Source organism: Leuresthes tenuis, unplaced genomic scaffold (assembly GCF_036924035.1).
Source record: "Leuresthes tenuis unplaced genomic scaffold, fLeuTen1.0.hap1 SCAF_3, whole genome shotgun sequence".
Lineage (NCBI taxonomy): Eukaryota > Metazoa > Chordata > Actinopteri > Atheriniformes > Atherinopsidae > Leuresthes > Leuresthes tenuis.
Genome location: NW_027325357.1, coordinates 22,218,093 through 22,333,006, shown reverse-complemented (window position 1 = coordinate 22,333,006; position 114,914 = coordinate 22,218,093). Strand labels below are relative to the sequence as shown.

At 40.9% G+C, this 114,914-nt stretch overlaps 6 protein-coding genes across 7 annotated transcripts; 4 read left to right on the top strand and 2 right to left on the bottom strand.

Moving 5' to 3' along the window:
• Positions 1–59,450: 59,450 nt before the first annotated feature.
• msx1a (muscle segment homeobox 1a) lies at positions 59,451–61,450 on the top strand. The gene is made up of 2 exons (XM_072382570.1): positions 59,451–59,987; positions 60,235–61,450. The coding sequence occupies exons 1-2, from the start codon at positions 59,558–59,560 to the stop codon at positions 60,651–60,653; spliced, it is 849 nt and encodes a 282-aa protein (XP_072238671.1). The 5' UTR covers positions 59,451–59,557; the 3' UTR covers positions 60,654–61,450.
• A 6,176-nt stretch (positions 61,451–67,626) lies between these two features.
• On the bottom strand, positions 67,627–69,481 carry cytl1 (cytokine like 1). The gene is made up of 4 exons (XM_072383185.1): positions 69,275–69,481; positions 69,139–69,183; positions 68,609–68,755; positions 67,627–68,505 (listed from the first exon to the last, which is right to left on the bottom strand). The coding sequence occupies exons 1-4, from the start codon at positions 69,419–69,421 to the stop codon at positions 68,404–68,406; spliced, it is 441 nt and encodes a 146-aa protein (XP_072239286.1). The 5' UTR covers positions 69,422–69,481; the 3' UTR covers positions 67,627–68,403.
• A 985-nt stretch (positions 69,482–70,466) lies between these two features.
• Positions 70,467–84,276, bottom strand: LOC140303703 (limbin-like). Of its 2 annotated transcripts, XM_072382568.1 has the most exons (23): positions 83,742–84,276; positions 83,385–83,460; positions 82,997–83,178; positions 82,843–82,899; positions 82,528–82,714; positions 82,312–82,412; positions 82,152–82,217; positions 81,880–82,014; positions 81,550–81,689; positions 81,037–81,361; positions 80,657–80,896; positions 80,292–80,467; positions 79,445–79,604; positions 79,173–79,349; positions 78,736–79,046; positions 78,322–78,496; positions 77,403–77,546; positions 77,020–77,247; positions 76,613–76,848; positions 76,422–76,509; positions 76,115–76,290; positions 71,225–71,326; positions 70,467–70,993 (listed from the first exon to the last, which is right to left on the bottom strand). In XM_072382568.1, exons 1-23 carry the CDS (start codon positions 83,970–83,972, stop codon positions 70,603–70,605), a joined length of 4,104 nt encoding a protein of 1,367 aa, XP_072238669.1. In that variant the 5' UTR covers positions 83,973–84,276; the 3' UTR covers positions 70,467–70,602. The 2 variants fall into 2 exon arrangements, 1 of the variants encoding a protein (XP_072238669.1); XR_011915204.1 differs by lacking the exons at positions 70,467–70,993; positions 71,225–71,326 and having other exon boundaries at positions 76,211–76,290; positions 76,590–76,848.
• A 359-nt stretch (positions 84,277–84,635) lies between these two features.
• LOC140303704 (evC complex member EVC) lies at positions 84,636–91,844 on the top strand. The gene is made up of 20 exons (XM_072382569.1): positions 84,636–85,030; positions 85,126–85,242; positions 85,355–85,456; positions 85,836–86,059; positions 86,152–86,236; positions 86,316–86,414; positions 86,553–86,681; positions 86,771–86,932; positions 87,086–87,302; positions 87,994–88,142; positions 88,325–88,423; positions 88,515–88,727; positions 88,893–89,002; positions 89,179–89,380; positions 89,606–89,830; positions 89,939–90,074; positions 90,280–90,382; positions 90,489–90,615; positions 90,727–90,823; positions 91,496–91,844. The coding sequence occupies exons 1-20, from the start codon at positions 84,851–84,853 to the stop codon at positions 91,636–91,638; spliced, it is 2,919 nt and encodes a 972-aa protein (XP_072238670.1). The 5' UTR covers positions 84,636–84,850; the 3' UTR covers positions 91,639–91,844.
• Positions 91,845–93,567: 1,723 nt separating this feature from the next.
• Positions 93,568–97,626, top strand: LOC140304198 (major intrinsically disordered Notch2-binding receptor 1-like). Its single transcript, XM_072383184.1, has 3 exons — positions 93,568–95,662; positions 96,132–96,350; positions 96,681–97,626. Exons 1-3 carry the CDS (start codon positions 93,650–93,652, stop codon positions 96,873–96,875), a joined length of 2,427 nt encoding a protein of 808 aa, XP_072239285.1. The 5' UTR covers positions 93,568–93,649; the 3' UTR covers positions 96,876–97,626.
• A 3,041-nt stretch (positions 97,627–100,667) lies between these two features.
• LOC140304197 (rac GTPase-activating protein 1-like) lies at positions 100,668–106,756 on the top strand. Its single transcript, XM_072383183.1, has 17 exons — positions 100,668–100,693; positions 101,090–101,189; positions 101,534–101,736; positions 101,952–102,106; positions 102,294–102,363; positions 102,459–102,512; positions 102,684–102,761; positions 102,898–103,015; positions 103,150–103,295; positions 103,403–103,567; positions 103,665–103,760; positions 103,944–104,142; positions 104,282–104,387; positions 104,526–104,658; positions 105,454–105,562; positions 106,000–106,108; positions 106,323–106,756. The coding sequence occupies exons 2-17, from the start codon at positions 101,105–101,107 to the stop codon at positions 106,396–106,398; spliced, it is 1,902 nt and encodes a 633-aa protein (XP_072239284.1). The 5' UTR covers positions 100,668–100,693; positions 101,090–101,104; the 3' UTR covers positions 106,399–106,756.
• The last annotated feature ends 8,158 nt before the right edge of the window (positions 106,757–114,914 follow it).

The following is a 114,914-nucleotide window of genomic DNA, read 5'->3' as shown; positions in this document are numbered from 1 at the left end:
TTATTATGAGATTGCTCTTTCATGTCTTATAGGGAGGAGGAGGACGAGGGGGGGGGGGGGGGGGGGGGGGTGCATCCTGCGCAGTGATAGGGACTGTGAAACAGATACTTGGTCCCTCATCTGAATGCTTTCATTATTTCCTTTCATGTCCTGCAGGAGTTGAGCCCCTTGGGCAATTATTTTTTCTCAATGTGATCTTAACTTATAACTCTTTATACAAAATAAATCCCTCTGCTCTGACCTACTGCAAAGATAGAGGCCTTGGAAAAACAAGGGAATCTGAAACATTTCAAATAAGAGTTTAGAAGGACATTCACACTCTTGGCAAAGAGAGCAGTGTCATTGTTTCTTGAGGAACTCGCAAAGTTACAGTTGATTTGAAGCAGCTGGGCCCAAGATAGAATGACTGCATGTAGAGTAAGGTCCAATAACACAGAATCCTACATTTCCCAAAAGGCAACTTGGCACTGAATTCAGGACACCCTCCAAGCCTTCTAAAAGTCTGGCTCTTCACAACACCATCAGTTTGTCACACTGGCTCTCTGTCACATGTTTTGTCTCAAATGGCATCCTGATGATAACTCAGCAAGTCTTTCAGCTGACAAGGTCACAATATTCCAGCTGAAATAGTCATACAATTTTTTTTGTTAATACCCGGAAAACGGCTCAGAACATGGCATCTTGTAAAGTACCGCCCCTTAATAAGGGAAATAAAGCTGTAATACAAAAATTCTAAATCATGTCCGCGATGGATCAGACATCATTCTCAAGTCTTTTGTTTAAGGAGCTATAAAGTCCTCATAATGAGGACGGAAGTTTTCTGGATGGAGCAGCTATGTGCTGTGTTTTCCGTTATTAAACACAACAACTCTATCCAAACACTTTAGTCATTTTCTGGTTGACTTTAGAAAATAACATTCCTTGGTTGAGTTTAGCTAGAAAACAGTTTTCCAGCCGTCATGGTACGGTCTGATTTTCTGAGCTCCTGCATAGATATTCAGGGATCTGGAGAGACCTGTTTCAACTTGGTTCTTCATCAAACTAATGTAATTCTTTTTCTTATCTTCTTTCCTCTGCAGGTAAAGAAAGCCACTTGAGTTATGCTAATTCTAGCATCCCGGGAAGATGTATCTCCAAGATGAAAGCAGAACAGTAAGCTAGCGAGTTAGTTTTCATGTACACAACTAGCTGGCATGACTGGCTAATCTGACGCTCATGCTTCTGAGGAGGCCCTTTATAACATTATATTGCTGGGGCAGAATAGGCTTCAGCTTATCTTAACCACCTACACACTACATCATGGAGCCATGATTTCAGACCTGAGACTGTGCTGGAGCTGGTCCTTAAACTGACTGGTGATGAGGCTGATGAGATGCAGGTCGTCTGGCTGAAGAGCGGGACCTTTGGACTCCACCTAAAGGGTGGAAAAACACTTGCCCAACTCAACCTAGCCTCAGAGAATGTAAATAGCTCCACAACCCCCCCCCCCCCCCCCCCCCCCCCCAAAAAAAAAAAAAAAAAACAGTGCCAAACTCAAAATGTTTGAATTTGCTTCAGTTTTCATACAATGTTTACCTGTCTACTTTCTTTATGTTGCTTTTCCTTTGGTTTAGGGACTAATACCACTTGGTTAGTTTTAGGCACAACAAAAATACATAGATGTCATTATCATAGAGTATGTGCGAGGTGAAATTCTAAGACTGTGTAGACTTGTAAGCTGACTTGCTTCATTGTGTAGTAGAAACTACTAGAGTGCATTAATTCATGGAACCTATACATGTACATATGTCTTGTGGTGAAGTAAGGTTTTGTAATATCTTTTTTTAAAGAAAACATGCCAACCAGCAATTTTAGTGAATTTCTTACCCTGTAATACCATCATATTTAGCTCAAAAAGCAATTTCCTTAGAGTAGAAGTTCTGACACACTTCGCAATTCAACAAGTTCTCACTATACATTCCAGCTGGAGCATCTTCACAGGGTACAACAGCCGACTTACTGCTGAAGCTAGTGGGCTTAGAGCTTAGAAATTACCTTCTATTACAAAACACACTCAGATATTGCTGCCCAGGCATACATCACCACACTCCAAATGGAAGACTGAGAACTGTGTGATTGACTGTCCCTTTCCATTTTGTGTAAGGTTTTGAAAGTTTTTCCTCTTGTCCCTTTACAAGACTGAATCACAGCCATGGGGAGAGAGGAGGCTTTGAAATGCAGTAACCCCTGAACCAGAAAATAATCAAGGGGACTTAGACATGGCACTGTGGCCGGAAATTCGCCGTGAATACTGGGGTCAACCATGACAATTTGAGAACCTGGCTCTCTGGCTTTTGCATTAATTTTGAACCCCCCCCTCCCTCCAATTTTGTTCTCGGCTGTCTGTCACATGCTCAATTTGGGCTCCTTCTGACCTAAAAGTCTATGAGTGCCTTCTCTGTTTTAGGGGCAGCTCTTGTCAGCAAAAAACAAACTCTGTCTCTGGTATGCTTTTGACACGCACACACAAAGATACACTGTACAAACCCTTGCAGCTTCCCTTCGTTCATCACAACACATCACAGGGATGGCTACTTTTCTGCTTATCCAGCATAAAATCATTCTCTCATCATTTCCACTGCTCTTATTTCTCCTATTCTGCCACCACGGAGGATGAAATAGTGGTTGAGAGTGTGGGCCAAATCTCCCCACAGCTTTTCCTGATTACTAAGTAGACAAGTACCTATGGTTAGACATAACCGTGTCACTCCCCTGGTTCCCCTCCTTCTTATTTAAATGGTGCCCTCTGAAGGACTTCAATAGATGATGGATGATCCTGTAATAAGCATGCTTTTAATTAATTACCACTGTGGTAAATATGTTATGTAAATATTTCGATTGCCTACAAAATCTCTGATAAAATGGGTCATGACCTCATTCAGCATGTGGTGATACACATGTGGAGAGATATAATTTGGCCTTGAATAAACGACAGCCCAACGACATGCCAGTGTCTGACATTTCATCGCAGTCTTAATGTTGTCATCAGCCCTTAGAATGCCATCCAACCATGGCTTCTTTTTTAATTTGCTTTCTCCATTTCTTCTTTTTTCTCCTCTCCCCCCTCTGATTACTGTTTTCCTTCTCCACTGTACCGGCGGTGTACTGTCTTCCAGCCAATTAGTAAAGGGAAACACAACAACAACCAGTCTCTTGGCTTAATGCACTCAACCTCTTCAGCAGTAAATACCAACTGATTCTTCAAAGTATTGTCATTCTGCAGGGCCCTGCTGACTCTGGTCTTTGTCAAGAATAGAGGGCCTCCTTTGAAATGGCAGGGCATACCAAAACCACAGTGTGTCTGACAGAGAGACAAAGGCTATGAGACTATCAAAATGGCAGATGGGGCCTGATAAAGGCAGATTACAGTTAACCAGGTTGTTTCACCCGTCAAGATGTTTATGTTTTATTGTGTACCAAGGACTGGTCGTGTCACAGGCTGCTGGAGCTATCTGATATCACTGATGTGAGTTTAAAGAGAGGGCTGCGACCTTTTAATTGCAAATGGTGAAAAACGGTTAACTTAAATCAGTACAGGTTTATATGAAATCACCAAACATACTGAGGGCATGAACAGTGACTTTATAAACTGCTTACAAAGCCAAAGGTGAAGATGAGAGCTTTACCACAATAACAAAACATTGTAAGTAAAGGAACTGTAAGCAGTAACAAGAGAAATGCCTTGTCTGTAAATCCTTTGAGTTTCCTTGGCGTCTTGGGGAAGTCTGCAAGAGGGAGTGAAAAGAATCTCAAGCATGTTGCTGTTATAGGAGGACCAGACTGAGTGGTGGTGCTGTTGTCAATTTGAGCAACAGAAATGGAGAATAATGAAGAGGAAAGGGAACAAAATTAGGGATGGGTAGGCGGGATGAAAAGAGGGATAAGAAGGAGGTGATGGAAGGAAAGTCTGTGAAGGCAGGGAAGTTTGAAAGTGGAACAGCAAAACACAACAACAGGGGGAGACAGGTGCCTGGAGGTTATGCTGGAGACAAAGGAGTGGTAGGTGGGGGCAGGAGACTGGTTCAAGCAGACCCCTGCTGAGTGTCCGTCTCAGACTCCCGTCTCAGTCCTCTGCACTCCTTTGAGCACAGAAAGGGAGAAAGAGGAGGACAGTAACTCATCATCACACATTCTTTAAGATTCTTTAAGATTATTTTGCTACATTGTCAATCCTAAAACATCCTTCATATAAAGAAGTTCAGACTGACTCCTTACGCAAACACTCTCTTGTTGTCCCCCATCCTCCTTACCCCTCATCATGCTTTCTCTCTCTCCCTCTCACGCTCATTATGAGCCATTTTTACTTCAAAGCCCCTCCATTATCTGCCATCTCTGAGGGCAATTAGGAATGGGGTGACTCTGAGCGGCAGATACGGCCACTGCATTATAGCTACTCATCCCCTGTCATGACGGCTTTTGTTGAGGCTGCTGACATTGATGGAGAGGATACTGGGGCCCTGATATCCCCCAGCCCAACTCCCCCCCCAATATCTCCTCCACATACCCCTTGATGCCCCCCTCTTCCCCTTTTGACTGGTAAACTGCAGAGTAAAATGGTGTGTAATTAAGTGGCAGTCAAAGCAGGTCCTGTTTGGGGTGTGTGGCAGGCTTGGCGGGGGAGAGTTGGGGTTGAGACAGCAGTTTTGGAAGGAGGGGGTTCAAAGAGTCATAAGGTTTGCAGGGCACTGGGGAAGACAAGTCAAAGATGAATGAGAATAGTAGAAACACAATAGTGAGGCTGTGAAGCGCGGAGTAGAAAAACCCACTTTCTGGGAAATATTTACTCAGTAAATCAGGTTTTCTGTGAATGTAATAGAAGGGGTGGGAAAGTTGTGAAGTTAAGTGATTACTTGCATCTATATGGCTGCAAATGTATGCAAACAAACATTTGTACCACATTTAGCTAAATTCTTTAGAAATTTTTAACCACACAAACTCCACACAGAGCTTGTTTCTGAGAGTTATTGCTTCTGAATGAAAGTACCGTCCATGTTTACAACTTTCCATTTTGTTATTTATGACATCTCTTTATATCAGTGTGAAACTGAGGTACAGCGAGTGAAGCTGTCAGCAAATGAATATCTCAATATATATTCTCTTTTCTCTCCACAGCGAGTTTTACTGCTCCACACTGGTGAAAGGAGACAATCATGGGGCCCCTCCGTGTGTGTGTGTCTGTGTGTGTGTTGAGTGCTGTATGAGTTTTTTTTTAAGGATGGCGGTTTCTCTGTTGCTGCTGCCAAAGTAATGAAAAGAGCCAATAGTAAAGGACAAAGTGAAGACAGCTGTAGCTGTATGTTCAGAGAGCATTAGTGAAGATGCATGCTGTTTGTTTTAGAAAATGTTTAAGATAAAAAATTGCAGGGTTTAAACTTGTGTTCTACAAGATCCACTGAAAAAGACATTCAAAGCTTAGATTGTTCCGTATTTATGTGCCAAACAAATCTACAAAGCACAAACATTCTTTTATATATGCACCTTGAAGAAGTGTGGCAGTTGTGGTGGAAAGGAGCTCATTTAACCGCGCTTTGATGCTCCCTCTAGTTAGCCGTCTCCCACTGAGCAGTGACATCCTGTCAGCATGAAACCTCTTCTTATCCCCCTGGTTAGTCACTACATGACCACAAGATGTTTGCGTGTGTGCATGTGTGTGCGTGCGACGAAGAGACTGAGAGAACTCATACATTAAGAGAAGGAACTGTTAGAAAAACAGTTGGGATGGAATTTGTTTTGCAAAGAATAAATTAAATTTATAGAGCAACCCAGTCTCAATAGAAAATATCCAATAGATCTTGTATGTTTGTGCAGAGGTAAAAAAGGCAGTGTCACAAACCTTGTTTGTAAATTGTAAGATTGCAGTGTTTCTCAATGCTACTTTTTCTGTCAGGCGGCATTCACATGAATGACATGACAGGAATTGCAAGCTATGAAAAGTATGTATGAGCTGTAAGCATGTTGTTTTTTTCTGACTTTATATTTAGTAACGTCTACACCAAACCATGTATATTCATTCTTACCCTAATAGTGCACTTTTAAGTCTTAATATTACCAATTTGTGTAGGTGAGATCACAGTGGAAAAGTAGGAGGGAAGTAGAAAAGTTCAAAAATCGTGTGCATTAAGGTCTGTGGACAAGTGCCTACCTCCATCCCCTTCTGCCGCCTTAAAGGTGTTTGTGGCCAAATGAGCACTAGTGAGACTTGGAAAGTGGACATCATGGCGTAGGAATATGTATGGAGACGTTGTCCACTGACTCTTTGTAGAAAACAGCATAAGGAAAACATAGTAATTGTGCAAGACTTTTTAAACTCCAATGTGTAGTGCTGTGTATCATGTAACTAATAATATATATTTTGTCATGAGATTGAGTTGTTCAGAGTAACAAAGTTGAATGTAAAATGACCGATTTCCTGTTCTGATTATTCTGTTGGAATAATTCAAACCTAAGATGAGAAAGGTGATCACACTCATAGACAGCGGACAAATGACGCAAAGGACATAACTTTTAAAATAGCTTAAATGTTGGTTATCCAATGTAATTGTCATTGGTGGAATGTCAACCTTAATGAACAAGGCAAGTCAAGAAGCTGTGTTTAGTTCAGACAAGTACACTGGGCAGCTTGCCCATTTACGATTGGCTTCTCACCTGGAGCAGTGTGCGTGAGTGACATGTGTCAGACTTAATCATTTTCATCTCAGCTCTCATAATCACAGATGAGAACAACCACACCTGCTGCATGAGATGTGCTCTCAGCTGCAGCTCGAGCTGCTCCACAGATGCAAGACTTTCAGTGTGGTGCCTATTTCTCACTTGTGGGGTAAGAGTCAGGGAAATAAGTATCAAGTACTTGGGTACTTGATACTTGGATACTTGATACTTACTAAGCTGGACTACTTTTATATCTTTATTGTGTTGTGTACATATCAACAATGGATTAGAAAAGGTCCTTTACCACTGACTTAAAAACATTGTGCAGACAGTTCTTATGTCACAGCAGAGCTGAAGCAGAAAGGTTGGAGGTTTGTCCACTTTGACATTTTTTCAAATCAGGCCAAAGCTAAAGGACTAACAACAGCTCCAATATATCCAAGAGCAGCACCTCAGGTTGTTATTTCTGATACTGCCCCCAAGAGGCATCAAAACACCACAACATTTACACATTGTCAGTAAGTTACATGTTGTGTTACACAGTGAATTTATGGATGTAAAAAAATGCCAAGGCATTTGAAAAAAGTGAATTGTGTGATAACTGCACTCAATGCATGAGACTTGAAAGTCCTGCTTTTCTACTTAGCTATCAGTCACGAATGGCTAAGGTTAGGAGTTAAAAATACTTGGTTGGATTTATATGTTTTACTTTTTATGGTTTGCGGCTCCATTCATGTCAAGTCAGTGGCAGTATATGCTGAGAATCTCTGAACGAGATTGGAGTCCTGAAGAGAACCCATGTATACACAGGGAGAACATGCTAACCTCATACAGAAAGGACCCAGATGAGATTCAAACCAGGAACTCTCTTGATGTGAGGAGACAGTGCCAACCACCACTGTGCAGCACAGCACCAGGACACAAAAGAGCAAAAAATGAAATAAAAATGTGTTATTACAAAGCTAAATGAAAAGAAAAATAATTACGGGTGAGGTGACATAATAGCTTACTTAAGTAAAACTTTGACAAAATGCCAATTGTTTTTGTTGTTTTCTTCAGATTTAACTGATAAGAATCAAACTAGCAGCTTTTTCGAACTTGTTGTTACTGTTTTAGTTTAATAAGGCAGCCCTGAAGAAGATGTTAGGGGAGTAACTATCTCAGCTGGAGTTCACACACTTTTCATAACAATGCGATTCAGGTGGAGGATCCATATTTTATGTATCTATGTAACTTTTTCGTTATTTCATAAGGATCCCACTTCCCACTGTTCATTTTCATAATTTTTTGCCACCATTGGGAATATTGCAGACGCTTCACTTCAAAGTTCAGATGTTGAACTACTTTCAATGCCACATAATATCCTACGGGCGGGGTGGAATTTGTTGCAATTACTTTTTCAGGTAATCATAAATCATCAACCGTCTGATAAAGCAGTACACACATCAGGATCTGGAATTAGTGTGAAGCAAACCCAGGTCTCACGGCATCTTAACTGTAGAGTGGAGGGAGCCTTTGGGTGATTGAGGTTTCGAATGGCTTTAATTGATGATGAGGTAACAAACAGGTAACAGAATCACTGGAAAAGAATTGCCAGAGGGTCAGTGGAGATAAATGGTGAAAGAGTGTCAGTGTCAACCCTGCTAGCTCAAGGAACATTTAGAAAAGTAACTGTTCCTGTTTTCCACTTAGACCAATTGATATCTTAATCCTTTTATGTGATCTCCTGGTATTTCTTTTTATATCTTTCTATTTTTTGTGCTTAACATGAGGACAGTGAGCTCCGTTGTGTGCTTGATGAAGAGGACAGTTAAACTACTCTCTCAACTCATACACTCCTCCTCCAACTCCCACATCTCTAAACACCAAACTGTGAAGTCCTAATGAGTAATAATCCCTATTCCTGCCCCTGCTGAAAGGAGAGAGTTAAGTGGCATCACTGACCCTGGTTTTCGACAGCACGTTCCAAAGATTAAGCAAACACTGGTAATTGCCCCTGAGATCAGGTTCTGTTTTGACTGTTTGTCACCCCCATGCCGCCTGATGTGCATTTGATCTGCATTGGGATGGCAGCAGCGCTCGTCGTTCACTCCTCACTCCTCAACCGAGTGTGGAGAGACAGCCAAACACCAAGCGAGCAGGGAGCCTCACACACTGGCAGAATGCGAATTAGCAGCCACTTACACGAGGATGTGAGCTTGCTGTTTGCGGTGGTCGTCCTCTGACCAAAGTACTAATGATGTAACAATATTATGAGTTTCTTCTGAAAGTGGCAGAAAACGCTCAACTAAAAAAACCAAAACCAAAAAAACAACAGATCTTGCATGTGCTTGTGTGCCAAATTCACATCAGCACACTTGATCAAAGTCAAATATTTACTTACCGACTGAAACAACAATATAAATTTCCAATAAAGGGCAATTCAGTTCCATGATCTCATCCTGTGGTGATTTTGGAGCTTTCAATGGAAAAAAGGCATTAAATTTCATGCTTCCATGGTGGATAACATGGCCATTAGAAACAAGCAATTTCTGTGCACTTTTATTGGTGCAAACAAATCATGTCCAGACGAACACAATAAGCACCACTAACAAGTAACATGGGGATGGTTAAAAGGCAAATTCTTGAAATTAGGAAATAAAAATGTAAAAGATCAGCTAGAATTTTTGCAAACTGCAGACATCATATCAGACTTTATTTTCAACAAGTAGCTTTTTATTAATCAATAATTTCAAACCCTTAAGCAAAGTGATTTGTGTCAGCATGTCGATAAACTGTTGAATGCCAATTTTAGTCTGAACTCATTATGATCTTTGGCCTGTTTTCAACTAAACTTCACATTCAGGCAACATGACAAGCTGACAAATGATTGCTCAGATGAGACAGAAGCTCTTTGCAGTCAGTCATGACAACCTCTCAGTGAGTTACAGCTGACCTTGTCAACAGGCTCGGATCAAACCAGTCAGGAGCACGACTGTGTTGGTAGGCGGGTCTGACCTGAGAAGATCAAACCAGAGGTGGGGTTCATGCCTGCTGGAGCTATCAATCTGCTTTTCATTTTCTACCTATTGAATCATCTCAGTGTGTTACACGGTCCCTGTTAAAGAAAAAAAAAAGTAAATTTGACATGTCAATTATAGTGGATTTACTGTTATTAGGGAGTTTGCTTCAAATGAATCCACCCTGTGAGCTGCTTGGCTTAAAGGAGCGTTTGAGATTTCTTCTGGGATGTTTGACGAAGGAAACCTGCAAATATTTTTTGTCACTACATCTCACTGAAGGAACACACAGGGAACTCACAGTCTAGTCCTAAATGCTCTCCTACAGTTTCCTGCATCTTAAAAGTTGTGATGATTTGAAAGTGTTGATCATTAATATGATTGAAAACTGCTGTTAGTATAGCAGTGATTTGTTTAAAGTTAAGGTTATTGGATCAATTTGTACGCAATGTCAGACTGTCTCTATTCATTTGGTGATTAGGTTGGTCGTGGTTAAGAATATGCCTGAACAGTTATGACCAGACAGCCATGGGAGGGGTTCAGGCACTGAACGAGGCATAATGACAGCCTGCGGGCAAAGCTATTACTAATAAAACTGCCTGACAACGCTACAGGAATGTTGCCTCAATTAATGAAACCTACCAGCCTCTCTTCTGTCTGGTGCCAAGACACATGTGGAACCTCTAAAAGCCTGCATTTCTGGTGGACTGAATTACCCCCTCAAACCACTCACACCGGGATATCAGGATGCAGCACTGACTGAAGTTAAAAGGCCCAACACAGGACCCAATCCCCTAAAAGCATTACTGTATACACGCAAACTCAGGGGGATGGCTTGTCTACGATTAAGCCCAAATACACAGACAGGAACTTGGTTTACAGGCAGATCAATGGGAGAGTAAATACTGAGTTAGAACAAAGACGGTTGAGAAGGCTGACAAAGGGACGACAGTTCTCAGTCAGAGCAATTTCAAAAATGCTCTTTTTGGACCTAACACATTTAACTTGTGCAGATTAGTCATGCTTTGTCTTCAGCATTACTTCTGTTTAAGTTTAAATGAAATATGCTGGGAAATATAAAAGCAAAGTAAAAGCAGAGGGATGTAGGAGGTCACAGTGTAGTAGACAAAACAAAGTGGCAGACAGAGGCAACGTGATGAGGAAGACCAGCAGAGGGAGGGAGGGAGGAGGATGGATGAGAGTTGTCCTTCTATAATTGGTAAAGCGACATGGGGGCCAATTCAAGGCCTTGGGCTGATATTAAAGTGACTTGAGACACTCCAGACACAACAGGCCTCTAAACAGTCCTGGCTCCACTGTGGAATGAGCCTCCCACGTCAGCCTATCTCAAACACCAGCATTTTGTGGGCTGGGTTGTCGGACTGGTGGACCAACATCCATGTGCCACATATCCTCTTAGCATAGATACTGATACACATTGCAGGTAATCTCCTTGAATGCTTAAAAAAAAGAAAATCAAACTGAGTTTAGAGCCTGATTCTGCTTCAGGTGGTTTCACTGTGGCACCAGAAAAACATCTATGCAGTGATAAAACCGGTAATTACAATGCACCATAATGAATTACAATATCCCTTAATGACTGTCATTAAGGTGAATTCTAATTAAGCATAATTTGCAGTTTTTATATAAACAGGCAAGACAGCACCTGATTTATAATTGGGAAGCAAACCAGTTTGGCTGCTGGCACTGATTCGGGACACAAATAGTTCTTTCTCTTAGGTCTTTTGAAAACATCAAAACACCATCATATATGCAATAACTAAATAGATCAAATAGAATAACAGATTTGAGAATAAAACAAGAAAACTTGTGAAATAATTTTGTAGCAGGAACTCTTTGGGGACTGCACAGTGGTGTGGTTGTTAGCACCATCACCTCACAGCGAAAGGTTTCCAGATTCGATCCCCACCTGGGGCCTTTCTGTGTGGAGTTTGCATGTTCTCCCCGTGTACGCGTGGGTTCTCTCCAGCTTCCTCCCACCGTACAAAAACATGTTAGGTCAAGTGGTGACTCTAAAATTTTGTGGTCGTGTGGCCCTGTGATGGACTGGCGACCGGTCCAGGGTGTACCCTGACTCTCGCCCGATGACCCCCCCGAGACCCTACCGACAGATTAAGTGGGTATAGAAAATGGATGGATGGATGGAACTCTTTGGTAACACAGTGAGTATGCACATAGCAGCTTTGGCACACTGTGAACACGTCCAATCTGTGATACCCAGATGCAATACATAAACAGCATGATCTTCTATTGTCTTCGGCTTGGCATGTCTAACATTCATGTAAACTGTGATCATATAGAATGACTGCTATACCAAACATTCAGTTTAAACTGCCTGACTCAAGACCGGATTGAACAATGCTGCAAAATTGCATCTGGAATGTCCCACAGAGGTTTTTTGCATTGTAGGGCAACCTAGAATGAAACCAAGGTGCAGAAAAGCTTTAAGAATCGTTTACTTGTGTAAAATAAATCATTCAAGGGTATTTCTAAGTTGATTATGTAACACAATTCCTCACAATCTGGACTGCTCTGGGGATAATCCTTGTATCTCGCTGTAAAATGCAAAGGTAATTTAATTAAGTGGGAATGGCAAAGCTGCTATATAAATCCACTCCAGAAGGAATGAAGAATTGACTTTGGAAAGATAATGGACTGCAACTGATCATTTGATGAATCATAAACCATCTTAAACCATTTTCAGTAACATTGGAATAAACAGCATATGTTTACACCAGTGTTCCACACAGGCTGTAATGTGTGGGAAATATCAGGTGATTATGGTCAAAATGTGTTGCTACCATAGCATCCCCCTCAGGATGTTTTGACACAGTTCAAACTCTGCTGTTTAAGCCTCAACATTCTTGTGAAAAGAGCAACCTGGCTGAATATAGAAATCTTTTGTTTGGTACAGGCGTGTGCTGGTTTGTGAAAATGACAGAACATTTTGATTTCTCATTGAGCATTAATAAGAAGATATCAGAGCCGCAGTGATTGTGAGAAAAAACATTTGTAAGTATGAAAAGAACAGAGGAAAGAACAGAAATCAGTGAGCTGAATTGGTTGGACACAGTATGACTGATTTCATCTTGATGTTGTTTCTCAATCAAACCCACCCTCCAGCTGGCCCATATATGTGAGCTTCCTTTTTCTCTCTATTATTCAAAACATCTTCAATGAGATAAATAAACAGATTCAAAAGTCCTGTTTGGCTCTACATCTGGGTCCTGCCTGACATCTGATTTTCTTCTCTTTGATGTGACTTTCATTTTCTTCCCTTACCCCACTTAACATGTGTCCTTCGTTACATCGCGTCATGCCAAAGAACAATCAGTTTGTCAAAACACATCTCCAGGCTCAGAAAGAAGGGATGAGAAAAGCTAGTGAGAGGAAGCATGGTTGAAAACAGAAGGGACTGTCAGGAGCATTATTTAAGCGGTTACAGATAGCTACTTTTAGCATTGCAAGGCTGCAGGGCCTTGCCCCCAGCACCTTCTCCTTGATGTTCACACCGGGCCGCTCTGGGACAGGATCAGGGAGACTCATTGAGTGACAGCTTTAATAAGGCTAATTACAGTGGGCTGCGGGCCCGAGTTATGTTGTCTGGCGACTCCACCCACTGTGGAGCCAGAGTGACTATGTTAACTATGGTGTTCAACCAAGGTAGGCATCACTCAGCCACCGCTGGACCTCACAGCAGTAAACGCTGACACACACGCTAATTCAGCACTGAGGAATACACAGAGGCTCACAAGAACTTCCAAGGATTCAAGGATTCAAGGATTTTTATTTTTGTCATTATATTCCTATAACGAAAATTTGTTGGCACTCAAGAAAAACAGACAAAACAACAACAATGAATTAAACAAGTGACAGTTATAAATATAGTAGAAAAAGATATATACAGTTCTATGAATGGTGAATTTATAAATATGGTGGAAGTAAACATTGACACAGTATATGTAATATAATATTGCACATTTCACATTGAGGTAATGATTATTGCACTATTTCTACTGCACTCAAAATTTTTTTCTTCTTATTGCATTAAGTCAGATTTCAGTTGGTTTCTTTGGGGTGGGGGGGTAATGGAAGTAACAGCTCTGGGAAAAAAGCTGTTCCTGAGTCTGTTTGTCCAGGATTTGATGGTGCGGTACCTTTTCCCTGATGGCAGTGGGACAAACAAGGAGTGTCCTGGGTGGCTATTGTCCGTACAGATGGACCGAGCTCTCCTCCGCATGCGCACAGCATACATGCACATACACAGCCTACACCATGCACACTTCAATATCTGAGAAAAGGCATGGATCTCAATTGTTTGTATGTGAATACACATTCGAGGTGCAACAGCAGTTGTGCAGGAATGCAACACAGAACTCTGATTTAAGTCTTGCCTTATGAGTGTTTTCAGTTAATACAAATTCTTACTTCCCTTACATTGTGCAAGTAAAAGAACATGTGATATGCATCGTTGTTTCCCTGATTATACACTGAAATACTTTACCAGAGTATAAAGATCCTTTTTGCATCAGTTAAAGTATTTCAGTGATGCAATATATAACAATATAACACTCGCAAAGGACATTTGTCTGCACTGTGAAGCTCTATTGACTTGTTAAATATATGTTACTTCGTCCTACTTTAGTGTGAGTTTCAGTTCAGGTCTCTAACTTGTAATTGCACACAAAAACAGTAACATATCTGTGTTTTCTGTGATATAACATTGATATATGCCTAAGTCTATCCTTCAAAAAGCCAGTCAGAGTTTTGCATCCCGTGGAATTCTCGAAAATGGTAAAAGTACTAAATTTTCAAGAATGTTTTCTTTTGCAAATCGTAACATGCTTACATTTTCTATGATGTGAAATTGTCATAATTGTCATGACTATTAGATGATCGAGATGGTCTTACAGAGAGAAGATGGGGCAGACTGTAGAGTCCCACCTGACCATTCAATAACTTTTAACTTTTGTGTTTTGCTGTCAGTCGCGGTTGGTTAAGTTCAATACACACGTAGATCAAGATACTAATACAAATATGGTTAGGATTAGGGAATAAAAAGACACATATTCTGGCATAAATATGAATTAAACACACACTGAGCGCTTCCCTTTACAAGTCAACAAGCGATAAAAAAAACCATCACAATCCCAATTTCCAGGTTTGCTGCAAAATCCAGGACATTTACATTTTTAGCCAGGGACACACTCTGCTGTGTGTTAGCAACATGTTAGCAATGGTAAATAAACATACAAGTTGTAATGATCCACTGTGCATAAATAATTTTGAGGGTCTTTCTGCCAAGGCTCCTGTACTGATTTCTCAGTGTTGAGTAAAGGTACTCACATGCTGCTGACCCCAGTAAAACTTCTTTGCTACATAAGCCAAAGGCATGTGTGGGCTTAATCATATCCATTTTACCCTTGGCATTCTAGTGGTAAAACACTTAGCTTTGGAATTTTTATTCCCTTTGTTCACCATTGTAATGAACAGAATTTCATAATTGTTTCTCACCCATAGGCACTAACTTGGCTTTTAATTTTCCATCCCTCGCTCAGAAGCTGTGCCAAGTTACTTCAGGTAACGCTAAAGCTCTGACTCACTGGCCGGCTTTGAATTTGAACTAAATACATGCTAAATTCCTAGATGCTTTCTGTAACTTATGATCCAAGCTGAAACCTAATGCAACTTTTTAGCAATACACAAAATCCCATGTGCTATTGCTGTTTGCAATTACAATAGCTTTTTAATTATGTCTCACTTAACTGCATTGTTGTGCTTTATTCAAGGAGAGCAATCACTCAAAAGTAATTAAAGGCCAAGCACAAAACACTGAAACAGCTACATTCATCAGAGCTGCACTTTAATGGTGAAAATCTTGAGTTGGTCTCATAATTATTGCTTTGTTATTGTCAAAAACGACAAAAAAAGCATCACAGAGCAATATTCTCAGTGCATTCTAATGGAAAATCAGCCTCAGTGGCAGAGGGAAGGACAAAGGATTTCAGAAGAATAGAAATCATGCGAAGAGAAAGTGAACGATTGGCACGAAAGGGGCAACATTACCTTGTTGCTCAATGCTGAGTCATTCCTTGATGGTTATCCACATGCATAACCACACAAAAACATAATCATGGCAGGATTTATGTCATCTTTTGTGGCCGTAATCACAAACAAATGTGTTGTGTACAACTGAACACTTGTGTTTTTCAGGGCTGAAATTTAGTAAGTTTAGTAAATGAGTTTAAAACCCCAAAAAACAGTCTGTATTAACACGAGAAACAACACAGTAAACATCTAAATATGATCCATCTTGACCTTAGATTTTAAGCTTAGTATTGCTCAGCTCCATTAGAATGAAGACAGAAAGAGAGAAGGCATTTTCATACAGGCTGGAGCCTGGAGCCTATTTTTAGCAATGACTGAAACTGTGATATTTTCTGCACTGTATGATTAATTGTTATAAACCAACGCATGCTGTTCTGTCTGCTCTCATCATACAAACTGGCAGTTTGTTTCCAGCTTGCTGCTAAAAAGTTTGATTTCCATGTAAATATTATGCTTTGATTAAATCTTTCTCAACGATGAACACTGATGAATGTGTGGCAGCTTGTGAGGCTGTGTGTCTTGCCCGAGCAGAAGAGGCTGCACTCCTCAGGATGAACACTGGGGAGAGCCCGTCTGCTCTGCACTCTCCCATTTAGGTGCAGTAGCAATCACTCTGCTGCATGTTATGGTTTCATTTGCTTGTTTTGACAAGAGTGTGAGCTTACAAGATCACACCTTATAAGTGTTGCATAATTTGGAAATTGAGACAAGTAGCATCCTGAGAAATTAATGCAACAGCAGCATGCAGGAGAGGATGTTGACAGATGTTTAAATCTATGACCTCATTGTGAACTCTTCTAGGTGAAAAGATACATCGATTAAGGCAACTAATAAGGCAAATATGATGTCTAAGGCTCATGCCAAAAGTTCTCTGTCACTCTTTTTGCTGTATTTCCACTCCCGTACACTTCTACACCTGTACATTTCAGACATGAAATGCAAATTAAGACCATGTCGAGAAAAAGCGTCATATTGTCTGCCACATAATGAGCATCCCTATTCTTATTTTATGTGTGATCACTCTGTTTGGGTGGTCCTGCCATCCTACCCTCTTATTTTGGTGTACAAACATGAGAACTGTTGGGAAATCTAATCAAGATGCAAAGATAATGACTTGCTATGTACATAAACACATGCTTTATATAGTTGACATTCCCCAAACAAATTTCAAGTCTACTTACATCATGCATGGTCTGAGAGGCCCTGCAGGAAACGCTGTCCTGAGCTGGATTCACAGTGGACATCAAGACAGATTCAGAGCTTGTCTGTTTTTGACAAGTGGAAATGGATTACATGGCACACACAGACAGAAGCATTTAATCACACACGAAAGGATCAACACACGTGCAACAAACCTGCACAAAGGCACCAATGCGTGCACACTAGAATGGAAATGTGCGTGCTGCAATCTTGAGAAACTGCTTAGTTTCTGAGTCATGATCGTGCCAACAGTGTGACAGATTGCCGAAAGACAGGGCGGCGCAAATAAAACACTAATGACACTATAATGGCTCATTAGCTTATGATGTGGGTAGCATTGTGTGCACGCATGTGAAAACTTGAGCATGTGTGAGTGTGTGCCTGATAGAAAAAAGGAGAGGGTGAAATGCCTGTAGTGTGAGTGAGTTCCCAGGCTAACCTGACTAGGTGAGACTCTCTGGCACCAGCCTCGCAATGCAGCCTCAGGGGGAGCCGTACAGTGCTGCAGCCTACAAACTGAGGTATGCGCACACACACTTATTTAAGAAAAGGCAGAGGCCCTTCATGTTGTGCTTTCTTTCTTTCAGTATCCTGTTTCTGTTTTAGACCTGCCTCTTACACAGTATTTACAGTATGACGAATACTGTTTTTTACATGTTAGAAATACATGTTTTACACACTGCAAATAACAATGCGCTGATACAGTACATAATACTTGAAAATCTATTGGAGAGCTGAACCTTCTGTGCTCTTCCCATCCCCACATGATACACTTAAACACTACAGTTAAAAGGTAACCTCCTGCTTGCAGTAGTGATGGTTGAGGCTCGGGGTCAGGTCTCTTCATGTGTTTGACATTATTAACAGAGCTACCATGTAATCCAGACTCAATCCTCAAGCCAATGAGACTTTATTGGGGGTAAAGGGTGACGGTTATGGAAGCTATTAGGCAATAATGGAATAAACTCCAGCCCTTTAACTTATTCAGTCCCTGGAGGATTGCCTCCCTCAAGCTGAAGTTCCTCATCACCCAATATTTAGGCAGAATTGAAGAGCTCTCATTTTCAAGCAAAACTCTGAGTCTGATAATCCCTGTTCGTAGTTGTTATTTAAAGTTTTAAAGTAATCTCAGAGAGAGCTTTCCCAGGGTTATGGCAGGGACATGGAAGATGTGCGGAGATATGATCAGTAACTGAGCTGAAAGGATGTTGGGCATTAACTTTTTAATTTAGTCTTTTGGGGAAGATGATTACTCCTCTCTGCTGTATTCAGTTATGTTTGCTGCATGTTTGTGCTTTGATTCATGTAGAACGTGGTGTGTGGCTCTCACTGTGTAAAAAGAACTCAGTGGGTATGTTTCTCAGTCAACCATCACTGTTACAAATGACTCAACAGAGGAACAAAAATGCGGCACATTCCTGCTGAGTGTAAAGTCACCTAAAAGATTCAAAATCCTCTGACTCCCTGTACGACTGTCCTATTATCTATCATTAGTGTTTATTACACACAAAGTTGCTGCACTTTTCATAGTGTTTGATGTGACCATAATTACATGGGAAACCGCTAAAAGGGTGTTTTAAATGTGTAAGACTGCATTATTGTTATAATTTTTTTATATGTAAGAGAAAAAGACCAAGAGAAAAACCTTTAAATTTGAATTCCCACCTTTATGAGTTGTGAAAGAAAAGTGCTTTTTATTCACTTCAACATACTGGTCACAGAGAGCCTGTCCTTTTCTGACCACTTATTGAGCCACAAAGAGGAAGAACAGAGGTAAGTGCAGAAGTTCTCTGTCTAACCTGTGTGGGTCCCTGGGAGCCTGCGGTGGGGCGTTTCACTCTGTGAGAACGTGGCAGGGAAGCTAAGCCCCCTGTTCCACTGGAACGTGTTTTCCTTTCTCTATGTTTGGACACACAGCAGACAAGTGGAGGTTAGGACAACACTCCACGAGGAGCCAAAAGACTTATCCAACAAGTAATTAGGAGCAGGGTCAAGTTGAGAGAACTAAGCCCTGTAATTCTCCCTCAGTGCCGCGGGTGAGGTAAGGCCCGACTGGTGATTCTTTACCTCCTGAGAAGCCCCTCAAACAGCACTGAGAGAGAGGGACAGAAAGAGAAGTAGGACAGAGGGACAGGGATGAACATGGATGTTAAGGTATAGAATAAAAATGATAAGGATTTCAGTTTTTACCCATCATAATTCCAGACAGATTGTACCATCTGCACATTCCACAGTAGCTTTTGTGTACAAGAGAGAAATCCATGAAGAAAAATTAACCCATGACCACTACACTGAAGAGATCTTGCAACCGTTGAGCTGTGAAGGAGAAAGGTTTGGGTCATTCATATCAAAATAAAGATGACTTTTATTCTTTAGAGAGACATTTTAATCCTGATGAGAATGATCTTTTCCAGGTGGATTGTTCCAGTTGAAGGGCACCAACGGTCCCTGTGTGATAAAAATGATATAAATCATATGCTCAACACTAAAGGGAAATCTAGGACCGACATGTTCGATAGCGCTCTGCCCCACCATCACCAAACACCAAACTCCTTTGATAGTGTTGTTCTATTCGTTGAGTAGATTTCCAGAGACTCGCCCAACACATCACAGAAATAAGTGGTGTCAGTTTTCCCATTAACTTGACAAACGTGTGTGTACCGGTCAAACGCATTTGAGTTTTTTACTAAAAACATTTCATACTTTTAGGGGATTTCAGACGTTACAGTACTTAAAATGTCTGTGAACCAAACGACAGGACCTGAAACTGAAAATAAACTTAACATCAAAAATACTTTTGCTGTTTTACTAAACTAATTACAATTAAATGTAAATGTTACTGCAGTTGAACATAGTCTTGTTTTCATAGTGTCAGGTCCATAAATCTTACTCTTGTTGAATCTTTTTATACAAAGACTATATATTGACTTATTTCAGCCTCTAATGAATGGCACAATAATATTTGACATGTCTAATTTTACAGCTGCAAGTTCATTTCCCCAAGTGCTCTGCTTCAGAATATTTTGAGATAATTGTATTTTATTTGCACACCAGTATTTCTTTGTGTGGGGATTGTAGTGAGGAATGTTATATGTTGTACTCCAGTACATTTATCTGACATCTACATTTGATGCATGCACGACGCTGCATGCAGAACGTGGAAAAACTAAAAATTCAAGATGAAATCACTGAAATTAGCACCATTTTAAAATGCCGCATAAAACACTCAAAGGTTTACATTTTGATTTTACTCAGCTTCTTTTCTTTGTTGTTGCTTTATTTTTTGTCTGCAAGTGTGTGCACGCGCGTGTTTATACGTGTAAGTGTATAGCCTGTCCCTAATTTTTGTAGAGCACGTTCCTAATTTTTCCAACTTCTAATGGTGCTTTGAAATGCTGTTGTAAAACTTCAAATTTACATGAAAAAAAGTAAATTGAGAAAATGAATTGGAATGTATTTGTATTGTTACACTGACATTTTATATGACATTTTTTAATGACGTTTGTATTCAATTAATAATTATCAGTTAAATGGCCACAAGGTATAGGAAGAAATTTAACAAAGAAGTTGAAACGATGATGGAGCGCAAGATAAAAAATCTATTTTAAAAAGCTCCTTTTCATTATGAACACTGTGTGAAAGACCCACAGTTATTTCATGGATAGTATTTCCGTTTTAAAAGTGCATGCAGGACTGCCTTGCGATGAAAAATCGTATTCACATTTCAGGCCAAACGCTCCTTTTGATGGGGGCACTGCAGAATACGCTGTCTGTCCTTGAGTCCAGTGAGTTTGTGTGAGCCCTGTGAAAAAACACCCATGATGTTTTCGTAGTCACAGTGGGTTTGTGCTATTGACCTTCTGAGTGGCTTTCATGCGGTGCAGCGCCACGGCGCACCTCAAAAGCCACAACAAGCTCATGAATCAGTCACTCAGGATCGACGAGGCAAAACACATGACGTGTTTCAGTATCGCAAAGAACAAAAAGATGATTTGCTGTTTAAGTTGGTCGCACTACAAGCTGTTGTTTTGTTGAATGCTCGAGTTAAAAGACGAGGTAGATGTTGATGCATCAAACAAACATTACAAGAAAATCGCAGTAATGCTAAAGTTAGAAAACATATGAAGAAAGTTTGATAAAATTCATATCTATTTTCATTTTGATAACAAAATTAGCTATTCGACAAAGGGATCCTCTGCATTGTTGTCTGTATGTGCCATACGCTGTGCAGGAGCAGCGGCTGTGTGATAGCAAGCATTGCTCTCTGTGTTTGGACATGACTGCATGTTGTTTCTTCTCTTTGCTTTGCGGTGGTGGCTGGGGATGTTATGGAAGGACGGATCAGCCGTCTCAGCGATGGATTAGACCGGACTCAGAGGCTCTGCAGGGAAATAGGGCCTTCATTAGAAAAATGGGAAATAGTCCTCTGTCTCATAAAGAGCCATTAGAGTTTATTGATGAGACTAATGTGTGTGTTTAAAGTAAATTATAAGGGGAGAGGCCATGCTTTAGGGGAACTGGTGATGAAAGGTTTGCATTAATGAACATGGTGGACAGGCTGCTGTTTTCCATTTGAACAAACCGCTTCCCCTTTGCTCAATACACTAAACCACAAACACGCACAAACACACATATCGTACCTGCTTAGAAATACTGTATGTTGCACATACGGACACTCTCTCTCTCTCTCTCTCACAAACACACACAGTCTCTCACCCCTCCTCCCTTGCAGCAACATACACATGTAAGTCATATACTAACCAGAGTAGGCCTGGCGCCCGGGGAGAGCAGCCTAGAATTGCCCCTAAGAAACCAAATCCACTTTATCAAACTGCCAGATGTCACTACCAATCCTCCTCCACTGGATGCTACTTTCACCAGGCAGTAGAACGAAAGAAACACAGGGCCCCCTGAAGTTAAAATGGTGACAAGGACACAGAATTTTTTTTTAAATAAATAAATAAATAAAGCAGATGTACATTTTTGACACGCTCATTACCTGAAACTTATCAATAATTTTGAAATAAAGGCATTTTCTAACCTTTATTGTATAACTGGAAAATAACGTCATGCACAGCCATCTTAAGCACACACATTCTGTGCGTAGATATGTGGATTGTTTTTTAAATATATATTTACCCTAAATATAAAAGCTTAATGCAGAAACTGAGGTTGCAAATATTCTATGCTACATTCCTTCTTTCTTTCTAACTAATTCTATTTGCATGGTCTCTGCTTAAAAACTGAATAATTCAAACGTGACTTGGCTGTTAAGAGTATAACATTTTACACGCGTGTCTCGTGTGGAGACAGAAACATTAAGCTTGTCTGTTCTATGAAATCAAGAAAAATAATTTTCCTGACCAAATTTCACAAGTGTCATTTCAGTTCAGCTCTCCACATTGCTCGATGTGTTCCATGCTCCGTCCAGTATGTTGCTGTTCTAAATAAGGCATGCACAAAAATGAACTTTCCAAAATGGTAAATTAGTCTTCATAACAACAGGATCGTGATTCCCGGAGATGCCAAGCAAAGCAAACACTTTTCAAAGTCCAACAGCTCCCTTAACAGCTCGAGTGCCCACTCAGATTGAACAGGAAGTGAGAGGTAATTTGCCGTGAGCTCTGTCCAGCTTCAGAACTCCCAGACATTGTGTCGTCCAATTAGAGTGGAGTCGCATGCTCACAGAGACACGGAGCCAGAGGGTCACAAAGTTGAAACAGATTCCTACCGTCCCCAGACAGTTGTTGATTGAGTTCCTGGTAATCTGTATGCTGAAATCACTCTTTCCCCATTGTCAGTTTTTTTGTTGTGAGTGTGTATGCATGTGTTTTACATAAATCTGAACATTCAGCTGCAAAAGGGACAGCCAGAGAAAACTTTGAATATCTTTTGAAAAACAAAATACTGTATTACGGGTACTTTGAGGAATGGAAATGGGAAATGGGGACATGCAATATGGTTTGAATCAAGTCAACCTTATTTTACCATTATGTCACTAATTACATTTCTTGCTTTTCCATTCTCAAAATGAATGTTGTCTTCAGTGGGAGAGAGACATTTTAACGCATTTCCATGCCATAATTAATTAGTTCCACTTAATAGCTTGGAAAAGGCCCCTGATTGTACTAACAACATGCTATCTTTTCCCCATCATATCCAGACACAATCAATTACTCCCTGGTCTCATTGTTGGAGGGTAAAACCCACATGAAAGTAATTTTTTTTACTACAAAATGCTTTCTCTATTTTAGGAGAAACAAAAAGGTTAGGAAAGGTGGATATTTCTTTGAGTTTAATTTTGAGCTGGTACCAGTTTTTTGAAAATGTTTCATTTGAGCTTATAATGCAATTTTGCAGGAATTCAGTGGAGCTCAGAATTTTTCCTATTTGTGTTGCAAATATAAACCATGTTAGGAGATTTCATGGAAGAGATCCACAGTAGGCTAAAGTACAGAGCAACCCTAACCCCAAACCACAGAAACTGAAGTTGCATATGGCAATAAGAGTAGTTATCCGTCTTTGTTTCTCATTTAATTCTTGACTTTGGGAAATATGCTTATTTTACTTAATATCTAATGTCAGATGTGAACATGTATTTGAATCTCAGCTATGCACAGTTAATATAAGCCACAGCAACTTGTTCATAACCATAGTTCAGTATCATGTGAGTAAACATGCATAAACACGTTTGCAACCGTGATGACTTAGTTGTTGAGGAAGCTCTGCTAATGAAGGATGCCATTAATGAAAAGTGCTCATATGGATTGTCTATGGTGGTGTTGATATTACTGTGATATTGCCGTCTGAATAGAAATTATTTTTTTTTACATAAAAGACAGTTATAGCCAACTGCGACATCACTCAGTGGTTTTGGAAGCCCTTAAGATACAATTTGCACAACTATATATTCATTAGTGTAACATCATGTGGGAATAAATTGCCTGAGAACAAGCAGTTTATGTTCCTCATCTTCCTCCATGTTGTACTGTGATGAAGGGACAAACCTAACACTGGCTGTGTAGAGAAAGCCTTTCATTTTTAGCTTTTTATTTCTACAGCCAACACAGTTCTCCCTACATAGTTGGATGGGGATCAGTTGGCTACAATCTGCAATTTATTCTCTGAATGTCACTAAATCTTATACACTGGACCCTATTAATGCCTTACTTACTTTTCCTACGCAAATCATTTGTGTTAACAGCCTGCAGTTTTAGAGGGTGAGTTGGACCAAGATTCAACTCACTTTTCAAGGCAGCCTCAAGTTGCCATTGAAGGAACTGTAGAACATATTGGACACTCTCTCTCTCTCTCTCTCTCACACACACACATGCACACACACAGTTCAGACAACAACAGTCAATTCATACAATTTTCTCATCATACACAGGAAGTGGTTGTTCAGACATCACCATTCCCAGGATGCCACGGGTAACATGGTTTTTCCTTACCACCTCTTCATCATCTTCATCTTTATCCCCCTTTCTCCCTTGTTTGTTTGTTTCCCTGATGTTTTTATTTAAGGCATCAAAAGACACCCCCCACTTGCTCCCTCCCTTGCGACGTCCCCTCAAAGCCCCTGAGCAGTCAGAATGATTTGTAAACTTCAAAAGACTGAGAGCCCCAGCCTGGTCTCCCCTGCTCATTTAGGTAATTCAATAAGCCAGGGGGGACGAGCGCAGCGGCGCTCTGCTTCCCCCTCCTGCCCTCTGCGCCCTCGCTCTTCCGAATGAAGCCTCTGTGGACTATCTGCCACACATGTCAGTCTTTTATGAAGGGAGACTGAAGGATCCAGTGCTGAGAAATGCTTTGTGTCATATCTGTTTTAAAATAATCAAGTTGAGGCATACTGCTGTTGGTGATGAGGCTATCCTACTCTTACAATCCCAAATATACCCCAAAAATAGTTAGGACAGCAAAAAAAAAAAGCAAAAAAAAACTTCTACCATTTTTGTAATGTTCTCAGACATTCTCTCAACACTTAAAACATTTTGACAATAGGTTTGTATTCTTCTGTATTAATGCTTCCGTTAAAAAAGCGTGAATGCACTCTATTATAGACACTGAGATATCCTCATACCATCATGATGCCTGTCTTTTGGACTTGTTGTTAACATTAATAGTCTGGATAATCATTTTCATCACACAGTGTTCTTTTCCTCCAAAATAGATCTGGAAAATAAATTGGTATGAAAGCAATAGATATTTCCACTGAGTGAAGGCCTGTCCCGGACAAAGCCTAATTTTTTTCTACAGTAAAGTTTTAAGTGGCATCTGTGAATATGATTCCCAAAGTTTCCCCAAAGTAGTCACTCGCCAATTTAGTTATATCAGCGGATGAATGTGGGGTCTTGATTCAGTGTTGTCTTACAAATTCACAATCATGGATATCCAACTTAGCCTTGCGCCACTGCTCTATTAGCACATACATTCCTTCAAATTCCTTGACTCTTTGATCATACTATACACTAGGGAGGGAGAAATATGCACATCCCTTCTAATCCTTCTTTGAGATTACGTAAATTTGCACGATAAAACATGAAACATCTGGTTAATGCTGTCAACAATAAAATAAATGTCAACAGTTTTTTGTTTCCTTACATTTTCCATGTTGCCCCAAATTCTTCTAATTTAAGTTTATAAATATTCCTCAATATGTCAAATAATTTATTTTTTCCACAGAGAAAACAGTGTGAAAAAATCTTTAATTCCTCCTTTTAACTCTCACTCTTGCATCATGACTTAGAATGTGTATTAGGCCTAATTTTAATGTATTTTTGAACTGACAGCATTAAAAAAACAAAAGTGGTCCAACAGAGAGAGACCCTGAGGAAATCCTCTGTGTCGCTGTCACATCTTTACCTCTTCACTATAGATGCTTTATCAGTCACGTCACTGTATGCATGTGACAGTTCAGCAAGGCACCAGTGCCAGTAATGATATCCTTCTCCCTCCCTTCTCGTTGAGTAAGAGGTTGCAGCAGGTTTAAGCAGGCATCACCACAATGGCCCAGACTCATAAATGCTGGAAGAGCATAAATCTCTATCTTTATCAAAACCACACAGAGACATTGGTGGCCACTCCCCACTGTGGCTGCCTATACCACCAAATCTGCATCTGATAAACTCCCCCTCTCAGCCCCCCGGTTCCACATCAGACACAATTCATAAATGCCACACAAAACCTGGTAGGATGGTAAAAAGCGGCTTACTCTGAATTGGTCCACAGAAAATAATCTGACATTGGATGACTTGTTGCAGCTCATGTTGAAACATAAATCACAGTCTTTATACCTCAGTGAATCGCTTTACTTTAAGCAGCAATTCAAGACTAGAACGGTGGTGCCTGTTATGACTGGAACAGTTTCACCAGAAAAGCAATATGATTTCAGATGTCCATGGAAGGGCTAAAAAAGAAGGAAAAACAATCTAATAGTCGATATATTGATCCACGGAGGGGTTTAAAGTTCCTCAGGCCAGCATTGTGTCCCTCTCTCTGCCTGAGCCCACCACATAAGGAGACAGTAAATGGTCCGTTTTATCTCTTTTCTGTCAACCATGACTACAAGAGCACCAGATACTTATCTGGAATAAATAGGAAAAACATTTTAATTGCCCCCGCAATTTTTTCCTTTTTTTTTTTTTTTACAGCTATCCAAAAACCTTTCAAAGCAAAGTATGATTGGGATGAACTTGCAGAGCCTCTTCTGCAAGAAGAAAAAGCCGACTAATCACCTTGTCATTAATGCTTGAGCTCATCAGGATTGTGCCACCTGCTGGCACTGCCCACATGGCCACGCTGCCTGCTGTCGTCGAAGCACGGTTGGCAGATGATTTGCTCCGAGGTGAAAACAGCTCACAGAGAATATTTGGACTGTGTTGTTCAAATATTTGTAATGCCCCAACACAGCTGCCGCCACCCAGAGCTGGCAAGGCAGAGACTGCCTGTAATTGATTTAATTATCAGTAATTACCCATGGGTTTTTGTGTACTCTCTGTAGTCCTGGACTAGAGAGGGATGGGGAGGGGGGCGTCTGAGTAAATGATGTGTTTCCATCTTAATTAATGCTGTGGTCCAGTCTGGTTAAAGTGCAGGAATACAAACACATGTAGATGTAATTTTGTGGAGACTGGCACAGATTAACGCTGAGGGTGGCGGTCTGACATGAGATGACATGAATGAAAGGATGGCACTTTTTTTATGCAGCTCTAAACATAAAACAGTAAAAAAAAGACTCATAAATTACAGAAATCCAAATGTGTGCATGTGCCCTTTGCATCCACGTAACTTCCTGAATAATTTGAGTGTGAGGGTGGGGGTAGGGTGGGCGGAGAACTATTAAAAGTCTTGAGTTCTAGGCTGTAAATGTCATGTTTGGTTGAAGATTTCCGTTTTTTGCCTTCTAATTGGTGTCGGGGGAATTTTGGTTCTTAAAAGGGGAGGCTGAAAAAAAAAAGCAAGTGAGGAAAGCAGGGGGTGGTTGGGGGTAGGGTGGGTGCTTAAGTCTACAAAACTGCAGAGTTGCTCTGAACCCAAACTGGGTATTAATGGTTCCTACTCCAGGAGAGCATAGCTCGGGTCACTGAGATGGGAAAATGGGGTTGCGCTGGAATAATAATTCCCTGCTTTGATTTGACAGCGCAAGAAAAATATTGTGTCAACACATAAAAGAGGTTACGGGTGATCATAAACTACATTCACTGTTCATGACTGTTGAGTGGGAGGTGTTGCTGAGTTGAAAACCTCAACGTAGAAATGAAAAAAAAGTTGTGGCAGGTTTTGTAGAAAGTAACATATTCATCGTGGGTATTTTGGTAAGAACAAAGGAGCTGTCTTAAAGAGCCCTTTTAAACAGAGTTGCTCCTTTTGGTGGAGCTTCAAAGGTGATGGTGAGCTGTTGTCATAACTCCCGCTTATGAATCTGAAAGCATTTCTCTTTCACACACTCTGTGCCCAAACACCTCCACATCTCCCCCTTTCTCCCAGAGTCTCGGCCTCGACAGTGAGTGGGTTACTCTTCTGTTTACAATATTTCAAATTCCCTCTCAAGTGTTTGGTTTGGCAGGTTGTCTGGCCTTTTCCCTTGCAATTACAGGCTTGCTGGATTTCTCAAATGGGGCTTTTGAAGAAATAACACTTTTCTCCCTGAGCTCAAGGGGAAAAAAATGGAGACATTTGGCTAGCAGCTCATACAGTCAATCACGCAGACCGAGCTCGAGCCTTGTCTGACGCACTTGGCTTCTAAAATATCTTCAAAACTTGTGTGACTGAGACATAGATGCACATGCACAATTTTTGCTCCTCAGTTTAGAGTCTTAACCTTAGTGCGACTAATGTACTGTCCTGGAAGATGAATATTTGATGTGAAAACTGTTTAATGTTTTAATTTAGGAATATTAGTTAAAATACCAGAGGTTACCAGACATCCTTTTTTCCCTTCTTGCTTTATTTTTCTATTACATTAAATAAATGCAACAATAAAGTGGCCTTCATGTCGGATCAGTGTTCATAAATCTATTTTCCAACCTGCTGAAGTGAAAGGGCCTAAAGAAAATCGTGATGCACAAAAACGATGCACTTTTGGATTAAATTGAATCAGAGATTATCATTGATAGTTTTCAAAAGCACCTAAAACACAGAACCAGCATGTCAAATTAGACAGTGAAATGAATATTGATAGGGTCATAAATGCCCACATAACTATCTAAAACTGAGTATATAGGTTGAGATTATTAAAAATCAGCAGAAAACTCCTGGCACACGGGCACGATATGATACAAATAAGCCTTTTGGCCTCACAATGCAACGTATAGTTTTTGCAGATTAAAGCAGATAAGGAGCCTCAGCTTCTCGTCTCCTGCTTTAGAGCAGTACCAACAGAGACAAATAAAGCAAAGGAGGAGAGAATTCCAGCTCAGAGATAGTTGTTAGTTGTGTATCCATCCAGAAGGTGAAACAAAGTGGGCAGACAGACCTACTTAAAGACAGACAAAGAGAATTTGTCTGTGTAAGAGATTTTTAAGGACGCACAGCAATTCCTTGCCATGTCACGTTCTGGTAATTACAATAAATGTACAATTGTGCTGCTAAACTTTTTCTGTGAAGATTATGATGCAAAGTTCAGATGAAAGGCCCCAATAAAATCAACATAGTTGGCCTTGCATTGTCAGAAGTAAGGAGGGTGGGGGGGTGAGTTCCTTACCCTGGGGCTAAGAATCTCCCCTCCCACTGCTGCTCCTCCTCCTCCTCCTTGCACCCCTCCACCCACACAAGGGAGTTAAAAATCCCATTTACTCTGGCTGGAGCCAGGAGTTGGCTTGAAAAGGCCGGGGACAAAAAGCGATTTTCCACGGAACAAAACCATTACAATGGTCCCGCTTTGATCTGCACCCCCCCACCCCCCCACCTTCTCCAGTCCTACCAGTGCCAATTGAACTTTGTCACCATGCAACTGTCATCTACGAAGGGAAAGCCCTTCCACTCTGAATGAAGCGGTCCACAGCAATTTACTCCAGACAGCGCTTTGAAGTGTCAGAGAGAAGTCAAGCTCCCGGACTGCACTTTTTGGACCGCTCACCCTTTCTCCGCTCCTTCCCTCACTTTCTTTCTTTCTCTTGCCAAATTCAAATGGCCAGCAGGACAGCGTGGACAGTCCAGCAGGGCTTCGAGAGAAGAGAGAGAACATTCAATTTCCAGCATCACTGTTTTCTCCCTCCCTCCCTCCCTCCCATCTAAGTAACAGAGGCATGCAGCGCTGGCATGTGGATAATCAGCCATGGGGCCCTGCAACATCAAAAGCTTGGAGAGCCCCTAAGAATACAAATGTGAGGCCTAATGGTACACTTCATTAATGTCCTCCCCATCAAAGCCCACTTTACTGACTTGGGAGATTGACTAATTTACACATTGTGGGAAATTGCTCCCAGCCATGCGTAAAACTGCCAAGCATTATATAGAGAGACTCAGAGGGGGAGGTGGGGAGGTAAGTGGAAGGGACAGCCTCTGTTCTCTTTTCGAGTGCTTTCTTGAACTATTGGAAGTGGCTTAGGACCAAGCTGCATCGTCACACATGCAAATAGAGGGAGGGCCCACCTTGGTTTCTCATGAAGCTGATTTCAGGAGTTTTAATTTGCAATATTGCTTTCCTCCCTTTCTTCCTCTGCAGTGACTCTGTTTTGTTTATATTCATGTTGTTTTTCTTTAGAAAGGTTGGAAATTTTGCTAATTGTGCTTCACTCCTTTCTAAGTATGATAAGGTCAGTGATATCAGTCTCAGGTGTGCTGTAAAGACAAAGGAGAGACCAAGACACAGGGAGCTGAGATCACTATAAACATTGGAAACAGAAGGAAAATGCAAGCTGTGTAAATAAAAAAGTTTTAGATTTATTCATATGGGATGTAACATATTTGTTTAAACCATAAAAACAGAAACGTAATAATGAAAATGATCTATATGAGCTGCATCAGATGATGTAATCACTCAGTGGGTCTACATGATGAGATTAACTCGATTATAGCTATAGTTGGGTTATACTCCCGATCTGAGCAAGGGTAATTATCCTTGGATATATGGCAGTGAATGAATTGAATCACTGGCACAAAGCATGCCATACCCCAGTACAATAGGTAGCGCTGTACCCGTTTCAGCAATCGCTAATAGGGCCACTTCTGGTTGATGTCTTCACCACCACCAACAGCAACAAAACTAAGGCATTCGAGAAAGATGGCGAACGAAGAGCAAGATGAAGCTACGTCCCTCTACATTTGTGATGAGCATGGTTATGGCACAAATGTGATGCACAACTGCGCATTCTCCATCGCTTTGTTTATTTCTTTCCGACGGCGGCGAAAGTGTTGCCAGGTGGGAAATGTAGTATTATCATACCAGAGACATAAAATTATCGTATTTTGAGGGAAATTATCGTACACCCATCATAACCAAAATAACAAGTCTATTGATGTGCTATAGTCACTCGAGTGTTGAATAGCGTCTAACAGCATGCGCAGAACGCTCGATCCGACCCATTGTCGTCTACATGCACGTTCAGTTGGCATTTGGATCGAGTTATCTCAGGGTCTTAATTCGATCGCAAGTAACTCGATCTGATTCGATTTTGATTTCTTGAACTGAATAACTCAATCTTATTGTAATTTAGCCATTAATCCGATCCGATGGCACGCATGTAACCGCTCGGACTGGTTCAGGGTTTAGTTAGCACAGTAAGACTCATGAAAATGTACCTCCCAACTTGCGATGACAGTGTTTATGGCCAATGCACCACAGTGCACTTCAAGTAGAAAACTGGCAAGCGAGGGTGAGGAGGTGGCATGACCTGACTCCAAATGAGTCTGATTGCTTACTAAATCATATCTCAGCCATTGTTTGCTGTAGTCACAAGCCCTCTAAACAAATTCCCTTTCAACTCTTACTGAATTTCGGAGATTTTGAATGAATGAAAATAAAGAAAAAGTGCATGGCCATTTCAAGACATGGCTAGGAAAACAAAGACAGACTACAAAAAACCAAAGGTGGGTCTTTTTGAGGCCACCCAAAAGTTTAAGTAATAGGTTCTTCTCTCTCTTGTTGCCTTTCAGTCAAAATCTCATGGATTCATAGATGTGGTAAATATGTAGACGCATATGGGCGAAGTCTTTTATCCGTCCTCTGCGTTCATTTTGAGCGTAATTTGGTACGTTTTCAGAGACCTTACGGATGTGTACCAAACTGAGCAGTACCACCAGAAATTTATGGGGGCAGTGTTGGGCAGTATAGCTCACGTGTGACCAGTCCAAGGAACAAACAAAAAGAAGACGTAAACAGAAATGGCAAAACTCCGTCCACCTGCCATGATGTATTTTATGTCTCTTTCTGTGAAGGTGCATTATCATGATTTCCTCCAGTGACGCCATGTTTGCTATTGTCTGAAACTGACGTCAGAACTCGGGGGTGAATTCTGAACTGCCCTCTGGTGGATGTATTGCCTAACAACCATGTAAAGCATGCATGGCAGTATGTGGGGAGTGAAGCTTGACAACATACGTACATAAAGGGAGCATAAATCAACCTTAAATCTGGGGATTTAGCCACTTTTCAGTGTGTCAAAACGATCCTGGCAGCTGTGATCCATCCCACCGTAACACCAGAAAATGCGAATTGCTAAACCACCAACGACTTAGGATCTCCACAACTTTAACCTCAGATTATTTCACTAACTTCTTGTTTACAGTGCAGGAAAGTTCCAACATAAATTATCTCTCTTCACTTTTATTCTGGTTTTTAGTGTGGATATATCTGAGCATAATGTTACAATCTATTAATATTTCTCTGGCTTCAATTACATATTTATCAAATCCTGCTAGAATAGTTTGTTATCCGATCTCTCTGTCATGACAACTTTGCATTTGATGATTCACTTCTAACAGAACAGTTTATCTTCCTATAAAGCTGTGCAGCACTCCCAGCTTATTCAGGAAAGAAGTGGTTCAGATTCAGTTTGCTCCTAAAGTTAAAACAAGAAGTTAACACTTAATGACACATGAATTTATCATCTTTAAACAGCTCTTCTATCATGGAACTGCCATGTGATAGTCCCTGCTTACAGGAGAGATATAGATACAAAGTAGAGGCATGTATCATGTTGGGTATCTTTCTGTGCATAATATGATAACATGTGGTGTGTCCTGATCCAACAAGCTCAGTTCTCTCAAAGAAACAGTGAGAATATTTGACAATGCAAAAAAAGTTCAACTACTTAATGCATTAAGTCATATTTTACCAAGTGCAGACACTTCCCATTTTCTGTTGTATATTGTGTTTATTTCCTCCTCTAATCTTTTGCTCATAGGCACAATGTTATTGTTTTTCTAATCTTGTTTTATTCTTACTTGACTCTACTTTCACCGTGTCTACTTTACTAAACATATGGTTTCAAAGAGCAAGCGTTTGCAAGTATTTTTGACAGTTAACCACATTGTCGATGTTATGTGCACTTGTCAGTCAATGTCATTTACAAATTCACGAAATATTGTGTTTGCCAGGAATGTATAGTTGAATGTACGTGTATTATAAATGCTCAATAAAAAACACGGGAAACATATGAGAAAAAAAAGATACTGTGTTGATATGACAATTTTTTTCATGCTGTTGGACATATTCTACCTGGGGATGGGATTGCCCTTTTGGAATAAAAAAGAAAAAAACCTAAGTGTTGAACTGTCTCCTCACCCTAATTCTCTCTCTTTGAATACATTTTTTAACAATCGCACACACATACACACAAGCTCATATTGCTGTCATCGCTGACTATTACAAGCTTGAGTCACATGCAGGCCAGTGTGTTTTACAACCATGTAAACCATGCTATGGAGACTTAAATGACAGCTTGAGATATTTCTTTTGCAGCTGTCCCACATACATGTTAATGTGAGCATACACTTTAGGGTCTGGAGGGGGTTAATGTCTGCTTTGGGCACTTACACCTTTGGTACAGAGCAAGTCTTTCAGTAGGCAAATTAGATGGTTTTAATTTGTCTTCCTGAAACAGTGTAGCCGGCCGCAGACACTGATGCCAAATGCTGCTCGACTGTAGCATTGAGGAGCACATTAAAAGTGTGTTGAGTGTCTGTATATGTAAGCATAGCCTTGACATAAGTAAATACACTAACCTGGGTGGAACACCTGTTTATGTTGGAGACTGGAGGAGCTGACAGATATCATAAAGGAGTTTTCATCGTTTTCCATGTAGCCAGAAAGTAGCAATGAAACTTCTTCAAGGAACTGAACTGGCAAAAGTGCTTTGCCACTGGACTGGGGTTTGTTGGCAGGAAGGGAAAGCCTAATGTGTCTCATTTGCAATCTGGACAGAATTTTGAGGTTGGCTCAGCCTGCCGTAGTACACACTTCAGTCACTGGCTGGTCAACAGAGACGATTTGAATATCGTGACTAATTCGACCAATTAAACTGTCAGGGGCCTTTTTTTTTTCAACGGGACTTTTTCACAAGCTGCTCATCCATAAAGCTTTTCTCTGTTACCATGGGCTTTGACTTAAACTCTCTCCATTCACAGTGAAATGGTGCAAGTTAGATCATAGAGTATGTAAAAGCATAGCCAGAGGCACTACAGGGCCAAGCCACAGATGAGAGGGGGATCTTTACGGATGGAACAATGAGGTCAGTATAAATTGTTTGGGACACTGTCATTTAGCTGCTTGTGGATTCGAAGTGGTCAGATTGGTGAGAACAAAATTTACTGGAACAACCCAGAATAATAAAGATTTAATCCTAAATGAACTCATGTTGATGTGATCCCTCACATAGCAGTTAGTGAACTGCTCTCAGCTGCTGAGAAGCTCCATGCAGCAAACAGTTAAAATTGGCTCAAAATATTCTGCTTTATCATGTATTATTACATGGCAATAACCTATAAAATGAGCAAGGATACATTTTGTACATAACATGTTCCCATATGAATTCTGAATTAATCTCATGGCAGTGCATATAAATAGCACACTACCTCAGGCACTTTATGCACTTTATGCCATTCCTATCATTACTTTCTTTTTGGACTGGTTGGATACTGTAGAACTTTTAGCATGGTATCATTTTATGTCAAACTGGTTTGGCTAAAATAAGAAGAAAAGTAAAATAAGAACAAAACAACTGCAGATCCTGCGGTGACGCCAGCTTTGATTTAACCACTTGATTAGATATGTGTTACATGGTTTTAAACTTCACTGGACTTTCTTTTTTTTATTTTCATTGCTGTGCATCCATGAAAGAAAGTAAGTATAATGTTCGGTGCTGTATTACCGCTGGTGTATGTTGTGAATATGTGTTTATTTTATTGCATGTGAATTCAAGCTAGTGCTATGCATGATTGTTGGTAGACTTAACAATGTAAATCCTAATAATTTGGTCCCACTATTTAATGTAGCTGCTTTTTGTTGCTATAAACAGTGATATATATTTTAGATGAGGGCTGCAGTGGGAGTGGGATTCATGGGTCCCGCCACAAATGGATGTAATGAGTGAGCGGTAATTCACAGGTTGGCACGATCACAAGCCTTCTTAGTATAATGCTGTAAACCTGTTGTAATATTTGGCTCTACAAAACCTTGCAGTAAAATGTTCTGTTGTCCAAAACAAACAGAGCAAACATGTTGAGAACACCTGGTGGTTATGATCAAGATCAAAGTGATAAAGGCCCATAATGGTGGGAAAGTTAACACAAGTTCAATCAGAAGTGAAGTTGATTTGTACATGTAGATTTTTGTCCTTCTATTAATAAGATTTCTTTGTCCTACATGTTTTTTTCACTGTTCTTTGTGTTGCAACCTGACTGTTGCAGTTTGCCCAAGACACAGCAGTGGCGACTGACCAATGAAGACATATTGGGAGACTGAGAGGAAACTTGACATCAATGGACTAGAGTCAGGTCTTGTGAACCTCAAAGGGAGCGCTTGAATTCACCTTTTGTTCGTCCCTAAACGAGACGCTGGGGAGACTGTGCCAATCTAGTCAGCAGATCTCAAAGAGAGAGAGAGAGCCACACTTGGATTTAAGTAATGTGGTGTTCCTTGTTGAACAAATTCACCATTGTGACTCGTTAGCCTGATACTATCCACATACCTGCTTTTGGGGAATGCATGTGAAAAGGCGGTTTTGCAGTCTCTGCCAAGACGAGGGATGGAGTGGTGAGGAAAGAGGAGGGGTTCTACTTAATGGGTCACAAATTCACATTGAGAGGAGCCACATCTGCATTTTATCAACAGGGCCCAGATAGTGTTACAGGGGACGATTGTCTGCAGATTGGCCATTGGGCCCTTTAAAGTGGTAAATTGTTGAGCAAAAGCAGAACTGCATGCAGGATGACGTAGCATGGTGCCTCCTGCCACTCACAGAAGATATCAGGCTAACACCACTGAAAAAGACCCGATTGAAGTGGAGGATATGTTGAATCATTTTGGATACTGTTTAGTTAATCAATAAAACTTTTCATCCCCTTTTGTTGTCACTCGAAAAGCTTCAGCTGTTTGTTCCAGCAACATATATTAAGACACTTCAGTACTTTCTAAGTTCAAGTCAGGCCTCGCTTTCTATTTACTGTCTCCAACATCAAACACATCAGTGGTAATTTGGCAGAAAGCCGTTATCTGCTCAGACATGCTCTCTTCCCATGGCTGACCCAGAACATCCTCTGACACATCTTCTCCACAGGGAGCTGTGGACGTGGGGGCCAGCGTGGCCTGACAGCAAAACAAGCCCCGTGAGGCGTCAGAGTCCCCACAGGGACCTCTTGTCTCTTCCCTCTGCTTCATTACCATCTTCCCCCTTTTTTTCTGCCCTTTCATCTGCAGTCTATCGCTGGCTCCAAGCAGCTCTCATCCGGGAATTTGGTGAATGGGGTGGGAGGCTACAGACAGAGTAGGAGCGGATATGGGAAAAGGCAGAGTAAACATTTCAGAGACAGGGGATTTTCATTTCAGTCTTAAAGCCCATTTTTAACAATAAAATGGACATCAAAATAGAAAAAAAGCTGTACAGCTTTACTGGCTGTGTGATGAAAGACTTTTCTTTAATACAGTTCAGGTGGTTTTACACAGAAAAGTGATTCATTTTTCTTCTCATATTTAGTATTCTGTGCCAGTGAAAGGGTCAATTGGATACTGGACTTCAACATCTACAAAGCATGGAATTAAATGTGACAGGCTGAAAGTATTTTATTGGAATAAATGAGGCACACAAGTAGAAAATTCATGAACAAGGATAACATGACGGGTAAATGTAACATATCAATTACATGCACTTTGTGGATGTAACTGGGGTCACTTTTCAGATTCCTGATGATTATTTATTCCTCATCACTTACATAAAAAGCTGCCATCGATCTTCTATCCGTTTGCTACATTTTGCTAGTATCCTGCATGAAAACTAACCACAGTGACCAAATCAGTCATTGAACCGCCCTGCACTGCGAATACGCTGCACCTAAGTGACAAGGGAAAGTTACTCCATTTGTCTTCAAAGGACATGCCAATAAAGATGTTCAGCCAAATCTCTCCACTTTATCTTAATTGTCAGAGTAAATGAGAGGGAGAGCCATTCCACTTTATGATCACCTATTTGCACTCTAATGGTGTTTATGAAAAGGATGGCGATAAACAAATTAGGGCAGATGGACAGGATAAGGCACAACACACGCACACGCCTTGTGCGCTCACAGTTCAGCAGTATTCCAGAGCTCAAAGTCAAACATTTCACATTTGAATTGATTTCTCTTTTTAAGCAAGACACTACTGTGTGAACTTAAATGATCGTCTCAAAGATCATCTAAGCCTTAATGAGGTATATTTGTGCCAATTCAACTTCACCTGAAAAAACACAATATTGGTAGATTGTTTGAAGCGGTATTAATACATTTAGAGATGTGCGAGTTACCTATGACAAGTCCAGTAATGCACTGCCATACCATCGCAGAGGCTGTTTTTAGAACTGTGCACCGATACCGAGGTGAACAATTTTTCTTGTTTATAATTTTGATTTATCAGATCTCAGGATAATTTGCCACTTTACTTCAGTCCATCTTAAATGAGCTCAGGTCCAGGGAAGGCAGTGACATTCGGGATCTCTTTCCTGAGCCCGCAAAGTCATTTTTCACTCCAGAAACTAGTCTGTTTTGAATGCAGTACTGCATAATGCTCTCAGACATTCATCAATGGCTTTCAGCCTTTCCTCAGAATTCTACAGTTTTTTGGATTCTTTTAACAGGTCGTACCACGTTCCTGTGATATTTTTAGCATTTGATTCTTATTTTGAAACATGTTACTGAAATTAAATTCGTGAGTATATATCTGGGGAAAAAAAATTCCCATCTTCAACATCTGATTTGCTGTCTTTGTAATGTTTTAAGTCAAGTGTACGGTGTAAATGATGTGCAAATGTGTCAATGCTGTTGATTCACATTTGATTCACAGTTTGTGCAAACTCAAGTAAATCTCGTTTTGTCATTTTTATTTCATTTGGAAATTGAAAATGTAAAGATCTGCGTCTCACTTGGCGGCCCTGTCACTTTTTTATTTTTTCCAAGTAATTTGCAATTATTTTTATCTGCTCGTTTTTAGTTCAGAGAATGCTCTTCTGATCTAACACAATTTATTATGTTTCATTTCTGAGTAAAAGATTCTACTCGTATCGTCATACTCTGATAGCACAGCCATTTTCAGTGATACATTTCATGCTCATTTTGTTGACAATAAAAAAGGGAATATGCTGCGATACCCTGACTAGATATATGAAACCAGTTTTATTCGACAAGCATTAAGCTACTGAGGCCAATCTATTGCTTTCTCATTTAATCGGACAGATTTAGAACACACAGTTCCTTTTTTCTTTTCTCTGTGATTTTTCTGACCCTCACATGCTCTAATCTTCCTAAAATGCACATGAATCCACTGTGCACCAAATCACACACACTTACCCACTTACCTTTGTGTGATTTTCTTCTGCAATTCTCAGTCTCTTACACACACGCACACACCCACATGCACACACCCTGGAAGCGACCTTATCGCCAGACTCTCATGCGCCCCCAGACTCCACTAATCAAGACAAACTCCAGCCCTCAGCCCCCCCCCAAAATCCACCCTATCATATCCTCCTCTCATTCCTGCCGCCACCCCCTCCCCTCCTTTATCCTGCCTCTCTCCATCCTTCTTGGCCAGCAGTGGCTGTTGGGCCGCACAGGGTCCTGCTGTAATTGGTTTAGACATAATTTACTGCCCACTTGGTAATGTAGCATTTCAGCATCTGATAAAAATCATATCAAGTCACAGTGCTGGCCGCCACGGCTTGAAAGGGACTCATTGTAATCATTTAGATACCAGAAGAGGTCCCTGCTCTCTTTCACTCAGCTCCACTCCCCCGGCCCCAGCAATCCTGCTTCTATGTACAATGACAAAAATATAGACCGATGAATTCACATGCTTGTACATTTCACACACTTGTAAAACTTCCCACTGACATTTCCATTCTTGCTCCTCCACTTTCCTTTTTACTGCAGGCCACTTCCAAGGGTCAGCACAAAGCACTGTAACCATTTTTGTGGCTGCTGTTGCTTGCTCGACTACTCATGATGACGTTCTTGTTTCCCTTAATTCCTCTGACGTAAAACAGGCGAAGGATAACAAACTCTGAGTCAGAAACAAAAAAATTGGGAAATGTGTCATAAACTTTAAAATACCAAAGCGGGTAATTCAAAATGCTCTTTACGAGAAATAGTACAATTTACAATTGTGCTTTTGATAGTGTTAGAAGGTGCTACGAAAGACATGAATCTGAAATATAAGGAAATATTAAGACAATGAAAAGCACATATTCCTATATATTAGAATGTTTATAGTACAATATGAAAAAGAAAGTTTAAAAAGCAGCAAAACATTATTCTAATGACACAAATCAGTTTAACAGAATAAGCATTGTATCATTATTTCAACAATTAAATTTTCTGCCTCAGTTAACATCTGGGCCATACAAATAAATACTGGACGCTCATCTAATACATTGTTGTAATTGCTCTTTAGTAAGTTTATATTCAGATTTACTCATACTCCTCAAGTTTAAAAGCTAACAGGATATTAAGATAATTGCTATGATTCATTAGGATATGAACTTTGGGTTCCATTGTGTGTGAAAGGACTTTTCTTCCAGGCCTGTGAGAGCGGAAAGGAGGCTTATGAGCCAGCTAATCCAATAATAACACTTATTACTCCTTAGCTTGCAGATTTTAAAAGCATTTATGTGCAATAAAGCCTATGGCATGATCTAAAAGACAGATAATCTGAAGCCGTACTGTAAACATATGTATTATAGTCTTATCAGTAAATTAAAATATGGACATTTTCTTCCCAGTGTTCTCTAAATAAACTTATCGTAAAAATTAATTTTGAAGAACTGAAGGTTGTTTTTGCTTTTAGAAGGAATGATAAAGATCAGAACCTCCACCCACCACCCACAGCGCTGAAAGGGTAAAAGAAAAAAAAAAAGGAAGAAAAAATCCTCTTCAGTTGGCAGTGGTATTTGAGATGGAAATTTAGTGGACCCTATTCCCTTTTCCAGCTCTTGAAGTAGATAGCTATAAGTGGACAATTTGCCTTGTGTTTTATGAGCGGCACTAAATCTGGGTTTTATCAGTGTTAGGGAAAATCCTCTTTGGGTGTCATTAACATTTGGCGGTGTTCACCAGAGAAGTCCATCCACCCGCTTCAGGGCTCATCTGCTCCCTGCCTGACCACACAAAGAAGACAAAAGATGCTATCTGAACTCTAAAGAGAGGCCTTGCGCATTGACCTGTCCAGATAAGTAGACAGGTGACCAAGCGGTGAACATAGACTCAACATTGCCTCTAGGGAGAATCCTAGCTTTAAAATAACATCTCTGAGCTGTGCTAATTATTGTCTGCCACCTCCAATTTCACATGATAAGCATTTATTGCTCCATTTGTACAGTTGGAGCTTCAATAGTTTAAGTTAAAAGTGAATCTGTAAGTTGCTGTTGCTTCAGTCTCGGTGGAACAATTTGTATTTGATATGTTTATAGCCTGTTGTAGAAAAGAATACATGCAAACACATGTGACTTTAAAAGAAAAAGTTACAGTTTAACTCTACATATACACACCACTCTGACTGTAAAGATAATCTATTTAAATCAATATTCAAGACCCACCCTTTCTCCTTTCTGGCTTTTTGTTCTCGAGTTAAATATGAAAACTTAATCATTTGTATTATGTTGCGCTGTTATATTTCTTAGTCAGTTTCTTCTGATTATTTGTATCCTTATATTTCATTGTTTTTATGTTGTATTCTTAAAGTGGACATGGCAAAATCAATTCCAGTCGTGTAATTCTTAACCATGGGTACCTCTAGATTAGCTTTGCACACTTTGTAACTCCAAATCGTTTACAAATAGTTCAGAATGAGAGAGAGCCTTTCTTTTGGGGCAAGCCTCCTCTTAAAAACAGGAGCTGGATAAAGAGTTTTCTGATTGGTCAAATTCCTGTGGGTTAGCTGAGTGGGCAGAGAAAGGGATGACAGTGACTCATTAATGTGCACTACAATGACTGCCAGCTAGGAAGCTACAACAGCACATAAGCAAGAAACACGGTACATTCTCAAGCATGACAATACACGAAATCCAGTCATACGTGTTTGAGAAAGAATCTAGTCCCGAATATGAAAGTGTGCAGCATGGCAAACAGCCACAACAAATATTGCCATAGTAAGTCTTAGTTTGGGAAATACACTCAGAACCTGCAATTGTATAACTGCTTGAGTGAGTTTGTGTTTTTAGCGGTTGTAGAAGTAACAAATGGATACTTTCACTTGTCTTCTTATTTATAAATGTATTAATGGCCACATAAGACTTTTTTTCTACCTTTTTGCTCAGTGTAACCAACGTGTTTGTACTAAAATCTGTTCATACATTTAATGCCAACACAGCACAGACAGTTAAAACACTTTTTCTCTCACTACTTGTGGTTCTGACTTGTGCCCTTTTAGTATTGGAACAGCCTTGGCTTTCAGCTTCAGCCTCCCCACAAAGCCAGCATCCTGCTGGTCCTCGTTAACAAGACTGTCGTCCGTGAAGAGTAACAAACAAATCCAAGCTTTTTTTTTAGTGTGTTGCTGGCCACAAAAAAACCCAAAACATGTTCTGATCCAAGATTGCTGGATCTTAACTTGTCAACCCAAAACATATTTTCTTGGTGACACCTGTAAAGCCAAAACAAAATGTTCTCAAAAGTAGTCACTTTCTCCTTACGACACATTATAACTTGAATTTTTTTAAATGCTTGCAGGAGATAATGTGCACGCTTTCTAAACCTGAACATGCAGTTTTGTCGTCAAGAGCTATTCACTTCTGGAATAAGATATAAGTCTAAAAATGGACAAATACAAACTAAAATAAAGTAAATAGTGTTTGTGCCTCAGTCTAACAAAGTAAAACAGAAAGCTGGTCTTAAAAGAAAACATAATGTTTAAAAATGATTTATAAACTATCGGTTCCAGACAGGTCATAAAGCCTGTCTCCTGATGGAGAGTCCTGTAAAATAATATGCAAGCAGGTCTGGAAGTATTATGACAAACACAATGTTCCTCAGTTTTCCTTTCTGTCTGCAAAGACAAATAAAGTTGACAGGTAAAATGTTTTACAATGAGGACCAAAATAGCTGGTACATCTTATGATATGAAATTGTGCTTTAGAATAAGATATAGATTTTTTTTTTTGGCCTTTAAAATAAGAACATTAATTCATTGTGCTAATCTGTATGGGCTGAACTTTGGTGGTTTCTTTTAAGACTCTTACAGCACTTGACAGTTGTAGAAGAGGCCACAAACCACCACTCGGTCTGTGACACCTACTATTGGGAAGTTACCATTAGGCCTGGTTGGTTGTTTCAGTTGTTCCAGTGGTTTATAAACAGTGGGTGTAAAAGGTTATGGTTCTCATACACTGAGCTGACTCTGGTGTCATCTGAGGTCAGGTGACTTGTCTGTTTGGCGTTTCCGTGCAGCAAAGGACGCCGTCACGATGCTGTGAATCTCACATGCCAGGGTTTGCCATCCAAATGAGAGCCATTAATTCTCATTGTGAAAAGTGAGTTGTTTAAGTGCTCACTCAATCAAAAGCAGGCTTTTATTTTCTAAAGAAGAAGGGCTTGGAAGTAAATATGTGGTTTTCCTGTTCTTTCCAAAGTAAATAAGATAAATAGCTGTTTCCATCTACATTGGAGCTCGGACGTCTGGGTTCTATTTACACCATTTTGCCATCTTGGCCCATCACATTTATGACAAAATGCACAGATGAAAGGTATTGTACTCACAGAGAAAAACCTTGAGAGGGGCCAATTCTTGCAAAATTTAAAATAACAGAAAAGGGATTATCAGTGCATGTGGCTATCTGGTTAAATGCCAAGCCTCTGACTTGATAGTTTTAACAATCTAATAACATGTACAAAAGGTCAAAAGCAAGGCTCCAATTATGTTGGGATTGGAGGAAAATACAACCTGTTCACAGGATTGCTACAGGACTGGAAACAATTTCAGAAACCAAATGGCAAGTTAAGTGTTTTATATTGCTTTGGTTCATTTAATGCAGCTCTTAGAAATTGGATCAGGTGTCACCAGCAGACAGAGTAAATGCATATTAATCCCATCTAATATGTTTCAAAACTGTGTAATGAAACAATTAATTCATAGTGCTGCCTCTTACCTCCCACGCCTGGAGTCAGTGGAAACTTGCCAAGCTTTCATAATCCTCTAACCGCAAATGGAAAAAGTCACAAGAAACTGAAACTGTATATCATTCAGCACTGTGGTCCTGCCATCATCATTTTGGTCGTGTGTTGACTCTCAGAGGGTGCTCTCTTCAAACAAGAGTGTGCACTTGATAAGACTTATGGCCACCTAAGAGGATTTTTAGTGGTGTTCAGCCCCTGTCAGGTGTCAAGTACAACCCTCTAGCTTTGTTACTACCAAAACTCCTTAGCAGCTGCAGAGCCACGGAGCAAGCCTCATTCGTCAAAACTCGCTCTAATGTCAAGCCATGAGGGATTATCTTCAGACCAATAACACGCAAGTAGATTTATTTACCCCCTTTTAAGCTTATTAGGCTACTACTGAGCAGTCAGTGGTCTTGCTTTAGCTGAATTTAATTGTGTTTCTTATGAGCTCAATGAGCTGTGTGCTGCAGGGGGTTGAGGGGTGGAACAGGCCCTCGTGTCACATAAAGCCACACATTAAAGGGTTCGCAAGGGGCTGAGGTGATCTCGGCTCTGGAGAAGAGCTCGGCTGAGCTCCGTCGCCTGCAATGGAGAGGTGGGAACTCTTGGAATTGTAAAGTGAAACGGACACTGCCCCTAATTGTGTCACTTTGTGTGCCTTTCATGGGTTCACTAATCCTGTTAAGCAAAGATAAAGACATGACCACGTCTTCCACTGCATGGCCTGCGCTGTTCATTTACAGGCCTCTTTGCCTTTGTATACATGTAGGTTTATCCATCATTGTTGGTTGAGTGGCTGGCTTGCTGTGTTACACAAGAGAGTAAAAACAGAAAAGAGATTATGTAGGTCCACGTGCGTAGCAAATATGGTACTTTGTATTTTATTGTTTATATGAAAATATCCTGTTATTTAGCTGATTTGTTAATATCTTTAGATTTTTTTATGTTTATATAGTATAGATCATAAATACTCAGACAGTTATTATTCAGGGTTTGTGTTGCAGCACATTTAACATACAATAAAACAATGGATACAACATTGAGATTGTGGCGTTTCTGTGGGCCTATCCTTTGCCTTTTCATGCAATAACAAAGTCAACCAGATCTATACGGACATGAATGGGGTCTTCCTTTGCCCTTGCTCTCTAGAAGGTATCCTATATTGTTTTTTTAATTGTTTGGGTAATCCAACGGAACCTAAAATAAAGTAACTGAACAAATACACATAAAGACATCACCAACATTTTCTTAACTATAATTTTGTGGAACACCCTTTGCAGTATCAGCTGTATTTCCATACACAACCCCAAGGCCGGGGCATTTTGTAAACTGTAACTAAAAACAGAAGGTAATGATTTGCAAATCTCATGAACCAATAATTCATCCACCATGGAACATAGAAAATATATCAAATCTATTCAATGAAAACTATCAGCTAATCTTGAATTTGGTGGCAATAACAAGAAGTTGGAAAAGGGGCCACAACAAGATGAAAAAATATTTGTTACCAAAAAGATATGTTTCAAAACATGTTTCAACTAGATAGGGTAATTGGCAACAATTCAGTAACATAACAGAATATAAAAACAGTCCATTAGACTTATCTCGGCCAAAGTTAATTTAAGATGAACTGAGGCAAAGTGGAACAGATGAACTGAAAATTTTAAATTTCAAATCATGGACACTGTGTCCTTTAAACTAAAGAGGAGATGGACCATCTGATGTGTTATCTTCACGCAGTTCAAAAGCCTGGATCTCTGAAGGTATGGGGATGCATTAGTGCCTATGGAACGGGCAACTTTCCCATCCAGATGATGCCTTTTTCATAGAAGGCCTTGCATATTTCAGCAAGCAAATGCTAAAATGCATACTGCATCCATTGCAACAGCATGGCTCCACAGTGGAGGAGTTGGGATGCTAGACTGGCCTGCCTGCAGTCCAGACCATTTTGCCAAATGAAAACATTTAGGACACCATGAAACACCACACTCGCTGTTGAACACCTAAAATCACATATCAGACAAGAATGGGACAGCACTGCTCTTCCAAAGGTCCAGCAACTGGTCTCAGACATTAACGGACTGTTAAATGAGTGGGGCGTGCTACACATGATCCTGTTCCAACTTCATTGGGACGTGATGCTGCCAAGATGAGCTAATCATTTTTATTAAATAGTAAAAATATCAACATTTGATATATTGCCGTGTTCTGTTGGATATGAAATATTAGTTGATGGGAACTGTCTTTATTACAATTTTACATGGCAAGCCAACTTTTTGGAAGTGGGGTTGTAATTTGCAAGCAAAGAGACGTTTTTAAGTGTGGAGACATTTGTTGAGTTTGTTGACACAGCTGTTAGGAGTCAGTAAAAATAAGTTGTGCAGTGTTGTCTTAAGTTGATGAAGCAACATTCTGCATATTTCTAAAAAACAGAGAGGAAAATGAAGAGGTTACTAATGCAGGAACAAAATATTGAGGAAAACACACAAGACCACTTGTCATGGAAATGAATGAAGAAAATGGATTTATTTTTGGGATATATTTTTTCCATTTGGCACGTTTTAATTATGATTTAATCTCAACTATTATCAACCATCTAGAAATGGAAGAAGCTTATCCTTCATGTGATCAGCTGTGCTAGTTAAATGTTCTTTATATCAGGACTTAAAACACGTTTTCATCTCCAGTGACGTGTATCTTTGATGAAAAAGGCAAACCACTCTCAACTTGCCAGAATTGGGTCTTTTATAGTCAAATTAGGAGGGTTTTTTTCCATCTTGACATTAGCGCGAAGCTTCAAAAGGTGCATGAAAAAAGTTGATGAAAGCACGACTAATGACCATCTCAAGCAATGCTTTGTATTTTTTAAAGTTATTGTCTCCTAGGTTGTCATTGTGGCCTTCCTTCAGTTTTTGATTGTTGTGTTGTCTCTCTGCTTTTACTATGGTCCTTAACTAACTGAATGAAGCTGAAATGAGATCCAACACAATTCATGAACTGCCACAAAATGTATTGATTTATATCCTGGGACATGACTCTCTCTCTCTTTATTTTGTGAATCTGGACACAAAAATGTATACAATAAAATACACAAATGACTGCAGTTTCACAGCATTTCATCATAAAGTGTTTACCCATTTTAAAGGGTGCCCAGATACAAAGGTGATGGGTGTTGTGGCATTTACATACAAATGTTATCCAAGAACCCCAAATTCATCTTTATCTGTTTCAATACTCAATACTCTCCACATTTCATTTAGTTTTATATTACTTTGGCTTTAAGATTTTGTTCGAAACCTCTCAGTTAGGTTTAAGGATTAAAAAGTAGGTGATGAGGTTTAGGCATTATTATACCAATTAACTAGGCCTTAAAATATACTAATTGGGTGACCAGACCTGCCGCATCTGCAAAATGCTATCATGTGGTGTGGTATATACTATTTAAATATCTTTATATTTTTGTATTTTTTTGAGGACAATTGTTCACCACAATTGTAAAAAATGTGTCCAATTAACAAAGTCCACTTATTTTGAATGGATATGCCTTACAACTCAGGGTCACACATGAACTCTAATGTCCTTGAACTGGCACTGAAATGACACACAGCTGCCAAGGAAAGATATTGTGGAAAAGTGTTCAATTACTTTTGAATCCTTGTAACCAATCCTTTAGTTAAAAACAGTGATAGTCGCAGGACTGTGAATTCCATTCATGAAGAATGGAGAACCAGCTGACAAATATCATATTCAAGCAGACAATAATGGCTGGTGCCTATTCTTCTAATCACATTCACATTCAAACAAGGAACTAAATCACCTTCAAAGGAAACCCTCTGTACCCACATTCCCTTTTATTCCCCTGTCTCGCTTTCTGTTCATTTACATATGTGATGTCTTGCTCCCACGCAGTTACAGGATTTGACTAATGAAATATTCTTCCTTCCTTGTCAGGTGATTAAACACCTTTGCCAGCAAATTTGAATGATTGTATAGGAAGTGCACTACATCACAGTCATACATGCGAAAAGAATAGCAGACACACCTCAGTGGAGACAACCACAAGAGGAGCGAGGAAGAGTTTGTTGACTGTGGCTGACGATAGATCATCAGAAGCTCGGGCATGAGACATGACAAACAGGTCATCACCAAGCAACCCAGTCAGAAAACATGTTTACTGTTTCATTGTTTTTTCCAAATCTAAGCATGTCTTTGTGATCCTGTGTACAGTCCATGACACCAGTCCTAGTAGAGCCAACAAATTGCTGCTATTAAAAGTAGATTGCTCCAGCCATAATGAGACCAGTGAGCACTCAGAGAAGCATCAAGCCTCACGCAATCCAATCAGAACAAAAACAAACATCTTGAGCTGAAAACCCTCATTACACCATCAACCCAACCCCCACCCACCCCCCGAGCCATTCTTCACTTTGAAACACTTCTGAATGACTGAACAAACAAATCTCAACATCTTTACTATTTGTTGAATAGTAAAGATTCAAGTAGTTGAATAGCTGAAAACATAATTGTCATGGCCTCTGTGACACTGTCCATCAGATTCCGCTGTGCCTCTCCGTGTGCATTCGCAGGGCCCCTACAGTGTTTCATTAAACAAGGAGCAGGGGCCTCCAAGGAGATGTTTGTGCAGCCTCCGTGGCTCCACCACACAGCACGGAGTGCCTCGTCATCGCAGCTCGACACAACTACTATGCAACCGTGATTCATAAGAAGCCTCTGTTTACACACTTTCTCAAGTATGTATATATGTGTCTGAGCTAAGAGTTTGATAAAATAAACCATATCTTTAAAACAATTTACACTTCTTTTGCAGCAATCAATATATATGCATATGTATGTACATATATATATATATAAATGTACGTACATAAATACATACATACACTATATATATATACTATGTATCCAATTTTTATCATTCAAAATATTAGCTTCACATAGAAATGTGCTTGTGTTTAAAAGGAAATGCATTTGTTTTCAATTAAAATATGATTATTGTTGTCAACTAAAATGAATGAATTGTAGATCTGATCATAAATCATCAGTGATTATGAAATATCTACTTAAGCCTAATTTCAGCAACCATCTGTGTTCCACTGTGTGATCTAAAACAACTTCATCATATTAAAAGGCCAATTGATCATAAGAGAAAAACCCTGCTTGTAGTTATGTTTACAGAGCTGCAAACTGTCATACTGATAAAAGAAGAACTGAATCTGGCTGGATGAGTGAAGCATCAGAACTGTCCTTTGAAAGTCATTAGACTAACTTGTTCTGAGAAATTAAGGCTACTCCTCACTTGAAACTGCCAGAAAACTTGCAATATTATTCATTTTCTCCAGAATAGTGCAATCTCTCTCTACCCTGAGATGAAAAAGAAGGAGACTCACGTACACAACTGAGCAAGGAAGCAAGCAGGAGTCTCCAGAACTTCAATAAATGATATCTGTAAAACATTTGTCAACAATGAAAAAGTTATTTGAGGAGCCTTGCCTTTTGGGGCATTGCTGGAAAGCAGAGTTATGAGAGAAAGGATTAAGATGGGCAACTACACACAAACACTGGACAGTGGAAGATTGTTGAAAAGTGCAGTACGTCCGAGGAGTTCTCAAAATGAGAAACATTTGTGAGACGTAGAACTAATGAAAAGATTCTTAAGGAAGTAAGAATAGTGGGGATTATGTGACTGTTTGTGCATGCTTTGTGGATGGGAAACTATACAACTGGTCAGGACTATCTTGTGCTTGGATGGATATAAGTTAATATTGTAATGCCACAATTTATCATGCAGATGTAATTTATAGAGCTTGATTCCTTCCACAACAGGGAAAGGATCCAAAACACAGCTTCGAGCTGAAAGAACATACTAGCTATTCTGTCGTAAGGACAGCGTGACTTTAAGAAGTTTCTGTCAAAGCAATCCAACCCGAGTTAAGTTCCTCAGGAAGGATGGGGTGGATTTTCCTTAGTTTATCTTGACAAATAGTCTGTAAAGTTTTGTACGACTCTTTGACTACACCAACGTTTGGATGAGATAATTGAATTTCTAAAAATGTCAATGTCTTCAAAGTATTTTCTGCATTCATTTTGAAGCTCATTTCATGAATAATAGTAAAGGCTTTCATGAAAAATGTGAAATCTGCAGCCTTATCTGTACACTCTACCACAGTCATCTGACACTGCTGCAGAGTAACCGCGACTGCTAACCAAACATTTGGCATTCACTTGTCAAAGTAAAAATTTAATGCTAAAGTCTTCTGTCCATGCTTTAAAAATCGAGGTTTCAGTTCAAATGAATGTTTTATTAATTTCGTGGACTTTCAGAACTATGGGGCAGACCAGTCTCACCAGAAAGCACCTTACAGGACAACTGTCCACATGTCCAATACAGAGTCTATAATCCATGGTTAGAAATTGTGAGATTTTTCCGTCAGGCAGCATTCAGGTGACATGAATGGAATTGATGCGTGGATATAAAAATGTTTAAGCCCTAAACCATGTAGATTTCTGTAACTGTGAGTAACATTGTGTTTCGTTGCATGGTCAGTACTGCTGACTGAGCTTGATTGTCATCACCTGGGCGGTGCAATCATAACTCTGAAAGCGTGCTTTACTGTAAAACATCTGTACCTGTTATAACTAAATCAGCATGTTTCCAAATAATCCCCCCAGAGTTTGTAATTGCTCACAGTAACAGTGGTCAGCCATCTGTTGGACACAAAACTAATTACACAACTGTTTCGCTATGACACAGAAAACACAAACTGAGATCCAGTTATGCATAAAAGGGCCGAGGCTCCTCCTGGTCATGGGCCTCAAATTCAACAAAGATAATCATCAGAGATATTGAATAAGGGGGATGTGAAGATAATATGAAGCATACAAGCCAAAGGAATCCATGCTGCCTTATAAGGACTCCACTGGTGCAGAGAGGGCAAAAGGGTTCATAAGGGCACAAAATGGTGAACATTTACCGGCTCATCTATGGGAAAAACTTTCATCTTAGAATGTGGAACAAAGTTTGATAAATATCACATCCAAATGAGATTTCATTGTTATTCCATCACTTTGGTCCTGTTGCCTGGTTTTAATGAGTCAAGGAGGAGCCAACTTTTCATTTTTAGAAAAGGTCTATATCCTCCCCTGAACTACCCTTAATTCCTGCATTCAAGTGGCTCTTATTATTTTCCACTAAACCATCCAACCCTGTCCTTTTTGAACCGCAGTGAACTGCCTGATCCATCTCTAAATAGCACACTTGTACCTCTCACTATGCTCGTCTGTCCATCAAGTGAAACTTAATAATCATATTTGTGTAACTTGCCCTCATAATTCCCATACACTCAACAGAAGCTTAATATATACCTCTTCAGCTGGCTCCACATGTCTACTTGTGTCTGCTAGCAATTAGTATACAGGTTTGTGCGAGTCCATTGTTTGGACTACCGGCCTCTCACAAAGATAATGAACCATAATCGTTGAGTGACAGTATAATTGCCAAGGTGTATGGTGACACGACAGCCGACGCAATTACCCTACTTTTGACATCAATGCTCTCATTAAATGATGTCATTGAAACATGATGCTGCATACACATACACACCCAGCAACTCTGGCATTTTCACACGTGTTCACATGCATTGCACAGTCTGTGCAAGGGTTTACATGTATCTGGTATATATGGACATGTAAAAATGGAGTTATGATTCTCTGTTTTTTTTCCCTCTATAAAATAGAATTCATGTTTTCAACCCACTCCAACATTGCCGTAATGTCAATATTAGAATGCTCTTGGACTTTATTCAATAAGATTAATTGAATAAATCCAAATTAATAACGCTGAAGTAAAAACTAAATGAATACATGAATATTTCCCTAAAACTGCCAAGATCCTATTTAATAGTTGTATTTCTGGTAGTTGTTTTTTTTGGGGGGGAGGGTCAGCTATATATATATATATATATATATATGTATATATTTATTTTGTATTTTCCATATTTTGTATTCATCATTGCGGTATTCAAGCAGCTCCTGATTTTGGCACATTAAACACAGGCCTTACTTCATGTCCTCATTGAGGTCTGTGTACCGTAACCAATGCAAAACGACAGCAATATTCATTTCTGTTTTCACTTAAATATGGCTTAGAAGTGCATTTACAAGGTGCCTGTGCAAAAGCGTGCAAAAGTGTTTCTTTATTAAGTGTTAGAAGCTACTGGTGTTTGAGTCACCACTTAAATATATGCTGTAAAAATGTGTCAAGCAAATCACTTGTTACACTTTTATTGTCACACCTAACAGTATTCGTCCAAATCCCCTTTCCCCCACTACACCTCTCAATATTAGAGGCACTCATAACCGTTTTATTGCAGCCCTCCTACACGCTACACAGAAAGATCTTGTATCTAAAGCTACAATCCAGATCCAATGGAAATATTTTCTTATACAAAGATCATACCCATTGTCTCTCTCTAACAGCTAAAAACCAACTTGAAATTGTTACCTTACCCCTTAAATTCTTGCACTCACACAACACTGACCAGGAAGTACACAAACAGAACACAAGCAAAAGGCCAAGATCATAAATAAACACAAGAATTTGTAAGGTTGACTTTTGCAATTAGGATGGCAAGGGGAAATATATCTCTCAGAAACATTTTAATGAGCTTCAGCTAAGTAGCTGTGCTTTCTATAAACAGAGAACCGGCATGAATAATGGTTCATCACTCAAAAACTGATGTAGAGAAAATTCTTTAGGATGTGAGATATTTCAACTGTGCCCAGTGATTGCTTAGCAAAGAGCCTTGGGCGTCATAAAACCTGAAGACAATTAAAAGTGGTTATTTTTCATCCCCGCTTCTAAATTCTGTAGCAATTAATCTGCCCAATTTGATTATGAACGGCACAAATTAAACAATAAAGACCTGTCTAATGAGGGATTAATTATGGGTAGCAGGAGGGGAGCAAGACCGAGGCAACAGCCATGTGTCAGTGTCTCCTACAGACAGGGCAGGGCCATAAGGAAGACAAAGAGGTTCCTCGTCCATGTGGTCCCGAGCTGATAGGGCCAACTCATCACAGATCAGTAGATCCACAGCCCATGGAGCCCATAAACGGCTGGGCCATAATTGAAAGTGCCAAAATCAATAGCGTTGACAGGCCTTAATTAAATTAAATATGTCTCCCATAGGAGAGGGTTAGAGTCTAGTCAGGAGGCGAGTACAAGTGCTGCTTCCTGAGTGTTTGAGGACTGCAGGGGCATCTCTGGTGTGTGAGTGTGTGTGTGTGAGTGTGTGTGTCGTGGGTATCTGACTGGAACCTTCAAACGGAAACTAAGACATTGAATCAGACACAAACAAAACTAATATCAGAGTGAAGGTGTATTTTTAAATAATGACAGTTTTTCCCTTTTTCCTCACCAAAAACACAAGACATAATGCTCATTTAACTTTAAGGAATATATTAAGTCAAATGTTTCTGACTGTTTGTTCGCCAGTGACTCACAAGGCTGTTGAGTGTAAACAAGTCTACCTTTAAAACTCCAGAACTGTGCAATCTTTCTCCCACTTTGATTTCACACAACAAATAAAGGGTCTGTACCACAGTAATGTCATGCAAAGCTGAGTTTGACACAAATCCTCCCGCATTCCTGCTGCTTGAGGCGAAGTCAGCTGCCCTTTACAAGCAGAAGATTTCTTGTGCCTGTGATCCTGCTGGCCACAGGGAGGCAGAGAGAGATGAAGGACATCACCTGTATAAAACAAGGGGAAAAAAACAAAACAACTCCTCATCATTTTGGGCTTTACCCACATTTAAAGGATTAGGCAGCCTGAGTCAGCAGAGGGTCACTGGAAATGGCAATCCTCTGGGTGGAGACAAGCAAAAGACAGGGGGTGAGTCAGGTTAGGACGGTGACGGGGGGCTACGAGAGGCTCAACCTCTTCTGGATAAACTTGAGATGCATACGGTTGTAGACTTGTGAGATTAGGATGGAGCCAAGTCTGCTATGCAGTGATCTGATGGACAGGGCACTTAGATGTAACCCCCCCCACACACACCTCCCGATTCACTGCCAACCCCCCCTTTTTTTTGTTAATTTGCTTTTCTTTGGCCAGATCCAGAAAGCAAAGGGAACAGCCCAAAATAATGGGCTTAAGGTTTCCACATGGTGCAACTGAAGGCAGAGGTTTCCACACCTTTTCTACAAACCCTTATGACTGCATTTCAAAACCTGTTTGTCTCAGATGTCAGTTACAAAATAATTAATTCCTGAAACAACTACCCACGGCCATTGTTATTCCTTCTATTTGACTAAAGATGGAAAATGATTATATTTCCATGAGAAAATGTATTTATTGTAAATGGTAGGGTGGACACATTAAGGCCATTTGTTTATTGTATAAGGTGCAAAAAGATGTCAGCTGTAATGTAGCATAACTAGTATTTTAAGATAAAAATACAAAACAAAATTGACTTTTAAAAAATACACATAATAATGGCAATAATAATAATGATAATTATTATTACACAATTTCCATATGATCAGAAGCTACCTGAGAGATAGTGAAAACAGTATCTATCTTAAAATAATCTTTTCATTAGTTCTACAATTTGTTTTGAGCGCCTGACAGCGATGCCTCACTTCCTTCATTTCATCATCAAGCATATTTTTAATGACCTCGTCTTGAACTGATTTGTTGCTAAAACCATTGCTTGTTATGCGCTTATTAAGCATTTAATTTAGTTTCTATCAACAAGAGCACTCCGCGCTTGAAAGGCCCAAATGACTTATCGAAATAAATCCCATGATTTGCCATTAGTTAATCAGTCCATTCAAGATATCATATTAGCCAGACCAGTGATTTGCAAATGATTTCAGTGTGCTCGCTGTTTAATGGCGCGAGAGAAATAAAGGGGCAATAATTCAACTTCACACCAATGGCACTACCTCGGGTAATTGAGATGTCTTTTGGCTGAACGATGAAATGCTGCAAATTCAAAAAGCCGCAGTTTTATCTGAATTCCACAGAGCAGCCGAGGGGGCAGGCACAGTCGCAGATACCACCGCCCAAACGGTCAAATGATTTTGCTTTTAAAGTCACGCAGGGGTCACGGTGCGAGGGATGCTGATCCCATCGGGCTGAGGGCGCGCGTGCAGACGTGTAAAAGCGTATAAGTGCACCATGAGTGTGCAGCAAAAGGACGGAGGAATGAAGAAGAGACTCGTTTTCATACAAAAACGCAAAGAAGAAAAAAAATCTCAACCGTCAGTGGAGACGGGATGATATCTAAACACAAATTAAAAGATTGAAAATGTTCCCTTTCGTTTCTTTGCGGCATTTATTTACATATTCACTTATTTTATTTAGTTTTTCCCCCAGTATGGTACAATTTTAGAGGACATAAGAGAAAAACTTCACAGCAGCAACAACATAATAACAAAAATAATTTCTTCTGATTATTATTATTCTTTCTACAATATGTAACATGAAAAACAAGACATTGTTTTAAATGAGTTGAACATTACAAATCCCCTGAAACTTAATGTCAGCCTAAATGTGTGGGTTATAATTTTTTTTTTTAAAGCTCACAAAAATAAGAATAAAATCATTTGATAACATAGAATAAAACATTACCGATCCTTTCAGAATTTCACGAAAATTAATGAGATATAACCACTGGAACAAATAACGACACCAAAGGAGGAAAGGGGTAATATATTCATCTGTTGTGGCAACTTTCCTTGTAGAAATTCATACGTCTGGAGACTAAAAGAAGGACTTGTGTTTCTGGTCTTTATCATAATCAAACGCGTGTTACTCGCTAACTTTAACACTATAAGAAGCTGGTGGGTTTATTTGGCCACCTCAAACAGTATTCTTCCTACAAGTGTTAGGACTATAGTTCCTGAATAACCGCAGTCCCGCGCCGTGGCGGCAGGTTTATTAATCAGCGGATTGATATTAAAATAGGAGGTGATGCGGTCACGGGTGTGCCGATGGAGAAGGCTGCTGAGGTTTTAACAGACAGATTGAACCAATCAGAGCAAAGTACCAGAATCATCTTGCATCTCAGTGTGTATGTGTCTGAAAGAAGCAAAACACTAACCCAAACATGCGTCTTTCCTTCAAAAAGGGGGGAGGGAAAAAAAGAGAGGGTTTGGGGGCATTAGACAATGTTTCCGACTTTCATCTGCATCACATCAAAGGCAATTAGGTGCCTGGGTATCACATTTTCATGCAGACAACTTAAAATCAGCACACATCCTGATTTTGTGGCGATGCCACGCACATATTTCTTTTCAGAGAGTCTCCTCGGACAATGTGCCCCCCGCTAGTCTGGCGACAGCCGAGCCGAGAGGCTTTTTTTCCTCTCAACCGCAAGAGGGTTTTTTATCATCCCCCATCACCGCGGGGACGCATTCATCCTGCCTGTCAGCCCGGGAAAGGTGAGGGAGATGAATGAGAAGTAAAGTTATGTAAGCGGTGCGTTTGATTGACTTGGAGAGTTAATAATCCCATCATATATTTCTTCTTTACCGAGCCGCACGAAGTATTTTTTATTTTTTCCAATCGTCGAGGCTTTGGATGCATTTATCATCGTCCGCCGGCACGCTTTCACATTTGGACTGTATTTCTCTGCGAGCTGCTGCTTTGCAGCTGTTCAACGAGGCTTGAAAGACTGAACAGTGGACTGGGTTAGACTGGGGGAAAAAAGGATAGTCAAATGGCTGTTTCTGTTGTCACCTTGACTTTTACCAGGCCACATGTGTCATTTAAACACAGCCAACTGATGGGGATATATGTGTCGAATCACACGTGTGTGCTACGTTTTCAAATCTAACGCTTAAAGCGTCGTGCTTTGAAAGGCTCAGATACATTTTGTGACCTTCTCTTTGTTTGATATATTTCATGACATGTTATGGCAGCCTCTGGCAAGTCTATTAAAATAAAACAAAAACATTAACCCTAATATCATAAGACAATTCAATATTTAAATCGGCATAATGGTAAAAACAAACTTCAGAGAACGAAGTAAAAACTTGCGGACACGCAGGTACACCTGCCAAACTGACTGAGCCGCTGTGTGCTGAGTGTGAATTGTATCTTGAAGCTTAAATGACCGAGAGGCATTGTTACTTAGTGGCAGCAAAGTGCCCCGATCCGCCTGATTGCGCTAATTGCTTTGAAACAGGATACATTATCTACAATTATGGAGACCTTGGGTCTGAATGTCGTTTGCCCGTTTAATTTCTCTGTAGGTGCATCACGATTAAATGAACTCAAGACCGCAAAAATGACGCAGACACTACTTCAGACTCTTCAAGAGGTCACAAAACCGAAGATTACACTTTCACGCCATTTTTTTGTCGACAAAGCATGCGTAGCGTGTAGAGCTTCAAGCAGGCGCCAGTTGGTCCATTAATGAAAGATTTGGGAGTTCATACTCACACGTGCGATGCCATTGTTCCCAGACCAAAGTCGCTTACATGCACCAAGTGCAAACATTTCGCCTGAAAATGCCTGCTGACATCTACTGTGCCTTTTTTATGTCTTTACAGTCTAAATTGACAGAGCCCCCATGAAAAGGGTTAAGACAACTTTCAGCGGAGGCAACAATGGGCCTTTGTCTGGAGTCCCTGCCTCCTGGCTGCGAATCAAAGGTAGTTTATGAAGTTAAATAAAGGCCCAGTGGGCCTTACAGTTTTTAACTCAACTCAAGCCCTCATTTGTTGCCTCGGGATTTAAATAAAACGCTATGGTAACCGTCTTCTCCACCGCATTTCAGACGTTTTTTCAAGGTGACTGTTTTGGGATGGTAGCTGCCACGGATACAATGTTTTTATTTTTTTTTTATTTTTTACCAGCACCACCAAGGAAAATAACCTGACTACAACCAAGAAGCACAGGCAGTCAAAATCTAGGTTTATGAAAATCATAAAATCACAATGTGAGTGTAGTTTTCAGAGATTGGGGGGGGGGGGGGGGGCGGGGGGGGGGGGGGGGTCGGGCAATGTGTGGCTTGCTCATCGATCCAAAAAGAGCATCCTCTGATAGTTCCCTGTTTTAATGATCTGACAGCGGCGGACAAATAAGCACCTCACCTCGCCGCAGCGTGCGTTAATGTGCCTCTTGTGTGCCTTTTTTTTTTGTTTTTACCCACACTGGTGTAACGAGTTAGTTAAGTGTTTGAGCCCCTCAGCAGAGGGAAGGTTTTTTAGTCGGACGTGGGAGCCCGGGGGACTCCGATGACTTCAAAGCCTTCGGAGTCCAATGCCCTTCGCTCTAGGTTCGAGGTTTTAAGTGTTTCCAAACGCACTGCAGCTGCGTTTTGAGCATCCATGGCCTGCAAATACAGGATGTGTAGCTGAGATAATGATAAATGAAGACCGGAGTGTTGTTTTTTTTCTCTTTCTGCCCCCCTCCCCCCGCTCCGGGGTAGCCAGACTAAATCATCTGGTTTAAAATGCAAGACAGTGACCACCGGAAGCTTCAATCAAAAGTGTGAGGAGATATATTCAGGCCCACCTGTTGTGTAAGAAACTTAAACGCAGTGACTCAAAAACAATAATTGACTGTAATCATTCATTTAGAGCCCCTGGTGTAAGATCATGCCAAACTTGAGCCCATAGCTAATTATTTACCTTATCGGGTTTATCTTTATCGCCTCCTGAGCAAATCACTGTCACCTTGAAATTGCACCTAATGCGAAGGATGCCATTTAATATTCTATCCAACCGCGAAAATTTATGAGGCACTGTTTCCAAAAGAGATGTATCCTTCTAGTCTATGAAAGGGCTTTTTTTTTTATGATTTTCATCCCCAAAGGAATCGTTCTGAACAGCCCATTCACCCCTGGAAGGAGTCCTGACAGCGGCTCCCCTCAGTTATATCCGCGGTGCGCGCGATGTGTTTCTTGGGAAACACTTGCTCCAAAGAATCCTTTTCAGCGCGTGGACTCGCAGTAGTCGATGGGCGCTGACCTTTCCCTCCGAGGAGCCTATATTACACCGCTATAGCGTTTATTCGAAGCGATAGAAATAGCGTGCGATCAGCTGAGAAAAAGCTAATTTCTCAGGCTGAATGCCTCTGTGTCCCAGGGCTAGGGCGGATAGCGGAGGAGGCGGTGCTGCGCCCTCCGTGCGGGTTCAACTTTTTCAATAGTCTCCCAAAAGTGGGGCCCTTTGATCCGGGCCGCTGCTGGCGCCTAAAAACAACATAACTTGTCTGCCCATTAAGGAGACTGACAAATCGTGACAGATTGTTTATTCTTGGCAATTAGCGACGCGTACGCAACATCGAGAACTGCAGCAAACAACTGCCTTTACTCCAACATTTACCAAGGGAGGAAAATGCGCTTTATTTATCAAGGTAAACCTTACGCATGCATCATGGGGCAATCGGGTGTAACCTACTCTTTCATATAGGTTAGCACGTACATATGTGGTGACACATTTTCCATAGGCGACGACATTTATAAAGAAATACCTTTTCTTGTAGAGGCTAGAGATAATGAGAGGGTACACAGCTCTAACCAGGTAAATCAATGACAGTCCTGAGTTAAATCCCTCCTTGGCTCCACGCTGCCTCCTCCCCTTTGCTCCGACTCCACATAATTTTTTTTACTTTAATGGATGTAGTCAAAGTGTGTGTGTGTGTGTGTGTATGTGGGGGTGGGGGGGGGGGATCCCTCCCCCAGACCAATAATTACCCGTAAATGACCGCAAATGCCTGTGTTTCAATCTGATAGAGCCCGCAGCCATCAATAAACAGCTCGCTGCGAGAGGTTCGTCACATAAGGAGGAGCAGTAAAGTGCCAAAGTTGTACGGATTGATCCTGTTTTAAGGCTCCAGACGATAAAAGCAGTCCTAGTTACGCTGTTAAAATGGTTCCTAACAGTTACTCCATTTTCATTTGCACTAAAGCCTTTTAGTTTTTTTTTTTTAAATGGAACTTTGGCTCATTAAGTGTTTGTTTTGTTTATGTTTAGGCTATCTGAAGTCTGTTGTTATAAAAAGCAACTATTGTTCAACTTCCCACTCCGACTTTTTCCGCCTCACAGGGTCCAGCCCCCCTCGCCCCTGATTGGCCGCCTCCCCCTCTACGCCTGCATTATTAAAGCCGTGCGCTCCAATTTGGCCACATAAACATGAGGATACCGTCACCTTAACGCTGCAGCTCAACAGCAACTCGTGCTACGGTTTCCGTCAGAGTTAACTAGTCGCTTTACCAGTGCCACTCGGACCTGTATGGCCCCATCTCTGACCGCCATGTCAGCTTTGACCGCTGCTTTGAAAACTGAAGATCTCTCTCCCCGCTCGATTCTCATCAACAGAGGTGAAATGCAGACCAGTCTGAGCCCCGCAGAGGAGACCAGCAAGCCCAAAGTCGCCATTCTACCCTTTAGCGTCGAGGCGCTGATGGCTGATAGGAAGCCCAGCAGAGAGGTGTCATCTCCGGATGCCGCAGCCGGTACGTCCCAAGTGCTGGGAAAGGGGACGCGGATGGGCTCCTTCGGCGGTCTGGATTCTTCGGCTCCTACTTTGCCCATGAGCTCTTCGTTTTCAGTGGGCGAGATTATGAACATGTCAGAGGAGGTGCTGATTAAACCCGAGAGCCCGGATAGTAAAGAGAGGACTTCGTGGATACAGAGTCCACGTTTTTCCCCCACACCTCCAAGTAAGTCATGAAGTTCATATTAGATAAAATCGTCATATTCAAAATCTGTTCGTCTATGTTAATATTTACCCTGGTGTTGGAGTAGTGTTAAGACTAAGACTTATTAAGACTAAGTTAGGGACAGTCTAAATAGAATTTCAGTGCTGGTCTAGCTTGCTTCGTGTCACTGATGATTGCACTGATTTCTCCTGCGAATTGAAAGCAGGGTTTTGAACTAAATCGTTTTTGTTTGTTTTTTTATTTCAAGGACGACTGAGTCCTCCTGCCTGTCCGCTGCGAAAACACAAGACGAACAGAAAGCCCCGAACCCCCTTCACTACGTCCCAGCTGCTCGCCCTTGAGAGAAAGTTCCGCCAGAAGCAGTACCTTTCCATCGCCGAGCGCGCAGAGTTCTCCAGCTCCCTCAACTTAACGGAGACCCAGGTTAAAATCTGGTTTCAGAACAGGAGAGCCAAAGCCAAGCGTCTGCAGGAGGCAGAGCTTGAAAAACTGAAAATGGCAGCCAAGCCAATGCTGCCACCAGCCTTCGGGATTTCCTTTCCTCTCGGTGCGCACGTCCCCGCGTCCTACTCGGGGTCGCACCCGTTTCAGAGGCACTCGCTGCCCGTGTCTCCGGTGGGACTGTACGCCGCACACGTGGGATACAGTATGTACCATCTCGCTTGACAGGGACGCAGGATGAGGGGGGCGAGCGCAGTGGGACACAAGGGGGTTAGGACTACTTTGTGAGGGCCTCAAGAGAGAAGGGGCCCTGTGGACTGGTGAGGTGACACAGCACTAAAGAAGCATCCTGGTGGGGAGGTCAGTGTCACATCTGGTCAGGGGGCCAAGGCCTCCTAACGGACCCCCTTCTGAGGACCTTGAAGTTTTTCCACCTCTCCTGACCTCTTGAGTAAGTTCACACACTGCAAAAATAATCCAACTTTATCAGTCATTTAATCTGAAAGTCGTAGATATGGAATGTAAAGCAAACACCAAAAGTCTTATTTTTAGAGGAAGGAGATGACGGTGGGACTAAATGACTTTAAGATGGACATTTTTTTTTTTTGCGGTGGAAAACAACTTGTAGCGCCATGATATATCATGACTGGAGAGTCAGGTATGGACAGTAAACAGTGTGTCTGACACAGCCCACTCCTGTGGTGAAAGGTGGCTTTAAGGGTATCCCTGGGCCGCTGTCACACTACAGAAACCCCATACCTTCCCTCTGTTTGATTTGTTTTTTCTGCATTCATATCAATGCGAAGCCTTCGTGGGTTAGTAAGTCGGTGTAAATGAGTGCTCTTTGTGAACCACAGCATTTGTTTTTTTTATAACAGCACTGTCTGTTGTCGGATTGACTCCCTTCGGAAGGGAAATATGTACTGTAAAATAATGTATATTTGAAGAATATCCTCATTTATATTATGAATATATTTGTGACATAACTTAACAATAAATTGTTTATTCTTTTTCATGAAGAAGTTGTTCGTTTTGATTGACGCTTGTTGGTTATTTTGTTGACTATTTACGGGTAAAAAAATGTGGGGAAAAAACAATATATATATATATTATATATATATTACGAATTTAATGAAAACTTATCCATTTTCGATGAGGTTGAGGGATCTTTTAGCTGTTGGAACTTGATGATCAGGAGACATTCCATTGGACAAAACACACGGACAAATAAAAAAACAAAAGGAAATAACAAGGGTGAGCAGTTCTTATTATTATCACAGAAAAGAAATCGTCCAGTGACCACCACAAAGGCTGACATTTCTTCAGTTTGTCTCCAACCCGTCACGCTCACGTCTCACAGTGCTGTGAATTTAAATTGGTCACATGCTATTTGTCGGAATGTATTGCTACAGCTGTCACCTATTGCTTTGAGACAACTAACCCAGATTTTGTTGGCGCCAGAAGAGTTTAAAGGGTGGAGTTGGAGGTGGGAGGGGGGCAGCCCGTTGGGCTGACTTCAAAACGCGCCGATAAATATTGGAGATTGCCTTTCTGGCCGAAATTGCTCGTAAACAATCCGCTGGAGTGTCATTATGTGTGTTTAGGGTGTAAAATGAGCCAGGTGACACTCCATTATGGGGAGGGCTGGGTGGTGTAGAGTCCATGTGCCGCTGCAACAATAACACCACAAAAGCAAAACGTCTTCACTTAAACTTGAAGTCGTTTTCTGCCATCAGGGAGACTTAAATGCGAAAAGAGCCATCAGATGGGAGGGGGGGTTACAGGCCTCTTCACAGCAATTTTGAAGGCTTTCTCCGGACTTTCCTGCCTTTCAGGCAGGGGTTAAACTCGAGTAAAATAATTGCTGTAATGAGCAAAGGCAATCTTCCGCAGACAGAGGCCGGCTCCAGCGAGGCTGTAGCTCCAGGCAAGGCGGAACTTTTATCATTCCTAAAATGTCAACGGGGGACTGGGACGGGCAAAACTTCAGCTCGACGCGCTGCGATTTCCACAAGCTGCCAACGCGCCCTGCACTTTCTTTCCCTCAAGAATCACTTGCAAACTTTTGAGATATGGGATGTTTCCTTTGAGCGCGTCTTGATTCGCAATGCGTTAACCCCCCTCCCTCAGACACTATCCACTCTATCTTCCCCATGAAGCACGAATTAATACATAATCCACGACAATAAATTGAAATCACACGCACGAATGCTCGACCTGAAAGGGAGAGAAACTTGACACAAAAGAGCCAAAGGGGATCAGTCCATTCTTCTTAACTCTTTCATTCTTTTGTCCCCTGCTCTCTATCTTGCCAGGGGCCAAAACAGAAAACAAAAGTCACTTGTTTATATCATCCAAAAGATCACAGGAGGCTTTTTGACTCCGTAGTAAAACCTCTTGATCCCCATGAGAGGCAAATGGGTTATTAGCATGGATAAAAGATTATGAAAGAAGAGGCCTTTGACCTTTGTTCACTGTTTGTTACGGAATGGAGCCAAACTTAATGGGACTTTTTAAGTAGAAAAAGAATACGTTTGTGGAGTCCACAAATTTCCCAGTAACACGAGTTAATGTGTGTTAATAACACTGCATCCACAACAGCCTACTTGTATAAGAAAAAAAAAACTCCTGGATGCTCCCTTTTTTATGATCCCGACTTTTCTTTCCTTCTTTCATCCCCTTCTTTTTTTAATTTAACCGTTTAACTTGCCTGACACCTTATAAAAAAAGGAGCTTCAGGAATAAACCAGTCACGAATAATTTGATCGGAAACGCATCGATTTAACGTTTCCATGAGGTCATTTGGACATTTCAAGATTTTTTTCGTTGGTTGTTTCCAAATGAGCAAGACCATGCTTCACTGAGACAAAAGACCGGTAACTTCTGCAGATGTGATGATTTGTCGTTGTTGAGAGTTAAAAGTCTGTCTCGAAAACTGACTCATGCAAAAATATCAGATAAAGTGCTCTTATTAGTTACTTAATTGACTGATGACAAACACTAAATCTCTCAAAGCCCAACTTTCTGTCAGATACCACACCACCACCTTCTGTTCACAGGCAGATTAACAGAAGACAGACCAAAAAAAAAAAGGGGGAAAAAAGGTGTCACGTTTGCCCTCATGAAATCATTCTGAGGCCAGTTTTACCTTTACGTTAATTCATGATCTACAGTCACTTTGGGAAGTTATCAACTCTCTCTGGTATCTATTGTGTTTTCGGCCCTTTTGGGGCCCCACCACCCATTTTTGATATGTTCGACATAAAATGAGAGATCTCAGCGGCCCTCTGAAATGTTTATGATCCGGTGATCTCACCATCATCAGCCCCATATGCCGTTAGGAAATCCTCCTGTATCACCCGTGTTCAAAAGTAAAGGTGAAAACAAATCAGAGAAATAAATGAGTCAGTGGTATTCAGACAGGAATCAGATATGCTAACAGTAACACCTTAAGACTTAATGAATGATTAAAGTCAGCCCCGCGTTCTTGCATGAAACCACACGCCTACAGGCCGGCCATGAAGTCAAGTCTTAATAATGCCGCATGAATGTTATAAATCAGAACTCCAAAGAGGGCCATCACCACCATCATTTCTTGCGTGTGTCTCTACCAAAAAGAGCAATAAAACCAGCCCCCTGCAGAAAAAAAAACAGATGTTCCTGTGGAATTTACAGGAATATTACAGTGCGTCTCTTAAGAAACGGAATCCAACAAACTCACCACGAAGTCGGTTTTGAAACAATCACAGAGGACGAGTCAATATGAAACAGAGAGGATATCATTGGGCCTGCATTATTAAGTCGGACAGAAGGGCTTCGGAAACAGGCTTCAGGGCAATTTGCTGCTCAGAAAGCGGATGAAAACAACTATGATAATCATAACATTCCATATGGCCTATTGTTTATCGTTATCTTCTTGTCGGTTTACCAGCTCTCTTTATATTATCTGCAAAGGGTAAACCGTAGTATTGTATGTGTAGATCATAAGGAAATCTGAGCGAATCTGAAGCAACTGCGCATAATGACCACTAGAGGGCAGCGATGTCTTCGTCTACAGGTGTCACGAAGGGTGTGGATGTCCTGCACACGTGACTTGACTTTAGTCACTCAACACTAAAGAATCAGGAGATAACAATCGCGTCACATTGCGCAATGCTATTCAGTAATGAACCAGTTTAGTATTGAACTGCACCAGAAGTCCAGCGTTCCAGAGAAGGTCTCGATTACCTCAACGCTCAAAAACACGGAACAGCTTTATAAGGTGCATTTACTGTTGACAGGGGGAAACATGGTTCACTGTATAACACAGCCTATGTCCTTCCCCAAGTTTACTGAGCAACATAATTGTGCGTCGAGTCTGCCAGTCTTCTAATGGAAATTAAGGGGGAAACATTCTCTTACGCGAACTAATGAGGCAGCATTTCTTCTAAAATGCAATAAAAGTGGTAAATGTGATGGAAAATTGCCTGAAAACCCCATAAACTAATCGGAATCACAAACTGCATCGGCGCTCCTTTAATATAAATGGGTTTGTGATGTGTTCTTTACAAGGAAATTTGTTTCAACAAAGCAGAGAATGATTATTGTCACCCCTGGGCTGGAGCGGTTTTTACTGTGGAGCGTTTAAGTGTTTTGGGTGCAGCGTCACTGAACATAAAACTGTTACATTACCTGGCCTCCCGTGGTTTAAATGCTCAGCTCTCGTTTTGCCTTGAAAGAAGGTGCGTTGCACGGTCCCATAATCACGATTAATAAGAACAGCAATTAAGCTTTATAACCCCGCTGTGGACTGATTTCCCAAACAAGCCACATTGCGCCGACTTACAATTCCGCCTTTGCAGGGTCAGTTAATTACCTGTGAGGGGCTCAGAAGCAAGAGTTTGAGTCTTGGCACAAAGAAAAATGCGCCTTGCGCAACACGAGCCACACTGAAATTAAACAGCAGATTGTTAAATGGCTATAAAATGATTAGTAGGCTATTCTGCACAGGACTGAGGACGCTGAGACTCTTTTTTAATATAGCTCAGAGTTTCAAGGATCATAAAAGGACACCTGGATGTTGTCACATTACTGTGGATATTACAACACACCGATATTGTGTTTTTGGAATTATTAACAGGCCGAGGTTTTCGAACACCAGCTATATTCGCATAAAATTGTTTATTTATGCAGGTGCTTTCCTAGTGCACACGTTGCTCGGGAATTAGAAAAGAACATTGACACATAAATCCCTGTATAGCTTCCGTTTAATAAATGATAAACAAAGGCGGCAAATGAACTTTGAACTCAACCTCCTCTTGGTGTAATAAATAAGTCTCACAACCCTAAAATTAGTTAAAAGGGCATGTAGATATTTGGCACTCGTGTGATTGTAGGATCATCCTGTTGCCATATAAAAATAGGAAAATCAAGACTTCTTATGTTGCAGTGTGGTACCTGTGAAACTAGCACCACCTTGTGATGGACCAAAGCACTTTTCCACCGTGTGTGTGACGTTCAGTCAACAGAAGACCACTCTGCCTTCCTCAGAGTTGCCTTTGTTCTGCTCCTGCAGAGCTGGTGCCACAACAATCTCAAGCAGTCTAAATGCAACTGTTGTCCTGTAATATCCCAGCAATTAATCAACCTTCACACAAGATCTGCTGACCTCAGTGTGATAACATCTCTGCGAAATGTGGCAGGCTGCAGGCATACTATGAAGCAGTTGTAGCCTTGAGTAAGGCCAAATGCAAATTCAGAACAGATGCAAAGATTCATACATCTCTGTTGAAGATATTTCCATGATGGGGAACATTTCGAGAATATTTGCAGACAAAAAACAAACAACAACAAAACATCAAAGCAACAGCAGGAACTCCGGCTGCTTTGGGGGCAAATTTGCAAACATGCAAAGTGCAATTTGCAGAAGTTTGAACAGGTAATCATATCAATCACATCTAGTGTATAAGACAAGCAAAGTCAGACTATTAATCTCTCACTGTTATAAAACCAAACACTGTGACATTTTTATTGTTTCTTTCATTAAAGACAATGCTCTCTGGCAGCTCAGTCATTCTTTTTATGAGCCAACAACCTGCCAAACATTTTCTCAATGCATAGCTTTACCACAATAAAACAGGCTGGGTGAATGTTCACTGGAACAAGCTACATCACAGATAATATGAGCAGCTGATGCTCAAAGGTTTCAGATGCAATATCATGACTCCTTCATGATACTAATATCAAAATGATTATAGCATTTCCTGTGAAGCTGGATGTTTTAGAACAGATTTCAGTAATATCTGTGTTCACTGACGTGTCATCATCAGGCCATAACACAGTGATTTACAGATCTCATTAAGCTGAGGTAAAACTTTGATTTTCTTTCATCAGATCTCACTCTGGCCTGGTGAATGGTTTTGTAGCTTCGTAGTCATTCACCTCCGCTAAAAGGAAGCCAAGAGTCTTTCCCAAGTTAAAAAACATTCTGGAACTTTCAGCACCACCGGGATGATAATCTAAGTGAGTTTATTTACAGTGTTTTAGAGACCATCTTTAAAACACAGGCAGAAAATTCCTGTTTCATATGATGTGGAATCATTCTGCCATAGAAAAGAATACTGTAAATAAATCCCTACAAGCCCAAAATTTCCACAACGTTCATGTCCATGATGAGTGTATGTGTAGCTGTGTAGCTGTGTATCTGCAAAACATTGCATAGATGAAGGAGAACAATTTGTATTACATGCTTTGGGTTTAAATGGCCTCCAAACACTTCAATACTTGTCTGCTTACAAGAAATGGAGTTGCCACCACCCTGGCTGCAGATAAGATAGTTTAGGCAACAGAGGGCAGCAAAGCCCAGGACTTCAGAGAGTGACCCAAGTTTTAACTGCGCTATTAAAACAATGGCAACTGTACTTGGGCTACAAGCAGAGAAATAATAACAATATATAATAATAAGTTTTATATATGCAGTAAGGTTAGAAACCGCCTTGTGCAAAAGCCACATTTAACTTAACTACATTTGACAGCCAATCAGATATATTGCTGTTTGGTTTATAAATGACTTTTAACCTCAATATACAAATGTATTTTAGTGCAAAATCAAAATCAGAAGAGTATTTAACTGTTTCTGATCTTTTTAGATTCATTGGTAACTGTTGGTCATTAATCAAATCACTGATGGAAAGGAAAAAGAAAACAAAAACAAAAGAACTGATTCAAAAAGAAAAGATTTATTACATATAAGGTATAGTAGTGAATATTGATCGTAAGTGGGTACACATCAAATTAAACATGTTTTTAATATGTCTGTGACAGGCTCTGTTACTTCATATTCATACATAAAAGCATGAAATTCATTTAGCTTCAGGACAAGCAGCAAAATCATCAGAACTCCTCTGGTTTCAAACTGCACAGGAACCGTCTCAGGGAACATAGTGTACAACTGAGAGGCAAAAAAGCAACGCTTGGGGCATCCATTACTTACATAACATTTTCAACCACAACGCTCGACCCTTCAGATGTTTACAAGATGCCATATAGTGCTTCTTTAAGACATGTTTGTCCGACTAAAGGTTATGGTAACACAACACATTTCTCTTAAATGGCACACAAACCTTTGATCAGCCCTGCTAAGTAAGTAGCGGTTAAGCCCCGCTCACAAGCATCTCTTATTGGTTTATTATTACAAGGTTTTCATCGGCATGGTTGGCATTCAGCTCATTTCCTGTGGAAAGTTCTGCACTTCTTGCTGGAATGTAACCACACATGTCCACTAGCATGAATCTGTAGTTAACGGACAGCCACCTATAGGTAGGACATGAATCAGCACTGTGTGCCAAAGCCACATAATGCGCTCTTATGCTGCATCTGAAACAACACAAGCTTTGGTGGTAAATAGTACATGTTTTACTGCTCTACATTTTGCCACTAAAGATTTCCTATGAATACAGCAGCTCAGTGTATGTCTGTGGCCTGCTTTGTGTATGGCTCATCTCTCCTCTTGCAGTAACTGTAGCCTGTCCTCTCCGTAGTGAGGGCTGCTGTGTCCAGTATCAATAGCATTGCAGTCATCTGTGAAAAACACCAAGTCCTGCCAACAAAACAAAACAAAAACAAAAGCATGTATGTGGTCAAGCTGCTTCACCTCCAAAACATCCATCTTGTGGTTAAAAACAGCGCAGAGAGGCGCTCACCCGATAACAAACCCTGGTGATGATGGTGTACAGGTTCTGGATTTTCCGTTTCAGCATCACCATTCTGGGTCGCTCTCTGCAGTGCTGGTTCGGGTGGTTCAGCAGCACATAGAGAAAGTCTCTGAGCTTTGCGGTGATGCATGAGTTCTAGAAAGACAATAAAGGGCTTTTGAAATGGATATGTGTGTCTCCAGTCTTCTTGTGAATATTTCTGCTTCTAATCAGAGATTGCGTTCATGCAAGACACAGATCACAAAGTGCAAATTGCAGGTCAGTGACTCCGCTGATTAGAAATGCATGACATAAAACGTCAGGTGCCCATCAGCTAAATAATGTTAGGAAAGAAAATGGATTAGATTGATTTCTGTGTGCAATCAGATATAGCTACTGTACTGATTTGAACTTTTACACCTTAAAACCCTGTAAATACTTAAAATTGCATTGACAAGAGTGCCCCCCCCCTCCCAAACTACTTACAGGACCCCTGTTTTCCCATATCACATAGTATATGACCCTTGATTCAAACTTACATGCACATCGATGAAGATCGTAGGAAGAACCTCAGCACACGTTTTCTGCACCCCAACAAACAAAGTCATTAGAGTACAGAGGAAGTTACGGTCTACAGTGATGGAAGTGACAATCGAGTAAAGTGAAATAGCTTACGGTGCGATGGAAATTGTGGATTTTTTCCAGTAGAGTCATGATTTCTTTGCTCAGACCGAGCGCTCTGGAGTAGCAGGTTGGAGGTGCGCACTCCGAGCGGAGCACGAAGCTGAGAAAGCACACGAGAGCTGCGGGTCCCAGCCTCATGTCGGCAACCCTCTGCCGCTCACCACTAAAAGTTCGGCTGCTTGTGCAGTCTTTCTAGAAGTATTGAGGGGGCCTGGCTGCATTTTTGATGATGGAGTGGCAGGGGTGGGGAACGGAGGATGACGTGGGAGTTCTGCGAGGCTGCGAGAAAAATATTTGGAGTCTGCTGAAGAGCAAATCACGCAAGCTCCAAATCAAGATCGATGATTGATCTTAGTCTGCTAACAGCGTCTCCGGTTTATTCAGCATTTGTCACAATTACTCTGTGGCTTGTCAATACTGAAAAAAAAAAATCCCCGAAACCAAAAATAATAGTACTAAAATAGTCTAAATTGGTCTTCAATCACTAGGTTGATCGGGAGGTTTAAGCTGTGCCAAGTAAAAGTTAAGACATTTTAGCATAAAATAGATTAATTGTTTCTATTTAATTTAATTTTATATTGTTTATTTAGTGGCACACCGATGAAAGACTTTGGAGAGACTATCTCCAATTGTGAACCAGTCGTGAAACGTGTTTGTGGGTCTATATAGTGAGAGGCCTACATGACTATTGGACCTTTACTCTGTTCTTATTCCAATAAGCTAAATATTCCTAATATAACTTTTTAAGATTTCAACTCTTCCCTCAGGGGAGACACTAGTTGAAATCACGGGCCTGGCAGATGTTTGAAGCAATGTTCAATCAGAATTTACTGCATTTGGCTGAAGTGCAGTCTTTTTCTCTCAATGTGAACCCATTAGGCACTCCTCATGTTACTCATATGTTTCTGATGATTTCATTTGTGTGCAAGTACCACTCCTGATGCTGACTAAGGAAAAAAAGAAAAGAAAGGTTCCTCTGTTTAACAGCTGCAACTCTTAAAATCATCCTTAAATTTGGATGTGTGCACTCACAAATTAAAACAAAACGTCTGTACTTTTCAGTCAATCTTTACTTTATATGAATGATAAACAAATAAAACAGTAACACGTGTTTGCGTCCAAACATTGCAGTTAAACTTGTTTATTAAGAATCTACAGTAATGAGAAGAAGACACAGGAGGTCAAAGTTTGAAGTCAGCTGCCTTTACTCGAAACAAAGCCAGATGCTACAGAAATGTGCCGCTTTTGCTACGTAACAAAACTATTGATTTATTTTGGATTATATTACGCCATATATCACCAGAAAATGCATGAAAATCTCATGGAAGGGTTGTTGGAGCCACTGAACCTTTCTTCAGATTGAGGAAATTCCTTTTCCTTTTCCTTTTAGGGACGTCCACGCTGTCACACGATTCAGGTGGATCTCGGAACACAAACAACCGCTCGCCAGTGGCGGGGCTGCCCAGTGCGCTGCAGGCGGAGGTCATGTCCTCCTCTGCTCTGCTGTTCAGTGCTTCCCTCGCTGAGCCCACCGACTCACTCTGCTGTTGTTTAACAGGTGCGGTTGATTCAAAAACAGGTTGTTGTGCTTTGGTGAGACCGTCCTGCTTCTCTCGGTCCTCGGCTACAGATGGTGCGGCATCTCCTGGAAAAAGCTGACGGGATCGGGGAAGCAGTTTTTCCATCAGGCCGTGCCTCTTTTCCTGGAGTCTGGGAGATTTCAAAGACAAAGGAGCTGTTGTTAGTGGGATTGGAGTATTTCAAGTGCTTACCTCACGGTGTCTCACTGCAGCCAAGCCACAAAACTCCTCTGATGAAAGGCATACTTCACTTTAATTTGGGATCTGTCAATAACGTCGGTGACCACTGATCTACGAATTAGTCTTGGGGATAGAGTTTAATCAACTAATAGAATTAAACACAAAAACATGTTGAACTGACCTCTCCGTTTCCACAGCACAGTCTGGCACGTTGAGCATATTTCTCCGCACCACATCTTCCCTCAGCTTGAAAGGAAGATCTCTGTTCAGCTCCCCTGCACAGCTGTTAAAAAAGTCATCAACACATTACAAAGCTATACAAGGGGCTTTAGCAAGCCCTAGCTTTTGTCTTAGAGAAACTCATTAGGAGTAAAGGAGATTAAACATTTGATCTCTTCCTTATAAGGGTACACCATCTCAGGCTGGTCACATCAATTAATCACCGCGGATAACTCTAACTGCAAAGCCCACAAGAGAAGTGTCCCCGAAACGTGGTCCAACTGTGGTGCTTTTAAAATATTGTGGCATGGATAATGTACATGGTATATGGAGCTGATACAGACACTTGGTCCATACACACTAACCCACAGATTGGGAGGAAGACGGACAGTATTGAAAACAAAGGAAATTCATTTTATTCCTATTTTCTTTAAATGAGACTTTGCGTTAATTCCTCTCATTATCCCGCCAGACGTGTAAACTATACTGCCAAAAGTATTCGCTCTGTCTTTACACGCATCTGAGCTTCAGGGACATCCCATTCTTAATTAATAGGTTTTAATATGACGTCGGCCCACCCTTTGCAGCTATAACAGCTTCAACTCTTCTGGGCAAGCTTTCCACAAGGTTTAGGAGTGTGTTTATGGGAATTTTTTAACATTCTTCCAGAAGCGCATTTGTGAGGTCAGACACCAATGTTGGACATGAAGGCCTGGCTCACAGTCTCCCCTCTAATTCATCCCAAAGGTGTTCTATCGGGTTGAGGTCAGGACTCTGTGCAGGCCAGTCAAGTTCTTCCACACCAAACTGACTCATCTAAGTCTTTATGGACCTTGCTTTGTGCACTGGTGCACAGTCATGTTGGAACAGGAAGGGAACATCCCTAAACTGTTTCCACAAAGTTGGGAGCATGAAATAGTCCAAAATCTCTTGGTATGCTGAAGCATTCAGAGTTCAGCTCCAGAAAAACAACCCCACACCATAATCCTCCCTCCACCAAACTTTACACTTGGGACAATGTAGTCAGACAGGTACGGTTCTCCTGGCAACCGACTGCCAGATGGAGAAGCGTGATTAGTCACTCCAGAGAACGCGTCTCCACTGCTCTAGAGTCCAGTGGCAGCGTGCTTTACACCACTGCAGCTGACGCTTTGCATTGCACTTGGTGATGTATGGCTTGGATGCAGCTGCTCAGCCATGGAAACCCATTCCATGAAGCTCTCTACGCACTGTTCCTGAGCTAATCTGAAGGCCACATGAAGTTTGGAGGTCTGTAGCAATTGACTCTGCAGAAAGTCAAACAGCATCCGCTGACCCCGCTTGGTCATTTTACGTGGCCTCCCACTTCGTGGCTGAGTTGCCGTCGTTCCCAATCATTTCCACTTTGTTATAATACTACTGACAGTTGACTGTGGAATATTTAGTAGTGAGGAAATAGCACGACTGGACTTGTTGCACAGGTGGCATCCTGTCACGGTACCACGCTGGAATTCACTGAGCTCCTGAGAGCGACCCATTCTTTCACAATGTTTGTAGAAGCAGTCTGTATGCCAAGGTACTTGAATTTATACACCTGTGGCCATGAAAGTGATTGGAACACCTGAATTTAATCATTTGGATGGGTGAGTGAATACTTTTGGCAATATAGTACATCAAGTTTAATACTGTTGAAGAAATGCTTTGATGAAGTAATTTAGTTTTCTTACTGGTAAACGGTTTCATGAAGCCTACAATATAGCAAGACTTCACATTCAAAATTTGCCATGTGCGTAAATGAACAGGCAACATCAAGTGACGTAAAATACGTGCGAGTGACATTTTCTTACTCCAGGTGTTGTATCCACCGTTTGTATGTAAAACATACAAACGGTGGATGGGAGCAGTTGTTTAAGTGTACTGAACAAGTTATGTGATCATTCTAAAACTTTATTTGTTGGTTTGTTTTATCTTTATCTTTCAGCTCCCCGAGGTTCACTGTCTAAAACGTCTCCTCTTTGCTGTCTGCTGTGTGTGTGACATTCAGCACAGCGTTATAGTTCGAATGGATCCCTGATAACGGAGGGAAAAACTACAGAAAGGAAAAGCTTGGACCGCTGCTTACTTAATAACGGTATCTGTTGGAATCAGAAAAGACGGTCATCAAAGACCTTTACATAAAAGTGCTGAGTGTGCTCATTCAGACATGAAGCCAACACGTTAAGATGTCATCACAGTGAGAGAATGGAGTTACTGACTGAAAGGGGCCCATGATAGAGTGTGTGTACTTGTGTTGCTCTGTGAGAAATAGATTAAAGTGGCAGTTAGAGGTCCAGTGTGCAGGATGTTGTGACACCTGGCAGCATAGACTGCAGATCTCAACCAGCTGAATACTTCCTGCAACAAAGCGAGTGTTGGATTCAGGAGATCAGCTGGACTTCCTCCCCGTCTGTAAATTCTTGGCAGTATTTAATCTAAATGTTTTAATTGCCACTCCGGTGGACCATGTTCAATATGACTCTGGTCAGTTTTGGGATCTTTCTGTGCTTATTTCCAAATGTACTGTGCACCCTCAGGCGAATGCATGTCTTGTGTCAGAGCTGCTGCTGGCTGATAAAATCTTTAATTACTTGCCCTTCATCCTCCACCACACGAGTCCCTCTTTTATTTTATGATCACCACCCAACTTGGTGAGCTTTAGAAAAAGAAATTTGGACATTCAGCTGCCGTGACCTTTTGTTAAGATTGAGGTAGGCTGTAGCTTAACAATGAGATGGCTAAAGCTTAATCATAGAAAACAAGGTGATGGATATGTGAGGATGAGCCTTAGCAGTGACTTACTAACAAAGCACAATTGTCTCCAACTGGACAGGAAGGTCGACTGAAGGTTCTGACTGAATACTGAAGGTATTATATTGAATGTACTCATGGATGTCTTTCAGATATTTTTGCTATTGTAAGTCAATAATAGAAAATTTTCTCTAACTACTGTCCAATGACGGGTCCCACTGTGTCTTTGGAAATAAATAGCTCATTTCAAGGTACTGAAAAACAAAATTCTTATTTTCACATGATCCTACACTTACAAAACCACAGTTAGTAATCTTGTCTTATACTTCTAATAACAGGATTCATCCTAAACTTTACACACCGGAACTTTACAATCAGAATCTAAATCAACATGGTCACATGACTCACATCAACGTTCACCAGCAGGGCTGCCTGAGCAGGGAGGACAGTCTGCTTCAGTTCACAGAGATCACTGACTGCCTCTTGGTTCTTTTTTTAGTGTAGCCGTTCACTTTTGAACACACATTTTTCAGACTCTGACTTTTCACTGTGAAGGCATGGTTTAAAATAACCTCACATGATCACGGATCTCACAATAAGCAGACCCTATGCTTAAGACTGAAGCCTACTAATCTGGTGAATTCTCTTCAACAATATGTGAAACGATTGTGGAGTGCGGTTCATTTTCTCCTCTGCGCACAAGTAGCAGAATCAAAAGCTGAAAAAGAGTTAAAAAAAAAACAAAAAAACGTGTTGCATATTGTTCCAGACAGAGCAATTTCATTCCCTTGTATTTCAGCCAGACAGCTTGATTCCTATGTGACCTCACGCTTGAGACATTATTCATCAGCAGAGTAATCCAAACTCAGCAGGAGACTGAAGATTGTTCCAGTGCATCAGGAAGAGAAGGGAATTAAATGATGAGTAAACTCATTTATCTCTCCATCTTGGCTCGGGGGAGAAGGACCCTTGTGGAGCCACATTAAAACGGTATTTCTTATTTAAATTGAAGACAATATTTGGTGATGGCTATGCTTCAACCAGCTGCTGCCCCCCCCATCAGTGGCTTAATTTAGAAAACTGCTCTGTTAAACCACAGAAGCTGAGTTGTTGAGACTTTAAGCTTGTAAGAAAAAGGACATGAAAAGTCTTCCGGAACAAGCTGTTGAGAGGAAGGAAACACAAACCAGCGGACGAGACAAGTGTATGACAAGAGAGTCCAAAAGATATGGTGCTGTGTACTTAACGAAGGACTTTCCCGGCATGCAGTAAATCTAAAGATCAAATTCTAATGCCTTGGATTTTTTAAGTATGAAACCGAGTTCTTGTATCATTACCACAGTTAATGGGGTGGTTCAGGACTTGAGTTAAGGACTGTGAAGTCTGGGACTTGGCATGTGGATCAGAGTAAGCAAAGTACTCCATCACAAAGTTTTTTTGAAACAGCTTAAATGTGCCAAGTTTTTTTATTCTTATTTTTTTCTCTCTACAAATATCCCATTTCCAGGAATAGAGGAAGATGTTTGACACGTGTGCAGAATAACAGAAATATTCAGAAATCAGCTGGTGTACCCCGTCTCCAGTTTCTGAAGAGACGCTCAAAATGTCTTTTCAGGGAAAATTCATACAACTGAAAAATAAATAAATCAATCTTTTCATTGATTGGAATATTTGACACTAGGCTGATCTGTTTTCAGGATTATTGAAAAAAGAAAAGAAATCCATTTTTACAGCACCACCTAAGGATGCAGTGCCAACTGATTTGAGATCTGAGCTGTGGGGGGTCTATTTGGCATCCTGTCATGAATTCCAATGTTTCTGGGTTTCATCCTTTTTGCTGCACACACACACACTTTGAAGGAAGAAAAAAAAAAAACAAGACTAAGTAGAGGAAGAGGAGAATAGCTTGCTAATCGCATCAGTATGTCAGAAAGAGTTTGAGAACAGCTGCACTGGAGAAAACTTCCCCTCCCATAAATCAAGACAAATCCACATAATGTGACCCAACACTGCATGAATATGTCATATAAAATCTAGACTTAGGAGAGATTTCAACAGTGTTTGCCAGTAAAATTCTGGTGCTTACCCAGCGTGCTCCTGCTCTCTAGAGGCTGCTGCAGGATGTTGTTTGGGGCAGAGGGCGTCCGTGATTGAAAGGAGTTCACTTTCCGGCAGTGTTGGGAGGAGGAGGCGCAGGGCTTCCAGGAGAACTTCAACGGACACCTGACTCTGTTTGACCAGCTGTGATGCAAACTCTAGATCCTGAGATGAAAAGCAGAAGAGGGTAACCGTAAGTACATCACACAGCATGAGCAAAGGAGGAAGGTCTTCCATCACTTGCACTGTATTAGTGATAATGCCAAAAAAAATCCTCTCCTAAAATGAAATAAGACCTGGTCGCAGTTTTCATAAAGTCTCTTGAGCTCCATTTGTTCTTTTAAATCTTCTTTGGCTTGATTGTTGGCAGTCATACTTTGAAACCTGAAAACAATAGAGTTTCCACGCTTAGAAATTCAATAGCCTCTGTCAACCCCAGAAAGAGATTCTTCATCACTCCTTACATAAAACAGGAAAGATGGCTGACCTCCCAACCATCAGTGCGGTGACCTGCTCACACTTGTGAAGTGCTTCTTGGAGGATGGCTGTCATCCTGCAATCTGACTGCAGCTGAAACACATCATCTCTCTTGCTGTCCTCCTCTCCCTCTCCCTCAGAGAGCTCTTGGTGGATTCTACTTGACGCTTGTCCATGCTCAGATGTTTGCAGGCTGTCCAACTCTGTCCTCTCCTTCTGAAGTTGTTGCTCTGCTTCCTCTAAGCCCTGTAGTGAGAGTCAAATTAACCGCAGAAACGCAGACAATAAACTCCCTGACAAAAGGTACTATTGCAAAGAAAACACGAACAATCTAGAGCTTAAAACGAGGTGACACTTCAGCTTGAATGCCATGCAATGCAGCAAGACAGAGGCTAATGTAAGTCAGTCACTACTTACCAAGCAATGGCTCTGTATAGTGTGAGTCATGTCCTGTTTCTCCAGGTTTTTTTTCTCTCTGAGCTGCTGAATCAGCAGGCTTTGCAGGTTGAGCGTGGCTCTGGAAGTCTCCAGAACTTTGCTCCGTTTCTCAGCCTTCTGGTACTGGACTGCAGCCATCTGCATCGCCAGGCTGTCTGCCTGAGAGCACAGTTCATCGTCTCTCTCCCTCTGCATCTCCTCCAACACCTACCACAGTTAGAAAGGACGACTTTCAGTTGTTTTCAGGGGGGGGGGTGGGGTGTGTCAATTGATGGGTTTGTCGTAGGCTACTTTGTACAAATATTACACCAATTTAACTTAGAGCAAAGGTAGCTGAAAATAAAGCCAAAAGAAGATGTTACCTTATTCATCACACCACTCTCCATCTCCTTCTCCTTCTCAAACAGCTGAATCCTGTCCTCAAGCCTTTTCTGGAAAAGCAGCACATCAGATGTGTCTGTTTTCTTTCTGGCCTCAGTGGTTTTCCCCTTGGATTGCATATTTGTCTGCAATAAACCACAATATCCACAAGAATTGTTGGGAAAGAACTCTGTGTGCACTGTTATGATATGATTAGAAATGAAACCACTCTGTGGGACCCTTTATTATTACTGAATAACAATGTGCACGCATCCAACAGCTACACATGTGAGGGCTGACAGCACTGTGGGTTGAACTGGCGATAACCGCACACCATTTCTCATCACGCTGAGACAACAAGAAAAGGCACAGTTATTCTCTGCTGTGGTTTAACATTTGATCATTTCCTTACTTTAAATAACTCTAAAATTAGTCATGTTGTTATTCATATTGAAAAAAAGTAGACGTGGAGATTTCTCGGGTCCTCTCATGAAATATCGTGTGGTTTGATTGAAAAACAAACAAAAAAAAGGTTTTTGTTACACAGACTCATGCTTTATATCAGAAATCGTTCACCCTTCACCATCCTCTAGGATTTTTGCAGTCCTGAAATGTACCTCAAAGACACAAGAAGCATGGTGAGAGGAGCAATCTGTGGGAGCCTGTTGTTCTGTATACATCGAGGAGTTTAAGATGCAGGGAGGTTTCGAGTGAAGGAAGCAAGGCAACAAGTTAGTACAATTAAAAGCACCCAAACTGTTAATTTCATTTCCACATAAAAGGATCGTGCAGAGCAAAGATGTTTTTTAAATCTATGAAACTTTTCTCAGGAGTAGCAGTCACTAGAGCAAGCAGCTCTAACTCACTGCCTCCTTAGGGGCATAAAAACGTGATTTCCGTAATGTGTGATTATGTGTTTACCATCTGTTCTTCGCTCTCTTTTCTCCATGTTGCCAGGGCGATGTGTATTTTGGTTCTGGAGACAGCGTGGGGGAGCACCAGACAGCGGTCTATCACAGACAGACACTTCTGAAACTCTAGTTTCATCCTCAGCCTCTCCTCTTCAGACAGAGTCAGCTGGGATAAACACAAACACCTAAAATGGAGAGTGAAAGAGAGGAATAACAGATAACTATAATTTGAATACAGATGAGAGTGTGAAAGCACCTTTTACCTTTAATCCCATTTATTTTGGCTGTCAATCCCCAACAGACGACTCAAAGAGCACTCACATTGTAAAAGTTTTTTACGTTCTAATTTTCTAACTTCGAAAGACACACTTTCCTGAACTTGAATCTGCTGACATGAGGTGACTGATGCTGCTGCACAACTGACCTGAAGAAATCTCTGCAGTGCGCCCTGAGCTCCTTCTGCTCCTGCAGCTCTTTCTCCATGGCTTCCTGCAGAGCCTCCCTGGTGCAGCTCAAGGTGCGTAAGGCGGCCTTGCCCTCCTGGTGAAGCTTTTCCTGGCCCTGCAAAAGACCACTAGTCCCCTGTCCCGTGGCCTGGCCTGGTCCTACCTCTGTTTCTACCTGTAGCTGTGGGTGTTTCACTCCTGGAGGCAAGAGTGTTAGGGCAGCCTGAGCTGCAGAGGGCTGGATGGATTTGATGTCAGCAATGGCTCCCTGGATCACTCGCATTGTCACCTACAGATCAAGCAGAGCACCGACTGATTAATCAAAAGCAGCCGTGCTTAGTTTGTCATTTCAGCTTTTATCTATATCCTTTTTGCACCGTGATTCAGTTGCAGTGTTTACTGTAAAGAGTGGCACCTTGCGGATGTCTGCTGCAGCCTCCTCATCCAGATTGTTAATGAGCTCTGCAAGCTCAAAGCTGTGAGCAGTCAACAAGTTCTGCCAACAGCGCAGGTGCTGTGCTAACTCTATCTTTTCCTCCACAGCTTTGGACATGGCTGACAAATCCCTCTGTCTCTGTTTGTGGACCCTTACCTGAAGAAGGCGTGAAAGAAAGAATTACTAAAGATGCCATGTTAATCTGGGAATATAGTGCAGAAATGTGACACGGTGAGACAAAACTTTCTCACCATGTCAGAGATAAGCTCTCTCCTCTTCTTGATCAGTCCACAGCGCATGGCTCTCCTCTCTTGGTTTAGTGTTTCATCCAGTCTTTGCCTTACCATCATGAGCTCTTTCTGGGCTTTTTCTTGCAGCTGGTCGATCTGTTCTGCAGGTATCATGCTCCCTCTGGTGGAGAAGACACAGAATGCCACATTAAAACACAATTATTGTATAACATGCTTGGGTTTATACCCAACAATGACTTTAAATAATAGAATACAAACACAACAACTGCGATTGACATACAATGTTTCTGTAACATTCTTTTCTTCTTTTTTTTTTAAGAATAAAAGTGGGAAAACCTCCACTTTGAGATTGAGAACTAGCTGACATGAAGTGATTTATTTTTTAAAATACAGTGCTTGGATTTATTTTAATTACAAATTCTACAACAGGGAAGGACTCAACTCAATTATCTATCAGACTTATTCAAGCTGCATTTTGACTTCAGAAACTTTTTCCAGGAGCTCATTGTTTGGACCCTGACCCCTCAATTTCTTCTGCAAAACAAGGGACTGATCAGTAATCCAGGGGAGATTTTCAACCCCAAAAATGATTTGGGCAGGGATGCAGTGCTTTTGATGACCTGGAATCTGCAAATTTCCAACTTTCTGTCTCAGCCATCTCATGATTAATCTCCATAATAGCTGTTGAGCTCTGTTGACTTGAAATTGTGCCACAGAAATAGTTGTTTTGGTCTGTGACGACATTGTTCAAACACTTCAATCAGTTGGGGAGCAGCACCTTCAGATGTAGAAATAATGTTTCTTTGCTTACGAAGCTCACTTAACCAGATAAGTACAATGCACATACCTCCTGATGTTAGTAAACCAGCTGTCCAAGTTGTTGGAAGTGCTGGAGAAGGTGTCAGAAATCAGGCCGTTGAGGCTGTGGAGGCTGTGCACCAGGAACTTCCTCTGTGCGCTGCGTTCAGCCAGCACATAACGCTGATTGGCAAGCACTACATCCAGCACCTCCTCCAGCTGATCCTGGTCAAAAAAGTTACATCACAGAATCCTTAATCAATTCATCATGTACATGACAATGTTTAACCACAAAGGTACATTTCTAAAGGAAAAAAAAACAAATACAAAATCCTAATCTCACATGCTGTCACTTGACTGGTTAACCGCTCTATCCAAAAGTCTCAAATTTGAAGATGAGCTTTGATTGTTCACCTGAAACGTGAAATACTCATGCTGTAGACTTTCTGCTGCGCCCTTCTCTAACTCGCCCATCCTTGTGGCCTCCTCCAGCTCCTCTAAGAAGATTTTGTGCAGCTCCACCCGTCGCCACTCAATAATCTGCCTCTGGACCTTCGCCGAGGCTTCTTCATGTCGGACCAAGAGGAAGCTCTGAAGCCGACTCTGGCTCAGCTTGTGCAGTTTCTCCAGGAGGACACTGCACTGGAGGAGCTCCTAGTCACAAAACAAATACACAGTTTGGTGATTTATCAGATCAATGTACTCTTTCTTGATGTCATTTTAAAACTGTTTTTTCTTTGTTTTCCTTTTCAGTGAATATCTAAATATCAAGGCACAGCCTTCATTCAGTCTACCTGTTGGTCAGCATGTTGACAGAGCAGCTCAGCATGGGCTTTCTCAGCAGCTTCTCTGTGATGCTCTGCTTCCATTTCTTCTCGAGTCTCCAGGTTACACTGACCAGCCAGGGCAGCCATGCGGGCCCCTCGCTCCTCTTTCAGGCGCCCCTCCATGCCCAGCAGCTGTCCATGGAGCACACTTAGCAGCCTCTGCTGAGCCTGAGCGCTGGCCTGGCCTCTTGATCGCAGGCCGCCAAGCAAGCAGGACATCACATCTTTGTAAATCTGAATCCGTGTGGCTTCCAGGTTACTGGTAGCGTGCAGCAGTGAAGACATTTCAAGGCTTCAAGGATTAAAAAACAAAGAGCAAGCAAAAAAAGGGGTTATATTGTAGGTTTTGGTTAAAATATACCATAGAAATCAGAAATACAAACAACTTCTAACTCACACATTAATTAGTAAGTAACTATAATGTTACATAATAATTCATTTGTGCACATTCTTTTATTCATTTTGGGTTGGTTCACTCACTTTTCCAGAGCCTGGTACATGTTTTGAGGATCCTCCAGCACCATGACATCCACCATCTTGTCTTCAAAAGTGGCCTCATCTTTGACTGTCTCACTCATGTTGCAGTCTGCGTACTCAGGGTCTGGATCACGTCGATTTCTCTGAAGCAAAAAACATAACATGAACTTGAATAACCTAGAATATAATAATACTGAGGCAGGGAGGAAAATAATGTTCAATGACAACATTAGGATCTTCACAGAAGAAATACACTTCATACGTGTGTTTTAAAAATCAAAAACAATAAAGATTCATTGTAATTATACACAATGATCTTTCAACTGGCATCACCTTCTGCAGGAGAAGGCTCAGTCTTGATCCGGGACCCGTCAGGTTCATGCCCAGGAAGCCCAGAGACATCAGCACCAAAGTGACAAAGAACCCAGCAACAAAGCCGGCAAAATGGACTCCATGGTTAGGGTAGATCTAGGATGGCAGCAAGATTTCAGGTTAAACCACTATCATAAACATAAAAAAAAAAAAAACTCGGAAATATTGCAAACAAAGACGTGATGATTAATCCTGCTGATCTGTCTCCAGTTAAGGAACTGTCTGATACGTACCCTGTCTGTAGAATTCACCCTCAGCGTCAGATTAGCTGTTAATGGGCCAAACATACTGACATCATTCTGTGGAGTGGAGAAAAACAATACACTGGGTAAAGTTACCAATAAGAAGGACTGACTTAGAAGTTAAGACAAGAAAAAAAATAAAAATAAATACCTGTGAGGCGTTAGAGAAGGTGAGAAAAGCAGGGAGATCAAGGACTTCACTCTTGTGACTCCGTATGTGAGCCGTATAGTTAACAACAACCTGGGATCCAGCTAAAAAAAGAAGTCAAATCAACGACATTTTATAAATAAGGGGAACAGAGTGCAGAAAGTTCAACTAATACATGGATTAGCAATAATCTTTCAAGACATTCTAACTCAGACATACCCAGCAGTGAATCGATTGCGAATGTCTGGTAACCTCTTTCCACCACCCTGCCTTCAGTTTTTAGGGGTACTATTCCAGAAATGGAGTCCCGGACGGCCACCTGAGACAGATTGGTGCCACCCACAGGACCCATGTTGTGGATCAGCAGGAAGAAAGTCAACTGTGGGGGATCGGTGTCGAGCTTCACCTGGGACCCACATGGTGAAAAAGGAAAGGAATGAACAGTCCTCAAAGTATTGACCCAGCAAAATAACTTGGAAATATGTGCACCGATAAAAAAAAATGGTCCAAATCCTATCTACGACATTCATGTACCTGTGCGCACTTGTGAAATTTGACCCCAAATGAAGAAGAAGGTGCCACACTCTGAACCTGCAGTCATTCAAACCATTTAAGAGAACAACTTACTTGGTGCATATTTCTTTAATTAGTCGTTCCTACAGTTCAACCAAACAACACAGAGACAAACCTGAGGCAGAGGGTGACGCGGGCTGTGTCTGGTGAGTGTGCTTCTGCTGTTTCTGAGGTGCAAGACGTTTGACACGTAGGTAAATGTAGAGTAAACAGAGTGTCCCCACGGACCAGCGGAGGCTGAAGAGGAGAGCGGGCTTCCTCCAAATGGCAACATGGGCCCATCAACCTCCATTGTGCCTGTCAGGCAAACATAGGATGCTTGTACAGCTTGAAAAAAACAACAACAACTGACAGTAACACCATTACTACACATAAACACTTACAGATAGGTATTACCAGTGTACCAACAGTAATACAACAAGGTGTACATTATGTTAGAAAACTAGCAGTATGAAGTAGTTCAGCTGTTGTCTGTGCAGACAGAATTAAGGGAAAGCTCAAACCGCCAATCCTGAGCAAATTCAAGTCCGCTGATTTCCCTCCTGGGTCATGTTGCATTGGATGGACAGTGCAAAGGCTCTGTCGGGGAAAAATGGACATTCATTATTATACATTTGACATGCCAGCATGTCACTGATGAATGTGACAAGTTCCATGACATCCCACAGACAGGCTTAAACGAGGAAGCCAAAGCACTGCTCGTCAAAATGTCAACAGCTACATTAAGGTAAAACAAAAACATTTTTAAATTTGGGCAGTAAATTATTTGCTGTAAATGACACCTTTACGAATCCAGCCTCCACCAAAAGACAGATGAGCATCAAACTGTGCTCTCAGAATTGGTTGATTGATGTACTCACCCCACGTTTCCCTGAGTAAAGAGGTGGTGGTGATGTGTGCCATGATGCACCCAGAGAGGTACCGTTACAATAAGGATAACCCTGTCCAGCCCTGTCCTCCAGGACACCGAGCAGCGTCACGTCGTGGCGGCAGCAAAAACGCACGAGGGGTGAAAACAGACCAGAAACTTGGATGTGCAAGAAAAATGACCATATCGTGAGCCTCTCCACGAATGAGTGCACCCGAAACATTCGCTTTAGTTGGTGAGCTACCAGCGAGGACAGCCGCTAGCTAACAGGCTGCGCTGTGTCTGCACGGTACCGCTGAGAAAGTCGTGAAAACATTTCCGAGGTTTTTCGCAAGAAACACCAACTGTAAGAGCGCTCATATGGCATAGAAACATCCTTGAATATCAACACGTAAGGACAAACCACATACTTCGTTTTACAGATATTTTTACGCGCACACAAGAGCAATAATCACCATAGCTGAACAAATACGGGGAAAAAAATCTCCAAAAGTTTGGAAGAACGGGACAACGGGTGACTCCTTCAAATGGTTGTCAATAGAAGCAAAATATACGATGTGGTTTCCGTCTAACCTTTTAACATTAAAAGTATGTGTATACAAGTCTGCTGGTTGTTTGGAATTACAGACACTTGAACACATGAATAGGCTAAAAAGACCTCAAACTTATTTTTAACCACTTTCTACACTTGAGCTAAAGATATTACGGAGGGTTCTGTGTGAACAATAACTAAAGTCGTGCTTTAATGCTGAAAATATTTACATGTGATTTCCGGTCCAGTTGGCAATATTTATCGTCTTGACGCAGCTGTGTACTCCTCTGAATCTCGGTCCACCCAAAACCAATGCGTTTGACGTTTAGGAAAAAAAAAAGTTTCTACCCAATAACTTTTTGCAAGTTTGCACGTCGAGTAGTGTTGACGAAAACAAAACGTTAAAAGGAACACATTAGAGGGAACCCGCGAGGGGGGGAATTAGCGTGAGAAGCTCAAGAACGTGAGCTCCAACCTCAGCCTTCATTGAGATGTTATCTATCGCTGGAGGGGCTAACATACAAAATACGAGCCTTCGTAGTTTTTCTACAATTTGAAGTCGCGGAGAAATGACAGCGGGGGAAGTGGCAGCGGAATGCGGCACAGATGTTTTGGTCAGTTTCGCCGAGTCGCTGCGTGTCTACACGGGACTGCTGACGGTGGCCACGGTGTGTGGAGGGCTGTCGGGAATACTAGCTGCTGCTCTCCTGTATGCCTTCTGCATGAAGCCTTTGTTACTGACGAGACAAGTGAGCACAGAACACACGGCAGCACTCTTGCTATCCATTCAAGTCACCACGTTGATTCCTGATCGCGAACTCTGTATTTTCTTGCTTCCCGTTAGTGTTACAATGCAAGGAGGCTGCTTGAGCCCGATGATCGGGAAAAAGAGGGTAACAACCAAAGTGACTGTGTCAGCAACAGCAGAAAGGAGGCTCTAAGTGGTACCACTAATGACAAAGTACTACTCTTTGTTACTACCAAACACTGTGTGATTGTTACTACCTGAATGACACAGTAACACGTTACCTGCCTGATTAACTTTCAAAGTTCTCACGAGCCTTATTTTTCAGTTGTTGATTGACCAGGAGATGAAACATCCGCCCATCAACAGTGATGTGGCTGCATTTGCATCCAGGGCAAAGGTGGTTTACCCCATCAACCAAAAGTACAGAGTAAGCACATGCACAAAACTTATTCCTCAGATCCTGTCTGTGTGTGTGTTGTTGTCTGTTGTGCACAAATAATAGCAAAGTGTTGAGTTTTGCATTTGGACAAACCACAGTGTGAGAACCAAGCCAGAGGGATTCTGCTTAAAACACAGTTCACTGCAATCTGTTGAAGGAGTGCAAACGGCGGCGCAAATGAATCTTTTCAGGTTTTACACAGTTATAAGGGATGGTACATTTGCTGTTGAGGACAGTATTCAATCTACTGCAAAATGCATAAATAATATTAATAAAACCAGGGAAATCATATCTACGGGCTGTGTGTATTATTTTTAAATTCTGTGGTAGGTTCAAATCTTTTCTTTCCTTCCCACCTACCTGTCAGCCTTTAGCAGATGGCGCGTCCAACCCATCGTTACACGAACACTCAAAGTTGCCAGAGATGCCTAATGAAGACTCATCCTCCTCCGTGGATGGAGAGTCCCTGAGCCAAGAGCAGGACAACGACGACAGCAGTCGCTTCATGTCCAACTCGCTGATCCCCAAGAGTCTGCAGAACCAGAGTTTCACCAGGGTTTCCCACTACCCACACACGCTGACACAAACAGGGTAGGAGCCTATGCCCCCTCAAGTCTTAGCTTTAACCACATATCATGACATCAGGGATCATTGTGCACATATTGTCTCTGCTGTCTCCGCAGTTTTGAAGGCAGGATCAGCCTTTACTGTTTGGCCCTGCAAGATATTCAGCATCATGGTTCTCAGCTTCAGGAGGAAAAATATCTGGTGAGCTTTTCTCATTTGTGATGTAGATCTTAAAGTGTGCCATTTTTTTATTTATTTCATTTTTCCGTTTTGCGTCTAGATGTTTCTTCAGATGGTGAAACTGATATTCAGCTGTCGGTTTCCAAAAGACAAAAAAGAATCGGACTTCACTAAGAGCATTCTTCAGATGGAAGAAAAGGTAAGCAGAAGTCTGTTTCTCATCATGGCATTTTGCACAGGATATAAATACATACTTGCGTTTCAATTTCTATTGCAGTACCCAATTTTTGGAGCTTGAGATTTTAAACCATAGGAAAATATGTCATTTTTCGTTAAGGAACTGAATGAGTTGAGGAAACGGATGCCAACAGGTCAAACTGTCAGTGAGAGAGGTCAGGACACTGCTTGTTCGCTGGAAGAGATTGAGAGAGCTCAGAAAGATCTCCTCGAACGCAGCCTTCAAACGGTAAAAGGAAAGCAAATTATGCCGCAAGTGTTCTGAATCTAATAAATCAACCTCATCTACTCTGACAGTCTCTTCATGTCTCTTCACAGTCCAAAAGTTTCAGCAGACAGGTCGAGAATTTGTGTCAGCTGCTGCTGAACAGGGCCAGCATTTTCCCTCCAGATGAAGCACAGAATGCTATTCTCTCTGTCATTCAGAGTCTTCTTTTAGTGGAGAACAACCTGATGAAGTTACAAGAGGCTGATCTTAGGGTAAAGCAACACTTGTTGGTCGGCATTCAGTTCACTTTGATTCCCATCAATTGTGTAATCATTTACGTGCCTTGTTGGGCTGATTATGAACCACTTGATTCTGAATACATCTGTTTTTTTGTGTGCCCCCCCCCCCCCCCCGCAATTTCTCAGAGAACACAGGAGAAGTTGTTGTGGTGGGAGGAGTTGATGGGGCTTGTTCAGTCACAGCCTGCCTTGCTGAGGTGGGAAGTGACACTGAGGCAGGGCTTGATCGCTACAACACTTGAGCAACTAACAAGCGATGACATCTTGAAATTTAGCCACACGGAACAGATACTTTCAGAGATTCAGGCCGCTCTGACCGAGGGCCTTCAGCAGTGCACTGACGGTAAGTTGCACAAAGTGAAAATGGTGTCAGTTGATTTCAATGAGCTACTGCGACAACAAAATGTAATGTGCATTTTAAAAATGACCGTGGCATGCCAACGAAATATAAATGCCAAAGAGAAAAATGTGGAAAAGAGTCTTTTATTACACTCACTTTGTTTCTAGCAGTGCTTAACATTTAGCCTACTTTTCAAACTTTAAAGACGTAGTCTCCCAAAATAGACCATTTTCTGGGAATCCTCTTTAGCTCCTTGAATAAGGCCAAGTTCTTTTAGGACAGAACAGATTAATATGATGCCTATTAATGTGCTCTAGACTCTCTTTCAGCTTCTTTTAGAATGAAACTGTCCTGCCTGGCTTAGTGTATAATCAGTGACATGACAACAACATTTGAATATAAGCAGTATTTACTGTTCTTATGAGAGAAAGTTTATCTTACTTTTGAACTCGCATTCAGTGACTTTAAATGACTAATCTATGATGGATGTGGTTAGTTTCATTAGAATTGGGAGCTATGCTGCTATGGCAAATTGTTTGATATTAAGATGTATTGTCACCTGTGAGTTCAACTTATTTTTTGCAAGAAATAAATTAGCATATATTGAATTATTAGCCAGATTCATTTTACACACTGTAAACATTTTAGTAACCCTCGATTTGGCTCAGGTAGAAGTTCAATCTTTATGTTCCAGAGTGCATGAGGAAGACAAAGGAGCTGGTGAACGAAAAGTGCAACAAAAAAGAGGCCAAGAGGAAGAAACTTCAGAGGAGCCAGATGAAGGAGAAGAGCCGAGCCCTGGAACTGAGGCAGACTCACAGTGACTTGCAGGAGTTCACCACAGTCAGAACATTTTACCATACTTTACTGTGATGTGCGAATCAGTGATTACTGTTGAGACAAGTTGATTTGGGTGTGACAGTTCTGCATTATAAGTATCTGTTGGCTCTTGAGTCTCCTCTCGAGTTGGACAAAAGATGCACTTAAACCTACTGGTTTGTAAATCTGAACAAACTCACCCACAGCTGTACCAGGAGTTGTTGACGAAACACATGCAGCAGATTTCTGACATGGACCTGCAGCAGGACAACAGGGCGGCTGAAGCCATCTGTGACCTTTCGAAGGTAAGAAATGAAATGCTAAATAGTTTATTTGTTCACATGCATGTATATTTGTGTTTGTGGACTATTCGTACGTGAAATGCTGTATCCTCAGAAACATCGTACCTATTGGTCAAAGAGGCTTGGGGAACTAGCCAAGGACATCTTTCTCACCTCCGTTCCTGCCCAGACGAATCTCACAGCTGAACACTGTGAGAAACTGTGGCTGGATCTGGAGCAGAGACTGGTAGCTCAGCTCCAGCACGCAGAATGCACCACCAAACAGCAGCTGGAGGACATCAGGGCTGGGCTGGATAAAGACAGACAGGTAGACACCATATGGTGGAACTAAAACATTTAATCAAAATCTTTCTTGGTGCTTAGCAGCTGTATTCAATTTAACATTGCCTAATTCTGACTAAATCTAATTCCATGATTTTGATTCGATTGAATTATTTTTACGTTCTCTAACTGAACCTTTTTTTTTTTGTAGGTGTGGAGAGAAGGGACTATTCTGGTGCAGGCCTGTCTGAAACATCTGGGTAAACAACAGATGAAGATCCTCCGAGCCATGGTGGCCAGACAGAGCTACACACTCAACAGGTTAAAACTGGATAGCCCTGTCACTATTTATGGCATATACATAAAGGTTGATTTACATTAACAGCAGATTTCCAAAGTAGTCGTCGTCTAAGTGGCCATGCCTTCTGATACAGCATGTGCATACATCTTTATGAGTTATTTTATTAGAAAATAATGGACTGTGATTTTTATCTCAGTCAAATAGGGAGCCTAATAGAGAAGAAACATGAGCACCTTTTGGTGGTGGTGCAGAGGTACTTTATGGTCAGACACTTCAGTCTACACATGCTGAAGGAGATGAGGCTGTCCAAGCTGAAGGGACTCTCTCAGACTGATTTCAGAGCTCTGGTGATGGAGGATCCCAGCAAAGGCCTGTCCTGTGTTAATTCAACTCTCAAGGTGGGACATACACACACACACATATATATACATACATATATATATATATGTATATGTATGTATATATACAGAAATGCAATAGTTTATGCTGAAACTGAGAACCCACCTTAAGATCAATTCATAATGTATTAATAATTACTTCTGACAGTTTAAGATTCTCTGTCTTATAGACAGCACCTGTGAGGATATCACATCTCCTTAAACACTGTCTGTGTGTCCAAACAGAACAGTAGTGCCAGCCTGGGAGAGCGGCATCTCGGCCAAGAGAGCCAGCTTTTGGGGAATAACCTCCAGCAGGAGTTCCTGTCAGAGCTGGAAACGGCTACGGAGCTCCTTCAGAGCCATGCGCAGCTGGTGCTTGGCAACGCCCTCAGCCACGCCATCCAGCAGCAGATGGAGGCTGTGTCCACACAGTCAAAGGCTTCTCCTAAACAGGATGATGGCTTAAAAGTATGGGACTGGTTAAAGTTATCGGTTTGAGAGGATAATTAAATTAGTCTTTCTGTGCAGAAAATATTGCAGATCATATATTTCCTATTTGTTTTTTCCCCCTGTCAGCACCACTTGACAGAAGCTGCTGCAGAGAGCGTCTATGTGACCAAAGATTCTCTTAGTGAGTTGGTCCAAAGCTACTATTCCCACCTGCAAAACATTACCAGTAAACTGCAGCAGGATCAGTCAAACATAAACCCGGGTGAGAAGACCACATAAAACCTGACTTAAGTTGTTATACTTCGTATTAGCAAATGCTGCATGTATTAGATGTTAAATAGTCCAAAATGCACTGTGACATTTTGTTGAGGAGTTATTTATGCACTAAAATATATAAAGATGTATATCAATGAAATGTTCCATACCGCAGAGAACACATTAGTTTCCTTTTGTGAACTTTTTTCTAGAGGAAAATGAGAGAGAAGACCACAGTGCTCCGCTGAGAAGAGCCTTGCTGAGAGAACTGGTGAACTGGGGCAAGAAACCTGCTTCTGCTGAGTTTCAACAGAGGTAAAAAAAAAATTAACAAAAAACACTGGCAGTAATAGCAATTTTCTGCAAACTATCCTTATTAAAAGCATAATTTCTTCTTTGGCTTTGGTTTCTTATGTATTAGGGTTGAACTAAACAAAAGGAAGGTGTTGGAGGAGAGTGAACTGGATCAAGAGAGGATGTATGAGGAGTTGAGGCAGAAGAAAGTAGCCCAAGATCAAGCCATGGAGAGGATAAAAACACAGTTAATGGTTGGTATTCTGCACGTTTACGGTACTTATCAACTTGATGGTTAGTGAATGGATCTGTTTACAACCCTGCACTGATGTTTACTCTAAGCACTGTGTTGCTGTGTCCATTAGGAGGCAGAAGAAAGCTTCCTGGCTGAGCTGGCAGCTTTGGCCCGCATTCCTGTCCACAGACCAGATCTGGAGCCCAGTGATGAAGAAGACGACTTTGGTAAGCATCCTTACCCCGGAAACTGAACATACACTGTTGGGCATGGACACATGTTGACACTGACACAAATTTAAAAATGTTTTGCTCTGTACAAAAACTTAAAACAAAGTCATAGTCATGTCATGAACATGGACTTAAAGTGTTGACTCTCAGCCTTATTTTTTAGGGTATTCACAAGGTTTTAATAATTACTGCTTGTTCATTTTGATACTGAAAAAAAGCTTTTCCCCTTTGTGATGCTTTTCTGGGGTGTTCTGCCAATGCCTTCAGTTGTTATAGTTGTTATTTAGTTTGTGGGTCTCTCTCTGTCTTACTTTTGTCTTCAGCAGTGAAATGCAGCTCAGTGAGGTTGAAACAAAGTGACTGAAGCTGACAATGCTTAATGCTTTATTTGCTTTATAAATGATGAAGGAATTACATCTGTCCACAAAACAGCCTTTGAGTCGCCCGTTTTTTGTCACTGAAAGTGAATGTTCTGCATGTTGAGGAGCAGTGATTTAAATACTCAAATTACAGCTGAGAGTCTGCACTTTAGGCTTTTATTCTTTTTTTTTTAAACAGCTAAATTATTTTTTTTTTTTTAAGTTGTCATTGTATAGATATTTCCAGACCAAAATGCATGTACACTGCACCACTGTTTCCTGGTGTTTATCATGTGTTTTATTTTGGCAGGTGATCAAAGTACCGCAATACTGGACCTCCTCGCCATGAACCCCGCTTTAGATCCAGCCTTAAATCCATCTCTGACCCCAACTATTGTAACCCCTGTGGGGAAATCTAAACCGAAGAAGAAAAGAGAGTCTCACCTCAGCTGAAATATTGACATAAAAATGTGGACATCCATACAGTAATACTCTGTAAAAATGTGCTTTTATTTTTGTTTTTAACTGTTGTTTATGACCCTGCTTTTATTTTGATGATGCCAATGTTCTCTATGTTACCCTCTAAATCACTGAAATTTTACGCTCTAATGATATCTACTTTTCAGAAAATGTACCATGAATTAATACTACTTTGAAAAGTAGCAAAGCTAAGATGTCATCTTTTGTTTATTCTTTTCAACTGGCTATTAAAACTGCAGTACAGCAGGCCTGACAGTAATGCATTACTGTCCAATACTTACACCCATACCATGCCTCATTCACTGCATTGATTCCTGAGTGCATGGGATGATGGACGCCCTCCTCTCAGCGAGATGTTAGATGAATTAGAGATGTCCTTCCTGATTGTAGCAGAGTGCTGCTACTCAGCTATGAAAGCCTCACCCTTCTCTGGCTCTAATGGGGTTTTAAGTACAACCCTTTATGGCTGATAATGCAGAGTAATGGTGAAAAGTATGGGAGGGTTGAAGTCTGCCAGACAGCTCTGTACACAGCAATCTAGTGAACAATTTAGCCCACACCAGGCAGTTTCCTGTCAGTGTGGTGTTTTAGGTGTTTCAATTAAACAAACATCAATATTTAATCTACCCTTTAATTGCACGCTTGGCTTGCGTACATAACCAACTAATGCTGTTGCACCCTGAGAAAATCTGCTCATGGTCCTGACCCACTCACACATGTGAGTTGCCTGCCAAGAGTGTATCTGTTCTCCACTTTATCTATTAGAAATGCTGGCATACAATTGACTTTGCAAGTGTCGTCGCGGCTGATCTGTGATGAAGGGAAGCCGTTTGGATGTATTTTGAGGTCCCTTAGGGGACAGCAGTGACTTGTGGGAAGATGACCTGATTTCTAATTTTCTCCTCTCCTGCCTCGGTTCTGGGCTAGTCACTGCTACTAACAGAGAAGCGGTGAAAGGAATGTAAGAGGATGAGCTGACCCTGACTTTCTTGGAGTATGGAGCCACTGTTATTGTAATTGTAGATTCTGTTGATGGATATAGGTGCGGCTGTAAATCTCCCTCAGTAGATTCAGGTAAGTGGGAAAACTCGCAGGCTTACCTTTGCCTGTGCTACACCAGTAGAGAGATATTTATAGCCCAAATAGGATTTGCAGCCGTGTTGTGTCATTGTAATATTCACAGCTGACACACAAACAGAAACTAGCTTTGTCTTTTACGAAAATGGCTTTTTTTTTTATCTCAACCGCCTTCAAATTACAGAGTAACTGTATATATATATATAAAATTACTTTTATTCTTACATTATTCGTACTTATTAATTAAAGTGGCAGGTGTGCCCTGGAGCGGTTGAAGGAAAATAAGTGAATTAAAGATGTCCAGAGAGGTAATGATGTGCGCAGTGTGTCGGCGTCATCAGATCAGATGACCGGTTATTTTAAGACCCCAAAATAAGGTCGCTCCAGAATCACTGGATTTCACTCCAATTCAAGCTACTTTCATGCTCAAACATTTTCTACTAGTTGTATGCTTACTAGGATCTCTGAATCAGTACATTTTAATTCAGAGAAACGTATAGTGTTGCCAAATCAAATAGAAAAATTGTACCGATTGCAAGGTCAGTAAGGTATTAATAATGGGAGAATAGAATACGTTAATAAACTTATATTATTGAATATAAAGATATCTATGATGTTGATAATGATGAAATACATAAAATAAAAACCTTTACAATCTACAGCTTTCTTAATTTAATGGCTATGAACCATACATTTTATATTATGAGCTACTTCGGGATGATCAGATGTGGGTTTTCAATTCCATCCACAATACTGTTTATGTGACAGTTAGTATCATTTTCATACCTTGTACTAATGATTATTTCTCTCAGAAGCGCTTAGAATTGTCCTCTTGTTGGTAGGTGCTTTACAGATATACTCCCCTTGCCTTACTAATTGCTTTGTTTTTCCTGTTGGGTAAGCTGTCATGGCTAACCTGCAGCAAGAATACCCCGGAGTCCTCCTGGGGATCCTGGAGGAACTGGCCAATATGCGCCAGTGGCTAACTTTCCAGGATCTTTGCCGTATGGTCAGCACCCGCTTTGACCTAGAGCACCTAATCGAGCTCAGGAGTTTGCTGTTTGCTGCTGCCAGCAGGGACCCTTGTTTTCCAGCCACTCTTTTCAGGGACCGGGTTTCCACAAGAGGCCAGGGGCTTTCACCCATAGGGGTCGCTGCTGACATAGTAACTATCTTCAATCTTATTCAGATGACAAGTGGGGTCTCTGATGAAAACCATCCAATGAGAGCTCAGACTGTCCTCCCCGTTGACCAGTCTCCAGGCCCCAGTCTTCCTGGAATCCACCCGTTTTACATTTCGGGCCGAGAACAAGCACATGCCCACTTTGACTCCAGTGGAAGGCCTATCGATCAGCGCATGTTATTTCCAAAATCAAATTACTCAGCACGCAAGCGAGCCAGTCTTCCCCCGGATCCCATCTCATTAGTGTCTTCCCCTTCCCCTCCCATCAGGACGAGGGCTGTGTCTTTTGACTTGCCTCACACTATACATTCGTACTCCAGCAGCCAAATTCCCTCTGAGGTTATGAAGAATATCTACCTGCCTTTGGAGACGGACAGTGAATCTAGTGGAGATTCTGCTCCAATGGAGGTTTTCGAAACTGAAGAGGGATCATCAGTTGACCAGAAGAGAAACATCTTTAGGAAAGACTTCCATAACCAGCCACCTCTAATACCGCAGGTGACTGTCAGCAGTGAGTCTCCCAGTCCAAAAACAGGGCCCTCAGGCTTTGACAATCACACCTTTGATGGAATCCCAAATCCTTACCCGTCGCCTTCAACAGTTCACCAGTCACCAGACCAGCGAACTAAAGCAAAGCACGAGAGCTTTGATGATCTGCAGGATTCAACTTATTTTGGACCCGGGTCAATCCAAGAGCCATCCCCCTTACACCTTCGACCACCCCGGATACAAAGGCCCATCTGGAGCAATAAGAGTCACAGCCTGGAAGACCGGCTTGGCCTGGGAAGCATTGATGTGGGGATGGAATCACAAGCAGGACAACTTCCAAGGCGATCTACTCCTGTTATCAGCATTTTGGGGGGGTCCTCAGGAACTGAGAGTGCAGATAGTGGACTGCCAAATGGAGGCGATGGCTTAAAGGCTCAGGGAACACAAACAGATCCACCGGATCCTCGGAGACTCCGTAGCCTGGTTCATGCTGATCGCCTCTCCTTTATGACCTCATTAGATGACCCTGAGTTTGGTGAGGATGACATTAGTGCCATCTTTCGTTTTTTAGATGACATAAGCATGTGTGGTTCCACGGGAGTCTTGCACCCCAATGATGGCACTATTAACCAGGACACCCCTGAGGCCAGGCGTGGCCGCCTAGGTCAACTCCAAAGGCTCTTCCATTCCTTGGAGAGCAGTGATGACGGGCTAAAAGCTAGTGTTTGTAAGCTGCTGATTCGAATGAGTCAGATAGAAAGACAACTAGAATCACTGAATGATGTGAAGGCTGAGATTTCTCAGGTACTCTCTGCTTTGCACCGACTGGATGAAAAGATCCAGCAGCCTATTGTTAGTGGTGGACAAGGCACTGGCGGTAGATGGCTTGAGCCTCTGAGTGGTGTCTCCTCTTTTATGAGCCACCCCATAAGTCCCTCTGAGTCATCAGAGCCTCAGCCTCTGTCTGCATCCGGACATCTGTTTCCAGGAACCAGCACAAGCAGCCTGGACTGGAGCCGATGGAACACCCCCGTGGATCAAACAGAGAGCAGCAAAGGTCAAGCTGATTCTAAAGGGGTGAAAGAAGGCAAGAAAGATGCTGCATCTCGTCGTGCCTCAAAAACCCAACCTGACGAAAAAAGTCTCTCTGATACCAAACAGCTGAATATCTCTAACTCTGCAAGAGACTGGACGGTGTCATTTTCGAAAATCAAAGATGGGAAAACATCGCAAAGAAAAATTGGTCAGGTAGAGTTGTGCTAAATATTACACCTACTGCACATTTTTTATTTTATATTTTCTATAGAGAATTTGTATCTATATTCTCTGATACACAAATATAGTAAGTAATTGATGGATTAAAGTTCAGTTTTGCAGCCCATGAGCCAAGCCTAAACAAACTGAGCTCCAACTCACACTGAACTCTGCCTCATTTTCATTCTCATCTTTGCATGCCGTTCATAACCTTATAGTGCAGCTACAGTACCAGTCATGGCTATGTCCATCTCTGTATCCTGCAGAGAAGACAGATGTGATTATGTGGAGGCTGAGAGGCCACTTTGTGCGGTATTGAAAATAAATACAACTCATCCAGTCAAATATGCGTGCATGGTGTTTTGATGCACTTTGTCTTAATTAGATATATTTTATAATAAGAATATGCATTGTTGTGTATACAGTTTACATAAAATCTGTATTTGGTCCATTTTTGTTTTAGGCAGATCAGTCAGACAGCACCACTAACCTACTCGCCCAAAAGTCCACTAGTGTGGTGGAACAAGTGTTTAACTCGTCCTTGTTCCGTCAAAAAGACAGTAGTCTGACTGGGGGGCTTACCTCTGGGAAGGTCGTGGACCCCAGACTGGCTGAGGGGAGGGGAAGACCCATATGGACTGTAGATGACAGAGAGGCACGAATCTCCCCTTTGGACTTACACGTAAGAACAGCCTAATCTTTAAGGTCTGCAGAAGTAAAAAAAAATTTAATAATGTCCTGTTTCGCACATTACGTCTATATAAAGCAAGTTAATTTAATCTATAAACAATTAGTTTATTAGATTAGTGTTTTTGAATGTAATAACCGAGCTAACATAAATGCATACTGTAATCCAAACACCTGGAAAGTGGGATTTAAAAAATAAAAGGTTGTGTCACAAACAGGTTTAAAGCTAGTGAGAGTATATGATATTTCAGTAGATTAAATTATGTCCATTCAGAGTGCTCTTACAGCAAACCCCCTAAAAAACAAATGTCATTCTTTTCTTCAGGCTCAGGAGTCTCTGAACCCCAACAACATGGAGTTCTGGATGGACGACATCTACACTCCGGGCTACGATGCCCTCCTCCGGCGTAAAGAGGCTAACCTCCGCCGGATCAAGGTCTGCAAGCTGCTTGCACTCATTGCTACTGCAGTGACTATCATCCTCATCATTGTCATTCCCATTTGCACCGTGGGTTCATGAAGACGCTCACAGAAAACCAACACTGTTGCCTATTTTCATTGTGTTTATTTGTCTATGTATCTTCAGCAGCAATGTGCTGTAACCAGGAATTTGCACATTATTCTCATGGGGGGTTAATTAGTGAGAGATTGTTACACTTGGACTCTGCTGCTGTACTGGTGGTCAGTTAGCTCCCTATACCTCCTTACATTCCTCAGCATGAGACACCATTATTTCGTACTTCAGAAAAAAGGAGGATATGGACCATAGCTTGTTATGGTTCGTTGTAACTGCATCAGTAAATTATCTGTCATGCTGAGTCTTTTTTCGCTCATTTGCTGTGATTTATTTTGTGATTAAATTTGATCAATATTTCAGGTTGCTGCAAAGGGATATGATGAACCATGATGATTTTAAGTCTCTTAGATATTCTGATAACATTTTCTGAAACTAGTTAGACTGAGCCAGTGCAAGAGTGTCAATTTCTTCTTTTTTTTTCTTCTTTTATCAACACCTCTCTGTTAAGCAACACTGTCATATATGCATTGTGATTCAGCCTCAGCACTGAGCACTGCCTGATTTGTTCTTGCTGTTCCCTTGTGAACAATACAGGGCGTATTTCACTTGTATGTAAGACAACAGTTTCATCAGTAGATGAGAATTTAGATTATTCATAAATAGTATTGGATTATGTTGAGAGGGGCGTTTGTTTTCTTTTAGTTTGAATGTTCTTGTACTTCCTTTAAGCAACAAGATACACTGCTCAAATAAGCTGGAATCAATAAAAATATTATTTTTATAGAGTTCTCTCCCATTTTTTCTATCAGGAAAATATGATCTGTTTAAAACACTTGTGGATGTGTATTTGTGGTTCAGAGTGTTTACCAAGTGTCAGGTTACAGCAGTGAATGATTGTTGTTGATGACAGTGCTTTAGATGTGAAGCAGTGAAAGAAAGAGACAGCATTTTCCAGTAAACACTCTCTGAGTGAGAGATTCCTCTTGTAATTCAATTGATGGGAAGTTTGAAGTGCGCCTATATGCACATTATCTTTTGACAACACTCACTCGCCAGAGCTCTCCTATATACCTGCAGAATCACTCAGCACCAAAAGAGTCAATTGGTATCTGTTCACTTGTCGGGTGACATTCCATTTTGTGCAAGCATCCTGGTAAGTCACAATGTTCATATTTGAACATAAAATCTATAGGGGATGACACAAAATGTGTACACCTGTCCAATAGAACAGAATCAGACACAGTAGCTGTACAACTAATACTGCCCATATAAAACCTGTATAGTTCAGTATTTGCTGAGATAGTCAGAGTACTGGTGATTGAACCTTTCAGTAAGGCTGTAATGTAATGTACAGTCTCTCATACAGTGTGGTTAAAATAAAAGGCACACTTACAGTCCAATGCAATCGAATGCAACCCCATCAGTAACCACACACTCTAAATGAACAACAATACCTTCACAAAAGTGTAACACTGTACTGTAAGCGACCTAATACAAGTATATTTTCCAGGACTGACTTGACTGCACCACATTTTAAACATTCATATTAAGGAAGTTTTTGCTTCCGCTGTAGAAGATAGGTAGGGACTGAAGGGTTAAGGCATAACTGCAACAACCGTGGTTTTCTGGTCCTTTCGGAGAATTGTTACGTCTTATGGCTTCCTTTCTACCCTCATTTCTTGTCTGTCTCTACAGTCATTTTCAATTAAATCATTACGCCAAGGAAAAAAAAAGAATACAGCACTTGGCTCCATTAAAGTCAGTACATTCCAAAGTTCACAGAAACAATGCATACAAGCAGGAAAAAGCTCTGCATCAGAAAGTTTGCTTGTTCTGTCAGACTTTAAAGACTTTGCTTTGCCTTGTGTACACAAATACGTACAGGATGTGCAAAGGGTGTGTTCTGCTTCAGTTTATACTCCTCAGTAGATGCACCGTCAATCTGCCAAGTATTACCCATGAGGGCACTTGTGGATCCATTATTCCTCCAATGGTGCCACTAAAGCCCTGACTCTAGAGTCAGCACAACCTGCAGGTGCAGCTTCCCCTCAAACTTTGATGCATTAAAGCATTCTGATGCTTTTTACACCTGAGATGCTATGAAAGATTTCCTTTGAAATTTAGACGCTATTTTGCATCTATGCACATTTTACACAAACAAGTGCATATCTGTGAAACTGTTATTCGGGTAAACGCTGTTACGAGATAATTGTAAATGATAAATAAATATATATATATATATGTATATATATATATGTGTATTACATGAAAGGGTAGTGGTCTGCAATGCCTCATATGATTGTGGAGGTGTGTTTACATATGCCTGTATGAATAAATTCTGCTAAGTGGTTACATTCTTGCTACAGATTTTTTTCATGTGATGATTCAAAAATGAAGGTCTCAACTTAAAAAACTTGGACTTGCAACAGAGTAAATGGAGAAGAAAGGCGTGTCCTGAAAGAGTTGCTCTAAAATCGAATTATTTTCCATTTTCTCTTGGTCAAGTGTGTGGTTATATTTACAGCTAACACAATTAATCCACTCAGCTTGAAAAAGGTCAGACAGTGACTGGTGTAAAAGAGAGTGAAATGATCATGACTGGAGGAAATGCACCTGTAAAGATGAATTATTGATGATGACAGAGAGGGCATATTGACTGACAGATCCTATTATCTTAAATCAACAGTAATGGACTTACAGTGCTCACAAGACACTCATGCAGTTCTTGGGAAGAGTTTATTGCAAAATCAGACAGGCGCACAAAACAGCAGGAGCCAGTTGAAATGCTGCTTAAAATGACCTATTGAACACACATACATGCAAATTTTTGCAGATGATTTAACATATCTGTGCATGTGAGTGCGCTATCCTAATTAAATGTGTCATTGTGGAGCTACTGCTGTGTGCAAGGATGAAGTTACATACCTAGTGTTTAATGGGATTACTTGTATAATGACCCTAAATGTTGGAACACACACACACAACTACACATCTTTGTAGTTATTAAGAAAAAAGCTTATGCATTGGAGTTATTGATCTTACTGACATGGTTCAAGTGAAGGCCTCATGTCAAAACTCCAGAATTTCTTAAAATAATCCTTCAGACTCAGCAAAGTTGTCATTTGAATTGGACATTTATTCCTCAAATATTCTTAAAGAGTTAAAAAAAAAAGAAAAAAAACATACTTAGGTTTATAATTATTACTATGTAAGTTAAGGAATTATGGGTATATAGCAGTTAGCTGATGAAAAGGTAAAATCAATAAAAATTACTTTATAATTAATGTAGCCCAGTGGAATAAGAAATGTATGCATCATGAAATAAAATACATATGTACCTTTTAAAATGTGCATAATTTTGACTATGCGATATATTAATTCATGAAACGTTGCATTAATTTCATACAATAACATTTCAGTCATTGAAATGCTGGCTGAAACATTTTTGTATTCTTCAGGTAATATGCAGTCATGTTATATAAAATCATATGATAAATATGTTAGAAATACAACACACAGTGCAGACGCGTCTTGCTCTCTGACACTGGGATCAGAGCAAACTTCTGCCAAAGATCCTCGACAAACCAACCGCAGCAGTTACACATCCGGTTGTGTGGGGGCGGCAGAGCATATGTACTTCCGCCAATAGCGGACGAAGAAGAAAACCGGCGCTGATTTTGAACTTTGTAAAAGAATGTGCAAACTTTATCAGGTGTGGCTCTGCTGCTGGTGCGGGAATAACCTATCTAACTTCAGCTCTTAACGTCGGACGCTGGTACATTATATGTCCAGGGCATTATCACATGAACTGTTCCGCACAGGTATTTAATTTTTTTTCTTTTGTTCGACGTTACGATATTTCACCTGCTGTAAAGTTCAGCGCAAACTCGCTGGCGTTATTGTTAGCAGGACGCTCGTCTCATCGTGTGTTCAGTAACGCTAGACCCGGTGTGAAATCTGTTCAACCGAACAGTCGCTATCAAATTTTGATATACTCGCCAGCGTGTTTTAATTTGACCTGCTCCAATGTTTTTGCACTGTGGCGACATAGCTTATTTTACGTGGTTACTTTAATGTAAAGCGGTGCTTGAAACGTTGCTTCTCATTGAAAGACTAACTCGGGGCTGCTACAGCTCCTTAACAACAACGTGATGTCACTTAATTAAACGTTTAATTTCTCCCGGCTAATTTAAGTGGATGTTTTTTGGATAACGCAGCTGCAGTGAGACACTATGGAGTCGCCTGTGGTGAACCTGTACAACCAGTTCCAGAGTCTAAGGGCTCAGGTGGACAGTCTGAATGAGGGCATTGAACCACGTAAGTCATTTCCACACTCTGCTGAGATATTTGCCACCTCCAACACTGTGGAGTTTATCTATTTGTTGAGCATTAGTGTTAAGCTAGTCTACTTAGGCATGATAATTAGTAGAATTTTTCTTTTCATCCCCGAACGTGATACTTGGTGCAGGCAGTGATACTGATTAAACCTCTATCTAGGAATACAAAAGCATTATATATCACAGAGCCTGTGATTTAGCCAATTAAAGGCTGACAGACAGATAATTAACAATGGTCAGTGACAGAAATGGCATTTGAAATATACTTTGTTGTCAGAGAATAATAGCAATCTAAATTTGTTTTTTTGTTGTGTTTCTATGCAGAGTTCCTCCAGATGGCAGTGAACTTTGAGGATTGTCGTAAGAAATGGCTGCTGGCAGGTGAAGAGCTGGTGTCTTGTAAAGAGACGCTGGCTAAAGCAGAGACAGAAAGGGGGGCCCTGGAGGTCAAGCTAAAGCACGCAAGGAACCAGGTGGATGTGGAGATCCGCCGTCGGCAGAAGGCAGAGGCAGTCTACGAGAAGATGGTTGGTGCTGCGCTAATTTAAAACCTTGTGTACCTGCAGGATTGTTTGTAGGATATTGCCAGATGGAAAGAGCTTAGTGTTAGGCTTCAGATAATGGAACTAACTTCAGTCTGAGTGACTGTGCTTAATTTTTGTCTAACTAGCATTTGTTTGTTTGTATTAAATGATCCACCTGCTTTTATCTCTCTTAACCTGCTGCCTCTTTGGTATGAAAGGATCGGCAGCTACAGCTGATCCGGGACCTGCTGATCACAGAGAACAATGGGAGCAGTGTCCACTTAAGTGAGGAACAGCGGTCAGCCCTGGCCTTCCTCAGTGCCCACTCTCAGGCAGCACAAGCTGCTAAAACCAACCTCAACTCCAGCCGAAGGTCAGCCACATGTAACCTGGTTCTGAAATAACTGTGGTCCATCTTTGTTCTGTGGTTTTGTGTCAAAGTTTAACTAACTGCACATGATTAAGAAGCTAATTTGAGAACACGTATAATCTATGAGAACATAGTGACCTGTAGCCATGGCGACAAATGATGCATTAATTTATTTGACTCTATTTTACAGATTAACTAGAATTGATGAATCTGCTTCGTTGCTGTCAGACATCAGCTATGATCAAACGGATGACTCTTTGGTAAATATGCTCCTTGTTATGTTTCAAATAAAATATCAACAGATTTCTTCCAGGCTTTTGAAACTATATTTTCTTCCACACCACTTTCCCTGTAGGACTGGGATTCCTCTGTTATGAAAAATGTGAGACTGCGCAAACGCCAAAAACGAGTGAGTTAAGTCCTTTCTCATATTCTGAAGTGAGACCCATTTACTCACTCTGATTAACTCATCATTTATACTGTTTCAGTGGAGGTTTAAAGGCACTTGATGGTTTCATCCAGTGACTGTAATTAATCCTTCTCTTGTGTTTTTGATAACTGCATTTTAATTATTACACAGCGTTCCTCAAGAAAGCACTCAGAAGGTCCTCCGCAGGTGGTGAAGAAGCCACGCTCCACTGGACGCCCATCAGATAGGGTAATGCTGACCTCTGCAGCTGACTTTGCTCTGTGACATTTAAGCAGCATTCAGCGTCTGTAAACCAAGTTTAAGTAAATACGGCTATGTATTTTACATGAACATAACATGAAATATCTCCTTCCACATGATTTAGATTAATGAGTCTATTGTGGCAAAAACAACCATCACTGTGCCTGCAAATGGTGGTGTTGTTGAAGCCGTCTCCACCATTGAAACTATGCCTTACTGGACACGCAGCAGAAAGAGAAGTGGTAAGATTAATTTATGTATTATAGGACTTAAATAGATAAAATGCTAAATGTAGGGTTGAAATTATTTTGCCTTATAAGGTTCCTCTGTAAAAGGTTCCTTTTGCTGTTTGACCAACACATGATTGTCTCTCCAGTGGCTCCGGTGTTGGGTGACACAACCACTACTGACCAATCTGAGACTGTCAGTGAGGCTCCCAGCATGCCAGTCTCAGAGTTTCCAGCCCAGCTCCAAATCCCTCAGGCCAGAGGTGGAAAGAAGCACCACTTCATTTCCAAAACAGTATGACTTACTTCTTATTGACTACATTCAACCAAATGTACACAATAGTCTTTTTTGTTAAGCGTAACCAGTTCATTATCTTAAGCTGTACCTCCTTTATCTCTAAGGTGATCAAGTCTGAGTTCTGTGGACCGTGTGGACGAAGGACAAAGTTTGGCAAGCTGTATCTTCGCTGCCAGGACTGCCGAGTGGTGACTCATCCAGAATGTCGTGATCACTGCTCCCTGCCTTGTAATCCCACAGTTCTTGGTACTCCCATCAAGAGCACAGAGGTACATGCTTCTAATAGCTTTGCTCATGTTTCCCTTACATAGTTGTTAAAATTGTTTTTATGTTCTGTAAATATTTAAAGATATCATTTTTGAATAGGCCACCCTGGCTGACTTTGCTCCAGCCACCTCCCCAAAGATCCCAGCTTTGGTTATTTACTGCATTAAAGAGATTGAACGCAGAGGCCTTCATGAGGTGAGACCAGCTTTATTAATCTCTTGTGTACTTTTCACCTTCATGTTAACACTAATCCTTTCCCCCCCGAGTGATAACACAGTAGATAATTTCTGTCTAATTAGTCCTCTCATTTAGTGCTATTAGTATATCACAGACGGTGGACAATGACAGCTGGTTTCTTTTATCTTTACTTTGCCTTAGGTTGGCCTGTATAGAGTCTCTGGCCATGAACGCCTGGTGAAAGAGCTCAAAGAGAAGCTCGTTAGAGGAAAGACTCTGCCTCCCCTTTGCAAAGTGGAGGACATCAATGTCATTGCAGGTGTCCTCAAAGACTTTCTGAGAAACCTTTCAGAGCCACTGCTCACCTTCCATCTCAACAAGGCCTTTTTGGAAGCAGCTGGTAAGTTTTTGGGAATTGCTGTACTCGCATATTGCTGTATCCTCAGAGGACTTTGTCAGTGTTAACAACGCAGTTCAGAACAAGGATTTACACTCAAACACATCCACAGAATAGACTTTCTTTCATTTTTATTTTGTAGAAATCCAGGATGATGGCAACTGTCTTGCCACTTTGTATCAGACCATCAGTGAGCTGCCTCAACCCAGCCGAGACACTCTGGCCTGCCTGATGATCCACCTGCAGAAGTAATTGTCATAATTCACATTTCAGCGTTATTAAGAGCTTCTTTGTTTTGTGCTGCTGTGTGATATCCATCAGACAGGACTGGAGTAACCTGAAACTGTTTAAAATGTTTGAGCATGTCAAAACTCTTCCTTTTCCAGAGTGTCTCAAAGTCTAGATACCAAGATGGATGTAAACAACCTGGCCAGGGTGTTTGGGCCAACCTTGGTGGGTCATGCTGTACCTGACCCAGACCCCATGACCATCCTGCATGACACCAGTAGACAACCAAGGGTAATGTCTTTGTCACTTGAGCCACTGCTAACTAGAAGCTTTATCAAAAGGAAAGTTTTGAGCTAAAACCTGAAGGTAGAGAGAGGGTGTCTGCCTCCCAAACCCATACTGGCAGCTGGTTCCACAAGAGAGAGGCCTGATAACGGATGTGATGCACCGAAACAACTGTGGAAAACTTTAGGAAAGCAGCCTTAGTTAGCCTGGCTGCAGTGCTGAAAAGAAACCTGGGTTGTTCTTGTTCCCTTATTAATGATGAATAATAAGCAGTTCTAGTTTTTGCAGAGGTCTTTCTTTTGTTATTAAACTATCGTCCCAGATTAAATGAGATTCTTTGAAACGAGTGGAGCTTTCTTGAAGTGTTATAAAGCACACAGCTGTAAAATAAACCAAGCTTTTTCCTACTGATTACCTTCTTTTTCAGAAGGGCAACATTGTTCAATGTTGCATACATTGAAACTAGCTCTGTCAATAAAGTAATCGACTTTAGGTATCTGTTGGCACATGGCACAAATGAGAAATTGGATTCTTTAATTTTGGTTACAGCATCTCCTATAAAGAAATGTCTTCTCAAATGCCGTCAAACTCAAAGGTTATTAGATATAAGGTCATTGAAGACATCAGTATAAGAGGTACCAAGGGTTGGATTAAGAGAGTTAGTAGGTTGTCTATATAATCTATAATTAAAGGCGATATTTCTGCTGTCATTTTCAACATTACATAAATGTTATAGACTCTGTTGTGGGTGACTATGTTTTTGTTTAGTTTAAGGTTAATGAAGAATTCGTGTCTTCGTAGGTTGTAGAGCGCTTGCTCAGTATTCCAGAGAGCTACTGGAGCCGCTTTGCTTATCCAGATAACGCCGACATGGATGCTGCTCACCACAGTAATACTCCAAACCACAAAGGTAAATCACTGTACAGTGACAAAATAAAATATACGGGTGCCTGTAAAATGAATCGCATAAGGTGATAAAAAAATTTCATTAGACTTTAGAAAAACCTATTTGACCAGTTAGCATGATGTGATGGAAAGAATGTCCCAATCCCTGTGTCTGCACGACTGTCAAAGCATCCAGTGCATAATGCATAAAGGACTATTAGATTTTTGTGTTTTTGTCTTTGAGTAGTTGGCTGAAATTTAAGTGAATAAATGACAGCGGTGATGTGACTCCAGGCAATGATGCTGTATCTAATTCCTTCTTTTTATACCATTCACGAGTTCACACATACAAGCTCTGCAGCTGTGACGCCATTTAAAGCTGTATGATTAATTAGGCTTTAGGGAAAAGATGTGAATTAGGTCAATGACACCAAGTCCTACAATTTCTCCAATTCTCTGTAGTGAGTATGTTGGGACCAGTGACGACTCCAGAACACCAGATGATTGCCAAAACGCCCTCCTCCAGCTCGCTGTCTCAGCGGATGAAGCAGACCCTGTCCAGTACTACCATGTAAGCTTCCTCTTTCTTATAGTTTGTTCCTTATGTGTTTATTAATTCTGTAACAGTTAACAATCGTGTAACTGCTTGAGCTTGTGTGCTCTGCAAGCCAACTCAGTTATCCACGTATTTTTAGGATGAATTCATAGCTGTTTGACTTTTTGTTTGTAATGACTGTTTTATACCAAGATTCAAATGTTGTTTGCATCAACCTCTTCACCCTTAGATTTGGAAGCAAGAGCAAAGCAACATCTGCCTCCAACCGTCAGGGCAACTTCTTCGCTTCTCCACAACTTAAGTAACGGCAAAGAAAAGAGAACTGCACGGGCTTCTGGGTGTTACCTATGCAATAACTGAAAATGTTTGTATAATCATGTAGGGAAATGCAAAAATCTCTGTGCAATTGTAGAGTGTATAATTTTTTTACTAACAGATTTTTAACGGCTTTTTCTGATATTTGATTGCTAATATTTCTTTACTGACCAAATCTGTGTGCGATTATAGAAGGTTTTAATGACCGAGCAACCATTCTAAACTAATTGAGGAGTGGAGTGGAATATTTGCTGGTGTCTGTCTTTGACCCTGTGGTTGTAACCACGGTGACACACTAACGCATGCAGAATTCTCAAGTAAAATGGACAAAGGGGAGAAGGAGGCCAGTGTTTTCCTTGTTTTGTTTTTTACATTGGTTGCTTTGTTGTTTGTTTCAATTATTTAACGTTTTGCTGTCTTTTTGACCTATCATGACAACTTTTAACTTCTGATCACTTTAACGTCACTGATACTGTTTTGCACTCCATGTTAGAACCAGATTACTTTCTACTTTACCACTAGAGTGTGCTGTTGTACCAGTTTTTGATATGCAAGCCTGAACCAGTAAAAGGATTAACTGTATATGAGGCACATAACATAGACAGAATTACTATATAAAAAGTTATTTAGCTAACCAGTCATAGCACAGTAAAGAAATTAGACTCGCAATGAGGTGACAGAAAGAAAAGCTTTAAGTTGCTTTAATTTAATGTCAAAGCAGTATGCCACTCGAGTGTTTGTAACAACAGCTTTTTTTGTACCGTTACACTATCGACATGTAAAAGAAGTCACCCTGTAGGGGTAGTTTGGAAAAAAAAGAAAAATGTTCACATGCTGCTTTTAATGTCACCTTTGGCTGATCTTGGTGTGACAATGATACTGATTCAAGTATTATTTAGGATGGAAATGTTAAAGTGATTATTGGATTTGACTAAAGAAAACTCAATCTCGCTACATTTTAGATCGCAAGACCCACGTATTACTGCATTGTTTTATAAATACTTCATATATTTTTGTACATTTATTTTCCTCCGACATTTTGTGTAACTTACCAAAGATTAACATCCATGCCTTCATCTTAGCTCACACAAGAGCTGAAAATAAAAGAATTTAAAAGGTTTCTTTGCTGTTGTTTTTATGGATGGGAGGTACCTGTTGGTGAAGGAATACTTCAGATAGAAGGGTAGGAAATGTTGGTTTTCTTTCCAGCTGCTCAATCGAAACAAAACTCTTACATGTTGACATGGATAAGAGTTACCCGATTAACTGAGTATGTCATTCCTCTATTAATGCTGCAGGGAGTATAGGTTTTCATTATTTTTCCTGGTGTAAATGAAATGCAAGCCATTGTTATTTCAGAATTTCAGTGAAAGAGCAAAAGCACACTACTGGTTGTTCTAAAGCTGACGTGGCACTGAATGATAATGCAATTTGGCCCATTGTTCCAATAGTCATTAAAGCTATTTCCATAATCTATTAGGCTGAATAGGCAGGCGATGAGGTTCAACATTATAATGAATTAAAGCAGGGATCATTTATACATCTTATAGTTATTCCATTAGCAGTCATTGTAGAGGGTGCTAAGCCAGGCTGAACCCACTGACATACATTTTATATGGCCACATTTAATACAGAGCTTTAATAGTAACACATCAGATCCTCTGAGATCTATGTACAGGTGTTTGGGAGATGTGTTTTGTTTTCATATCATAAGGAGGACCAAAACCTAACTGAACGACTTATGGAGATCAATAAATGTGGGCACCAAATTTCAGTTCCCACAGTTCCAGAGTGATTTTTGTCAGTTAAGCATTCAGTTGTGTGGTACGAGTTCAACTAAGTGTTTACAGAATGCATTGTGCTAATGGGAGGTCCCCATAAAGATATCAAGACGAATGTGTGCAGAGGGGGGTTGCGATAAATATGTCGTGAGGATTTCACCCAAATTAGTTTGTTAGGGTTTTCTTTATTTCCGCCCCCAAACATACACTCAGCCAGGAATAACTCAGAGAAGAGCTTGCGAAAATGTTTGAATTTCAAATCAACATTAATAGTTCATTAGCCTGAAATAAGGTCTCATGTGTGTCGATCTGTCCTCTCACCAGGGGATTGTGTGTTTATTTATGCTGTATGGTGCAGCATACGCTCGCCTGCTGCAGACATCAAACAGCTGGCTGTGTACAGTGTGTCTCTGTAGCTCCATATTCCAGCATGCCCCAGCGTGCTGTGATAGAGCTCCATTCTGCTGTGGGACCAACAAGGGCCAAATGAGTAACTAGTCCAATTAAGAGCTCTTAAATAAATTACAATGTAAGCTGGTAAACACGTAACAACAACAACAGCACCACTTAATTCCTCTATTTATACAGTGAACCGGAGGCAGTGATGCCAAAGGAAACAGAACTATCAACACTTTCTTTGAATGCTGAAAGTAATCAATAATTACTCAAGTCATAAGGTTCAGTTATTGCCGGCATTGATTGATTTAAGATGCAGTCCATATGTGCCAAGCTCCAGCTTTGCAGCGTGTAGCAAGTGTCTGCAGCTTCGCCTGTTTGAGGTCAGGGCAAATAATTGCAGCATGTCAGAGATTTCAGTTCAATAGCTGCCAGTCAAATCCACCAATCTGATCATACTGTATGTTTAATAAAAAAAATTAAATGCCAAACTTTAGATAATTAAGTATTTGTATGTCTTGTGTTTAATTTCTTGAAAATGAAGATTTGTTTCATGAAAGCACACATATTTTGTCATCTAGAGTCTTCAACTATGCCAATGTGATATTGTCAGAGAATTTCCCCACTAGAGAAGATTTACTGATAGACAAAACACGATAATGCAAGATTTGGCTTTGAAATTATATTTAAATATTCTACAGAGAAAGAGCTGCAAGGTTATGTTTAAGGAGCAAAAGTGGAAGCAACCAACTTTAATAAAAAAAACAACAACATCATTTCTTTGAGCTTCTCTCAAAAAATGTAACAGGAAATGTTCATCTTGTTCACTCAGACTTCATATTTGACCTTTTACACAGTACAGTCAATAATAATTAATCCTGTCTCATTTCATATAAAAGCAACAAATCTTAAACCTGAACAATAACATGTATTTAAAACTGAAAAAGTTTCCAGCTAAACTTGACACATGCCAACATAGTATCTCTGTGTTTAACATTTATAGTTCCTCTAATAATCTGGCTCCCATTACGCTGCTTCCTTAGCTTAGCATAAGCTTTAAAAGTCATTTTCCAGATTTCTCACTTAATTAATTCCTTTTCTCAAGGAATTAAGTAACAAATCAGAATGATGTGATCAGTGTTCTTTTTCTTTGGTAAATTAAGTAAACAGCGCTGGAGAACAACTGAAATATACCAAACTATGCTCTGCAGTCATTGTCTGATCTACACCCACCTACAGCCTGCAAGTTGTCATAACTGCAGGTAATTGCATAGCTTGTTGGCTTTCAGGCTCTTGCTCTCTTTTCCTCGGCTTCATCCCTCGTTCCCTCTCCCCCCTCTTCTTCTCCACCCCTCCTTTGAATTGAACCGCCGTCTTAGCTGGCTACTGTGCGTGGTCGATACCTTGTTACCACAGAGAAATCAATTATCTCGACCAAGCAGCAGGGGAAAGAGGCAATAATGAAAGAATGCTCCTCCTTCCCAGACGATGGCCATGGTCATTAAATATGAATTTATCATTGGCTGAGGAGTTTTATGCATAGAGATGTGGGCCCAGAGTTCACGCTCTTTTTACAGCACAAGTTCTGGTTAAAAGTGTAAAATAAGTGGGTAACAGGTTGTCAAAATTGTTAATCATTCCAATCACAAAACAGGCATCAGTCAAGAAGATTCTGTCAACCAAAAGACTGAAAGAAGTCAAACTCTGTTTATCATTTTTAAGGTCTGATGTCCATTCAGTCAAAGCTGCATGTAATGCTACCACAGAGCCAGAGCTGGCTCTTTTCATATTGATGTCTGAGCACCACTCAGTCAGGTGACAGTGAGGATGGCAGTGGTGAGCAACGTTGTAGATGGAAATGCCTCTGTAATGAGCAGCTCTGACGACTTGTCTGACAGCTACTGCGAGAACTGTGTGACTTCGGGGAAACTCTCAACATTACGGCCACAGAAAAAGAGAAACTGCAAATGAGGAAGGGAGCGAGGAAGGAGAATGGAGCAGAGAGGGGGGAAAATGTGTGATTCGGGTTTGCTCTTAAGGCAGCAATAAATTCCATTTTAATAGGGCACCGCAAGCAGTAGCAGGCACTCAGCAGTCTGTTTTGTTTGATGCCAAATTGTGCAGAATAAACAGATTTGCTGTGCAGCTGGTCTAAACACACACTTTTCCCTCTATTTCTCTGACTTGCTGTTCGAGTCTTTCTTATCACGCACACAATGTCTCCTCATCCTTATCTCCTACCTCTCCATCTCTTCCCCTCTTCCCCTCCCTCCGTGGACATACCAGAGGAGAATTAGACAAATCATCACAAAAAGATGGCAAGTGGTTTGATTTATTTTCCTCCACTTAGCTGAGTACTCATCTCCAGCTGTCATGTGCACATTTGAGGCAACATATTTGTTGAGGAATTTAAAGAGGAAAAAAAGTTGACTGCATGTCACTAATGAGAAACAACATGACACATCTGGCTAATTTCCTCCTAATAAGATAATCTTTGGTCATTGTGCATGAATTCCTCATCTAGAAAGCTGCATGTTGTATCTGAAGCCTTCTTTGAAAATCAGCTTTACACACTGACCATGCTACACAAGCCTGTTCTGGGCTGTCAACAGTCAGAAATAAACTCAAATGTTTTAATTGTAGTTTTATTAATATATGGCAAAATTAGGGTACGTTTGACCAAGAAAAGCACACAACTTCAAAATGACACGTGGTTATATAATAATTACCTTCTTCGCTGATTGGTTTCCTGCTAACCTGTTTGACAGAACGTGCGTATGTTCAACACACACACATGCCAAGGGCTGTTGCCACTGTTTCCAAACTTAGCTCACGCACATGCAAGCATGCAACAGAATACCTGCATGTGCACATGTGCATGATATGAAATGGTGAGAAAGGGGCTGAATGATATCACTGTTTTCTGGTGGGTGTGAGCAATGACTATTGGTGGAGGTATGTGTGTGTGTGTCTCTGTCTCTGATTTTGGAAATCTATTTGTCGCATGGAAGAACATTGTGATAAATACTGTACATCATATGATTCTTAGTCTCTTAGACACTTCTCATGTGCTTTTTCCCCCCAAAATATAGCATCAGAAATAAAAATACCTGAAGTTACTTTGTCTGTGCCCATCCAGATTATTTGAAAAGCCATGTATTTTATACATTTCTCTTTACATTTTCAATCATTAGACTCATTGGAGCGCCTGCTCACTTTTAAATGTTCCCTGTGATTTCCCTCTTGTCCTCTAGAATGCACTGTTGCATCCCCTGTGCTGTGAGGCACAGCTGAACACACCCATTAATTTCATCCATCTCCACATCTCTATCATGTTGCACTCCCCTGTGGTTGTTAGGATATGGGAGTGGTATAGCATTGTCACTATTTGTATCATTTGCACCACTGAAGCTTTTATTTGAAATGATAAAGTATTGCTTTGACTGTGGCAGCATGCTCAGGTAAAAGATATTATCATCTTCCTCTAGTGGATCTCACCTCAAGGAAAAAATAAATAAATAAATTAGCTGGATCATAGTTCATAAATAAATGCAAGTGGAACAGACACTAGTCGAAGAAGCTTTATCACATAAGATATTTCCATGTTCATGGTTTCATATTAAACTTAAGGGTGACAAGTGTTTGCACACCCTACATGTGTTAGTAGAAAACTATCCCTACATGTTGGATAGAGCATTTTATCATTAAAAAATGCGAGCTTGAAAACAGAGTTCTCTAAAAGGCAATCTTAGTTTTGCAATCTTATACATTCTGTGAACACCTCTCAAAGTTACCTTTAAATAGTTTTAACAAAAACAGAATATTGTAAAGAAACTGTTTGGTTGCTTGAATGCACTGAATGAGCCTATCCCAGCTGGCATTAGGAAAGAGGCAGGGTACACCCTGGATAGGTAACCAGTGCATCACAGGGCCACACAGAGACAAACGGGGCAAACAACCATGAAAAGTGGAGAGGCAATACCGTTACTTGCCCATATAAGCAACAGTTCCTAACGTCAAACTCTATAAACATAAGCAAAACACAGTTGAATAGACCAACAGTGAAGTCCAGAGTTTATAGAGACTTTATGGGATGGAGAAATTATGGCAGAATCTTTGACTGGTTTATGGTCATTCCATTACTTTTGCATCCCCATCTGCAGGATAACAACCTGTGTCGTTAAAACACACTGAACTAGCAATACGATTTTGCCTCACAGATCAAATGGTGAATGAACTTATACAGCATGTTTCTAGTTGACCACTCAGTGTCCTTTTACATTACAAGCCACATTCACCCATTTACGCACACTCATACAGCATCAAACAATCACTTATGATTTAAAAATTATATGAAAATGATTACTTATTAGTGATGTTAAATTCATCTTTTTCTTTGTCACTCATTCACACACCAGAGGCAACGTGGGGTTCAATGTCTGGCCCAAGGAAAATTCAACATGTGGCCCAGGGAAGCCAGGAATCAATTGGGTTACATTCCGATTGGCAGATGACCGCTCTTCCCCCTGAGATACAATCATCCCTACATCAGTATCTACTTTCTGTTGCTGGACTGTAGACAAGGGCATTTAAAGTATTTGAGAATAAAATTGTTGGTCAAGTATTTTTCTTTCAGTTTGGTGTGCAGTAGTGTGAGCTCTCAGGCTAGGTACTGTATGCTCTTTTATATGTAAATGACGCTGTTCAACATGGCTGATTGAGTGTAATGTTTGTCTGAATTTCTTTTTTTATGGTTACTGAAAGTTGTTTTACCAGTCTAAAATAAGGCACATTCCATGGATGAGAGGGGTGGAATGGAGTTGATCAGCTCACTCTACCCCCTAAAACAAGTTGCTCTGAACAAGGTTGTAAAGACATGGCTGAGATGAGAGCTGTATTTGACAAGAGTACGTCGCCATCATTTCATTAGGACCTCAGAAAATTGTGTGAGCTTGTAAAAAATAACGGACATAAAGTCTCCTTTAAAGGTGTAAGTTGATAAAAATGTTGCACTGAGAAATATAAACCACACAACACATTGCCTCGACAAAGATTTATATGCACATTAAGAAAACAGCATTGTAAATTGTAAATATAGAGGAAGACATTGTAAAAATGGAGGAATAAATGTATATTGTGGGTAACCTGTGTGGGTGTTTGTTCATCAAGTAGATCTCCTTTAAGTGTGGGAGTGAATTCCTTGTATGTTGTCCCAGCCACACTAAGGAACAAGGAAAAGCTGAGTTATAATAGTCAGTATAATAGTATTCATGTAAATAAAGTTCCTCTTCATTTGGCTCAAGACCTTAATAAACCCAGAAAACATGCCTAATATCAACATTTAAATAATTTGCTTAGAATGAATGACTGGTTGACTTGACAAATAAACTATTAAATCTAATGTTAATACCAAAACTTGACAAGCTTGAGATTGATTTATCATCTTTTAATATACTCAGCTAGGCCAACGTTGCTCACACTATTCCTTTAGTTGCTTTGTAGTGGCCCATCATTGTAAATACTAAGGCAAAATCATGTAGAACTGCGTGAAAAAATGGCTGAGAGGTGTGAGAGCATGACAAATATGTCAGCTAAAAATCTCCTACTTACATAAGTTGGCATCCCTTAAATAGCCATACTCCCACGTCAGTTTGAGCATGGCTGTTTCTCACATCATTCTCAACATTCTTGACTTTGTTGTCTCAACTCGAATTCAACGGTCTTCTTGCCCACTACTTTTTGAGCCAATCAATTTGATTCCCCATTGTTTAGACTTTCACACAACCCAGTTTTTCTCCATCTCCAACTTATCCTGATCCCAGAGAAGCCTCATCAGAAGTTACTGCCACCTCCAAACTCCGTTCATCCACCACCATCATCATTGAGAATCCAGAGGAGTCCTTTCTTATCTTCTTTCACGGTTCACATCACTGCTCCACCGAGCTAATTTGCCCAATTGCCAAATTCAGCTCTGGTACATCTATAAAGTTTGTTTTCAATTGATCTCTCCATATTAAGACAATATATAACATTACATTTTCTTTTCACTAGCCAATTGTGGCGATGTCAATAATGCACTTTAAAAAAAGAGACTTTTGGACACATTGATACAAACTCTACTGAGCTCTGTCTTTTGGCACCATTTCCACATGGAAATCTCTTCTGCTCAGAATGCTAAATTCCAAACTCTCAGTTAAACTAATTATTTCTAGCATGTGCTAACACCAACTCGAAATACTATGTCAAATACTCTACTGCTTGTATGTCAGTGGGGCCTTTTGGCTACATAAAGACAGTTACAGGATCAAGCCGAATAGTCTTTTTCCTGC

Excerpts from the sequence above, each read along its gene's own strand:
- msx1a (XM_072382570.1), top strand. The coding sequence starts at position 59,558 with ATGGCCCCATCTCTGACCGCCATGTCAGCTTTGACCGCTGCTTTGAAA. Across the intron at positions 59,988-60,234 it reads TTTTTCCCCCACACCTCCAA|GACGACTGAGTCCTCCTGCC; the intron begins GTAAGTCATGAA and ends TTTTATTTCAAG.
- cytl1 (XM_072383185.1), bottom strand. The coding sequence starts at position 69,421 with ATGAGGCTGGGACCCGCAGCTCTCGTGTGCTTTCTCAGCTTCGTGCTC. Across the intron at positions 69,184-69,274 it reads TCCACAATTTCCATCGCACC|AAAACGTGTGCTGAGGTTCT; the intron begins GTAAGCTATTTC and ends GTTGGGGTGCAG. Across the intron at positions 68,756-69,138 it reads CGATCTTCATCGATGTGCAT|AACTCATGCATCACCGCAAA; the intron begins GTAAGTTTGAAT and ends TTGTCTTTCTAG.
- LOC140303703 (XM_072382568.1), bottom strand. The coding sequence starts at position 83,972 with ATGTTTCGGGTGCACTCATTCGTGGAGAGGCTCACGATATGGTCATTT. Across the intron at positions 82,218-82,311 it reads CCTTCTCTAACGCCTCACAG|AATGATGTCAGTATGTTTGG; the intron begins GTATTTATTTTT and ends TCCACTCCACAG. Across the intron at positions 80,897-81,036 it reads GTCAACATGCTGACCAACAG|GAGCTCCTCCAGTGCAGTGT; the intron begins GTAGACTGAATG and ends TTTTGTGACTAG.
- LOC140303704 (XM_072382569.1), top strand. The coding sequence starts at position 84,851 with ATGACAGCGGGGGAAGTGGCAGCGGAATGCGGCACAGATGTTTTGGTC. Across the intron at positions 89,381-89,605 it reads GTGTTAATTCAACTCTCAAG|AACAGTAGTGCCAGCCTGGG; the intron begins GTGGGACATACA and ends GTGTCCAAACAG. Across the intron at positions 90,075-90,279 it reads TCAGTCAAACATAAACCCGG|AGGAAAATGAGAGAGAAGAC; the intron begins GTGAGAAGACCA and ends ACTTTTTTCTAG.
- LOC140304198 (XM_072383184.1), top strand. The coding sequence starts at position 93,650 with ATGGCTAACCTGCAGCAAGAATACCCCGGAGTCCTCCTGGGGATCCTG. Across the intron at positions 95,663-96,131 it reads CGCAAAGAAAAATTGGTCAG|GCAGATCAGTCAGACAGCAC; the intron begins GTAGAGTTGTGC and ends TTTTTGTTTTAG. Across the intron at positions 96,351-96,680 it reads TCTCCCCTTTGGACTTACAC|GCTCAGGAGTCTCTGAACCC; the intron begins GTAAGAACAGCC and ends TCTTTTCTTCAG.
- LOC140304197 (XM_072383183.1), top strand. The coding sequence starts at position 101,105 with ATGGAGTCGCCTGTGGTGAACCTGTACAACCAGTTCCAGAGTCTAAGG. Across the intron at positions 101,737-101,951 it reads AGGCAGTCTACGAGAAGATG|GATCGGCAGCTACAGCTGAT; the intron begins GTTGGTGCTGCG and ends TTGGTATGAAAG. Across the intron at positions 103,296-103,402 it reads ACCACTTCATTTCCAAAACA|GTGATCAAGTCTGAGTTCTG; the intron begins GTATGACTTACT and ends TTTATCTCTAAG.